The sequence below is a fragment of the Anas acuta genome, chromosome 16, assembly GCF_963932015.1.
Source record: "Anas acuta chromosome 16, bAnaAcu1.1, whole genome shotgun sequence".
In the NCBI taxonomy this organism is placed as follows: Eukaryota; Metazoa; Chordata; class Aves; order Anseriformes; family Anatidae; genus Anas; species Anas acuta.
The window spans coordinates 2,537,224-2,666,579 of record NC_088994.1 but is presented as its reverse complement, the minus strand read 5'-3'; the positions used below and the strand labels follow the sequence as shown (position 1 = coordinate 2,666,579).

Genomic DNA, 129,356 nt, shown 5'->3' with positions numbered 1-129,356 from the left:
GTCTTCATGGCGAGGCAGCGCTGCGTGCCAAGCACCTGCCTCTGTGCCCACCCCGCTGTGGAGGGCAGCAGGGGGCTCTTGGCAAACTCCAGCTGCTCCAGTAGAGGAAGCCTTGCCCAGGAATGTCACCCTGGGTAGTGTCACTTCCCTGCATCCCATCCACCTTGGAGGCGGCTCTGGGTGACAGAAGTCACACAGCCGATGGCAGTGCTGTCCTGCCTGTCCTCTGGCACAGCCCTGCTGGGCAGCTGTGGGACCCAAGTGGGGTGTCCTACCCCAAGCCCAGCCTGGAACCAGGGCTCGTTAGTGCTGATTGCTCCTCCAGCAGAGCGGAGGGTGTGTTTTTCCCTGCTGTAAGGATGCTACTGCCCGTGGCCTTGTACAGGGGAGACTTAGAGGGCATGACTTGGCTGGAGGGCATTTGCTGGGAACTTGATCCAGTCCTGCTGGAGCCACGGGTGGTTTAACTTCGGGCTGAGAGCCCAGTGAGCAGCGTGAGCTGGAGGACTCTGCTCCCAGGCTGCCACCTTGCAGAGCACAAGCCCGACAGCAGTGTTCTGCCCACCCTGGTGAGCAGGCACCAGCCGTCCCCTCCCAGCCACGAGCCCTGTTCCTGCAAGCTGCTGGTGATGGCAGATACCCACGCCCTGCCATCGCATGCAGGAAGAGATAAAAATACCAACAAAAGCAGCTGGCAGTGCAGGAAACACCCTGACGGCTCTAAGGAGGTGCTAAGGAAGGGGAAAGAACCTCAATAAAACAAAACATCCCTGCGCTCAGTGCAGCCACGCTAACCTCTTACAGCTCCACCTCTCGATTGTCCTCTATTTTATTTCAAAACCAGCTCTGGGAAGACAGTTTGATTTCCAGAGATGTATCACTTGACTGAAACTAATCTCTCCCCAGTGCTTTTGGGTCATGCATTATTACTTACCCGGCAGTGATGGCAAGGAGCTGGCTGCGGTGCACTGCCGGGCAAGAGGGCCCAGGAAGGCTCTGCCCCCGTGCCAAGGTGGCCGCGGCCTCGGGAGGCAGCTCGGCCGCCTTGGAAGAGCTGAAGGTTTCTGCTTTTACTCCAGCTCATATTTGAAAGCGATCCAGGAGGCTGTAGTGCTTATCCTGACTCTCAGACCGCAGGCTCTGGAGGCCAGATCTTGCAGAGATACGAGTGCTGCCCCACCAGCAGCTGGGCCTTGCCTTGGCAGCAACCCGTGCAGCACATAGGAGTGGTAGTAGCAAAACACTTCAGAAATCCAGGAACACAGCACGTGAGCTTTATAAATACGGTGTCTGATAACTATTTGACGTATTCAAACCTCCAGTCCTGTGCCTGGTCCTGGGATCAAGGAGCACCCATCAGGAGAGCTCTCTCCTCCCTCCCCACACTGTGTCCTGCTGGTGCTCCATCCAGGCCCATCCCTGCAAGGACTGGCCTAACATTTTCCATCAAAACTCTTAAGTAGAAAAATGTACTTTGGGATTAAAGTGTTTTCTACAGAGCATTTTTTTTCCACAAGGAAAAACCAAGCCATGAGATGCCAAATAGTTTTCAGTTTGTCTGAAATCTTAACGCATTAGGTTAAAAATGCTTTCGATGTATTCGTTCTTGGTATTTTTAAATGAAAGTTGTTATTTTTCTCTGGAAATCCACCCCAACTTCTGGCTACTTCTGAGGTTCACCATCTCTTATCCTATCGCTCTGTACAAGATGCCAGATGCTTTGGCATCACAGGCACCCCAGGACATTCATCCTGAGCTGTGGGCTATGAATAAAGGAATAACTGCAGTTCCTCTCACAATAGGGAGCAGACGTTATAGATGCCTGGCATGGCCCGCTCTGAATGGCAGACTGTGCTGCAGTGCTGAGCAGATTCAGCCGAAGCCACAATCAGCCTTTTGTGGCTTTCTCTACTTTCCTATGGCTTTTCCTCCAGCTGACTAATCTGCTCCTCTTTGCTGAGGTTCTTGCTGCCTCTTGCGTCCAGCTGCTCTGCGCTGTGCCACCCTGCGTGGCCCAGGGATGGCATTGATGCCATCACCACCCTGCACAACGGGAGGCTTGGTTTTGCTCTGTTATACTGGTGTTGGTAGTGCAGTTGGTCTGCAGAGGATTGTGGTGATTTTTATTTTATTTTATTTAAGCTGTTAGCAGCTTTTCATTGGGGACAGCAACACCACAAGGAGGGGATGGGACCGTGACGCTGTGCAGGTACCAACTCCTCTGCTCTGTTGTGAGGAGCAAGCAGCTGCCCAAAAGGAAGGGTGACCAAAACGAAGAGGGACAAGGAGCAGTCCTGTAGGGCACATCCCCAAATGAGGTGAGAGTATCCCAAAGGGTACTAACATTCAGAAATCAATCTCCAGAGCAGTGCTGCAGTGCTGCTCATGCTCTGCATGTTCCAGCGTGAAAAAGCATCGGCACAAAGGACTGTCCAGGAGCTCCGAAGCCAAAGGAGCCAAACTGTCATTGCAGGAGGATCTGACCTGCTTCTGACCTGAACATTTGGCAGCCTGAGCTTCGTGTCCCTCCGAAGCTCGTGTTGCCACAGCCCTCACTTGTATCGTCAAATGTCCTCATGCAAGAGCAACTTTCATGGCATTTCCCAGGCGCTGAGCTCTCTGTGTCACTTGATGTCATCAAGATCGCAAGGAAATGCGGAATGGCACAAATTAGACATGGAAAAAATGTGGTAAACTGATTTTTTCCAGATTTCCACTCCCCAAAACAAATACTTTAAATAACCTTTGGATCAAAAAATGCAAAACATATTTCAACAGTCTGCTGGGCTCCCTCAGGAAAATGCTTATGTCTTAAGCCCTCAAATAACATCTTGTACTCAGATTGATGAGAAGGAGAGAAACCAGCAGGTAGAAGCAGCATTAGTGATGAGCCACCCTTTAAACTGCCACAGGAAGGACAGGTTGCTTAGATTAAGGACGAGAGTGGGTGTCTCGGTGAATTATTTGACATTCAGACCAATTTTGCTATTACAGGAGTTGTTAACCCAGAAAGGTTCCTCAACAAGTGGAACTCAGAGAAGCGTTAACGAGGCTGAGCTCATTAGTGAAGCACCCCCAGGGGCTGGGAGCCCAGCCTGGTGCCAAGGAGCGTGGGGCCACGAGGGCTGGCCCAGGGGCTCGGCACGGGCTGGGTGCCAGCAGGGCAGAGCGCGCTCAAAAAACTGTTTGCTTTAAGCTGCAGCTATTTTTGGCTCCAGTAATCTGTGCGGAGATGATAAAGCTTTGCAATGCAAAGTGAGTGGCTGTGCTGTGCTCCTGGGCAATTTCACCCCAGGAACCCATCCCACCCCCTTCTCAGCCACGGCAGGATGTTATCTCCTCAGTCTGCCGAGCCAGACACCTCCAAGGGCTCGCCCTGGTTAGATTGCTGACTGGAACCTCATCCCAGGCTTGCTTTTTTTTTTTTTTTTTTTTTCTCCCTTTTCCCTAGGGAAGGCATTCCGTTTGGAAAGTAAGAACTTGTTTTAAATAGCCTCCAAAATTTGTTTTGAGGCTTTTGTGGAAAGCAAATCTTGGCCATGCACCTCCAATCATTCATTTCTACAAAACTCCTTCCAGCCAAAGGCCCTTGCAGAATAAGTCACTTGATAGTCACTCTCTGCAGCTGCAGCAAATACAAGAAGGTCTCAGAATCACATCTCCTGGCAAGCCAAGACCACGCACTGACAGCACCGTCTCATGCTGTGTTTTACCCCTAAGGGTCCCACAGCCCATTACAAGCTCCCTTGCACACTATATAAGAAGCACTTTACCTGCTGTTGGTAGGAGAAAGCGTGGCAGCTGGTTAGCAGCACAAAGACTACAGATCAAGCATAAATCCTGCTTGTTAAGGGATTTGTTTGTCTAAAGGAATCCAGAAGCTTCTTCAGTATAAACCCACAAAGGTCACGCATCCAGCACATGCTTCACCAGAAAATCATCCCGCTGGCCAAAGCTTTCTTGTTTGTGACAGGGGTGGATAGCAGCATCTGTGTCAGCTCAGGGACATATTCAGAGAGGGGGAAATATGCAAGTATTAGTTAGATGGGTTCATTCTGCTTGTCCAGATTGATCAGATATCCAGAAAGGGCTGAAAATGACTGTCAGGATGAGAAGGTACAGCGGGGGATGTGTGAGGTTCAGGTGTTACTGCAAGGGAAGCAGGCATTCCTCACAGGCTTGCACACAGGTGTTCCTTCCTTTCATCCCCCTGTTTCTGCAAGATGCAAGAGCTAGAGGAAGATAAGCAGCAGGCTAGGCTGGCAACAGCAATTATCCCTTTTGGAGAGCAAAGGGGCACACTAATAAATGAGAAAAAGTCATCTGTCAGCTCTGTACAAGATGTGCCAGAGCCACCCAGGCAACCATTACAGTTTTTTCGCAGCCTTTGGCAGCCGGAGAAGGATTCCTGCTGCAGATGTGCAGAAGCCCTGTAAATATTTTGATCCCGACCCGTGCTCCCAGCTCAGCGGGCTTCCACGTGGTGTTGTCCCAGGGCTCTGCGCAGGGGGGATCAGACCAGGCTGGGTAAATCCTCTGGTGAGGCAAAGGGCTTCACCGTGTGCGCCTAGCCCGTACCTAAGGTCAGGAGGGACTTCAGCCTGCCCTCCTGGCACAGTTCCTTGCTTTCCGTGCCTGGTGAAGGGGTACGGGTAACTAGTACGAGTGCCGAAGCAGCTCAGTAAAGCCATGACTGTGTCCGTGCCCTCAGGCCCGGCGGGTGCAGCAGCTCTGGAGACCTGGGCCTAGGAGCGGGGAGGTGCAGCAAGCTTCCCCGTGACTTGCTCAGAAAGCAGCAGGAGTTCAGGGCGCTCTGTGGGAAGGGCTCCGTGTTCTGGTCAGGGAACAAAATATTCTGTTTGTGCTAACAGCACGCACAACATAAAAGCAGGGTTTGTCTGGTGAGCTGGGAGCCTTCACCGAGGCGCCTCATGCAAGCCTCAGCTCCCAGGCCTGGGCTGTGCTGTGGTGTGCTCCCGCTCCTGGCCGAGGTGTGACGGCCACTGCATGCTGACAAAAACTGGTTGTTGCTTCCTGACCATGGGCAGGGCACGATGATGGCTCCAGGGAGGCAGACGGGATGCAGGGACCTGCCAGGAAACAGGGCCGTCAATTCTCAGTGCTGGCACCGGTGACCCTGGGGGTGTTGGACCCATGTTGGATCCACGCTTCAGCCCTGCTGTAGCAGAAGATGTTCAGGCACAGTCCCAGCCTCAGAAAGCTTAACCCTTTAAATAGCCAAAACAGACTACAGCTTTTGGGCTACTGAGTTTAATGTCTCCATACAGTTCCCTGCTGCCACTCACTTGTGTGGATGAAGTTATTTCTTTTCATAACAACTCTCAAGTAATCGTTTCCAACTTTGTAGAACTTGTCCTGATAAAGCATCAAGTATCTTTATTCAGATTATCCATCATAATAATCTAGCAATGGTGTTTAAATAGACATCAGCTTTCTCAAGCCATACGTCAAAACCTTATCTCCACACAGTCCTGAGTTAGATGTCTTGTGAGAAGGTCCTGCAGAAGGACGATCAGCAGAAGCCTGCCATATAGGCAGTCCCGCCTGTGTCCGAAGGCATTAGTCACATTTGACCCCCAAGTCTGGGTTTGCTCCAGTGTTCCTCGCCCTTTAATTCTGAGTGAGAAGGAAGTGTTGGTCCCCATCCAAACTATCCCTTGCTCAAAGTGCTCTGCTGCCTGAGAGCTCTTCCCTGCGTGCAGAGGTGGCTGCGGTGTTGGTGACCTGCCACATACGCTGCAAGCTGTTGGTGTGACAGGCGTGCTGTTGTTTTTATATGGATAAGTTGTTTTTATATGGATAACTTTTGGCCATCCTACAAAGGCTCCTTCAAGGAAGCAACCTCCACAACAAGCTCTGTGTCTGTAAAACAACCACGCTTTGCGAGCTGCCTTTCTCGGGCTGGATGTGGTTGCTGGAAGGTGTCTGAGGCTCGGTGCGGGGCTGTTGCACCTCACTGGCGTGTGCCTTGGGAACGACAACCCAAATGGCCTCAGCTCTCCCCATCGCTATGGCAACCAGCACGAGATCACAGCGTTTGGGCAAGAGGTGTGTGCTTCCCAGCAGCTCTGTGTGCCTTCCTGCAGAAATCAGGGTTCAAACAAAGGAACCACAAGGGAAAATCCTACTTCTTTTCACTAAGATGCCTCGTTAGTTGGTATTTAGCCAGGTTTCTAGGCATTGTAACATATTGTTCCTAATACAATTAAATCTCAGTGGTCTTGAAGGATGAGTTGAACAAGAATGGAGCCAGCTGGGCACCTAGAAGCATTCCTTTATGCCTCTTCATCACTATGGGAAGTTCATCCCGTCTCTCTCCTGCAGCTCTGCCAAACACGCTTCTCCTGTACCAAATGCAGCAAGCAGGCCACCAGCTTTCCAGTATCTATACCAAGCTGGGAAGCAAGTCTGCAAGCTGTTGCATATCTGGCTAACAAGACATTGTGTGACACTGAGAAATAGAATTAATGGAATAACAGATCCCCTTCTGCATTTGCAGGAAGGAAAGAAAAAAAAAAAAAGCCTTTGAATCGGCTGGTTTATTAGATAAATTTAAGATGCAAAATTAGAGAAACCTCACAGACTTGATATGGAAAGGTTGGAGGGAGGAATGTGTGATCCTGCTTGCCCTGGAATGACTGCTCGCTGCATGGTGACAGCCTGTCCTGAAGACCTGCCTACGCAGAGAGTATGGTTCATCTGGGGCTGCAGAGGAAGTTTATAGCATGCTAACTAGTAACCACACTGCATGGCAAAACTTCACGCAAAGTAATTCCTAATCTGAAGCAAACCACTACAGATCTTTACCCCAAGATGTGGGGTGGAGTGGATTGTGTGCTATAAATTTCATCCTAATTTGCAACACACTGACTTTGTCGTGTAAACGGGTCATTTTGGCAGGGCTCATGGCATGCTTACCACTATTTATTCTCCACTGCTTCAGGCTGGGGCACCGCTGAGTCCAAACAAATGCACTATGACTCCTGGCTATGGAAACAGGGATCTGAGGCTGGCATTGGCACTATCGGTGATGGCATCCAAACAAGCCAAGTTTGGGAAGCTGTTAGGAGTCATCCCTCATCATTCAGCATTTTCAGTTGGGTTCATTTAGTTCCAGGCTGGGTAATTACAGCCTCATTATTTTTCTTTTTACAATGAAGAAAAGACTGCAAGCCAGGCAGAATAATTCCTTCTGTTACCGTTGCCAAGATATGATAGCACATCTACGCCATAAGGAATGTGTCACGGTGTCAGTTTTATTAACGGTAAATAATAGCTCTTCAGTTAAGCAATATCTTAGCTCTATCTGGTGCCTAGGCATAAAACACTAACCAAATTTCAGCCTCTTCAGATAACTGCGCAGAGATCACAGCTGCCCGGCACATTCCTTGCTGACCAGGATGTGCCAGGTTCTGCACGTTATTATCTTCACTGTAATTAAAATCTGGCTACAAACACACTTACATTATAGAACCACAAAAATTCATCTAAAGATAAGACACCAAAGTACCCATGGCAGTAAGTAGAGGCTGGGACTAAGGAGCAGTGGCTTCTTCCATCTGGAGGTAGAAAGAAAATATCCAGGAGAAGTGCATTGCTGGCCTGTCAAAGCACTGGGTTTCACATGACTCCCTAAAAACACAGTAACAAATATACTCATACTAACACATGTTTTAAAACTGTAAGCAAGTCTTTAGTTTAACAACAAAAAATCAAATAAAAAAATACCAAAATACCAAGCTTCTGCCATTTTCTCTGAGGAACAGTAAATTTGGAACTGAGCTAATATTTAGATTAAGGGAAAATTACTCTGATTCTGAAATGCCAGCGGAGGTCAAGCTCAGCGAGGTGCCTTGCTTTTGTGTTCTTGGGAATATTTTACATTTTGCAATACTGTGACACCTACCCAAGGTGTTTTAAAATTTGGGTGATATTTTAGTGAAGGTCCAGTGTGTTCCCAAGGGTGTTTTGCAGCAGCAAGCCAAGTTTGTAAGACATCTCGATAAGCCAACACTCACCCCTCAGTTCTTGCCCTGCCCTCCCTCCCAGCATTACGCTTGTGGCTGCTTCTGCACGGGGTGCACGTGGGCTCTGTGAATGCTGAGCCTTGTCAACTCTTGCCCAATACTGCCTTTGGGAAATGGCTTGATTTAGCCTCACTCAAGCAACAGCCCTATTGAAAACAGCGATGTGACTAGAGATGGGTATTGTATTATTAGACTCCCCTAGGGTATTTTTTTTAAGTCATCTAGGATGGGAAAAACGTTTATATAAAGAAGAATGTCATGACTCACTTTCCAAAGCCATGGAGATGCAGAGCAGCCAGAAAACAGTTAACAGCACAGCCACCCCCCAGTAGTATTTCAGAGTTTCTAAATTCAGAGTTCCTTTTCAATCTGGATGCCCATTTCTGTTATCTTAAAAGTATTTCTGGAACTCACAGCCTGACTCTTGGCCAGCTTTAAACAAACAAACAGGGAGAAATATTTGTGTAGATAATGTGGTCAAGAGTGTTTGGTTAGCAAGTCTAAGTTGAAGGGTTTCATTTTTATATTTCATTTCTTTAAAGCTTGTGAACACAAGAAAATAAGAAAGTTTTGGATATTAAATCACACAGCCATTCCAGCTATCGGCTTGGAATAACAATCATTCAACTTAGCAAATATCAAACGTGGGAAGGGATTTATCTGACGCATCTATACGATCATGTGAACTCCTTCCCCAAGGAGAAACAGTCTCTGTTGGAGACACAAGAGGAAGGAACTGTTTTCCCTTCTTAAAAAAAAGAATACAACAACATAAGCCACTGTAACATGCTAAATGCTTCCTGGCTCAAGTGCAAAAATGTAACCTCTAAAATGTCAGCTGGTATACTGGGGGGATTTACATGATGTAAAAGATTTATGGGAAAGAAAAAAAAAATCTCACCAGCTTCACCAGCTTCAGAATATCTTCTTGGAAAGCAGAAGCACTGGAATGGGGAACAGTGGTAAAAGAAGGTAAAAAAAAAAAAAACAAAACAAAACAAAACAAAAAAAAACAGCTAAAAGAAATGGCCATAGCCAGTATGATCCTACAGTGCTTTTTATTGTGAGAAAAGATTGGTGAAGCACTCATCTGATTTTAAGCTGGCAATGCTCAAGTAGCTAAGTCAGTTCAGTCAGTTCAGACCTAGCTGGGGTGGGCTCTGGTTAGGTTTTAGGCTCCTGCCTGCTGCCGGCTCCCAGTCCCGCTGTGCAGCTGCTTGCACCAGCAAGGCTGGGGAGCAGCTGCTCAGGGTCTGCATTTCCCTCTCTGAAAGATGAAGTGCCACGCTGCTGCCTGATGTGCTCCTTTTCTCACTTGACGTGTTGACTCACCTAGTCCTGTGGCTCATCTGAAGCTGCACAGCTTGTCGCTGCTAGAGGCAGGATCAAACCCAGAAACCCCTGACTTCTCCTTCCCCTGGCATTTCGGTGTACGTTGTGCCACAGTGACTGCTGACCCACCAGGGCTGGCCAGCTGGGTGTCTGTGCAGGCTTTGTGGAGGAGATGAGGTCACAGAGAGAAGGGGAAAAAGGTCCTGGCTTAATAAAAAATGTGTGCCAGAAGAAGGAAATCATTAAAACGTTTCAAGCAAGAAATTCAGCAACATTTTTTAAGTGTACTTGTGCGTTGCTCAAGTAGGAGATCAATTTGCTTTGTGACTAATCAGTGTTGAAGTGGCTACTGGAAAGCAGGACCTCTGATGTCCTGCACAGCCCCAGGTGCTCCAGCAGCAACACCAAGCCCAGCTCAGCACTGCTGGGGAGTAGGGGCTGACACCCGCCTCTGCACTAACACAGAGCTCGCGGTGACAGAGCGAGGTGCCAAGCTCCAGCAGCTCCTCTGCCTGCACGGCTCCTCCTGGGACAGCTGCTGGCATCAGCGGCAGCATCAGAGCAGGGCTAGGGCTGCTTCAGCAGCCCTGGAAGAGCTGTGACGGCCTTTCTGTGCAAGACCCCGCTCCCTTTGGGGAGCGCCCTGTGCTGTTTGCAGGGATATCATGTTCACCTAGTACAAAAGGACACCTTTCACTCCCTCCTCCTTTTTACCAGCCATCTGTTGCTAGGCCCTTTCATGGTTCATTCACAGCTGTCACTGCAGATCTTTAGTACAAAATATTCCCTCCAGCATATTTTTCCCTGTTGTTTTTTCTTTTTCCTAATTATTATTATTTTAAGCTGTTGTTGTTGTTGTTATTTAAATATGTTTAAGTCTCACTAATGCTTCCATAAGTAACGAGATGAAAAAGTTTAGTAATATCATTGGGTAAAGATGAATGTTTCTCCATCTGTTTTACCAATAACCAAAACTAAAGCGGTTTCCAGACCAAAGCACATGACTTGAAGCGAACCAAAGTCAGCAAAAACATCTCCAGTGACATATACAGACTTGGAGCAGAATGAACAAAGGTGTCCTATAAAATAAAGTTCTGGCCAAACAAAACTGGAAAGACACAAAGATTACAATTTCTCTATCATAACAGGAGTGACTCATGCAGTTGCATAGTCACTTAGGGTGAAAAAGAAAACAGTTACTCAATCTCTTAGGGATTTAGACACAGAAGAATATATTATGCAAGTTTTAGCAGCGTTACTAATGGCCTTGAAGCGCACAACGTTACTATGACTCTCACTCAGCTCAGCAGATCACAAATAGGATGACTCATGTGTCCATGACATGATAGGAAAATAGTCTAAGAAGAGCAGAGGCAGGTGTTAATGCAGTCACAATGCATGCAGTCAAGGGAAGATGAAAATTATAAAATCGTGAGCAAAGGACTGAGAAGAAAAGAAGCTTGCATATTTAAAAACTCGAGTGTGGACTAGGTTGATTTTCACTGGTCTCCAGCTGCAGGGACCTGTGAGCCTAAAGCCAGCCTGTAAGCCACAAAAAAACCCTACGCTGCTGGCACTGGTCCCTGTGCTTCGTGGGGAATCACAGCAAATGATACCTGCCGGCCCTGATGTGTTCATGGGGAATGCATACTTGTATTGATGGCGTGTGATAAGAATATGCCCCACCAAAAGTGATCCGGGAGCTCCATAAACTTAATGATATTTATACCTGGGAGGACTTTCTACCCTGCTGGAACATCATGACTTTGTAGAAACTATTAACTCTATCCATGGAGAAGCAAACTCAACCCTCTAGTGGCTTCAGCTGTAGCAGGGTTTGCCCATTATCTGATTGCTAACTTCCTCAGAGACAGTCCGCTTCGATGGCTACTTTGAAAGCATGGTTTAAGATCAGTACTGTGGAATATAGCTCAACCCAAAGCCTGAGCTAAACAGCTGTAAAAACAGATCTCCCATATGAAAACTCTGTAACTACGCTCTGGAGATCCAAACGAAGCACAGTTAAAAATACTGCTTTAAGCTAAACACTTCACAGGAGCCCAGTAAATCGGTGAGTTTTACTAGAAAGCTGACGCCAATACTTCAAACTTCTGAAGTTTATGCAGGCAGGAGCACAAGATGTTTAGACCTGTATACAGGTCCTGTACATGTATACAGAAACACAGATTATATATGATTATTTTTATTTATTTTTTTTTGTTACAGTTGATTTAACCCAGCCATTCTAATTTGCAGTTCCCCCAGTTAAAAACCTGCCTGAAAGATTCTGGTCAGTCAAAGGATTTTTGATTATAACCTGGATCTGTTACCTGCAAAAATACAGCCTATACAGAGCAGAGACCCTTGAATACTCCAGGGAACATCAGGAAAGTTCTGCATTTTTGATATCATGAAAGGGAGACCCTTGAGATTAACAAGAATAGCACTAACGCACAAGCTTGAGTGACATTTTTTTATTAGCTCTGTTGCAAAAAGAACTGCAGAGAACTACTTTCCAATGACTGTATCTGGCACATTTCCTTTAAATACCACCTAATTTCAAGGTAAAAAAAAAATCTAGGCACTTCAAACAACTAATATATAGATATGTATGTGATATAACATAGATATATAAGACACACATCATTTTATTCTGCTTTCAGAACTGATTAATATACCAGAGTGAGGTATTTTTGAACAACTAGGATAACCTCCTGCCATGTCCTGTCTTGTTCCCACAGCTGACAGTAACCAGGCTGGCTTCGTCCTTATCTCCTGTTAAATGTGTGTGCTTTGAGATGATGTTATGCAGAATCAGAGGGGTTTTATGTTGGAAGGAAATCTCTTGTTACATGGGCAGTAGAAGGCAAAACCCTTATATCTGTATACTTTGTCTTTCTTTCACATAATTGAGTAGAGGATCTCACAGTACTTAACAAAACTATTTAGGCTCATACGTTTCTTGTGAAGAAAATGAGGACTTAGCTAAGCTTCATACCTTTTAGTAATATAATTATGAAGTGATTTATCCAAGATTACTGGGGAAGGGACACAGAATTTTGGACTCTGCCTTCTGCATACATTCATAAGCACAAACAGTGAGGTAGCAGGGGTGTGACAAAAGCCTACAGATCCAGCTGGTGCTCCCAAAAGAGCAAGAAAAATACATTAATAATAAGGTAAAGGTTCACGTATTATCTGAGGCAAGCACAGTTTGAATGATTTATGGTGCAATCTCTCTCTGAAAGAAGGCTCTATGTCTTCATGAATGAGGCTGATTGCAGGAGGGATGCTGCTGTTAACATCATGTTCATATACTCCGAGTGTTAAAGCTGCTGTGGAAAATAAGCGTCTGTCTTACTGGATCCTTTTTGTCATTTCTTGGCAATTTTAGAAGGCAGTAAAGCTGTCATCCTGATTATTTGTCACTGTGATGGACGTAGGTTTTTTTCTGAGAGGGATTGTGTGAAGGAAAGAAGGGTCTGACGCAGCAGGAAGTGATGCTGGAACTACCACAGCCAAAATATCTCCTCTAACGCTGGCTGGTCAGCTCCAACCGTGACCTCTGGTATTTTGCAACACTGGCACCGATTAAATAGCTCCAGAGGGCTTGTGTCTGAACTTCTGTGTAAACCTTTGTCACCTTCCTGCTGCCGTTGGTTCCGTCCTCACGGCCAGCTCCCAGCCCTTTAATTTGCTCCGGATTTAGCTACGGAGCGCGGTCACCGCTGCTGTAACTCCTGCAGGCTGCAGATCGGGCAGCAGGCTGGGCACCAGAAGCTGGAGAGGCCCTGGGCAGAACCATGGCTGTTCCCACAGGCTTCCCTTCCCTCCATGCTAAGGGTTTTACAGGCTGGACGTGGTGCTTAGGGACATGGGTCAGGGGGTGACACTGGTGGCAGGGGGTGGCTGGACCAGATGAGCCTGGAGTGCTTGTGGCACCACAAACCGCCCGGCAGGCTGGGGCCGCTCCCTTGGGACTGGGAGCGCCCCTCAGGGAGCCGCCCCTCAGCAGCCGCCCGCCATTACACGGCCCAGCCCCAGGCCCCGCCGCCGTGGCGCCTGCTGCCAGGGCAACCGCCGGGCGGCCGCAGCGCCCCTTGTGGCTTCAGGGAGAGGCGAGTATGGATTGGCTACAAGACCTGCCGATCAGAGCCCTGACGCCAATTAGCCTCGGTCATTGGTCACGCTGCTAGTGGAACCACCCACTCCCTTCCCTTCATCCAATCAGCGCTCTCCTCCTCACGACCACCGCTTGTCAAAGGACATAAGCAGCGGGCGGGAGGGCGCTATTTCCTCCCGCCGCGCTTTCCCCCTTTCCTATTGGCGGGCGGTGTGGCGGGGACGACCAATGAGCGGCGGCGACGCTGGGGGGCGGCCGGCGGGCGCTGAGGGCGGAAGCAGGAAGCGGCCGGCGGGGGCTCGGTGGCGGCGGCGCGATGGGGGCCGTGCTGGGGCTGTGCTCGCTGGGCAGCTGGGTCAGGGCCGGGGCCGCGGGGGGGGCACGGGGGGAGGCGGGGGGAGGGCACCGGGAGGGCGCCGGGGCGAGGAAGCGGAGCCCGGGTCCCCTCGGGGGTCTCCTCGGGGGTCCCCCTGGGGCTGCGGCCTGACGGGCTGTGCGTGTCCCGCAGGTGCCGTGCCTGTGCGGCGGCGCCTCCTGCCTGCTGTGCCGCTGCTGCCCCAGCAGCAGCAACTCCACCGTCACCCGCCTCATCTACGCCTTCCTCCTCCTCCTCAGCACCGCTGTCGCCTGCATCATGCTGGCGCCGGGCATGGAGGAGCAGCTGAAAAAGGTACGGGGAGGGGGGGGGGGGTGTCGGCTGTTAGCAAAGCCGGGGCGTGTGGCAGCGGTTCTTGGTGGGTTGTGCTTGGGTCGGAGCGCAACGGAGCCGAGAATGTGGTCCCCGAGGTGATTCCTGAGGTGGCAGCGCCCCCGAGTTAAGAACCTGCATGTACCAAGCGGCTCCCGCCTGAAACAGGCGCTTCGTTAAGTGTGCATTTTTCAGAATGCCTTGTCTCTGAAACTCGACCAGACCCTAGAGATGGCTGGCTATTGGCAGCGCTGTCTGCAGCTCTGCTATCTCAGTCTTCCTGAATGCTTTTAGTGATGGCTCGGGAAGCAACAGATGACAATGAGCTCTGTGCGGGCTGGCAGAGCAAAAGGTCCTTTGTTAACAGATGTCCCAGCAGAGAGCTGACTGAGGAACGTAGCTGTTAGAGTGCTTAAAGACTGTAACTGCAAACACAGAAGTTAATTCACCACTAAATGTGTCTCTGCTCAGGTGCCGGGATTTTGTGACGAGGGGCTTCACACGCTGATCCCACATCTGAACGGCTTTGTCAGCTGCGATGTGTTTGTTGGCTACAGAGCTGTCTATCGAATCAGCTTTGCCATGGCAGTGTTTTTCTTTGTCTTATCGCTGATGATGATAGCAGTGAAAACAAGTAACGATCCAAGAGCAGCAGTGCACAATGGGTATGTTTGTAAGCTGCCTCTCTGGTCTCCTGACTAGTTTCCCTTCTTTCTTCTCTCAGGTTTCTCTGCTGAACACAGTGGAGAATTGCTAAAGTATACGTAGATAGCCTGGAGTTTCTTTTGAACAGAATAAAGAGCAATGCTTCGGTCTCCTAAGAGGCTTCCTGTTTGTGTAGCGTGTCGATGCACTGATAATGGAAAGCCAGACATCGCTGCTAATGCAGAAGGGAGGTGATGACTCCTCCGTGTGTCAGCAGAGATGTCAGGTGCCAGGTGGTTTATGTCCCCTTCCCTGTGCTCTCTGTGCCATTCCTTGGCTTGTCCACAGGGCACTACTCTGACTCTAATCCAGCAGAAACTGGGCTCTGATTTCCAGTTTCCTGCTGTCACTGAGTTAGTTTTGGGCTACATGAATGAATTATCAGAGCAGGACCAATATGGAGCAGGTGTTTGTGACCTTTCTGATTTTTTTGAACGTCTCTAAGGGTTGCTTTGACCTCTCTGCACAGCCCATGTTTCTATTTTTGTGATATCTGACTGTAACTCATCTTTCTGCAACTTGTCTGTTGCTATTTGCCCTTTCACCTGCAAGAAGAGTCCTCACACCTTCCTTTAGGCAGCTGAGCACAGCTATTGGGTCTCCCTCTTCCCCTTCTCCAAGCTGAACAGTGCAGCTCTCCCCCCTGCGAGGCCCTGCTGCTGAACTATGCTCTGTTTGGAGCAGGAGCTCCTCATACAGCAAACCTTTGACCCCAGCCTGTCCTGTTGCGTGGAGTTTTTCTGCCCCAGGTGCAACACTTTGTGTTTGCATTCCTCCCCCATTTGGTAAATATCTGTGTGTAATCCCACTGAACACAGCTTTTGGGTTTGTTTCTTAGACATTCATCTGTGTGCAGCAAACTGTTGGTATGTTGTGGAAAAGCTGAATATTGTATGCAGAGTAAGACTGTGAACTTTCTTCTTTTTAAGGTTCTGGTTCTTCAAAATAGCTGCCATTGTGGGCATCATGGTCGGGGCGTTTTACATTCCTGAAGGGCCTTTCACAAGAGGTACAGTGACAAAATCCTTACTGTGTTAATTGCTATTAAACTCAAAACTTCTCAAGACTTGCTGGGCTATGGTTGTGATAGTGAAGTTACCTTGTAGAAAATGCAGGTTCTGTCCTTCTTTAGAATTAATATTTTGGTTGCCCAGTGTTGTAGTGACCAGCTGAAGCGATCTCTTCTCAAGCCCATAGGCGCTGCCTGTTACTAATACAGGGCTCTGACACTAACTGCTGGGCTGAGCCTCCTGATGCTGTTTTGATGAGAGCCCTCAGCGTGCTGTCTGCAACGAGTGCAAATTACTACCCCAGAGCCTTTGAAAAAAATTGCCGTCGGGTACCTCCGCTGTCTGGCCACATCACAGGCACTCGAGAGGTTCTTGTTCCCTAAAGAAATGTGGCCCTGTGGCGCTTACTGACGCAGAGGTATCTTGACTTGGATCTGGAATTCATTCTGACAACACCCAGGGCTAAGCATTTCCACGCGCAGCTTGACGGGAGTAGACCACAGCTGTAAGGTAGCAGCAGTTCCTCACGTGATTCTGCAGGATGGAGGCCAAAGCAAATAACACTTCAAAATATAGTTTCAGATTTATTTTTGTTACTTGTCTGCAGTATAATTAGAAATAGGTGTTTTTTTATTTCCTGGGTTAACATGCAAATGATGAAAGTTAAGCTTGTTTTCGTTACTCTCTTTTCTAGCCTGGTTTGTTGTAGGTATTTTTGGAGCCTTCTGCTTCATTCTTATCCAGCTGGTGCTTCTCGTGGACTTCGCTCACTCCTGGAATGAGAACTGGGTTGAGAGAATGGAGGAGGGAAACTCTAAATGTTGGTATGCAGGTAGGAATCTTAAGCCAGCAGGGATTTATTTTGGCTGGCCAGCGCTCTGCAGAATATCATATGCTAGTTTGCAAACATGTCCTAGAATTATACACTACAGTCTCCCTGAGTCACTACTGTAAGCGTTGGGAATTAATAACTGCAGTGTTGCCATTTTCTCATTAAATAAAATGTAAAATACTCCAGGCTTGCGACTAGCAGGTCTGACAGTAGTAATAAACAATACTTAACTTGTCTGGTTTGCGGAGTGAGTGCAGAACTAGCAGCCTGGATCTTTTTAGTTCTGATTTTGCCTTGTCGCCTCCCCTGCTGATGTTCTCAGGAAGTCTGTTATGTCAGTGATGGTGGCTGCTCTCCAACACAGTGTCACAGTGTGCGCCACTGACTTGACCACCAAAATCAGAGCACCAACAGTTGTGGTTCTTTGTTACAGCTGTGAATGCTGCGACAGCGTTTTGTAGCTTCTTGTAAAGAACATAGCAGAATGGGAATGAAAACAGGTGGCCTTTAGCATAGAAGAGGAAATTCAGGGCTTGTAAACAGTAGATCATAGATTAAAGTGTGCAAAAAGTGCTCTTTGACGCTGGCTTGACAACCCAGTAAAAGCAATTACCCTGCAGCTGGAAGGCAGGTCTTCTTATTCCCCTGATGGCAGCGTTGACTTTCTTCTGAGCTGCGCTGCTTAGTGAGCTGAAGCAGACATTTGGCCATACCTAATGAAAATATATCCTGCTAGTCTAGCTTCCTGAACCAGATTTAGAAGTAAGGAAGGGGCCTGTCCATTTACAGCAGTAGCTAGCCACTGAAGTACCTTAGATGTACTGTTAAGCTATGGCTTTATTCTAACGGTTATTTTTTCCCCTCCAGCTCTGCTGTCCTGTACAAGCTTGTTCTATGGCTTGTCACTGGTTTTTGTTGTGCTTTTCTATGTTTTCTACACAAAGCCTGAGGATTGCGCTGAAAACAAGTTCTTCATAAGCATTAATATGCTCCTGTGCATTGCTGTATCCATCGTTTCTATCCTTCCAAAAGTTCAGGTACTCTTTTTCTTTACTATTTTCTTCTGACATGCAAAGCAGGGATGTAAGAAGGATGTCATATTCATTCAGCCAGGCATAAGAACTTGTAAGTTTGTCTATTATAGCTATGCTAGCTAGGGATATTTGAGAAATAAGTAAGATGTAAAAACAAAAACAAAAAAAGAAAAGACCTTGATCTGAAAGTGATGCACTATATAGTGATGTATTTCCTGAAGATAAGGCTTTTTTTGGCTCACATTGTTCTGGACATTGTTTCCGGTGGTGGAGGTGGGGTCACTGCTGGTGTGGCTTTGGGGATCCAAAAAATTATGGCTTCAAAACAATGAGTACGAGCGTTTAATATCAGTAGAAAGCTTGCGTGTTACTTGATTCTGAACTATTGCTCAAATAAATCATATGCTAGGTCCGTATTTAGAGAACTGTTAAGCAACTTGGGATTAACTTGGCTAGAACTTGTAACTGAATCTTCAGCACAGGAGAACTGGGTTTGGTTTCCGTATTCCTTCCATGTTTGCGTTATTGCTGCATACATTGTATTGCTCTAAGGAGTTTCTTCCTGTCTTTTAAACAGAACAAAGCCAAATGCATTTCTAAAAACTTTAGTTTTAAATGCCAACAGTTGTTATATCTATGGCCATAGGGTTTCATCCAGCTGTAGGTAAAAGCCACCCTTTTCATCTCATCTTGTCTTTGAACAGGAATATCAGCCTCACTCTGGCCTCCTCCAGTCCTCTATCATTACTCTGTACACCATGTACCTCACGTGGTCAGCCATGTCTAACGAGCCTGGTAAGTACCAGATTGTCCGGAGTGACGTTACTTGGTGTGAAACTATTGGTGTGACCCAATTACAGATCACCGTGTGGGCATTGCTGATCTTCTGTCTAGATAAAATCTAGTCAGAAAGTAAAGCTAAGTTTAGTGAAACCATCAAATTGCCTCTTTCAAGAATAAACTTGGGTATTTGTTGAGGGCATTCTGATTTTATTATTTAAATAATTCTTGCCTAATTCACAAGAAGGAAAAATATTCCATGCTGTTACTGCCCCTGGTGAATTGAAGATATTAAAGGGAATGATAAATTGCAAGTTTCTGTCATCTTTTCTTAGCTACTTGCTTGCAAAGCTCACCTCATCTAAATCTGCCTCAAAATCCCTTTCAGAGCGGAACTGTAACCCAAGTTTGCTGAATATCATTACCCAGATAGCTACACCCACAGTTTTTCCAGCCAACACCACAGTTGTACCTGCTACTCCAGCTCCACCCAAGTCCCTGCAGTGGTGGGATGCCCAGAGTATTGTTGGATTGGTTATATTTGTTCTCTGCCTCCTGTATTCCAGGTAGGATCTGTGCTGCTATCAAATGACAAACAATTGAGTTTTGCTTGCCTTCTTGATTTGACTCCGGCTCCAGTGAAAAATATATTGGCATTTGCTCATGTCTAACTGTGGTCCCAGGCCCAAGCCAAATACAACTAATGAAACTGCATGCTGTTCTGTGCATAAATACGGGCTTTATTAGCCCAATTCTGATAACAATAGGGTTATACACTCTGTGGTATAAGGCCTGGCCTAGGACCACTGTTTGATTTGGTTAATGAAAGCTCAGATTGAAACAGCTCTCTTCAAGGAGCTTCCTCAATGTTTCCAGATGGATTAAAAAATGCAATTGGCTAGTCCCAGACATTCAATCTCATCTGTTGCTTTTTTTATCAGCAAACATAGCTACCTGAAAAGGTAGTTCGTAACCATCTTTTTCTTTGGGTTACCCTGCAGCATTCGCTCTTCAAGTAACAGCCAAGTGAACAAGCTGATGCTGTCTGGAAGCGACAGTGCAATTCTGGAGGAGGCTGGGGGAGCAGGCAGCGGGGCTGCCGAGGAAGGAGAAGTGCGCCGTGTCGTGGATAATGAGAAGGATGGTGTTCAGTACAGCTATACATTCTTCCACTTCATGCTCTTTCTTGCCTCTCTTTATATCATGATGACACTCACGAACTGGTACAGGTAAGAGCAAGGCAGAAAATGACAGGTGGCATGTGCTAGCCGGTATTTCTAGGGGGACAGGAGATTCCTGTTCTGGCTACTCTGCCAAGTTGTTTATGTGCTGTTCCTACACCAGCTGCATTACAGCTGTGGCTTCTCAATTTTGTGTTGCTGAATTAAAGACATGACAAAAAAAAAAAAACTTGTAGAAAAGGCAAAAAATTAAATCAGTTGCTGTACTCCTAGTGGACTGTTTCAGCTGCAAGGGCAGAAACTGTGCTTACCGGACTTACTATGTAAGCAGCAGGAAGGATAGATACGAGTTCGGCTTAAAGGGGCATCCTGGGAAGTTTGTCAGAGGCCTGCCTAATGTTTTCACCCTGGGAAAGCCATGCCAGGGCTGTGCCACTTAAACAGAGAGATGTTTTCCTACATCTGCTGGGAGTCAGACTTATCCTTAGCTTCTGCAGCTTATAATAGCTTTCCCCAGGACTGCAATGTTGTGTAAATTAGCAAATATGTTTACAGAGCAGCAACTATTGGGAGTCTGATATTGTAGCTCACTGGGAGACTTTCTTTAGGAGCAGCACATCAGTGTATGCAAGCAGGTTTGGTTTGAAAATGGGGAGCTGGGAGGAACAGGCCTACTATGGAGCCCTGGGAAACTGTTCCTTTAGTTCTCTCACTGTGGTCCCAGAAGGGCTCTGGTAATGGAGTGCCCCATCTGAGTCTGATTTGAATTGTCTGAGGTTGATGTGATTTGAGAGGTAGCAAGTAATGGTTGAAGGAGTCTTAGATATCTAATAATTGATTTCTTTGCTTTTTAGCCCTGATGCGGATTTTAAAACGATGACAAGTAAGTGGCCAGCTGTGTGGGTGAAGATAACCTCCAGCTGGCTGTGTCTCCTTCTCTACCTTTGGACCCTAGTGGCTCCCCTTGTCCTCACCAATAGGGACTTCAGTTAAATACCTGCACATGTCTGAGCTTACAAAAGTGGGGAATTTTTTGCTTAAAGCCAAAATGTTATGTATTGCTTTAGTTATTAAGGCAAATACTGTCTCTTCTTATGTTAATATTAACATGCAGATGGATGGACAGTTACGTATTGCACAATGCTTGATGCAGGATCAAAATTATCGTTTATCTTTCTATTTTAACCTTAACTCATGGTTAACTCTTTTTACTGTTTTAAAAATTCACTACAGCTGTGCTGTCAAAGCACAAAAAGTATCTGTTCTGTCCAATAGCCCCAACCTTAATATTGAACAGAAGCAACATTTAGCTAAATATGAATTAATATATTTTAAAGAACAAGTTATGTTCAGCATAATGCACTAATGCTAACACTTCAGTTCCTGGAAGTGTAAGCCATACTGCTTAATTTCTACATTCAGGTTTTGTTTAAAGCAGAAGTTGGTGATACTTATCTTTCTGTTTTGTGGCAAAAAAAACCTTACTCCTCACCAAAACAACAGAACTTAGAGGTTGAAAAGCTGTTAACGAATTCATTTTAAGAACAAATTTTCTCTTTCTAAGAGGCAACTTCTGTGATAATCTTTCTTAGTATGTTTGCCAAATATTGAGTAGTAAGTGTACGACTAGCTTAAATGACTTCATGATTATGGTGGAAAATAGAGCTACGTAATTTTCACTTGTCTAGTATGCTTATAAAAGTGTACACGAGATGATTATTATTGGCACTAAGGCATTTGCACTGTAAACTCATTTGAATAAAAGTAACTACTGAAACTTACCCAGCTCTGTTGAAAAGTGTTGAGGACTGGGGCAGTTATTCTCTACTGCAAAATATTGCATCTAAAGATTACAATGCTAATTAGCTGCTACAGTCACCACTTAGATCTGAGTGGATGTCTTCTCATGCAGCAAACAGTAAGTCATGATGTATTTTGAAAGCGCACCTTCATGTGATTTTCTTCTGAATGTCAAATCCTATTCCTTGAAATTGCTTGGGTACTGTTCAAGTAAAATTTAGTTCTGCAGTAGAAATCAACACCCTTTCTAATGTAATTCCTTGGCAATTATACTTAGTTGCAAGCATGTGTTTAGTGTGGAACTAAGTATATGTTGCTATTTGATTTTACAATAAATACTCCAAGATGACGCAAGGGAAATGTATTCAAAACACCACATTAGCAGCTGTTACAATAATGTGTTTAATCACCCAGTCATGCATCATAAAATTACACATTTTGACCACTCCATTTTATAAAATGCAATATAAAAATAAATTTTGTCAAAATAAGATGTACACTTAACCACCCAACACCTCTAGGCCCACATACAACAAAAAGGCAAAATTATTAGTTTGAGTAACACTGATTAACTCATGCCAAAATGATTTAACAAAAAAAAAAATACTTCACCCACTTCCTGAAAATACCTCAGGGTTTGTAACACCCATTTGCAAGAGTATAAATTCAAGTATTTTTATGTACAGTATGCAGCTAACTGCTGTCCCACTTAATGCCAAAAGCCATGACGACCCAATGCAGTTTGAGTACCTTTCCTTAGGATGTGTTGCATTTAGCAGGGATGGATTTCCAGAGGCATGTAACCTCTGGAAACAAAGCTATTTCATGGGGGGGAGCGGGGGAATCACATCAGTTTTAGTGCTGTGAAGAGGTGGGAAGGGGGGGGGGATAAAAACCACAACCACCAAGCTAAACAGCTTTTCATATCTATTCTGCAGATCAGGAGGCTATATTTAAAGCAAGTGTTTATTTAAGTAATCTGACAAGAAATTCAGGGACCAAAATTGTTTCTTTGCTAATAAGTGCTAAAGCTCAAAGAACACTCCTTGGCTCTGTTGTCAGGTATGTATGAGACAGAGGTGTGCTTGCTGTTAGACAAGCTAAGCACTGGCTACAAACCTAAAAAGGGACATAGAGTTGCAAACTTAGTAAACTCTAAATTCTAAAGCCAAGGAAGAGCAAATCTAGAATATTAGTTAAATGACTGACACAGGTAAGCCTGTCTTAGTTCATGTATCCTGACATCAAGCATCCAGCTTTAAGGATAAAGTTCTGGAGGCATATCACAGGCTATTTTCAGCTTGGATAATGTAGCCTTACCTGTTATGTTTAAAAATAAAACAAATGATTTAGTTCCATTGTAAGCAGAATTGAAAAGGGGAGGGTAAGATCTGTTTTCTCTACCATGCAAGATAATCTAAGACCCTGGAAAAGGGTTTGGTTTCTTTGAAGGTTCCTCAAGTGCCACCTTCTGTTGGCCACCACTTTTTTTTTTAAGGGATATTAAAATTGAATTTTGAATATTCACCTTTCCTCTCTAGTAGTTGTATAAGTGGATCAAAGTAGCTGTTCCTATAGTAGATCTTTCAAAATATATTTTTTTAATTGTACATTGTGGCATTTAATTGTACAAGAGGCACTCAAAGAATACAAACACCAGAGCAGTCTCTGTGTTCTGGCAATTAAACAGGTTGGGTAGCCACTTACCTTGAAGTCGTGTACTGTGTATTAATGTGTCTTGCTAGGTGGTACAAAGAATTCAATCTCTGCAAAACATGCAGCCAATTCTGGTCAGAATTGGATGAGGAGAAAGTGGCTAGCATTACTCTTTTACCTTATTTTATATAGCAGAAGATGGTATTTTTTTTCTTCCTCTGCTTAAGGTATAACCATCAAGATGCCTTATAAAGGTAGGAAAAAATCAGATGCTTTAAGTGAGGGAAGTTAATTTGTTCCCACCTTTGTTCTAAAGCAGGTCAAGTGATGAGTTCCTTCCTCCCACTGAAATTCTGAACTGCTGCCCAGGAAAAAGCTTCGTGGCTTACCCCTTTTCAAAACCTAGTCTCCTTCTATAATGCTTGGATGACAGGTCTGGCATTTGCCACCCTTAGCTCCAGGATGAGGTCTGCTGCCAGGTCAGGAATTCATTACTGTGGTGGTGAAGGTTTTTAGCAGTGCAATCATGCTGTAGGGGGTTTGAGAGGAGAAAAAGACATTCAAAACAGAGTTTGGCACTTTGGAAAAAAAAAAAAGTCTGAAATTCTCAAGATACTTTTGTTGTTTTTATATTTACAGAAACAAAACCGGTAATTATATCACACTTGGCACTAAATAAAGATTTCAGCCAGAGAAAGTGCTCTAGAGATAAGTCTCCTGGTAGAAGGGATTTCTTTTTCACCAAGAAGTGAAGTATTTCACCTTGAAAAAATTGGGTGCGCTTTCTTGGTCCTAGTGAGGTTTCCAGCTCTGCACTCTTATAGTGCAAAAAAAGTGCTAAAAGTGTGTGACAGTTATGTTCTAATTCTAGGTCATTCAACATTTGAATGTGGAGTGGGAACAGCTTATTTAGACATAAGATATCTTACCCTGATTTGACATTGGAGTCTTAGCTGTGTCTCTAGACAAAGACCTCTAAGCACAGGCATACAAGCTATGGGTAAATATTACAGAGATCATTAAAGTCTAACTTCATACAAGAACAAAGACAAAAGAGGTAAAAGCTGAAACCGAAGTTGTAACACTTCACAAAAAAGCAGACAAGCACAGGAAACAAAATGCTACAATACCAGGAAATTGAAGAATGTGCTTTCAAACAGCCTGTCTGCATTTGGTTTCACAAAGACCTAAGTTCAAAATCTGTCAAATGTAACAAGCTAAAGAAGCACCTTGCTTTCTTACATGAAGTATTGCCTTCTCTGTCATGCCAGCTGCTACAAAGCTGCCTTACAAATTCTACATGAGAGTTACTTACCAAATTCCTCATAGCAATCAGCTGAAGAAAAAGAACAACTGATCATGTGGGAAGGTGGGTAACAGCTTTTTCTCATTTGGTCTCAAACCTCAGTATTTGGAGTTGTAGCCACTCAAAAGCCTTATTACCTGATCTGAGGAAATTACTGTTCTCTGCAAATGAAGATCCTGATCTGAGGAAATTACTGTTCTCTGCAAATGAAGATTGCATCTGTTTATAGTAAGCCTTGATATTGATGTTATAATAGTTAATTTCCCCATGTGAGGAAGTTTCAGAGAGAATTTCCATACTGGTCTTCCTGGATTAAAAAAGTCTCCCTTGGTGTTAATTTGAGCCAAATACTCATTTGGGTATTCCAGAAGTGCCAAGTTACACTCTGAACCAAGAGATAGGGGACTGGCGAAGTTAGACTCTTACTGTTTTAAGCAATCTCTGCTAACTGAACTACATTTCACAGGGTTCAAAAGCAAATAGCAATTGTTTTTCTTGGATTAGTGGGTGTTTTTAGAAGGGGAAGGGAATGGACAGTCACAAAGCTAGCAAATGGTTGTTGTCACTTTTAGTGGGTGGGGAGAAGAAATTATCAAGCTTACCATCCTGCTTTTTTGTCTTTATCATAAGAAGCAACAGGCAGGTTTGCATCATCCACAGAGGTTAATGAACTTTAGGTATTCTGTGTAACTTGGCAACTCTGTGCTCTTTGCCTTTTTCCTCTGTGAATTCTGCCCTGCCCCCATTGTGCCCTCTTCAGCTTCCTTTGGTTCTATAGTGTAAAGTGCCTCAGCAGTCTGTTCCTAAACTGCGGGTTTAGGAGTAAGGCAGAGTTCACAACATCACCTATCAGAACAGAAGAGGTCTTAAAAGGAAAGGTTCCCTTCACCAATTTGCTAATAACAGTAGTAGAGCTGAGGTTTCATGCCTCGCAGGGAATCATCGCATTGTTTTTCATCAGCATCCCCACTCACTAGCATGTCTTGGGGAGAGCTGTCACATGGGAGTACCAGCTGTGAGAAATCATGCAGAAAATCCTCTTCAGAGGCCAGCAGCAGCTCATTCCATGCTGATATATCCAGCTTCCCCGAAGTACCACCGTATTCTTCAGGCAGGATCACTGGAGGAATGTTTTGATGAAGGGAATTCAGATCACAGCCATGAAGAAAAAACTAGAGAGGGAAGACAAAAATAGCTTTAATAGTGTGTATCAAGCAGCGCAGCATATAGTCAGCTAAAGAGGTTATTTTGTATTAAAGAGCAAATTCTGGAATTGATGCCATTAGATGTAAGTGCCAGCATACAACATTGGGCAGGTGCTGTTGGATGCACTAGTGAGAGGAGTCTTGAGATGAGCCAAGTCTAGAGCAGCTTAAATCCCGGCAAAAAAGACTTGAGATTTGCTAGTCTCTGCAGAAATTCTATATTCAGTTTATCCCCAAGCCCATTTGTGGCACTTGAAGTACTTATCCTTGTGGAAAAGGGCATCGTTCTTTGCAACTACGTCCAGTCCTATGGTACAAGGAAAGGACAGCGCTGTCTCCTATGATACCACCCTGGAAGCACAGTGTTACTTGCCAAGACAGCCCAACCCCAGGGGTGGAATCAATGTCATGATTATACGGCATATGCATTAAATATCCATGTTAATGTTATGCCAGTATTTAAACTCCTCGAAGCTTCTTTCTCTTGAAGAATTTTCCCAACAGGATTTTTTTTAAATATTAAAGCAGAAAGGACCAGTAAGATCAGCTAAGTGGCACCAAGATTTTTCTAGCTGTGAGATTTTTAAACAGATATAAGCAAGGAACTTAAAAACACCAGCATTAACGTTAAAATGATGCAGATCCTTACCCGGTTTGCTATCTTTTCCTTCAGAAAAGGCTTGATGATTGCAAAAATGCCTTTGAATATACGAGGTTCATTTATTATGTTAACAGCTTTTATTCGAATGGGAAATCCATCCTGAAGGGTAAAGAAGATTTTTATAATGCAGTTTTAAAACATCTGCCGTTTTCCTCTTATTAAAATCTCCCAAGACTGACCGCCAGCACAACCCACTGGCTCCCAGACTTCATCTGAGATACCAACATAAGCTGATAAGGGAACAGAAATGCACCTTCTAACAGGGAGCAGTACCAGGGCTGTGGGCATAAAAATAAAGGTGAGAGACAAGAAACATTGGGAAACACTGCTGCCACTAAGTCCTCCATTCTCATGTTTGTCTCCCTGAAGAAAGATGCTGAGTGAGGTACCAGTGACTGTGCTTAGTCACAGGCACTGTCCTCTGGGTGTTCCCAATCCTGATGAGGATGCAGAGTTATGTGATTTACTATGAGCACTGGCACCAGCTGTGGGTGTCCCATCCCTGGAAATGTTTAAGGCCAGGCTGGATGGGGCTTTGGGCAACTTGGTCTAGCAGGAGGTGTCCCTGCCTATGGCAGGGGGGTGGCATTAGGTGGTCTTTAAGGTCCCTTCCAACCCAAACTGTTCTGTGACCCTATGTTCCTAGCTTCTGAGGAGTGCACCATGCTGGGAGCCAAACACAGGTTGCTTCTGTGTGTCCAGCTATGATGTCTGGGTACCAAGCACATCTAAAATGTGCACTTACAGGAGGAGGAAATCGTATAGCCCTATTTTTCTGCCATTTCAACTGTTTTGTCATGCTAACTACAAACTACAAACAGGCTCTGCAACTACAGCTTCTTCCTTCCCTGCCCTTCCATGCAGTCAGGCAGGGCTGACAACCAGATCTGCTGCCAGCCGAGCACACAGCGCCTCCTGTACAGCCCACAGTCTAAAACAGTTAGCTACAAGATGTGTGCTGAGGAATTAATTTCCATAAAGCTTTCCAAGCCAAAAGCTCATGATCAGCATTAGGATCTCACGTGCCTCAGAGAAGTTTCTTTCCCTTATGATCACCTCAACTTGTACAAAGAAAGCAGTCCATTTTTAGGCTGAAAAGCAGATACATGCACTGTGGGAGTATTTTTCTCCTTATGAAGGTCAGAGAATTGGCTCCTCCTTCAGGAGATGCAGTTCAGCAAGGTTGATGCAACATGTTTATATGTTACCCACACCTTGTCCTTTACCTTCTTTGTTTTGTTAATAGCTTCCACTGACAGTAGCAGACACCCATTGCTGGGCTCAGACAGTTTAATGACATATTTAGATTATAATTTTAAGGATTATGTGACTTGTTACACAGACATTCATAAACTCACTCGTCTTGTCTCCACAAACTCCTTATTCCCCTTATCCTTTGTTATCCCTCCACAGACACAGCATAAAATAGAACCAGCTCAGACCAGAAAGTAACAAGGAAATAAATCCATTCAAGAGAAATTTTCATCTTACTCCTTCATATAGCAGGGTAGAACATCAGCTAAACTCGTGAGAACTTCCTGCCGCTTTGACCAGGTTATGCCTTCACCTTCCTATGCTCTACAGCTCCACTTGTGCTTAGACCTTTTCTCTAACTTGCTTGTTGTCACTTTCCTCCCAACTGTGTAGTCTGAGATCCTTCTCATTGCTGTCTCTTGCTGCCCTCTGTGCTGAAGAACCCTTTCTTTCAGGGGCTGGATGGAAATCCTCCCCAAATCACACACATTCAAAAATCCTCTGCAAAATTTTTGCAGCAGGACTTGCACTTGCCCTTGCCCAGCGGTCAGTGAGTGACACGTTCCATCCACAGGGGCTGACAGAAACATGTTTAGGAAGGAACCATTTAAATAACAAGAGACATTCCTTAGCATTCAGGCAAAGTGAAGTCCTCTGCCTAACTGTAACTCGTTGCTCTGTTCCTCATCACGAGCTAGCAGAACTGGCCTTTTCTGTTCCAACTCAAAGTTTGCATTTCTAATGCAAAATTAATTTTAGGGAAGCACGAGTTAAAAACAGGAGAAGCAAGTTAAGTTGGCAAGGGTCTGAGAAACTGGTTGGACAGGGACATGTTCTAACTCTTCTGGTAAAAGCCAAGTTGCTTGAGTTTCTGGTGACATAGTCAAGAACTCTAGACACAGAAGCAGTCATTTACAATGCACAAGCTTATTTTCCCACCAGTTCAGGTCTTACCTGAAGAATTCCAATCACTTTTTTGGCTACAAAAGGACCAAAATGAGACGCCTTAGATAAGCTGACTCCTTTGTAGTCTGCCAGGATTACAATTCCATTCACCTGGGTCTCTTCGGACTGAATGAGTTTTTCTAACGTTAAGTATATGGCACGAATGTTCTCAGTAATCGGATAATTACTGGGTGTCCATCTGTCTGAGGTTACAAGACATGGATGGTAAGTCGGAAAGTACAGATAAGCTAACAATACACATTCCAAAAACTGATTTTCTATGTTACTGGACTCTTAAAAGTTAGTCTTTAATAGCCACAGTCCTAGTTCAGAGCAGCCTTTCTTAAGCAAGAGATAAATGGCAACTCATGTTTACTTCAAGGAGCAAAGGCAATGGTTTCAAGAACCCCATTCTCTACCCAGCACAGCTCATTAGAAGCAGCTTCAGCTCAGAAAGAAAGCAGGTAAATGGAAAAGAGGAGGATGAATGAAGACAGATTTACAGCAAGCCTGGCAGCACCAAAAGCACGTTGAAGCCTCTGATTATTTGTACTGGAGTCACAGCCACAGGCTCCTCTCTCCACTCACTGTAAAAGCAAGTAATAAGCCAGCAGCCCTGCTTCATTTTGAGTTACTACACATTTTTTCTCGAATCACCTATGTTTCATCAGCCCATCTCACTGCATTTTGTTTTTTACTCAGCTGCAGTTATTGCTGAAACAGGAAAAGGAACTGGTACTACGTTGCCTAATGACAGAGGTGTCCCTTCGCAAGTTAGCTGTTCAAGTTTCAAAGAGAACCCACGTACTCTGTGTAAGTAACCAGTGTTCACAGGAGAGTAGGAAACAGATTTTTGGCCCAGAAACACCTTGAAGATGGAGAACGAAGCTATTCATGCATTTTAGTACCTGGACGGATGCAGACGATGTGGCGTCCCTCTGGGTCCAGACAAGGCAGCACAGTGACAAAACCAGACTCTAGGACAGGTTTTATTGCAGACGGCTTCAAATTGTTGAAGACCTCAGGCCAGCTCCTCCGGCAAGTGTGGTAGTTCACCAGAAGCTGAAGAGCTCGATCGTAATCGAATTTCCTGGCTCTGAGAAATCTTAGCAAAAAAGCATCGTCCAGGCACGTCCCCAGGGAGGGATAGTCTTTGCACACCATGTCACGGAGCGCCTGCACGTCACGGAGCCTCCATTCAGGTTTCTCTTGGAGTTCTTCGCGGGCTTTGGTAATGAGATCAGGAGACAGCGAGCAAACATACTTAGGCCGATCTGGCAAGAATTCATTGTCGGACAGAGACCCTGCTGATGGACTCGTCCTCGTGCAGTCGCTGTCTCCTGACATGATGTGGCAGGAATCTGTCAAAAAACAAGCTTACAAGTGACAAACAATCCCACAGACTAGTATTGAATATTTACATACTTATGTCCCGCATCCCTCCACTTCCCTGCCAAAGAGAGAAATCCTTGCAAGAACCAGCACTACCGCCAGCACAGCCCAGACTTTCAAATTCTCTTCCTGGGATTAGAAAGTGCAGGTTCTCTAATCTCTTTATCCTGCATAGCAGGTATAAAACAACCTAGCCAAATCCAAAAAGAATACCAGAACTGCACGGCTCCATTGCAAAACACAGAATGTAATTTGCCTTCATGTGTATTTCCTACATCCAGCTGGAAACTAAAGCAAAGCGAAGGCGCCCTGGTTAGGCAGGATTGCTGGGTTCTGTACCAAAAACCTGTCAAATCGCACTGAGGAGCTCTCCCAGGCAGACCCAGACAGGACTTTGCAGGAGCTTGCCTGGCAAACCCCACATCGGTCGGGCACCCCCCCCATGCAGCTGAGCAAGGTGGCAGCAGCACCCCAAACGCACCCAGCTGGGGGCACGGGTCCGGGGGACACAACCGCTGCGGGGCCAGCGGGGCAGGCCGCTGCTCATCCGCACCTCGCTCCCCGTGCCAAGCAGCAAGGCCAGGAGCCCGGCCGGCCTCCCGCTGCCTCCCCTGGGGCCGGGAGGGGACACGGAGCGGGGACACGGAGCGGGGACACCACCACGCCGTGCCCCCCACCCCCGAGCTGCTCCTGCTGTTGCACTGCGGCACGGGTCCGGCCGTGGGGCCGCCAGCCTCCAGCCTCCGCTGCCCGTGCCGGCTGCTCGAGCGGCAGCTCCGCTCCCCTCCCCTCCGTCCCCTCCCTCCATCCCTTCGTCCTTCCGTCCCTCCCGGCCCCAAACCCCCCGGCCCGGCCGTACCGGAGCGGCCCCGCTGGGCAGCGCCGTCTCCAGGCAGCGGCGCCCCGGAACCAAAGCGGCCGCCAGGAAGCGCCGGGCCCGGCCCGGCCCCGCTCGGGGCCCGCAGAGCCGGGAGCGGGCCCCCCCGTGCGGCCGCGGGGACGGGAGCGGGGCCCGGCGGCTCCCGGGGGAGGGCTGAGGTGGGAAGGGGCCTCCTGGGTCGTCTGCCCCGGCCCCTGCCCCAGCAGGGACAGCCAGGGCCGCGTCCCGTCAGGGTTTGAACATCTCCAGAGGAGGAGGCTCCACAGCCCCTGTGGGCAGCCTGTGCTCAGTCACCCTCACAATGAAGTCCTTCCTCACACGGTGATGAAACCTCCTGTGGTTCAATTTCTAGCCATTAACCCTCACCCTATCACAGAGAAGTTTGGCCCCATCCTCTTTGCATTGTCCCCTCAGGTTGAGATAGAGGTTGGTGAGATCCCTTCTGTGGGCTAAACATGCCCAGTTTATTTAGTCTTTCGTTGTAAGACAGATGCCCCGATCCCTTAAACACCTTCATGGCTTTACGCTGGACCCTCTCCAGAAGCTCTCCTCCCTCCTGTGCTGTGCCCAGCACTGCACACCGAGCTCCAGGCGCAGCCCCACCAGAGCTGTGCAGAGGGGAGGATCGCCTCCCGTCCTGCTGGCCGTGCCCCCCTGCAGCAGCCACTGCTCATGAGGGGCTGGGGGGGCCCCACAGCGGGGTCCAGGCAAGTGGAGCCAGCTCCTGGGATGGGGAAGAGGGCTACAGGGGGGATTTTAGTGAGGGTAGAGGGAGACAGCACTAATGGAGAGCTGGCTTTGTGTTTTGAGAGGGCAGAAAACCCAGGAATGCAGACTGTGGGGCATGAAATGTGGTGTACTACTAGTAGTAGTACTACTACTAGTACTACTACTAGTACTACTACTAATGGCCCCACCCCAGGCTTGCTGCTTTAAAAATGGTCCAGGAGAGAGGGCTAGTGAGGGTGTAGGGAAAGAAGGGCTCACGTTTACCCCCCTGATCCATGGACAGAGGGAGGTGGCGCAAGGGGCTCAGCACCCGCTGGGCTCTGTGCCCCACCTGGGGAGTCCCTGTGGGGCGGTGGGCGCTGCTCCTGCCTTGGGTTGCAGCCTGTGCCTGCAGCCAGGAGAGGGAGTCGAGGACAGTTGGACAGTGGGAGCCCAGGGAGCCCTCAATGGGAAGCCAGGCCTTTCTGTAGCATCTGATATTCAGCCCTGATTTACTCCTCTTGGAGGTTTCACCTTTCTGAAATTGAAAAGATTGCAATGACACCGTGCCAGGCAAGAGATGCACCAATGTGGCAGTCAATTTAATATGCTGCAGGTGTTCACCTGCAGAGAGACGTTTCAGGAGAAGGGGAATACAGGGTTTGACCCATTGCCAGTGTTTCAGTCCAGCACGACTTTGGGTCCAGCCAGCTCAGAGCTGGGTGCAGCTGGGCAAGCTGGTGCCCTGTGCTGGGATGCTCTCTGTGAATTAGGCCTGCTTGTGATGTTATTTTGTGCCCTTTTCAGTAGATCAGGGGATAAATGAGGTTGTGAAGAGACTTCACAAGGGAGAACAAGAGGCCTTACATTGCCCCTCTTTACATTCTTACAGCTCCTGGGTCCAGAGCCCTGAAGCACAAGGAAAAAAGCAACCAGGCAGGATGTGGAGGCCCAGGGCATAGGTGAGAGCCTGAAGCTGACAGCTGTGGATGCATTTTGGAGGGAGCTGTCTCTGAACAGGTAAAATCCCTCTGGAAGGAAGGAGAAGGAGCATGTTTGGAAGGCAGGTCTGTGGCCTCACAGATGAAGGAGGTTCCCAGTTGCATTTAATCCCAGCTAATTGCTTGAAATTAGCAGGAGGTAGAGGTGATCTGAGAAAAGGCTTAAGAACACCAAAGAGGTAGGAAATGCTGGAGTTGTGATCAGGAATTTGTGCTACAGGTGCAGAATTTGGTTGGAATTGTACTAGTGAGGATGGTTTAGCAGGGAGACAGTACCAGATCTGTTTATAGCTGCTGCAACAGGGTGTTGGGACCAAGCAGGGATGATTGGTGATACTAAAGGGTACTAAAATAAGAGCAGGAGCCTTGGGCTAATAAAGGAGAATAAGGAAGGATGTGTAAGGAAAGATATATAAGGAAGGAATAAGTAGAAATGAGAATGCTGTGTAGTGAAGAAGGACTAGAGATGAAATACATGTGCATTTTGGGGGTGGTCTCCAAATGGAGTAACTGTCTGGCTCCAGTTTTCCTTATGTGGAGAATGTGGGACTCAAAGGTGGTGGTGAATCAAAGTGAAGGTTTCAAGCTCTGAGCCACGTTACAGGGGGACTGTTAAAGTGCTGGCATGTGAAATCATGGGAACAGTAGCAAGAGTTTCTGTAGTTTAAGTGGTGTGGCATCCTGTGACTAGAAACCAGTAAAGGCAAAACATGGCTATAAGGAAGTAAAGCCAAAAAAATGGAAACAAACACCAACAGTCCTCCCCTAGTTGGAGAGTTTTGCCTTACGCATGGCTGCAGGAGGGAGGAGGATGTAGTGCATCACATGCGTGCAAACATCCCTAGCTGAGAGGGGATGAGCTCTAGTGCTCTACTACTTCATCAGCCCCAAATCTATTGTATTTTGCATGAGTTTCAGTCAGGAGTTGTGTTGCCTGACCTTGGAGCCACACCTGGACCCCATGGGGAATCCAGCCTTTCTCGTGTTCCTCTCTCCTATCACTTGTGGTTCATACCTTTCTCAGCTCTGCTGCTCCTGGGTGCTCCCGCACCCTGCCGTTGTGTTATAAATGGATGGCTGTTGGTGTTGGTTGATATTTAATGAAGTTCATGTAATACTCTTCACTCATTTACTTATCCAAACAGTCTTAATACCCAGCCTGGGAAAGTTATCTTGGCTTCTTCAAGCTTTTCCACCATTAGCAATAAACATTTTACAGTCTTGGCAAGCTGAGGCTGAGACGAGAGCATGACTTCAAACAGCACTGCTAGCAGAGAAGGCTTTAAACTGATATTAAGTCGCTAAACTGTGCAAACATAACAGTCCTGTAATAAAGATAATCTCTGTACAGTTCAGGCCAAGAGGGGTTCTGGCCCTCGGGGTGCAGGTGGAAGCTTGGTGCCCTGTGGATTACACAAACCCTTTGGGCAGCTCAGCACCACGAGAGAGAGCCAGCAGTCCATGATGCTGGGCGAGGCCTGCGCACGTGTGGGGCCGTGTTGTGTCCCAGGCCTGAGTTTCTGCTATTGAAGCAGAGTAGGAGGGTGAAAAGGAGCATTGGGGAATGGCAGACAATATTTATCCACCGAGCAGGGCCATGCCAGGCTGGTGCAAGCCTGCTCTGGATGTGGTAGCTGGCCCGTGGGGTGCTCGGCTGTGATGCAGTCCAACAGCTACTCCTCCATGCTTACAGGCACAAAGAGGGTGAAGTGAAAATATGCCCTAAATTACCATAAACATTCATGGTCTCAAAGCCTGGAAGACTCCTTCCAGCCAGTCATCCATGCCTGCTCTTGCCCTGTGTGTCTTGGGGTGAGAAGGGGATCTCAGCTTTGGTTCTGAGAAGTAAGCATCCCTCTGCAGAGCTCTGCCCCTGCTCTGCACGTGTGGCGGGCCAGAGCCACATGCAAAGCTACGGGAACAGTCAGTAATATGCAAACACATTCAAAGCTGTCACATCTGCCTGGGAAGCAGCAGTATGCAGGCAGAGACCCCCTCCCAGCCACGTAAAAGTCATGCTCACATGCAGTCGGCCTTGCAGCCAGGTCACAGTGTGACAGACACAACCGTACCCATCCCAAGACCTGAGAAAAGATTTCTTTCCTCCTTGGCTTTACTAGCTTCAAGACTAACCATGTTTTCGCAAAAGCTCGGTGCGGAATGTGCTTGGCAGGGCCTCTGAATGTTTTAAATATTACAGGATTTCTGTAGTTTAATTTATTCTGAACAGACCGTGTTTTCTCAGCCTTCCATCATGCTTCCCGGTGTCTTTGCAGAGCGGAAGGAAAGCAGCTGGCTCCGTGGTGGGATGGGTCCCTGGCGGGATCAGCCCTTGCTGGGTGCTGTGGATGTGCTGCTCGGGGAGCTGTGTGTCCTGCCAGCACCTCCGTGTCGATGCCACAGCGCTGAGGGCTGTGTTAGAGCAGCACAAGCACTCGGTTTTGCTCCTCCAAAATCCAGCCTGTAAGCGGTGGGGGCAGGATGAAGGAAGCACTGCTGCTCCCTGGGTTGGACTGGGTGCTTTGCTCTGGGGATTTTCAGCCTGGTACCCGTCACAAGCCCTTATTTCAGTGGGAAGAAGTGAAGCAGTTTCTGTGGCCTGTATTTTCTGTGAGTAACCACCTGCAGCAGGGGTGGCCCCAGGCCTCTGAAACCTGATGAAGCAGCCAACCTGGCATCACTCCAGGCCCAAAACTAGAGTAAGCCTTGGAAATACAGTTCCCAAATCACCTGCCTTCCCAAGGCAGCTCAGACCAAGAGCTCTCCACCTCCCAGGCTTTAGCAGGGGATCATGCTGGTGACCGCAGCAGCCTCTTTTTTTCCTACAAGGGCACCGAGCTGCAGGAAATGACTGCCATCGTGTTTGTGCCGAGCTCCCCTGCTCACTCTGCACGTAACAAAGCTGACAGTATATTGCCACCTTTATTGGCCTGGCTGGCAATTTTTCAGGTGCTAGGTGTGTTTATGGCTGTCAGGGTCACACCTGAATTAGGAATGGGGAGAGGGATTTTAAACGTACCCACACCTTACCCTTCCCTCTCCAGTCTGTCGGAGCAGAAGGGGACTGTGCAGGGCACGGCCTGAATTCCCAAACTGGTTGGTATTTTTTGCACTCAGCCTTGAAGGAACCTGACAGCCTGGCACTCAGAATTGCCTGGCTCAGCAGTGCCACGTTGCTGAGCTGTCCCAGCTGCCTCTTGTTTTTCATGACTATCTGTGCCTGTGTGTGCACTTGCAAGTTTAATAGCAGCAATAGTTGCTTTTGTCAGAGATGATATGCAGGCCATAAAGCTCATTTGCCATTTTTTTGTTTGTTTCTTTCTTTCCACTGAGATATGAAAGCTGTGGAAAAGGCTCCAAAGCCTGTTGGTGATTTCATATGAGGGTTATATAAGGAATATGAAAAGAATGCATTTCTTAGTGGCCAGAGTACCTAAAAATACCGCTTCTGCAGATCTTTGTTTGAACATCATGAAAATATCTTGCAGCTGGAGATACTAATCTCTGGGATAATGTCCTCAGTTTAGGTAGCAAGCACAGAAGAGAGCAGTAAAAGGCTCTTTTGTCCAAAAACAATGTCAGGAAGTTGTCTCAAAAGCCAATACTTCTGTCCTTACAGAAGCCACCCCCTGTGTCATGGGACATTGCCTGCAGGCTCCAGGGAGCCCAGGAGGATAAAACACAGCCTGTGCATGGCAAAACCAGTGTCTCAGTGTGATTCCAGGCTGGAACGACAGAAGAGGTGAGGGCTGCGACTGAGGATACCTCATAAGGACAAAGTTGTCTCTGGGGCTGTTTGTAGGTTTTTTTCCAAGCAAGCTGAATCCAGCAATGAGAAAAATCTTCTAGGGACTGCACTGATTTAAGATTAACCAGGTAAAGGGCAACCTTGATAGAACAGTTCACGGGAAGGAATCCAGGAGAATTTATTGCTTCAAAGATTTGATATTGCATATGCAGAGCTATTAGGGCATATACCCAGGTGAAACCAACTGTGGGTCACGGGGTTCCTGTGCAGACAGAGCAGTCCTGGGTTTTATTCCACATTAAAGGCAAGGAATTAACTCCTTTTCCTTTTCTTGACTAATCACTCAGCCACTGTGTCTGGGCTGATATAACGCATCTAGCAATGGCATTGGGGTTCTGGATCAGCAGCTGGGGAAGGGTGCGTAGGTGCTGGGGTGTGTTGTTTGAGGCCTGCCCTATTCTGGGCCCTTGGTGTCTGAGTGAAGGCAAACTTTAAGTTCTGTCTCCTTACAGCCCTCAAGCATAGCTGCATCTCATACCTGTTGACAGGTATGAGATGTTTTCACCAACATGACTAACTGGAAGGTCACTGGATGCACAAGGAGGCTCGTGATGTGAGTAGCAGGCTGCAAAACCAGGCTGCCCCTCAAGCCCTTCTGCCTGGGGTGGGACTGTCCTCCTCACTTCACGTTAGGGGCAGGAGATGGGGGGACATGAAGGGCATCTCAGGTGGATCAGCACTTAAAATGCTAGATGTTGCTCCTCCCCAGATACCAAATCTTTATAGCAATCTAGACCTCTCTCCTCTCTTCCTGTTATCTTGCCAGGAATGCTGCAGCTGAGAGCAGGCTCGCGTGATCAGAGCAGGTCATTAGGAGTCTTCTCTAATTGTCAGGGCATTTCTTCACCTTTACAACTGGTGACAAGCTGACTTTCACTTTATTGTCTTATTGTGCCCTATAAGCTCACTCTGCCTTTGACTGCACCTGCTGTCAGCAGTAGGTTGGCTGTGTGTGAACCAAAGCAGAATCATTGCCCCAAAATACTAAAAAACGACCCTTAAAATACGAGAGGGATTTAGAAATTAATGGGTTCAAAATGCTAATAACATTTTAGCTTCCATCGCTTGGCACTCAGAGTGTGGTTAATTGAAGTTTTTAAGCTCTTTGGAATCATGGAAGTAAATATTTATTCTTCGTGGTTGTTTTAATGAAAATTGGGGTTGTCATTCAACCTTATGATTCCAGCATACATGGCTTCAGGACAGACACCAGCTAACATTAGGCTCCCCGTGAAATAGTGACAGCTGGCAGCGACATCAAACACTTGTTTTTTAGTTTTTTCCTCAATACACATATGCTTTGTGCTCAGACCAACAGGGAGGTGAGCTCCTGAATTTAGAATAAATCTTCCCAGAAGAAAGAAATCCATCTGTCTGGGAAAAGTTAGAAAATATTTTGGCATTTATTTCTTTTTTTTTTTTTTATGAATACAAACTCTAGTGAAGAAATATTCCTCTGTTTCCATTGGAAGGCAGTAACCAGCAAAAATTAATGTACAGTATCGAGGAATGCTCGGTGCAAATGGACCACAGTGATTCCCCACAGAGTATCTCTACGTACGGGGAAAAAGGTTGCTGCAGTTGGAAAAGACAGCCTGGTTAATCTTTTTTTTTTTTTTTTTTGGCATTTAATCTCCCAATTATAAATAATCAATGTGATTTACAAAATAATTTACAGAAAATGATTGGATTCATCTCATCATTGCAATAAATTACTCAGTATAATGCCACCAGCTCTCAGGGACGATACAACGCTTCTGACGCCGTGGGCGCAAGGCGAGGTGTTCCATGTTTGCATTGGCGATCATGGCACAGAGCTGCAGCTCCTCTGGTGTGGCTGGCTCAGATTCGTCCCTGCTGGGGACCTGTCCCAGGCCCCATTTTTGCTGCGATTCCACCAGCTTCATGTCCCCACAGGGCCCACACCACCCCACATAGCCGGGACCCGCAGGAACGCAGTCTGTGGTTCGGTAGAGCTGCTGTTGCCCCAGTGCTAAACCAGGATCTTTCTCCTTCCTGCTGGGTTTTCCAGGGCACAGATGCTGTGCATCTGCTGTCGGCCTTCTCTCACAAAAAAACATTCGTTCCAGGTTTTCTCAGCACCTCTGCTGTGGTGCTGCCAAAACTGAACCTGAGGAGAGGCCTGGAGGCCGTGCCCGCGGAGGCGACGGGAGGGCTCCTTGCCTGATTTCAGCTGTAAACCAAAGGTCAAACCTGCATGGTTTCGGCCCTGGCAGGCCTCAGAGAGTAACAGAAATAGGCAGGCACAGGGAAACGGGGGCTAGGCTGTGCAGGCTGGGGCAGACCGAGGGGCTCTGGTGGGACAGGGCCCTTCCCTGGCCTCTGTCGGTCTTCGCTGTGGGACTCGAAGCACTGTGTTTTGAGGCTCTGCTCTCAAACCTGCTGAGGTCTGGAGGAGCCATAATGAGTTCTTATCACATTGTGAAGCCCTATAAATCTGTTATCAGCCACCCACTCTAAGGAGGGAGTGTCACTGAACTGGACACGTAGATCATATGGCACGTCTTAGCGTTAAAGCAAAGGGTCTGAGCTGAACTCCTGGGTTACAACACTCCTGGCACTCAGGAGTCTGTCTGTGAGGCCCAGGCAATTCTCACCCTCACAGCCTGTGCTGGGGTGGCCCCATCCCACATTCCCTGGCTTCCCATGCTGGGTGGTGAGGAGGCAGTGTTCAAGCAAAACACTGAAGTCTGTTCCTCTCTGTGATTCCCCACATTCGTTCTGTCCCTCTTTTTCTGCATCCTCATAGCGGCTCCAGTTTGAAAAAATCTTTCTTCTTGAGTAGCTTTTCACTTCTCTCTCTTCTTCCTCTCGTGATTCAGTATCATCATCATCATCATCTTCTACCTGAAGATGATGATGATGATGAGTGAGAGGCATCTGGCTGCCTCTCTGAGCCCTGTGGTGGGACAGCAGCCATGGCATGGAAACAGCAAAACCCCTCAAAAGGCAGCAGGATACAAATAGTGGAAAATCCCAGTGGGCAGGTGTGCCTGAATCAGCTGAGAAGGTTTGGTAGAGCTGGCTGGGAGCTTAGTTTGCTGGAAGGTGACCATGGTAAGGTTTGGGGTGAGCTGAGGCTGAGGAACCGTTCTCTCAGTGCTGCCTGGGCAAACCCCAGTGTGCTTCACCTGCAGCAATGCTCCTAGGGCAGCTGCCACCTCCGAGAAGTCTGGCAGGATGGGGGCTGTCTGGGGAGCTGGCATGGCTGTGGGTGGAGGCCCTCCTTTTGCACAGCACAGTGTCTTGGTTTGGAGAATTGCTTGTTCACAGGGTCTGGTGCATGCTGAACCGACGCAGAGAGGCAGCAATGGGGAACAGCCAGCTGCACTGTCCACAGCCAGTCCCTGCAAACCTCCCAATGGAGGCAGACAGAAATCTGGCCCTTCTTATGAGGAATGAGGGTTTCAGGAAGGCTTCAACCTTAGTTCTGTGACTCGAGGCTCTCCGTGGCGTGCGCTGCCCATAGCTGCAGGAAGACAGCTTTTGGTAGTGGTGGACTAGTCCAATAAGCAAGTCCGTGTGTTTGTGCCCGAGGACCTCTGGATGGCTTCTCTTTTCACAGTGACAGAGGCAGCTCGGGCTTTTCTCCCACACGGTCTTCTCAACGAGGCCAGCCGGTCTGCAGCTTGCTAAATGACCTCCTGTTTTGTGATGGCAGGCTGTGGGATGGAGCTGGGCTGTTTCGCCACGGTTGCAATGGCTCCGGGCAGCAGCTTGTACTGCTCTGGCCCTGAGCCCGCGGGTGGAGATGGCTGGGGAGTTTCTGGAGTTGCTACAGAGAGAGACACAAAATTAGAAGAGGGCCACATGGACCTGATGGCAATGGGATCTATCCCCTATCCATGCTAGGTTCAGCTGTAAGCCAGACAAAGGCTCTGTAGCAAAACGATAGCCCCTAATGGCTGGGTGTGTTGGCTGCAGGGCAGCCCTGACATGCGGGCCTGGTTAGATGCCCTGGGAGAGCCACAGTGATGAACACTGGATGAAGGGGGAGCTACTGGGCTTTTAGCCTGTACTGGCCACAGTTTTTGGTCAGCTGAGATCATTTCAGCCCAAATTCCCATGTGGTAACCTTTTGTGTTGGATCAGATTCTTCTGTGTTTTTGCACAGGGTGAAGTGAGGTGTGTCTGGACCATTCAAGGTAAGGGGAGCCTTTCCACTGCTCTCAGTAAGCACTGGGTGGGATCATCCATCTCTAAATTTAAGGGCTATGCAAAAATTACAGTCTGCCAGGGAGTATCTTGTTGAATCAGTCCATCCTGCTCTGATCTAATCCACTTCTCTGTTTGTCTTTCCCTCCTTTCTGCATTCTCTCGCAGACTTTTATCAGAGACTGTCTTGCACTGAAATGTCCTTGCAAGGTAGAAACTACCTCCACACATTGGAAAGCTCTCAGTTTTTCCCGGGGGCTCCCCTCCCTCTGGCAATACTCACACATCTGCCCATTGTGCATCTGAGGAGGCATTGTGTTGGCCACAATGACGTTTGTTCCCAGGTTCTCCTGGATCAGATGAGGGTGCAGGGGGTGGTGAGCATGCGGCGTTTCACTTGATGACCCTACAAACATGCATATCATATTAGGTGCCACTACAGCAGAAAGAGACATCTCAGATGGGCAAAAAAACACTGCACCAAAATGCCCAGGCCTCCCCAGTTGTGCACGATCAGCTTGTACCTATCCCATATTTCTCCACAGATGCCTTGGGCTCAGTAACCCTGCCTGCATTTACTTTTATGTAGGGTTACATCCCTCTTCTCTTGAGACACATTTCTATAGTAAAAAATAGCACAGTGACTTCTCCCTCTCTCTCTCTCTCTCTTTTTTTTTTTTTTCCCCATTGGATGCCTCGAGTAGAAAATATGGGATGCACTTTCAAGCTGGTCTTTCAGACCCTTTAGATTAGACAACTCCCTCCTGACAGAGGAGGATCAGTGAAACAGCTGGCTCGTAGGAGTCTGGGGGTTGCACTGTGACACTTGTCTACATGCAGAGGGCTGGGGATTCCTCTCTGTAAGTAGCTGCAGAGGCAAAGCATCTCTTTAGGTGATTAGAAAATAAATACTCTTTGTTATAACTGCAAATGACTGGAGGAGATGGTTTCATGCGAGTCAAGGGCTGACCTGCAGACAGGCTGGATCTCCACCTTTTTCAGATGGGGAACGGTGGCTGTGAGGGTTCCCAAGGGATCAGGAGGAACTGGGAGGCCTCTTGCAGGACCCTCAAACACTCACCTCCCAGCAGCATCTCCTGCAGCAGGTTGTCGATCTTAGCCATGCCGAAGAGCTTAACAAACTGGATCTGCTCTATCATCTGCCAGGTGATGCTCTGCAGCACGGGCAGCAGCAGCAGCAGCTCCCCGAAGCGGCCCCGTGAGTCGTACTGCCTGTCATTGATGTAGTCCTCCAGGCTGACCTGCACCTGGTACCGCATCCGCTTGATCTTGGAGGGGTCACTCAGTCCTTTGGCATCTGAAACAACCCACAGAGCAAACTATCCAGGCTGCTTCCCTAGGAACTGTCCTTCAGTAATAACATGAATTCTGGGCACAGGCTGAGGTGAGCTGTCTCTGATTCTCCGCTGTCTGTGGCAGTGGACATTTTTCTTCTTCTTGGTCTGACTTCACCCCTCCCTCTATGAACAGCTTGGCCCCAGGAGGAGACCAGGCGGCACTTCCACAGCTCACAACTAGTATTAGCTGGCATAACACCAACTAGTTCCCTTTGACAATGAGCCTTGCATGCTGCAAGACAGAGCATACCTGGGTCAAAGAAGATGATGGCTTTCAAGCAGGCGTATTCGTTATCATCTATCTGCAGCTCCTGGAAGGGGAGGACCAGCTCGTCCAGGATGCGGATGGCCACGCGGCTGACCTCCACCAGCTCAGGGCAGTTCCGTGGGATGATATGGTCGTTTCCTTTGGACAAGCAGCACAGAGACCATCACCTCGTCATTGACCAAAAATTCATAAGGGTGACAAGGAGTTCAAAACCCAGACAACTAATGTTGAGATGGAAGCCTTAAGAAGTTCCTGTTTCTGCCTAGTATGGCCCAACAGAAATGCTGATCTTTTCTGCCAAAGCAGCTTCCCCCCACTCAGGAGTCACTCAAGCAAGGAGAAGCTGATTGAGGAGCAAGAGCTTCTTCTCAATCACACCACAGCCTGCTTACACTAAACCTGATGGGGATGTTTATTGTCAACTACCTTTGCCACACCAACAGGTTATGGTCCAGATGTGAATATGTGTCAGGCCTGGCTGCACACAAAGGGTTCCTTAAAAGCTCAAGCCACCACCCTGCAAAAAGGGTGCCTGCAAACACTGAACCACGCTCTCCTTTATCCCAGCAGGGAAGCTTAGCAGAAACAGAGCAGCAGGGAGGAGCAGAAGTGCACTCTTTACCTAGCAGCAAGACATCCTTGAACACCATGGACCTCTTGGCAACTCCCAGTAACAGATGTTCGCCTGCATGTGCTCGCAGCAGTGCCACCTGCAAGGGTAGGGACAAGTTACTTGGGTGGTGCACAGACAGACACACACGGCTGTGATTTCATGTAAGCAGCAGAGGAAGCTGAGAATCTGTGTTACACTCAGGCTAGATGGATGGGAGGGGGAAGCAAGGGAGTGCTTAGGAAAATAAGGCTCCATCTTAGGAAGAGACTGGGTGAAACCATGATGACTGAGGAGGAAGGCAGTGGGGAGAGACTGCAGAGCAGCCTGGTCACGGGGTGGGATGGGGCTGCAGGGCCCTACCGGGGCAGCACGGGGGGATTCCTGTAACCCAGCCCACGTACATCGTGCCCCTCGCTGAAAGCTCCCTGCTGCACTCAGTGACCCGGGATCAGAGGCCCAGGAATGAGCCTGAGGTGCCTGTGTGAGGGGAGATGAGGCTTTAGCTGTCTCTCACAGGACCAAGGAGGAGGGCTGCCGTATCTCTGGGCAGTGCCCACAGGGACTCACGTCCACTGGCTGGGGGGTCGCTCTCTGGTCATTTGTTCCCTCCGTAGCAGTGGGCATTTGAGCCAGGAAAGCCAAAGGGATGTTTTTCTGCCTTGGCGTTAATGATTGAAGTGTTTCATTTTACACCCTCCACTGGCTCCCGAGAATGTTCTGAATCTTTTGCCCTCCTTCGGTTAAAAATTTCAGAGATTTAGGCAGAAACAGAAGTTAACAATTGGACAGCCTGACATGGAGGCTCCTTAATATCCAGCCAGGAAACTCTGCTGAAGAAAACAATCATTAAACATTAAAGGAGAGATTCTGAAAAGTTTGTCCTGATGGGAATGGTCCCCTTTTCCAGTGGGTTATCTCTCAGCATCTGACAAAGCCAAGCAAAGTCCTACCCTACCAGAAATGTCAGGAAAGTGTGTCACCTGTGGAAGAAAGCGCTGGTTAAAAAAGATGCTGATGTCTGAGAGATGTTTTTTGGTGTTTTTTTTTTTTTCTTTTTTTTTCTTTTTTTTCTTCTTGGGGGTGTAAAAGGGTTATGCAAAATAAACAGAGTGGAGGTCCTTGCAAAAAGACTATGCACACATGATGTTGGGGAACCTTTATCTGTATGCCCAAATCTAGCCTCTCTCTATCGCTATCCAAACATGGGTGGGTGTACTAGCTGAGCTGCTCGTAATTAGCAGAGCTGCACAAAGCTGAGCTTCCCATCTGCCGAAAATTTGAGAAGGTTGGGAAGACTGCAAGTCCCAGTGGGGAACAAACTCCTCGTGGAAATTTTCTGCCTAATCCAAATTCAAAAGCTCAGGTTGGAAACACCATTTTTGTATCCATACAATGTACTTTATAGTTAAACTAAATTACTTCAGCAAAGCAAAAACATCTTAACTGTTCTTTGTTCTTGCAGTGATCACCCTGAGATACATCACTCCATTGTCAACTAGGATAAATATAAAAGTTGTAACACCGCAAAGCAGAACTTTAACTTTGAAGTGGAATGGCTTTGCCCCACCAAACTCAGTACTCTGACATTTTGGTGCAGAGGAAAAATGAGTTGGGTGTGACCTTTCCTATAAATATGCTGGCTGAGATGATTCATTCTGAGGCAGCATTTTAATGGCAGTGTCACAGCGTTTCCCAACATTACATGTTCCCACCGGACATGTCTTGACCAGCTCTCATGCCCCTTGGGCATTTGGCTCGCGTGTATTTTTGTTCATTCCTGCTCCCTGGCATGTCTGTCCTCCTTCCTGCACTCCCCTGAGTATCTGCTGTCTCTGTTCTCACACTCTGTCCCTCGAAAGCACGGATGTCATTAACTGATTAGGTTTAATGCAACACAGGCTTTCCTTTCAAGCCCTTTGGGACAGATTGGGAACTGCTCGTCACGGGGGAGCTGCTCATGGAAGTCATAACAGAGCTCTTTCTGTGGCATGTTCCGCGCGTGGCCTTTCCCCTCTGGGAAGGCAGCGTTCAGACAGTCTCCTCTTTAGGTTTTGTTTTCATCTTCTGAAAAGTTTGACAGTCCCACAATTGTAAAATGAGCTCAGGTAGAAATTGCTGTAGTTTGCAGTTGTTAACCGGGTTTACTGCCTCTGTTCCAAATGGCAGAAGGGGTTATGCCGAGCTGCCCCAAGCCTCCTCTGGGCTGCAGCCTGTTTGCTGTGTAAATGTCATTTGCTGTTGGACTCCATTTTGTTTTTCATAATTTTTCAGTTGTATTTGCCTTAGGAGTTTAGCAGGTTGTCGTTTTAAACAATTTAACACTTTCACACAGTAGAAAAAAATAATGGAATTAACTGTGCTTTGAAAGATCGTTAGATTCCCTGGAGCTCTGGGCTGCTAATTTTTTACTGAAGCTCTCAGCTTTAGCACTTAGGGGGTTTTGATCAGCTGGATACTCCCTGGAACTGGGCTGGAGACTAATCCTAGCTGAAGAGGACCCAGGCTGGTTTTGTGGCTGAACAGTGGCTGGATTGGAAATGCTTCCTACATGTAAGAGGAGCTGTGCTGGCCGCTGCCAGAAGTGTCCCTTCCCACTGGAGCTTCCCCACCATCCTCACATACTGTTTGAGCCAGGACGCTCATCATGTCCTGTGACATCTGGTCTGATATTTAGACTTAGCTGAAGATAGCTCTTTGTGTCTCTGATGCAGCATGAGATGTTGCGGTACAGTTTTACAGAGGAATTCAAACGCATGGTGCCTATCTTGGTTAGGAAATCCGTAAATATTTTTTTAGTTATTTGTGTTAAATGTAAATATATTCCTGCTTTTTAACTCCAAAGAGAGATTTTCTTAGTGCCTTGGGAGCAAGATAGTGTTTAGTTTCAATAACTTCACGCTAGGAGAATGAATACCAGCATATCCCCAGGCAAGAGAGAGGAACAAAGACAGGCAGCTAGACAGCTAGATTTGTTTGGTCTTGAGCAGGCTTTAGGTGAGAATTCCTGCTAATTCCGATTACCCTGAGCATTTGTACAGCACTTCAGGTTTTCAAAGTGCTGCACAAACTAAAATCAATCCATGATTGACTGATAGATCCATACAAAATGCTCGCCTGATTGTGTGCCTAATTTCAGCTCGCTGTTATCACACCTGTGCTCGTGGGCTGATCAGTTGCACATGCAAATACCCTGCGTTGCCATTGTGTGTACGGGCTCCCCATCAGCCGCAGCAGCCTGATAAGGGAGTGAACAATGTGCATTTTCTTTGAAGGTCTCGGCTCTCGTTCGGCTCCCAGCCGCCTTGGTCGGGGCAGAGCGAGGCAAGTGTCCGCGGCACTCACCTGGTCATCCAGGGGCAGCTCGCAGAAGGCGGGGATGTACTTGGCCCACTCCACCAGCACCAGCAGCTGCTGCTTCATGGACTCGCAGACGTCAGCGATGTTGGCGATCTTCTTCCCTCGGATGTCTCCGTTCATCACAGGAACTGGGGTTGATATCTGGAAGGAAATAAAGGAGCCTTCAGCTTTCAGTGCTGCAGAGGGAATGCAGACAGGAAAATCCCAGGCCTGGGAGGCTCAGGGATGTGTGCTGATGCAGACTCCAGAGGAGAGGTTATTAGTTTTATCTGCTGCACATCCAGCCTCCAGAATATGCAGCCCAGTTCATTTCAAATTGAGGTCAAATCAGGTATCTGTGAATAAGAAACGTTGCAAAGCTGAGACTGTGGATCACCTTGGTGAACTATCAGGCCTTGAATAGTTCGAATTCAGTAGAATTACAGTATGAATGCTCCCAAAGCCAAGATCTTCCTCCAACTGAACAAATATGCTCAGTCAAGATCCAAGAGGGAATGAAGGGGCTCATGTAGCAGTCAGCTTTTCCCTCTTGGTGTCCCTCTAACCTCCACACACACATTTTAGCCTTTTTTGCAAAACTGCACATGTGCAAACATGCCCACAATGCAGGTCCCTTTTCTGCGTCGAGGATTATTGGGGATTGCAGAGGCAAATGGAGCCATTTCATATGCAAAGGAGAGGCCTGACAACTCTGCCAGTCCCTTCATCCAGAGAAAGAACATCTCCCCCAAACCAGGCACCCAACCTCCTGCCTGGTTCTCATGCATAGCTGCTCACCCAGCTCATCTGAAAACTTGCCCTTAGTCACTACTTTGTCCTCATGCTTCTGTAAGCAATTAACTCAACCCCATCACTGCCCTCTGCCTGCCCTGTCCGCTCATGTACAACATCAGCTCTTCCTGTCCTGTTCCTGCCAGCATTTTCAGCTTGGACCCTGCCAGCCTTCCTAAGGAAATGGAGTTCAAATGCCATCTGCGTGGTTTTTTTTTTGTTGTTGTTCAGGTTGCATTACCTGGAAGCTCTCCAGCTCTAGAGCTATTATTGAATAAATAAGATTGTAAAAATCTCACCACGTATTACCCTAATCAGAATGTCCCGGAAGGCTTAGCAAATAAATAAAGACCTCTGAGTGAGTGACCCAAGATCTTGGAGAAAACAGCTCCTCAGCAGTATCTTGTTCTAATTACTAGGAACATAAAAGTTACCAATTAGTGTGCCGGAGCCTGCCTTGTTTAATGAGTCTGCCTGTGCTCTGCGGGAGAGCAACAGCTCCCTGGGATTTGTCAATGGCTGCAGTTTTATCAGCAGACCCCACTCAAGCCTTACATATCATGTCACTGCAGGACCCAGAAATGCCCTTCCCTTGGAGGTCTGGTGACTTGAGACCCCGTTATCTCACCTTTCCAGGAGCAGCACCAATGTTATTTTTGGAGGGTAGATAAATACATTAGGACCTGTGCAGGACAAAGTGAGACATGGGTACACTGCTGCTGTCAAGGCTTGGCCCTTAGCCCTTCTGATATATCCCCTCTTTAAGGAGCAGGACCTTACAGCCTGAGCACGGAGCCCAGAGCGCGGCGTGTCCTGTCCTCGGGCATCTCCCTGGGCACTCTGAGGGCAACGTGAGCCTTGGAGCAAGGAAGAACACGGACCACCAACTGGAACCCATCTCTGTTTTCAGGAGAACAAGGAGTGCTGCTCTCCTCAGCTCCCACGAAGGATGGCTGCTCCTGCCTCCAGCCATGGCCTGTGAGCTCCTGTCCTGTCCTGTGTCCTCCCACACAAAGCCGATTTGACAAACACTGTGTGCAGACTTTTAAACTGGAGTCCTCTTTTCAGTGAACGCTCTAGGAAATCAGTTTTGGCAGTATGTTTGTGGCAATGAGGAATGTCCAGCAAGCACTGGAAAGAATATCTGCATAAAAAAGCATGAAACCAATTCCTTGTGAAACTGTGCAGGAAGCTAGAAACCAGGAGTTCCTAACGGGCATCGGGGAAGGGAAACTGCCTGTGTGAGGCCAGCCCCTCGGCTGGCACAGACTGTTGCAGCTCCTTGGATTGCAATAACTCTCCCGTTTTCTTCCAGCAGGCTCTCCAGCCTCCATGTGCCCCACATTGCCTATTATTACAGCACAGCTCCAGACCAAGGAGCATTAAGGGGAAGGTTTCAGGTAACAATGTCTTGAAAAACCGGCACTGAGTTGGCAGATAAGTTGCTTAGAAAATAGGCAGGGATCTGAAGACTCAGCTGTTAAATACTCACCAGGCCCTAGTGGCCAGATAGTGCCTGATGTTTCTGAATTTGCCAGGGAAGAAAGAAGAGGTACCTGCTGTGCCAGGACTTCTGCCTGCAGTAGGACATTGATGGAGGGCAAGCTGCTGTCTTCATAACTTGATCTCCGGGTGCTGATTCGGTCCCGTTCGTTTTGTACAGCTGCAAGAGAGCAATTTGGCATAGCTGCAGGTTGTTCATGGAAATGCACAGCAAAAACTATCACAGTCTTTTGGCGTTTCCTCTCGCAGTGCTTTGGACCGCTTCCTGAGCTGCAATTTCCCAGCTTCCCTGCCTGGCAGGGCAGGGTGCAGCTGTCTCTGGTTTGTGACATGATGCCTGCGAGAGCTGACTACATTTAGTCATTCTGTGTTCACATTGCCTTTGTTAGGCTTTCCTGGGACTGGGGTGTTTCAGAGCTCAAGGACTTGGTTCGAAACCTGTGGGGTTCAAGGGGAAAGTTTCATTTCAGAGGACCTGGCTCTCAAGTTTTTGATTTCAAGATAGAGGATCAGTGTCTTAGGGGAATCTCTGAGACTGTGGCCTTGCTCACACACAGAGCCCCCATACATGTGACATCGAGCAGCTGAGTACCCGCAGGGCTTTTTGTCTGTCCACGCGACTTCTGTGAGCTGCGTTTGGGAAGCTCCTGCACTGCGTAGGTGCAATTTGCAAACCTCTCTCAGCTACGGTAAGGAAGAAAATGCAGACCAGCTCCTGTGTTTCTATCCAGAGCAACAGAGTGCTCTCACACCTTAACACAAAGTGAGTCCCAGGACAGGTGTCACTCCGGCACGCCTCCCTGCTTGGTCTGCTCTTGAGCAGGGCCTGAGCTCCAAATCCGAGAGGCAGCAGCAGCCGGAGCAGCAGCAGGAATGCTGAGGAGGAGATTTTGCCTCTCTGTCTGCTCCGAGGTCGTGGGCTGGCCATAACTCACCACAGCCAAGCCAGTCACCCAAAGCCATCTGCTCAAATAAGGTATTGATCGATGGCAGGGGAAACAGAACAGTCTCTGCCTTAGGCTGTTGGCTCCCTGGATTGATACGTTCTCAATGTATAAATCCGCCTGATAAAAAGCAATAATGAGGCTGGGCCAGAAGCAAAGCCCTGCAGTCAGCGGCTGTAAATAGGAGCTCTCAAGGTTATGCCGCTTGTTATCAGTAGCAGGCCCCCGAGTTCAGTCACGCCATGATGTTTTCCAAATGTTTGCTCAGTATTAGCTGGTCATGCACCTAATGTAACTTCTATTGAATATTAACAGACAGCAGCAGAGCTCTGGGCACGGGATGAGCGGGCTCTGCGGGGAGAGGAGGATTCCTATGTTCTTCAGGAAAAGTCAGGCCCGGTTCCTTGCAACACCTCATCCGCTTTAACGGGGGAGAAATGCTCCTGCTCAGAGAACTTCGCACAGCCCCATGTTCATGGGGCAGGGCCTTGGTGCCTCCACCAGTGGGGTCACCAGCGGGACCACCGGCAGCCCCAGCTGCCCTCACTGCTGTGAGGGCTTCTGAGAAGCGAGCAGGGCTGAGCAGGGGGTGAATCCTGCCCCGTCATGTCTGGGGCAGGGGACCCAGAAGGACTGCAGAGACAGAGATGCAGGCAGGTCTGTGGGGTGCTCCCGGGCCATGCAGGCAGGTGGATGGATGTCTTTACTCATTTCGAGTAGAGGCATAGTTGAAATGCTCCACCTTGCTCTGGGCCCTTCCTGCCATGGCTGATGTATCAGGTAAAACTCAGCTGTCTACTGAGGGCCAACAAGAACCTACAGGCACACGAGGAAACAAAAGGGCAAAATGATAGCGGGACCCTTTGCTGGAGGCACCTGTCCTGCTGTGGATCTGACGGTGACCGTGGGCACTAGCACTGACAGCAATGTTCCCAAAGTGTTTCTGAATTGTCCAGGCCTTCTCTGACGTTCCTGCATCTCACTGATATTAAGAAGTGTTCCCAGGTCGCTCGGATGTGGGAGCAGACGTGATGTGTGTGTCAGTGTGAGAGTGCACTAAAGAGCCACGGGTGCAATTTGTATGTACAAGCATGGGAAGTTCTGGGACACAGGCATGGCCCTGGATCTGTCTTTGCTGACCCCTGAAAAGGGCCCCTGAAATTGAATTTAGGAGCACACAGGGTCCCTGTGCTTTGCTTGGAAGCTTAATTGCCTGTTGGGATGAGAGCTGCTTGCAAAGCCCCAGTACAGATGGCAGCAGGGCAGGCTGGGCACATGCAGGGCTCATGATGAGGGGCCAAAACTCGCCCTAACCCCCCAGTGATGGAGGCCTGGATCTGTGCAGAGGGGAGGACTATGGAAGGAAGATGGGGCTAAGCTGGCTGAGCGAGCGTGCCCATGAACCGGCAGGGACTGGTCTTTGGCTGCAGGGGCTTCCTCAGACAGACAGACAGACAGACAGTGAACACTGCTGAGGGCAGCACAGGGAAGCCACGCTGTGACCCACCTTCCTTCTTCATTCCTGCTCGGAAGCACTTCTTAAGCCGGCAGTATCGGCACTGGTTCCTTTTGTCTTTGTCTACCACGCACTGCCTGTTAAACCTGGGAAGAAACAGGTGTGAGGAGCAGCAAGACCGAGCCTGTTACAGAAGTGAGGTGACAGGACAAGGCAGAGCCCCAGGCTCCACAATACACTTAGAGCAGATTTCCTGAGGCTCACCCTGAGAAAGGAGCCCCAATCCATGCCACTTTCATGTTTGCTTTAATCTGAACTGAGCACCCTGGCCCTCTGCTCTACCCCTGGCTGAGCAACAAGGACAGGCTGGATCTGACAGTCACACACAGGAGCTCAGGCTGCTGCTTGTACGTGCTGGCCACGAGGCAGAAATACTTGAGATGGAGCAACAACCCCAGGGAAGTTAAAAGTGTGAGCCAAGAGGGTCAGAGCCACCTTGGTAACATTTATTATACGCTGGGATCCAGTTAGAAGGGAGGAAGAATGCGTTTATTATAAATTCAGAAAAAGGGTAGAAGTGAGTTTAGGTCCCTGCATCTCTCCAAGACAGTGTGGGATCCAGGGAGGTTGCTCCTGACCTCCGGGCAGCTTTGCTGGTCCACACACAGCTCTGCAGTCACCTCTGCTTCAGAGAGGAGGTGGCAAGCAACCAGATCTGGCCCTATACGCTTGTATTACCACATGGATCTCACATGGGTGCATACGCTGATCTCCCATGTGTGGTTCTTGTATGCAACACAAGCCAGGTAGCCATTTGCAGCAGGAATTTCACTTGCAAATATGCTCTAATTTGCTGCTGATTGATTGAGCTTGCAAAGCAAAGACAAAGGCAAACGGAACTGGGAAAGGGCTCCCAGCCATGCCGAGTTCTGTAGCTTTTGTTTCTGCTGTGCTTCTGGAAGCCCCAGGCTAAGATTTCCTCAAATGGTTGACTGAAAGCAGCCCTTTAAGCATTTTTGTAGCACTTCTGTAGAAGGTCTAGTGTCAAAAGAGCGGGACACCCGGGCTTTTCTCACTGGAGCTGTGTGGAGGGGGCTCCCTGGGCAGCCAGGCTAAATAAACCTGGGTACAAATGAAAATATGTTTCATGTGCACTGCTAAATCTGGGGCTTCTTTCCATCACCCAGATTTGAGAGTCCTGTTGCTGTTCACGCTGTTCAAGTGGCTGTCAGGACATCAGGAGTGAATCACTCAAAGGCCCTGAGGGAGTCGGACACCGAGCTGAGGGTTCCTCGGTTTCCCTGACTCCAGGTCTCGGTCACTCAGAGCAGCGAGCAGGCAAGTCACAGCCACTGGTGGCATGGGAGAGCCGTGGGCCTCGTGCCAGCAGCACTGGGTGAAGTGTGTGAGGTGCACGAGCAGCGCGCATGTCTCGTCCCGTCACGGGTCGCGCAGCCACGTGCACACCACGTTCCCCAGCTTATTGCCTCCTTGGGTGCTCAGGGAGCGCAGCAGGGAGATGGCAGACACACCTCCACCTCGTGATGGAGAAGGGGAAGGAGGCCACTGAAGTGCCCCCAGGGAGTGAAAGGGATTTGTGCTGCACTCGGAGCGCAGGGCAGCAGTGTGCTCAGCCCCTGGAACGGGGCTTCCCCACCAGCACCACCTGGCTTTTTGGTCGCATCCATGGTTGGCAACACCTGTTTGCAAAGAACATGTGCTTGGCCCCTAAAGTACGAGCTCGCAGGGTCTTCCCTCAGTAATCCCATGAGGGCCATGCCAGAGGGAGAGCTGTTGTGTGCCTCTGGCCCTGCCCAGCCAGAGGATGAGGTGAGGGAATATGGTGGAGGATGCAGGGAGGATGAAGAGGATGAAGGACCATGCTGCCATGCTCTGAGAGCTTTCCTGTACAGAGCTTTGCTTCTGGGGACTGTTTTGCCTCTGCCACACATCTCGTCCCCCTCTGTCCTTACCTGCAGGAGTACATGTGGTTCTTCCTGACGCTCCTCCTGAAGAAGCCTTTGCAGCCATCACAGCTGGAAGCCCCGTAATGCTTCCCCGTGGCGCGGTCCCCGCAGATGGCACACAGCGCGCTCACCCCGATGCTGTTGGAGGTGTTGAGGTTGGCTGCTTCCGATGGAGATGTGTCTGCTTGGGGAAGGACACAGGGAGAAGAGGGTGAGACAGACAGCCAACATCTATCTCCTACCTCAGTCTGCAGTGAGAGGCCTGATTTTTGGAGGAACTGGTCAGAGATGTGCGTGAGGAGTGGAGGTGCCCCAAGTGTCCTAAGTCACTGCAGCCCCCTTGAATGTGTACAAGCTGCTGGTGTGCCACGGTGAGACAGCTCTTCCCAAAGGCCTGCCTCCAGCAGTGCCTTCAGACTGTACAGAAACCCAGCTGTCACAGAGCGCAGCCCAAATTCCTGGGGGATTTGCAGATGCTTTGGGCCGCTGTGGCATGGCCAGAGGGTGATCTGGTGCAGAGTTAAAGCTGAGGCCTTACAGCTCAGGGTGAGCTGCTGGGTTATGAGCATGGTGTTTGTGTTATAGCCCTGAAAGAGCCCAAGTCAGCCCTGAGCAGACGCTGTTACAAAAATGAGGTGCTGTAGAGCCTCTGCCAGGCATGGAGCTGCAGTCTGCAGAGCATGTCTGCGGCTGAACGAGGCCTTCAGTGCACAGCAGGCTCAGCTGGAAAACTCATGGGCAAATACTAGCCATGCAAGGAAGCATGGATCAAGCTAACCCAGCAAGAAAGGGCGACACTGCACACAGAGGAGGTGGTGTGCTGGGTATCTTCCAGTCTGGTAACACTCCTGCTGGGACAGACGGGCCTCACAGTCCTTAAAAGCTGTAAGGGGACTGGCATGTGCAGGGCTCTTTTGGGAGGGTGGGGAATTGCAGCAGTCTCTGTAGGAAAGGACACCTGAAAGGCTCAAAACCATACAAGCCCTACACTTAAACCCCTGCAGCAAGCCAAACAAATCTCAAGGCTGAAGGGATCAGCTTGTAATTCAGTTGATCTAATTGTCCCCTCCTGTGCACATTTTCTTGTATCAGCATGAGCACATTCCCCTGCCTCAGTGGAAATCCCATTTGCAAATGATACCCTGGATCTACAAAGCCATAGAAACCTGCTGAGACTTTAATACCTGAGTATATTGATCCCGACAGCCCCCATCAAATGACAGTCATGGAGATCAGCAGGACCAACAAAGGCTCTGACAGAGACAGCAGCAGTTTCTGCCAGAGGCACTGAAAGACCATCCTCTAGCACCACTCGTGTTCCTGCCTGCATCCCACAGCACAGAGATGGGCATTGCACAACGAATGGGGCTCCCCAGAGGACGTTCACCCCCCATTTCTGGAGGCCTGACAGTCAGACACTGAGGGTGAGCCCTGATCTCCCCAGGTGTGTGGGCAACAGCTCTGCACTCCTGATCCCCCTCTTGCCTTCTCCCTCACCATGCTCCTCCTGGATTTGGCAGGGACACAGTTAATGCCTGCCCAGGGAGAGCCACAGCTGCTCCCACTTGGCACCCAGCAGAAAGGGGCTGCAGGGCAGCTGGGGGCTATACAAAGGCTGGTCCCAGAGCAGCTGCCTTTACTAGCTAGAGCCTGTGTGCTGGGGGAAGGCTAAGGTAATGCCTCTGGGACTTTAATGCTAGCTTTTATTTAGTATGGGGATGTGCACGGCATCCTCATGCCATCCCTTGGTTCAGATGAGTGGGCACAAGTAGCTTGGAGTGGATGGCATGACCCTGGCAGTGAGCTCACACAGGGCGTCTCAAGCCAGCCCTCCCCTGGCTCTGGCAGCAGTTTTCATTTCCCTGCTTGCTTTCTGGTTCCTTGTGTCCCTCCTATATTGCTTTCCTGAGTCACAGTTTGCTCCCTCTCTGAGCCTGGCACACCCGGCTGTACCTCGGGGCTGGAGGAGCTGTGTTCCTGGATGTGCTGCCCTGCCTGCTTGGGAAGCTCCTTCCCCTGCTCCCAAACCCCTGAGCCCCTTCCCCTGGGCCCATGTGTCCCTTGCCTCCAAAAACCTTCCTCTGAATTCATCCTGAGGGTCAGCTGCCTCAGTGTTGTTCCAGAAAGTTAGATTTTCAGTTTGTTTTCAGTTTGCTTTCTATGTTTAAACATGGAGCTTGCAACCGAGAGGATAAAAGAGCCAATGCGTCCATAATCACAATGCTTGTCTATCAGTGAAAGCCCAGATACGTCCCTCCTAGTGGTGTATCGTACTCTAAACAGAGGAATATATAACAGGAGAAACTGGCACCGCTATTGGAGAAATCTTCGTCTGATAGGAACTGTTTTTGGTGAGCTAATGGTAAGTTTCCTATCGAGTTTATTTTTATGGTGCCAGAAATATGGGCTCCTGGCTGTTGAAGGGAGTTCAATGGACATAGGTTTGGAGTTAAAGTAAATGGAGGAAGAAAAAAACAACAACACAGTTTGTGACCTCACAGCTATGTTAGGATGACAGGACCCCCTCAGGTTCCCCAAGCCAGCCCAAACACAGGATGCGTTTGCAGTGGGACAGTGGCAAACTTCTCAGAGCTGAGTGGCCACCCCGGGCTGGAGCTGGGGAGCCCCACAGGGCACCAGCCGAGCTCTCTGGCACTCCATGGGCAATTGCCCTGGGGTGAGACCAGCCCCTCACCAGGACCTAGGCACATGAGGAGAGGGGTCAGTGCCTTGTAGCGCAGCTGACTCATCTGCCTCTAGGGCACATTTTGTGCTGCCCCCGAGCTAGCTGTATGACATTCCTGCGTCCCTCTGTCCCGTGAAGCCCTGCTCGCAGCCCCATGCAGGGTGAGCTTTTCTGGTTTCCCCACACAGAAACCTGTGTGTGCTGTCTGGGAAAGGAGCACAGGAGCAAAGCCTGGGCTTGTCCTCAAGGGTCCCGCTGGGTGCCGGCAGAGCCCAAGGGGGCTGCTTTTGGCCCTGAGCCCCCTAGGTGGTTAGGGCCAGCCCTAGGCACAGAGGGCAGGGGGAGGCAGTTGCCAATGTTGGCACCATGATGCCATATCTGCGGGAAGGGAGCTGCAGCTGGGGAAAGAGCTGTGCTACTGGCACAGTCCTGCCAGCACAGGGGTGCCCAAGCAGCCCCGGTGACACGGCAAGCAAGAGGAAAGGGCTCAGGGAGTCATTTTCTGCAGTGTTACTTGTTTAGTCATTAACGTGTATTTAGAGAGATGTTAGTGGGACTTGGAGAGGAGTCTCCTCTTATTGCCGAGTGTTAATTAACAGTACATCTTGGTTCCCAAATGGGTGGGCCAGTATTGCAAATCCTGGTGGGTTACGTGTGATTCCACCCTCCTGAAGGGATGGGAGCTCTCAACAACCCCTGCCAGCTCCACTTGCTCCCCTCCCAGCCAGGCTGAGCCCCCAGGGACCGCACTCCCACCCAGCACTGCACAGGTGAAAGGCTGTGGCCTCAGGGCGGCTCCTGGGGCAGTGCTTGAATCACCTTTTAAAGCAATTTCACCCTTACCAGGCACTAAGAAGCTTTCTGGGCTGGGGAAAACCTAGCTACAGCCACTCCTGGGATAGGACTGGCTTTCCGCTCGAGTCACAGGCTCGGTGGAGTTTCTGGTGAGTGTTGGGCAGCATTTCAGTTTGCAGCTTTGGAGTCTTTTTTTGTTTGTTTGTTTGTTTTTTTCTTTCCTTTCGGAGCCTGTGGGCACTGAGACCCACCTGTCCTCAGCTCAGGCTCTGGGCTGTGGCTCAATGCCCGGTGTGGACCGCTAATCCCACCGCGCTCTTGGTACGCGCCCATCCCCGGGGTGTCTGGGTACCATCCCTCCCATGCCCGGCACTGCTCCACCACCTCCATTTCTCTCCAGGTAAAGCAAGAAGCCCCCACAAGCCACTCAGCAGAGCCCTGCGGTGCCCCCAGCCCTCCCCAGGAGCGATTCGGCGACCACCTCGGGGCCTCGTCCCTCAGGAGAGGCAGCAGCGTGGGGACTTACCATTGCCCATAGCCAGCACCTGCATGTTCTCAAACTCCAGAGTGGTGTACGCCGGGTCCAATGCCGCGCTATAATCTGCCATCTCCATGTCTATCAGGGCTTTGGAAAGGCGCATTATCATCGGCAAACACGGGCCAGATTGTACTGATTCCCTTGTCCGAGGCTATTGGCCCTTATGCCTCTCTCTGCCTTCGCTGCGTCCCCTATCTGTTGTCTTTTATTTCAAATATTTCTCTGAAAGGATTTGCTGAGCCTCAAGGCCTATACTCCCCAGAGGGGTGGAGGCAGGAGGCAGGGGGTTAATCTTTAATCACCCACTGCTGAAGGCTGCTAGGCTGTGTGTTTTTTTTTTTTTTTTTGGTGGAGCAGCAGTGATTCTTGTTGACTGTTTATTATTGAATCTCGAGGCGCTGTGCTCATTTCAGCCCCAGGCACACGTGAGACCGCGGGAGAAGGCGCTCGCCACCCAGAAAACACCTTCCTGGGGCTATTGACCTTGATGCCGAGCTGCTGCTTTTGGTCTTAATTGTACCTGGGGTGAAAAACTTGGAAAAAACCCTGCCTAGAGAACAAGGCTGCTCTTCACTTCTGTCATCGCCTTCCCTTCTCCACCGTTTGTTGCCTTCGCCCCCCGATTTCCCCTTCTGGCTCCCTCCCTCCCACAGCTCTTCCTTTTTTCTCCCTTTCCTCTCCGGGAAGGTCAGCGCCCGCATTGCAATTTACACGTTGCTATGCAAAGTAACAGCGTAGGGCTCGCTTTACTTCCCTATAAACCCGGTTTTACAGGGGCTGAGTGCCCTATAAACAGGTCCCACTCTGCAGCCGTGACCAAACAACCTTCGGGGTGAGGGTTTGCCGAGTGCCAGGCACGCAAGCAGAGCGGCGAGCGAGGGGCTGAGCCAGGCCGGGGCAGGCTTGGGCACCGGGGGCTCGGCCGGGCCTGCTCCTGCCCCTTCCTCCTGGTGCTAGAGCCACCCGCTGTCAGACACACCCCAGCCCCGCTTTGACTGACACGTCTTAAAAGTTTCATTGGGCGTTTTACAGCATAGCAGGGCTTTGCTCTGCAGTGTGGAGTTGCCTTCTGGGGATTCAACCTGCGCTGCCTTACAGGCCTCCAGCCTGCGGCATGGCCGACGCCTTGGGGCAGACCCCAGGGGCACACAAGCAGCCAAGCTCTTGCTCTCTGGCTCCAGCTGACCCAGGGCATGCCAGCCCTCTGCAGGACTGACAAGTTCCAGTGTAATGTGCACCACCTAAAAGCACGAGATCAGTGAGCGGGCATTTAATTGATCACTGAATGGCGTCACCTGGATTGCTCCGGAGAACAAGCAACTGATGATTCAGTATCAGCTTGCTCTGCATTGAAAACATCCCTGATTTCACAATCGGCTGTGTCCACGCTGCCAATGTGGGCTTCAAATATGTTTGTGTTTGTGCCTCTAGGTGCACCAATGCAGCCCTGGCTCCCTGGGCCATCCTCGCTGTGGTGGCTAAATTAGGATGGAGGTAGCACTTCCAGATAGCACCTTTACCTTTGGGCTACAGATCTGCAGGAGCAAAGCGGGGAACAGGGGAAAGCCCCTGATTTCCTACTTGGGACTAACAATAAATGATCCTTTTCTTCAGGGGAAACAGTCCTCTGCTCTGTGCTCTCAGGAGACAGGCTGGACCCTCTCTGCACTCACGTGGCTGGTTGTACTTTCCTTCGGCAGGAACAGTCCTGGGCTAAAAATGAATTTAATGATGTGCACCAGGGTGTAGCTGGTAAGGTGGAGTGTAGCCCTGCTGTGGCCTCATTTCAGGGCCCTCCGTCCCAGTCCTGCTCAGGCCACAGTGATCCCTTTGATTAGATAAATGCTACAGACACTAGGTCAAATATGTGCAGGATTTGCCACAGTGTCTAGTAAAATATCATAAAAGCATGGTCTGTTTTGCTCTGTTCAGCAAAACAAGCCTTTTGCTTAAATAGCCTGCTGACAAAATAAGGCTGCAAAGGCCGTTTGCTCCTAGGGCAGGAAGGATTAAGAGGGCCGGGAATAGAAGATGGGGAGGCAGTGTGTGTGTGAGAGAGGCAGATAAGGAGCGGGGAAGTTTGGAGAGCATTAGGTGGCTCACGAGGCAGGGAGCTGTCAATGGGACGTGGAGCTTTCCGTCCCCAGGCTGGTGTTGACTGTTGTTTTCTCATTACCGGTGTCCTCTGCCTGGTGCACCCTCGCAAAGCTCGTCTTAGCACAGAGGTGAAGGACCAGACCATCAAGGACACGGCGCACTTCCTTTGCCCCCAAGATGGGCTCACAGCACAGGGACGAGCCCCCAGCTGGAAATGTGTCTGCTGCAGGAGGCTGGTGTCCCCCTGGGGATGGGCTGCCTGGGGGGTCCTTGTCTCTGTCCCACATCTCTGCATGGCGGCTTAGGACCACGATGGCCTGTGGTTGTTTTAGAATGGAGATGTGCTGACTTGAAGCTGGTTTGGAGGCTGATTTGAACATTTCTGCCTTACAGAAGGTGTTTAGTTTTTTCTGTTTGAGGCAGAGACAACTCTAAGCTGGCAATCAATGGGGGACAGCCTGCTTGTCCTCGCTGGGCTGCCAGGATGAAGGGGCAGCCCAGGGGAAGGCAGGGTGTGCTGCAGGGGCACACGCACGGCTGGAAGAGCACCCAGGCCTGGCATGTCCCATAGGAAGGAAAGGGCATTTTGGAAGGGCTTTAGCAATGCAATACAGGCACAGAGGGACCCCGTACTGCATCCCAAGCAGAGCCCTGGTAAAGCAAAGGCTATTCCAAGCCAGGTGCTCAAGGGAATTTCAGCTTTCAGGCCATCTCCTTCTCCTTTTTCTGTCCCCTCCACCCATGCCAGAAGATGGCTGCAAAGGAAACTTTTACAGCTTCAGGCCATGGAGCCTTCTGCACTAAGTAATTATTTAATTTTTATCGGTTGAACAATAAATCCTTCAGCCTTTTTCCACTCTAGCACCTCATGACACTAATTCTGCCTTATCTGTGTATCTTTGGCAAATTAATCCAAAGCAGAAGGGGATTCCCTGAAAATAAGATCTATGCCTTTCAGCAAAGGAGGATGGGGAATAGACTCTGTAATGGAGCATTTATGGGAAGGATACCATCAGCTTCCACACTTGCTAGCTCTTTATGCCAAGTGGGTGAGCGGGCTCCTCCTGCCCTTCTTGAACAGTGTTGTAGGATCAAGAGACAATTCAAGCTGACAGGGACCTCAGAAATCTCCAATCCAGCCTCCTGCTCAGAGCAAACCTTTGGTTTTCACTGCTCCAGCTCTGCACTCTCAAGAAATACCTGGCAGAAGTGCCAGTGCCTGGAGCCAGCGGGACAAACCTCGCAGAGTGCTGGCGATGCTTCTGCTGCTGCTTGGCAGCCACCACTCCAGATCGCTCCGACCATGTCGCTCCACAACTGGAGTGGCTTTTCCTTGGCAAGCAAGTGAAGTAGAGCTGGGCTCCAGATCTGAAATCTCTCCAGTCCAGGAAAGCCCTGAACAAGGTCAGGGCTTTGCAGCCAGCCCCAGGGCCACTGCTCAGGGACCGTACCGGCAAAGCCCACCGCAGTTTTGCCAAGCAAGCTGGTGGGGAAGCACAAAGCTGAGGTACAAGACTAAGACCAAAAGTCCCAGGGGAACGTCGCCAGCAGAGTCATCTCCACACATGCAAAGGTCCCTTCTGCTTTTTTTTTTCCCCTTTGAAATTTCAAATTCCAGTTTGTGGACAAAGTCCTGCCTATCTGAGAATATAGATCTTCGACCACTGACCAAACTCCACTCCAAGCAGTCCTGAGGGCTGCGTTTCCCCTTGCCCACAGATGCCTCTGCTCAGTCCCTGGATCTGCCAGGATCTCACCGAAACTTTTGCACCAGAACAGAGCGCTCGTACTTGCAGAAAGTGGATTTTGCACATTTGAACCTTATCTTCAGTATCTTCCTTTCTGAACGTGGAATGGGAAGGACCATCTGTAATAACCAGGTAGGAGCCTTATCACCTGCAATTCATTTGGGCAGCCACAGAAAATGAGAAGGTGAAACAAGGGCTTCCATTGTGCTTATACTAGCAATTTTAGCTCATCATTTAAATTAGGGAAGGGGGAAAAAAAAAGGCAGCTTCAGAAGGGATGGAAAACACGAGGGCACATTAGCTCTTGGAGGCAAAGCCACTCCATATGGTTAACTGATAACTCCAATTTGCCTCTTCCCTCTCATCTTTTCTGATTCTCCTGATTAAGCTCAACTTATTCTCATGCTAATCATTTCTTGACCTGTTTATTCTGCATTAAAAAATTAACAGAGAGCAGTTTACTGCATGACTTGTTCACACAGCAATGCTACAGATTAGCAGGCAGGCTTTAAGCCTCAACGCAAGCCTTTTGGGTGAAGCCCCCCGTCTGCGCAGCTCGAGGATGAGGTTTTTTTCCTGTTTTTAAAGAACGGCTTTTTCTAAAGTCAATATAAATCCCCCTCCCTTCATGCCTTAAGTATATTTGCTCTGTGGCTATTTCCAAAGGGGAAAGATAAAGCCAAGGGCTAGTGTTTTGTCAGACTTTCTGTAAACAGGGATATTTAGGCCACACTGTCAAGCCCCTTTGCCTTCTACTGCAGAGAGTCATGACTTACGGGGCAAGCTGCTGGCGTGTTAATAAGCAGCTCCAAGGAATTTGCAGGGGCTGCGGGGGACTGCAGGTCAGCACAGCTGAAACAAGCCCCGAGTTGAAGCAGAGGATCTTCGTTTAAGCTCCAGGCAATCATCTGGCTGACACACGGAAAGGTGTCAGTCCCCAAAACGTCCACGGCAGCAGAGAGAAGTCTCCAGGAAAACAGATCATTAACCAGAAGCTGTTTAGGGTCTGTCTGCCCCTTGCCAGCCCCATGCAGCACATCCCTGCCCTGGCAAAACACACAGAAGAGCCCTTGGTGGTGCACGGCTCACGTGGGAAGCGGATCAGGAGGTGACCGAAGTGACGCGTCAGAGTGAGATTTGTGCCCTGGGGAAGATGCGGGCATTTTGTTCAATGACAAATTCTCTCCAGTGCTGAAGTTCCTGTGGCTGTGGTTGGGACAGATGTTGTTTGGAGGCCTTGGGGCGATGCTGCTGTGTCAGCCGGGACGCTGGACGGGGCAGTGCCATAGCTAAGGCAGAGCAGCTCCCGAGCAGATGCCGGGCACGTTGCCACTGCTGAGCCCTGGGACACGCAGCAGTGCCTGGGGCTCCCCAGCACAGCTCTGGAGGATGCAGACAGCTTTGCTGCAACCTCAGGTTATTTCTCACTGGTGCCAAAAGTTTTGAAAGGTAGCCAAACCAACCCAAACAGTCCAGGCCCCCGGGACATAAAATCACTGTACAGCAAACCAAGGCGATTCTTGGACATGCGCTTCAAAGGATGCAGACAACTCTGCTTGAAATCCTCTCCAAAAGCAACATGTGCTTTTCAACCGAAGCCGGGATGGATGTTGGAGCTGGAGGCAATGGAGCTAGAATAAATAGCTGCTCTGTGAAAGTGGCAGAAAAAGAACTGCAAACACGGGGACAGACAGAGCATTTCGGCATATACTGCTTTAGCGATAACACCGTGCGTGCCTTTCATCCCGGGATCAGAAAAGGGTTTATTGTGCTGACTAACAAAGGCTCTGAGCTCTTGAGGAAGTAATTATTGTTACTCTTAGGAGCTGTTGTTTTGCAAGGACAGTAGAAACAAAGAAAGTTGGAGCTGGTTTCAGCATGGCAGCTGCGCTCAGAAATGTCAGCGCATTTGCCTATCTTGTTTGTGTTTGCAATCGCTCGGGCTACACGGCAGCCCTCGAGAACGGCGTCCACGTGTCGGTAGCCACAAGTACGTGCTGCTGGCTCTGAAAATCTGGCTGGTGAGTTTTTGTGCAAAATCATGCAGCAAGCCCAAGCGAGGAAGAGGAACTCTTAACTTCATCTTATCCATCACACCTCAGCCTGCTGCTTGGCCCAAGTTACAGCTGCCGCCTCCGACTGCTGCTGCCCCACCCAAATCCCGATAGTCTGTGACCATTGCGTCAGGTCCCAGACACAACCGAACGGAAACCCGGAAGCTTTCCAGCAAAATACTCTGCTGCCTGCTCGGGAGGAAATCAGGGAAAGCTCCAGAGCCACCTTGCCACGTGATGGTCCAGATTCGCGGGCTGTTGGCAGCTGCTCAGCCCCAATCCAACCATTTCAGCCCCCATCTGTAGGGGAACAGAAATCGTGGGGAAGCAGCGGATCTGGAAGGAAAGTTTGCTGTCAGATTTTCTGCAGAGCCGTGTCCAGCAGGGAGCACCTATCGCTTCGTGCCTTGCCGGCTCACACATTTAGCATGACAGGGAGCTTGGCAGCACGCGCCTGGACCTGGAGAGAACTTGTTCAACAGGCAAATGCGATCCCTTTGGAATTGAAGTAATCCTATAGTTTCCCAGGGAAAAAGATCCCTACACTGCCTATGGGCTGGCAGACAACCTGGGCTGTCCGTGCACACCTGCCGGCTGTTTGCAGCGCTTTTAGGTTTCATTGCCTTTATACCCTTCTGCATGTTCCTTCTGCACATGGAACAGCCCCGGAATTGATCCAGCTGGTGGAGAAATAGGCTGAGGAGGAGAACAGCCAAAACCAACAAAGGTTACAAAGCAAATTTTGCTTATTTTTTTGTTTTGTTTAAATTTATCTTTTTGCAAAGGTGGATTTCATCAGCACTCCATGCCTGCTGGAAGTGACCTCCAGTCACTGCCGGGACTCTGGGGATCAGCCCTCGCTAGCTTCAGGGGGGGGCTGATGAAATTAAGGCAAACGACTGCAAAACTAGTCAGGGTCTGAAGAGCTGCAAGCATCAGGAGGGTGATGGAGGGATGGTCTAAACCTCTGTCCTTGGAGGATGGGTAAAATTTGAGAGATTCCAGTTTCTGGAGTCAGAAACAAGTTAGTGCAAAATGCTTTTTCTCCACAGGGGCATGCAGAATGACCAGATAGCCTGGACTGGCCCTGATGCCCTCAGTCTCCTAAGGAAACAAGTGCCAGAGGAGTAGATGGAAGCAAAACAACCACCAGGTGCTTGCTGGTAGCACCTGCAGCCCGTGGACGCCACGACACTCATCTGTGTAGCGCTCCTGCCCTGTTTGCTGCCACAGAAATAAAAACCTGCAGGAGATAGCAAGGTACGGACAGATCTGAACTTTCTACGTGCAAGTTTTGTTGCGTGGGGTGGCAGCAAAGGGAGGGAATTACTTATCTCACCAGTCCCAAAACCGCACGACCGGGACAGCGCCAATTGCCTGGCTCACAGCTAACAAACATGGCAAACTGCTAATTCCCTTCGAGTATCTGACCTATGTCTCCAAGAGAGAATAACATTATTATTTGTCCCTTTATACTCCTGCAGGACCCAGTGCCATTGGCCTCTTCTGCCATAAAGAAATTAAAATATATTATGACCATAAACTACATCATTTGAGGAAATGAACCATTTCTAGTAAACGTATCATGGGATGCCAAAGCCATGAACTTTTCTAAATCAATCACCAGCTGATAAAGAGTGCAGGTATTTGCTGGGAGCAGCTCCCAGCTCGTGGCTCCCCAAGCGGCTCCCAGCACGGTGCTGGTGTGGGGGGCCCGTCCCGTGCCGTGGTGGCTGGGGACACGCAGGGGACACAAATTATGCTGGAGCAGCCTCTGCAAGTGCAAAAACTCCGTGTGGGAATTGCTCATGCAAGAGGATCCCTAGGATAAGCCTTTCCCCACGAGCACCCTGACTCCAGGAGACCTCCTCACTGCTTCTCCCCTCGCCCCACTCCTCTGCACCAACCTCCCCGTGGGTGCTGGGGCAGGGGAGCAGCGCACAGAGCCAGCTCTCATCCTGCTAAGAGAACCTTTGGGAACACGTGTGGGTACCTGGTGTTTCCTGGAGCAGGTGGTATCTGCTGCCATGCATCTTCCAGGGGTGCCTGGCCCTACAGGCAGAGCTAGGGGAGTCTCGCCCTCGCGTGGGGCCGCGAGCCCCCGGTGGGCTGCGGGGTGAGAGCCATGCCCAAGCGGGCGCTGGGGAGATGGCTGCCGTGTGGCAGCAGGGCTCGGCTAATCCCTTAATGCTGGTCACAATGAGATTTGATGGGGAGCAGGAGTTTGTGCTGCAGAGCTGCAGGTTTTAAAGGGCTCTGGCCACTGCCTGGAGGGGAATTATAAGGTGGCTCGGGGTCTGTGCCCTGCTGGCAGTGCCCGTAGCGATGCTCGGTGCTTTCTGAGCCACCTTTCTGAGGTGCCCTCGCCCTGGTCTCTGGCCTGCTGCTGGATTTCTGCAGGGCAGGGGGGCCCGACTGCACGTGCAGCTGTGGAGGCTGCTCTGCAAAATGTGCCTGGGCACGTTTAACAACAGGAGCGGGTCAGGCTGTCTGGGGAGAGGCTGGGAGCTTTCTCTTTAAAATGTTTCTGTATAAATACCCATAACACGATATCAGTGAGAAACAACCTTTGTTTCACCTCCCAGCCGCGCATGGGCGATCGATGTCAGGCAGCTGCCCTTATGAAATGGGGAGAAGGGAGGTGTGAAGGCACAGCGGGTCAGCAGGCGGGGAGCTGTGCCTGGTGCTCCCCACCTTTGGGCAGCCTTCAGCTTTGTGTCTTGCAGAGCCCCCGGCAGCAGCTCCAGCGATTCAAACCGCCCCGCTGGCAGCTCTGCAGGAGCTCTGCTGCCCTGTGTCGGAGCCCTCCTCTCCTAAAGAAACTGGGAGCTGGAAAGCTCTCAGGGCTGAGGTTTTTTACTAGACCATGCATATTGGTTCACCCAGCTCCTCTCGCTGGGCAGTTGCTGTCCATGCCCCGGGCAGCCTGAGCTTTTGGCTAGCATGGGCCCTGGATGTGCCTCGCATTGTGGCCCAGCCGAGTCAAGCCCACCAGGCAGAACAGGGATTTTCCGGGTGCCAAATGACAAGAGAACCCTCTCTGCCATTGCAGCACTGAGTTTTCTATTTTTTTTCTGGAGATATTGCTGCTACGGCACTCGTGTTGACCCAGTGGCCCAGGTCCAGCAGGGAGCACGGAAGCTGCTGGGAGCGCTGGCACTGTGCGGCCCTGCTTAGGCTGGAGGAGTAAAATTAGGTGAGGGATTAGAGTGGCACTTTACCGAGTTTTCAGATGTTTAGAGCAATGAATTTAATGCTGAGACAGAGAACCAGGCAACTTTGCAATGCATCCGCGTGCTGCTTGGCAGCTGCCCTGATCAGGGCCAGGAGCAAGCGTGGCCTTTGTCAGCCCCCACACCTCAGGGAGCTATCGACAGGGCCAAGCCCCTCTGAAACACAAACTTTCCTGCACTTTTCTTCCTCCTCAGAGAGCTTTCCTGCTGAGCCTGCCCCTCCTCTCACTGTGCAGAGGAGAGCTCGTTTCTGCTCTCCCAGAGATGCCAGACCCCTCGCTGCCCTCTCAAAAGCACGATTCTAATGGGCAAAATCATGACTAAATTGTCCCTGCCCCACGTCTGCAAGCCTCTGCTTCCACCCTGGGTTTCCTGGGACTCATCAGAATTAATTTTGGTAGCACAGCTGCCAGGGGCTGCCAGAAGGCTCCTGCTGAGCCACAGGGGGGAATGGCAGAACAGAAGATGCTGTTTGGAGGGGAAGGCAAGTTTCAGTTTGGCTTTGAGGTTTAAAGAAGTGCGATGGATGTGAGATGTGGGGCCAGGAGGGACAGCCTGAGTCCCTCTGAGGAAGCCCGTGAGGGGACCCCAGCCCAGCGGGTCCGTGCCCATGCCCCATGCTGGCCAGTGATGGGTGCAGCTGCCCAACGTGTCTGCGTGGGACCAGGAACAGCATCGTGCACTGCCTGGAGGGCAGGGCCGGCTCTGAACTGCGCCTAACCCCGTGACACCTCCCTTCACCCGTCTGTTTCCACACCGGAGCGTTAACTCCTGCAGCAGGGAAACACACCCAGCACGCAGAGATTGCTCCCAGACGCTGGCGGTCACCAGGCACACACCCAGGGACGGAGCTGCGGGCAGCACCCGCCTCTGCCTCCACCAGGATGTCCCCGTGGGGACCAAGCCACCACCATTTACTCTGTGACCTCAGCCCTCCAAGGCAGGGGGGCCAGACAGGGATGTGGATCCAAAGCCCCCCTGCTTGTCCCCATGCTCCTCTTTCTCCCTACCCCACCCTTGATTTCCTGGTGCTGCCTTTGCCCTGCCAGTGCCGGTCCCTTTGGGGACCCACAGCATGGGGCACTTGTGTGTGTTTTTTATGCCTCCTGCTGTCCCCCACTGTTGCCCTATCCGTTAACCTGACCCTGTCCGTCCTCACAGTCTGTGGCTGAATTTCCTTGGGGTGATCACCGATGAATCTTCACCCCAGGCTGCTGCGTCTCAGCAGGGCGGTGGGGTGGGCCCTGGTTCCCCTATGGACGGGGCAGGGTGTGGGGCTTGTGCATCCTCTGGAAACGTGGAGTGGGCTGGTGTGGTGGAAGGAGGAGCAGAAGCTTCTCATGTGGAGTCAAGGCTTTGGGGACCGTGTGGCAAAATTTGGGGCATCCCATCAGAGCGGAGAGGGCGAGAGTTGACGGAGCGTGGCGGTGGGAGCTGAGCTCTGCCGGCTGTGTCGGAGGCGCTGGGCCATAAACACAGCCCAGGGGCTGTCAGCGACGTGTTGGCAAACATGCTGAGTGGGCTCGACTATTGATTCTTACCATATAAAACGAGTGTTGTGCCACTTGTTCAGGTTTGCGCAGGTTTTACAGCTCTTGTTCTGAGAAGTGCCCGTGTATTTGGTTTTGCTCCTTCCTCCAGGTCTATCTGTTGACATTGGCTCTCTTAAGCAGAGCGCGGAGCCACGCCAGGAAGCTGTGTACAGCTCTCCCTGCTCTTCCCCCTTGCCCAGGGGCTATCGCCTAGAAAATCTTGCACACGCCCATGGCCAGGACAGCCAGGACAGCTTCCCCATGCAGAGGCAGGTGAAAGGTACCCGCGGGTCCCTCGCTGGTAGATTCGGGTGCCCAGGTACAGCGGCAGGAGCTGAGCCACCCACCCAGCTGGATGTTTTGGGGTGTGTGGGCAAAGCAGCAAGGAAGGTGCTGCCGGGGGCTTGTGTCCTGGCCAGCCTGGGGTGGGATGAGCAAGGTGAGGGGAGAGACTCGTAGGGCTGCGATGAAAACCAGCGTGCACAAACCAGCTTGGATGTCTGGAGAAGGTGTCGGAGCTCCCAACACGTTGCCATGGAGGAGGCAGCACGCACGGTGGCCCATTTGTCACCGTCCCCACTTCCACTCCTCTGCCCCTGGGGAGGTGCCAGCACCCGCTGAGCCCCCGGGGCCACCTCCCTGCGGGGGGCTGGGCCCATGCTGGTGGCCCCCATCCGCCCCTCAGCACTGGGGCTCCTGGTCCCAGAGGATGCAACCAGAGTCCCTCTAGTGGCTGCAGCATTTTGGGATAGGAATCTGGTCCGGCCACGCACAGACGTGGCTTTTTGAGCCAGGATCTGCTCCTCGGCTGCTGGTGCCTTTCTGTAGCCACAGCTCTGCTTGAAGCTGCTTCCCGTGGAGCTTTGGTGCGTTGGCTCAAACATGTTATTTTCTTGAGGCTTGCATTTCCTGAAGGGATTTGCTAGGTGATTTCTGCTGATGCTCAGGCTGAAGCTTGGGCGTGAGTTATTTTGGGGAGCAATTGCCTCTGGGACCTGGCTTAGCTCCGGGACCCTGGTGGAAATTTGGTGCCTGTGCCCAGCACCGGTGAGCAGAGCTGTCGGGTCCGGGTTCGCGATCCAGCCACTACCTCAAAATACTCTTTCCATGAAAATTCTGCAACATTTGCTGTTTCCACAAACATTTCTGCCAGGAAATTTGTTTGCTTGAACATTTGAGGAAAGCAAACAGAGGAGCCTGCACACAAACAGGCAGGGATGGTTTTTTTTGCAGTATTTGACACACTCTAACTCCGACACTTCCAGTCGCTCGCCCTGCTCTGCCCGTGAACTACCCTGCTCCTGCTGCAGATACTGCTCTATTTACAGGAAATATTTACTACTCGTTACCACTCAGCCATTTCTTGCCCCTGTAGGTGCTGCCCCGCCAGCATTGGCCTCGCAGCCCCTGGGAGCAGCTGGCAGGGATGGGAAGGGGGCTGCAGGAAGCACGTGGCTGTGGTGGGTGTCCCAACACTGCCTGTCCTTGACAGCCCTCGTGCAATGGACAAAGAAGAGACAGGTGTTAAATAGCAGCTAACGTGAGTATTCCAGGGGAAAAAAGCTCAGTTTGGGTCATATCAAATGGGAGCCAATACAAATTAAATCAATTTTATAATGAAAAGTACAACTATTCAGGAATTCTGCCTCTTTTTATGTTCTTCAGCTGAAACTATTCACCACATCTGACCAAAATGCCTGAGCAGCTCTGACCTCTCACATTTTTCAGCTAATTTCCAAAGCTGCTTTACTGAGCTCGCCCCAATTATGCGCTGCTGCCTGCTGAAAGCACCCAGCCAAGGCATCCCTGGCACCGAGAGCCTCTCCTGAAATAGGAAGGAGCGGTGCTGTGCTGGGCTTAGGGGCAGCTGCCCTGATTGTGCTGGTCTCACTGGGAGGAGAAAAGCAGAGACAGGCTCCTCTTCTCCATCCTGGAAGGAAGGAGGCCCCGGGCATCCCCCTCTCCATCCCATGTCCTCTCACAGACATTTACAGCCTCTCCTCCACCAGTGTCTTAGTACCAGCGTGCCGGAGTGCCAGGCACTGCTGGGGGGGCAGTTTCCATCCTACAGCCCTGAGCAGGGGCTGGGGAGGAGGCTGAACATCCCCCCAGCCCCGTGACCTCTCTCCCTTCTCGCTGAGCATCCGTGCGGGGTTCAGGGGACCAGACACCTTCACCATGGCTCCTGCCGGGCATCCTCCAGCTCCTTTACACAAAGCACAGGCCCTGCGTTTTCATGGGAACCCAGGAGGTGCTTTGGGGCTGGGGTGGATGGGGAGGATTGCTGTAAACATGCTGGGGGTGCCCCACGCTGGGCTCTTGCTCTTTGTCCCTGACTTCCAGTGGATGCTGAGATGCTGAAGCCCCTGAGACAGCCGGAGAGGTGAAAATACCAGAAGCCAGCCTGGCATTGGTCACAGCAAGCCCTGCAAATAAGCTCACAGCACGGCTGGGGCTCAGCTCTGCCACGGCTCCAGGCAGCTCCCGCGTTTCCTCACGAGGGAACAAACTCCCCGGTGGCTCTGGGCAGGGTTTGGCCACCCCGCTGCCACCCGCCCCGCAGCGTGTCCCGGTCCCCGTGCCCAGCCAGCCGCGCTGCCAGCCCAGGAAATGCACTGCAGGCTGCTGGGGAGGCGAGGGGCTGCCAGGGCTCCGTCTCCTCCGCCTGTTTGGATAACTTCTTCACCCGTTTTGTTTAGGAGGACTCCCCTCCTCCTGCCAACTGTCTGACTTTTCTCTCCTTTCAGCCCGGGAGGCCCTTTTTCTCTTTTATTATTATTATTTTTTTCTCTCTTCCCCCTCGCGAGGCCCCAGGCTCAGCAGCCTGGCCCCGGCACAGCCTCGCAAGCCGCGGGTGTCTGCGCTGCCTTTGTTTGTGCTCCGAGCCAGATGGGGCGAGCGGCGCAGGTGGGATGTGGAGCAATTCTTCCCAAGCCGGCCCGCCCCTGACCCTCAGCTGCTCCCCGGGGAGAATTACCAGCGGAGCTATTCGCCTGCCTTCCCCTACCGTCACCAATGTGCCAGGGCTGGCAAACGGCCGCTCGCTTAGAGCCAGATGCAAGCGGACGTCACAACTTAATCGTAAGTGAATAAACTGCTCGTCCAGCTCCTCGGGTATCGTCTGTCCCGCAAGGGCTGATGCTCGCTGAAGAAAAGTGGATGGCCTCGTGCCCCAGGGCAGAGGAGGGCACAGGCACCCTGGGTTTGGGACACCCAGACCCAGCCACCTCACGGCGCTCCCCCTGTGCTGTCACATCCCGTGGCTGTGACGTCCACGTCACTTCTGCCTCCCCTTCTGCCCAGTTAAGGATCAGCATCCCAGGCCTCTGTGCTGGCCGGTGGCAGTGACCGTGCCGAGGGGCAGAGCCTCCGGATCTCCCACAGGAATCAAGGCTTGGTTTACTGACAGCCCTCATCACACATCTCCCCGCACACAGTCACGATCTGCTCCGACCAGACCAAAAGCTGAGCGTTGTTTTGAGCTGGGCTTAATGCAAGAGCCCCCGGCTCCTGTACGCCTAGGGTGTACAAATAAATGAACGCAGACTAAACCAAAGAGTTTTGTAACTGTCACATTTCTCCTGTGCCCCTGTAGCTCTCTGCCCCGTGCCCAGCCCAGGGATGCTGTTGCACATCCCAGACAATCCCTACACGTTCCCATTGCCAGGGGCCGTGCACCCGCTGATGTGCCCATGTGCCGTGTGTCACTGCAGGGAGCATTTGGGGCCCAAGAGCAAAGCAGGCTGGGGAATCCTGAAGTACATGGGGTGAGGAAACACGGGCCCCCACGGCAAGGACTCCCAGCATGGGACTGGCTTAGGGTTGAAGGTGGCAGGGACATCCCCTGCTGTGGGCCTGGAGCCAGAGGAGCCATCACCCAAAATGTGGCTACAAGCAAAGCATGGGTGGGTGGCCCGGGAGCCCAGCGAACCTCCTGGGGCTGGCTGCAGCACACATGGGGTACAGGCTGGTGGGGCTGTGACTTTGGGGCGAGTGTGGCAAAGGAGAAGAGGAGCAGGATGCCAAAAACAGTGAGGTGGCGTGATAGAGAGCCACGGGGATGTGATGGAGAGCCTCGTGACTGCGAGACCTCATCTGCTGCATCCCCGCTCTGCCCCCTGGCCATACCCAGGGCTCTGGATGTCCCAGATCCCACAGGACCACACCAGCCCCAGCCCCTTGCCTCCTGGGGAAGCTGCAGCACGTCTGAGCCCAGAGGGTAACAGCGGGATGACGACAGCCTGGGCAGAGGGGACCTGTCCCCCAGCGCCCACGTGCCTCTGTTGGCACCCAGCCCAGCACGAGAGCAGCAGCCTGGGGCTGCCCCGGGCCGGTGTGGGGGCAGGACGTGCTGCCTGGCACCCCGCACCATGGGGATGGGCGCTGAAATCCCCGCTGGGAGCCCTGCTCAGCATCACCCCGGCCCCTTCCCTTGGCCGCTTGGGCAGCCAGGGCATGGCACCAACCAGACGCAGCCTTGGGGTTTGGGGCTGGTTTTGTGTCCCGGGACAGGCACGTCAGGGGTGCTTCAAGGCTGCTTCCACTTGCAGCTGGGCACCCGCTCCCCATGCAGGGCACAGCAGCCCCTCGGCGAGTGGCTCGGCCCCGCTCCGCTCCCTCCAGCACCTTCCTTCTTCTTCCAGCCGAGCGGGGCAAGCGAGAACAGGGATCTTTGCATCTACCTCTAGTAGGCACGGGTAGGACCGGGGACCCTTTCTCTCCAGCACGTGGCGGAGCCGGCGGGGGCGGCGCGGCGGGGCCGGTGCCGCTGCCGTGTCCCAGCCCCGCTCCCCGCGGGGCCGCGCTACTCACCGTACGGAGCCTCCATCTTAGCGCTTAGCTGGGTGCTTACATTGACCATGTCGCGCCGGCTACCGCTACGGGGACTCGGGGCGAAAGGCGGAGGAAGTGTAGGAATTAAAAAAATAAAATTAAATTAAAAAAAAAAATAAAATAAATAAATGGAAGTGTCTTTCTAAGGAACTAGGTGAAGGCAGGAGGGAGCGTGGAGAGGCAGGGCGAGGAAACCTGCCTCTCCTGTTATCTTATTGATTCGCTTAATCAGGGCTAATGTGGGTGGAGATGTTAAATAGTAACCCAGCTCTTATGGAAACCAATCTGCAAGGTGCTGTTGCTGTAGCTATAGTAACTGCTGCCAAGCTAGAAACTCAAACATGGCTTTTACTGGACTCTTTTGGGGCTCCTGCTGCCAGCCGGTGTCAAGGCCAGGGCGGCGGAGGCCGGGGCTCCCCCCGGCTGTGGGGAGGTCGGCACCGCGGCACCGCGGGGCTCACGGCATCGCCCGGCCGTGGGGGGAACAAAGGCGAGCGAGGGCAGAGCCACGTGGCGCCGGGCTGGGGATGGCAGAGAGGGGCTGGGGCAGAGCAGAGCCCGGCCAAGGGGGGAAATCCCCCGGCTGCAGCTCAGGGTTTGTGCCCTCGGTGCCAAACCGGGGGGGTCGGTGGGGCTGGGGATGCAGTGGTGGGATGCAGGGTGATGCCCACAGCGTGGGGCTGGTGCGTGGTGTTTGCAGCTCGCTCCTCATCTCCCTCTGCTCCCCAAATCCTTCCTGCACCCCTGTTTCTGGCGGTCTCCTTGCAGGATGCTCTGTCTGTGCTCACGGAGCAGCAGGGAGAGCTGGCTGCCTTCCTGGGGTTCGTGGGGACCTGCGATGGCCTGGAGTGACCCGTGGCCATCCCTGCTCCACCCAGGAGGACATCTGGGACCTCACAGTCACAAGGTGTGTGGGTGGGACCCCACACTTGGGCATGGCCCTGCGGGGAGGTTTGAGGGGGTTCCATTTGGGGGGCGCTGCTTGGCCTCCCCCCTTCCCTCCCGGGAGGCATGCAGCAGGGGAAGGAAGGGGCGTCTTGCCAGCGTGCCCACACCTGAGGCAACACCAACCCGGCTCTGCCAGGTTCTGGGGGACAGCTCTGCACCCCCTCCCGGCAGCCCAGGCTGGGACTGAGCCCCCTGTCACCTCCAGGCTGGGCTAAAGCCCTTTGCAGCAGTGGGGGAAAGGCAGGTTTGGAAGAAATCCGAGCAGCTGGCAGATGGGGAGAGCTGGGGCACCTGGGGGGGCTCTGCCTGCCCCAGCTCCCACCAGCCCCGGCATCGCAGGCAGGGCACGGTCCTGAGCCAAAACCTCGGGGATTTTTGGCAGCCGTGTCCCTGCTGTGCCCGGTGTCCCGGCAGTGCTGGCTTCTCCCACACGATGGAGCAAAGTGCCCGGGCATCCCCCGGAGCAATGGCCAACACAGAGCTCCTGCACCCTTTGGCGCTTTGGGGAAACCCCAAAACACAGAGCAAACTTGCACAGCTCCATGTTAGGAGAGGGCAGCAGGCTGTGAGTAAGGACAGACACGAGCACTCGGGTCTCCAGACCGCTTTATTGGGGTGCTCAGAGCCGGGGGCCGTGGCTTGGGGGCCCCACAGAGTGATGCACACAGGGCTCCAGTCACTCACCCCAAAGGGACGGTCTGGCTGGTCACTGCACGGCCCCTGCCCAGCCCCGGGGTGGCAGGGAGAGCCCCCAGCCCCACACAGCAGGGCCGTGACAGCCAACCCCGCTCCCCCCACGTGCCCCAGGCCACCACCAGCTGTCCCCAGCGCCCCCCAGCACAAAGCAGCTGGAAAAGGCAGTGCCCCCGGAGGGTGTCCAAAAAGGGTGGGAGCACTAGGGCTGAAATGGGTTTGATATCCTGCCTAACGCCTAACGCAGCACAGGGAGGAGGGTCGGAGGGCCAAAAGCAGCGTGGTGTTATAAATAATCCTCTTTTCCCCCGTCCCCAGGGGGTGGTGGGGCAGGGGGGGCGTGGAGCGCTGCCGCAGCCCTACAGCCAGCCCACTTGGTTGGATTTGAGTCCCGTGAAGCACATGTTGTTGGAGCAGACCCCGCCGTAGGAGGGCGGGCAGGCTGAGCACGGCCTCCCCACCTTGTAGGGCGCCTCCCCGATCCAGTTACCCCTGGGGAGAGAGGAGAGCAGCATCGCCCCTGCACGGCACCCAGCGCAGCGTGGCACGGCGCGGTGCGGCCGGCTCCCCGCGCACTTACTTGATGGCGTAGTTGCAGACGAGGAGGACGGCGCGGCGCCACGTGCTGCCCCAAACCCGCACGTTGCTGCAGGCGTGGATGGCGCAGCCCAGCCTGTTGGAGGACGCCCACACCATCTGTGCCAGGACAGAGAGCAGGAGGTCAGCACTGCCAGCTCCAGCCGCCGGGCAGGGACCGAGCCCCGACAGCCCCAATTCCCTAGGGGGGTGCTGTGCCCACCCTGCACCACTCGGCCACCCGAGGGTGGCTTCTCGATGTCCCTTTTCTGTGCCCACCCAGCACCAGGACACACTGCCTGAAATGAGCAGCGGGGTCTGGTGGTGTCTGATTGACCCGATCGAACCACCAAAGCTCGCCCTGAAGCACTGCCAGCGGAGGCTGCAGGGAGGTGAAACTCCTCCCATGGGGACCAGAACCAGAAGGCTCCTCCTAAAGCCTCTGAGGGCTGAATTTCTCCCTTTAAAAATGTGTTTTGCCCATTTGCAGCCCAGACAGCCCCTGAGACCCCCCCGGGGAACCGCACCGGGACCGAGGCAGCTCTGCGCTCCCAGACAGCCGCGCAAACATCGCAGGGGCTCAGCCCCAAGGCGGGGAGGCAGAGGGAGGCTTGGAGGTTTTCCACCTCGTGCTGGCAACGCGTGGCCAGAGGTGCCGCGGGATGAAGGGGCTGCATTCACGGGGCCAGGCAGCGCCAAGAAGCTGCTCTGCCACGGAGGTGATTCATGATCGGGCAGAGCGGGAAGGGGCTGCTTGGTTTTCTTTTGCTTTTCAAAGCCTTTGAGGTGTTAGGGGGGTAATAAGGAGAAAGTGAGGGCAAAGCAGGGAAAAAAGCTCCTGGAGTGAGCTTTGTGACTCGAACCAAACAGAAGCAAGGATCCGGTCCCAGAGGAGGAGGATGCAGAAATGCGCGTGCAGGGACCGCTGCGAGCACCTTCAGGGGCTCCATCGCCCCCAGCACAAATCCAGCCCCCCCGTTCTGTGTGAGCCGGGGGCTCGGGGGGGGCTCTCACCTGGGTGTAGTGGCTGCAGACGGAGCCGCTGCACTTGGAGGGGCAGCGGGGGTTGCACTCGTGGGGGTGCGGGAAGGAGAAGTGCTGCTGCTCGCGGTGCCACGAGCGCACCATGTCCACCACGGAGCGGTACCTGCAAAGGGAGCCTGCGGTGTGGGCGGGACGCCCCGCTGCAGGAACCACTGCTCCCCAGGCCAGAAGCAGTGGCTCGGAAGATCCAGCCCCCACCGGAGCACCAAGTGCTGGGATCCAGCTCCCGGGGGCTCCCCAGAGGGCCCTTACCTGCCCGAGTGGATGGAGAGGTTCTGCCCCACGTACTTCATCAGCTGGGGGGGGCCGTGCTCCCACACGCACTGCATGGCCCACGCCTCCGCCGCCCTGGCCAGCCGCTCGTCCCACACCTGGAGAGGGGGAAAAGAAAGGGCAGTGGGGATTTGGGCTGCTAGGGGCAGGTGGGGAAACCCACTCCTTGTGTTTGGAGAGGGGGATCTGAACCCCTCCAGCTGCCCCCAAAACCTGGCCTGCATGTCAGTCTGGAAAAGAGCTGCGGGAAGGGGGCAAACTGCTCTGGGGATGAGCCTCAGCCGTGCCCAGGAGAGGGATTTTGGAAGGCAGGGATTTAGGCCAAGCATGAAGCAGCACAGGATGCCCCAGGCACATCTGACCTGCTGTGTGCTGAGCCTGCTGCTCCTCCAGCAGCATCCAGGGACCTCCCGGCTGCTCCCAGCTCCATCCCGGGGCTGCTCCCACCTCCCTCCTGGATCTGCTGTCCCACCCCAGAGCCCTTGGGGACCAGCTCAGGAGCAGCAGATGGCACCACCTGCTCCAGGTGGGATGGAGACACCCGAGGCGCAACCCCCTCTGCAGCTGTGGGAGCTTTCTGCTTCACAAGGTACCAGGAAGACCCTCCCTGCTCAGTGCTAGAGGCAGGATGGGGACGTCAGGGTGCTCCATGCTGTGAGGAGCTGGTCCATCCCCAGCCAGGTGCCTGAGGGCGCTGTAGCGGTGCCAGCAGCTTTATTCCCTCCCGCAGCATCCCCCTGGGGCACCTGCAGACACAAGCAGGGCCAGGCAGCCTCCCTGCAGTGCTGGGACTGCAGGAAAACCCAGCTTGCAGCAGGGGGAATGGCCCCAGGGGCAGGGAAATCAGGGACCCACATCTGCCCTGGCACGGGATGTGCCGGGTCGCATCCTGCACCCGCTCTGCCTCTCCTGGAGGAAAGCTCTGGGCGCACATGGGTCTGTCCCGCACCAGGGGTGCAAAACACCCCCGGGATGAGCCACAAACCCCAGCAGCCCCCTGCCCCGCAGCACGAGCGATGCGCACTCACCATGTACTCCATGTTGGCGGCCGGGGGGGACACCTGCGCCCGCACCTGGTTGTGGTAGTCCAGGATGGCGCTCACCTCGCGGGGGGCCAGGGAGCGGCGGCGGCGGCCACGGGGCACCCCGGTGCCAGGAGCCGGCCCCTGCCCCGCGCTGCTGGGAGGGGACAGGAGCTCGGTGGCGTTGGGCAGCGCGAAGGAGCCGGCCTCGTGCGCCAGCCAGCAGAGCACGCCGGTGAAGCAGAGGTGCAAGCGCAGCCGCGGCATCGCAGCCCTGCCAGCTGGAGCGCGGAGCAGAGCCCGGGTCAGGCTGCAAGAGAAAACACCGCCCGCACCTCTGCGCACGGCCGTGCAAGCCCCTGTCCCCAAAGAAGGTGGAAAAGGGTTTGCTTTTGTCCTTTCCGAAATCGGTCTTGGCTCACCCTGCTGCCCACCCGCTGTTCCTGCGCGCTCATCACGGTAACTTCACCAGGAGCGGCAGGGAGCTGGCTTGCTTGCCTTGGGGTTTCTTTTAAGAAAAAAGCAGCACAGGCTCTGCCCCAGTTGTTTCGGTTATCCCAGCTACCTGCCAGGCAGGGCTAATTAGGGGCATGCAGAGCTACTCGCCCCATCACTTCTCAGGTGCTGGGCACGTAGAGAAAATCCCCCGGGCAAACAGAAACCTCACACAGGGAAAGAAACACCCGGCAACTTCTAAAAGCATCGGCGAGAAATCCTAACAAGTCCTTATCTTGGGGAAGGAGGGGGAGAAAAATAAACCACCGCAAAACCAGAATGATTTAAAAAAAAAAAAGGCTGGAACCTCCTCATCCCTCAGCCGCTGCATCTCCTGCATCCCCCACGTACCTTGAGGACCGAGCCACGGGTCCTGAGCGCGGGGCTGAGCGCAGGGAACCTGCTCGGGGCACGTGTGCGAGGGATTTAACCCAGCCAAGGCGGGCAGCCCGCGGCAGCGTGACGCAGAAGCTGCATCTTAGCTCTTCCCCCCGGGGAACGTGCTGAGGTTTGGGAAGAGCTCTGCCCGGCGGTTTATAGCCGGCTCCCCGTGCACGCCTCTTGCACACGCAGCCACCGCCGGCAGGCAGGGAAGCTGCTCTTTGGCTGCTGGGTGGTTTTTTGTTTGTTTTTCGTGAGATACCCGCAGGGAGAGAGCCCCAGGGATGTGTGTCCCTGCCTGTGTCCCCCACGGGGGTCTGGCTGGGGGGCTGCGGCCAGGAAAGCAGGCTGGGTGCAGGGGGTTTGCTCCAGCAAGGCAACGTGGGGAAGCAGGGGGACCCCAGGGTGCTATGAGCTGGTGGCAAAGATGTCCCTTCCTTGGGGGACACAGTCACTGGGGTGCACGTGTCCTCAGGCCAGCAGCGGTCGGGCACAGATCACCCTGCAGCAGCAGCAGGCATGTTTTCCTGCAGCACCTGAGCAGTCAGCATCCCCGGGGGGTGGCTGAGAGCCCGTAACTGCAGAGACAACAAGCGGAGCCTGGCGCTGGCTGAGCACCCGCAGCAAACCCAGGCTGAAGCACAAGGGAAACGGGAGCGTGGGGAGCACCAGGAGTGTGCATGGAGTGGGAATAGGGTGCGGGTACGGAGCTGGTGTGCGCTACCAACGCAGCCTCCCCCTGCTGTGGGGCTCTGCTGAAACACGCCCCAGGTAGGTTTCTGCCAGCATTTGTTGAGTTTTCCTGGAATCCGCTCTCCTGTAAAGTAACTGGAGGTGCTGCGGGCCCCGGGGGCGGAGGGAGGTGTGTGCAGGAGGGATATCCCCGTCTGCGCCCCAGGGAGCTGCTCGCCACATGCAGCCTTCCCAGGGCACTGGGGCTGGTTTGCAGGGAGGGTTTTTCAGTGATTTATTGTTTCACAAAAGACAGAGCCCTGCATAATGAATGCTCGCCCAGTGCCATGAACTGCAGAGCTCTGCATTTGAGGAAATAGCTTTTTTTTTCCCCAATGTGCTGTGCCTTGCGTTGTCGGAGAGGTGAACCTGCCATGGTCCTGCTGCCACACGGGACAGGCAAGGGGCTTGCCTTGGGTGCAGAGGGAAAGCGCTGCTTGATCAGCACTCTGCGAGACAATCCGAATTCCAGGAACTGGAGGGGTTTGTGTCCCTGCCAGGGGTAATATCCTGCAGCCCAGACTGGCCGGGCTGCCAAAGCACACGGCATCTGCAGAGAGCAGCTCGCAGGGCGCCAAGAAGCACACACTCGGCTGGAGGCAGCAGCGCCGGCGAGCTCGTTTTAGTGAGCACTGGGGAAAGAAAGGAGAGAAACCACCGGGTTCGCAGCCCTGTCTCAGCAGAGATGTGCCCGGATGCTTTTTGGGCAGAGGCACCCAGCAGGGTTTCTCTGGCACATCTGTGTGGCTCCTGGTCTGGGGCTTTGGGCATCCTCCACCGTGCGTGGAGGTGGCAGGGGTGGCGCAGGGGGGTGCTGGGGCCAGGACCCACAGAGCTCCCCAGACCCTGGCACAAAGGATGGGGGTGCAGTGGAGGCAGCCGGACCCTCAGCGGGTGCAACAGAGCCAGGCCACCCCAGCGCCACCTTGGCAGGGATAGAAAGGGATTTGGGGTCTCCTGACATTGCCAAAGCCCTGAGGCAGTCAAAGGCTGCTCAGCCAAGGGCTAGGCTCCTCCTCAGGGCACATGGAAGGAAATTCTCCCGACTTGCAGGTCAGAAGAACTCGATCTTCGTATTTTACAACATGAGAAATCCCAGACCAACCCTCGCGCATTTATTTGTGAACTTTGGAGGTAAACACGCAGTTAAGTTGTCACTGAGACTCTTCAGGACTCCCATTTTAAAAACGACTCCTCCAAAGCATCCACACTGCTGGCTGCATGTGGCAGGGCTGTCTGGCACCCTGCTGCCACCCCGTCCATGTGCCTCGGCTCCTCCAGGCTGAAGTAACGCCAGGATTTCACACCAAAAGCCTGAGGGGGACGTCCCACTGCTCCGGGCGAGGATGAGGAGGGCAGCAGAGCCCTGCCCTTGGGGAGTGAAGCAAAACCCATGGTCTGGGGGCATTCAGGCAGCGGTGGCCAAACGCTGCCCACCAAAGGGCGAGGCTGCCGGGCTGCCAGGATCCCAAGTGATCTGTTTGGGAAGGAGCGGGGTCACACACACCGCCTCTCCCAGCGTGCCCACGGCTGTGACGAGGACGCGGGGAGCTCCTGCCAGCAGCGGGGCACAATCGGCGCCTTTCAACAGCGAGAAATTTTTCTGCCGTCTCGAGAAACGAAGCTCTCTGAAGTTGAAGCTGCAGACAGAAGGTTCTTGCGAAGGTATTTTTTACAGTAACCAGGCTAAGTTTAGAAATCCACTTAGCAAACAGCACGGCAGCTACTTGAAGCCCAGCTCAAAGGCAATTTGCTGTTACTGTTTGCCAGCAGCCCTGCAAACGTGCCGGGGAGGTGAATATCTGCAGTTCTTCACCTTGCCTGGTGCTTGGTGTCTGCATGTCCAGCTGCCGGGCTTCGTGGCAGAACCACATCCATCCTTTATTTTAGCCCATGTTCAGCCTCTGTCCCGTACTGCTGGTGCAAAGGGGTCCATGTGGGAGCTCCCCACCCCTGCCACTAGCCAATGATGCCCAGACCACGGCCAATTTCTGCTGCCGCCCTGCACATCCAGAGCCCTCAGCATCCCCTCTGGCCCTGTGGCTGCTGCGCCCGTGCTGGGGATGTGAGCACAGGGCGAGCAGGAGCAGCAGCACCCACCGGGGCTGCACATCGCTGCGTGCCACAGCACAGGGGCAAAACCCACCCCACAGCCGGCAGCATCCAAGGTCACTTCTTTCCTCGGTGTCTGGCACAGACTGGCCACGGGGACGTGCTGCAGCTCGGCTGGAGGGCTGGATCCCAGCTGGCCAGGGGCTGTGGGATCGCAGCCCCAAAAGCCCAGACCCAGCAAAGTGAAGTCAGGACACCCTGGCAGCCTCCCCATGTAATTTTCTTGCTGGGACGGGTGTGCACCGCAGCTTGACTGGAGCCCCTGTGTGTTCAGCGTGCTTTTTTTTTTTTTTTTTTTTTTTTTTTTTTTTTTTTTTTCCTAGACCAAAATTAAGATAGAAACTGAGCACCTGGCGCTGGTTCACAGGCGTTCTCTGGCCTGTGAGTTCTCATGGCTGCACAGGGAGGTCTTGTTCCCATTGTTCTTCTCCTTGGTCACCTCCGTGCCCAGGTGACCCTGGCACCCTCTACCCCTGCTCAGACCCCCAACAGCACCAGCAGTGCCCTCCAGCATCTGCAGCTTGTCCAGGAGGAGAAAAGGGCTGAAACGACCTGCCAGGAGAGGCAGGCTTGGAGCAGACCATGGAGGGACACAGCTCAGCAGCTGCTGGGTGCCCAGGGGCACGGGGGCTGAGCTCACGGCTGCAGGACGGGGGCTTCGGGCAGGCAGGACTGATGGGTTAAAACCCTTCACCAGGCTGGGAAACTGCAGGGTCCAGCACCTCCAGTGCTCCCCGTGGAGGTGCAGCGGCACAGCAGGGGCTGCCCCTGATGCTTTCGGTCCCTGTGGCACTGGGCACATCGCTCTTCATGCACAGCACCACGTCTTTGGGGGGTGCTGGTGCCCAGCACCATGCAGGAGCTGATCCCATGCCCCCAGGGCAGCACAGGGTGGGATTGCTGTGATATCTGCCTGCTTCTAGCATCAAAGCTGAGAAAAAAAAAAAAAAAAAAAAAAAAAAACAAAACTGCTATTTTTTGCACAGATTTATAAAATCTCTTGCTTTACCTGTGCACCTTGAGGACTCCTGGCTTGTGCCAGCAGAGCAGGCGCAGCCTGACGGACACCTCATGTTTCCAGCCCTCCGCTCTCCCGGAAAGATTGCCTGAGCCTTTGCCAAGAAATCTCCCTTTTCTCATGGGGCTCCCGAGCTTTCCCACGTCCAGATGGCTGGACCCAAGCCATCAGATTTCTGCCTGCCTGGACGAGAGATTTCTCAGGTTCAGCTGCGGGGGCTCAGATGTTCGCAAGGACCACTTTGCTCGAAGCAGGACAGTGGTTGGAAAAGCAGAAAATGAGCCCTCGGGGTGCTCCTTTCTGCCTTATTTCCTTAGTCCTCACCTGCCCCACCAACTGATAGTGATGCAAAGAAAGGAGCTGTAGGGACGTGAACTTTAACTGAGCGCATCCAAAATGGGAGCGATGCGCTCCGTGCCTCTCCCAGCACAGAGATGCTTCCCCCGGGCTCTTTTCTCCCCTAACCAGGGGACACACAGACACGTGAGCCCCTGAAAAGCCCAGAAGTGGAGCAGCTTGGCTGAGGACAGATACCTTATCTCCCGACAGCCTGGGCGCTGCCAGCTGCGCTCAGCCCGCGCTTCCCAGCCTCCGGCCTTTGAAGTACAAAGGGAGGCGAACGGGCGGATTCCTGCAGCTCATCGGCAGCTCTGGATGTCGCTGGGGCTGCGGGACAAAGCTCTGGCTGTGCCCTGTGCCAACGCATCTGTGCTGCCGTGGCCCTGCCCCAGTGCCAAGAGCAGCGAGGAGGGGATGGCTGCGGGGCTGGGTGCACGCGGGGCTGGAGCCAAGGGAAAAGGCACCTTCAGGGCCAGCACGTGGCTCCCAGCTTGCCTCAGATACAGCCCTGGTGCTTCCTTTTCCGCTTGCCTACAGCCTCTGCTTGTCTACAGCTTGTCTACATCTGGCTAAAAGTCAGGGAGGGTGGCGTTGCCCCAGGGCCGCGGTGGAGCAGGGGAGATCAGCCACCGGCAGCTGGGGTTTGGGATGGGGGAAGGAGCCTTGCCGCCTCCTTCTGCACGTGTCTCATCCGGTGGTTGGCTGGTTTTAGCTTTTCCCTTGCCTTTTTTCTTCTTTAAGATGGCATTTTTGTGCTGTGCTAAGCAAGGGGAAGGTCGGGAGCACTGGTAGGGTTTGGTGTCTCAGCCGATGGCCGGGTGTCTGCAGCACAGCCCTGCTGCCACACTCTACACCTCAGGCCCCCTGCATGGGCCAGGGGATGTCAGAAAGTGGAACTTCATAAATTCCTGGAGGTGTTATCTGATGTTACAGCTTCTGGCACCAATAGCTCGCAATGCCCACCGCTAAAACCTGCAGGAGCAGGTGGGACACAGGAGGTGTGTGCTCAGCCTCTGCGAGCAGCTAACGCCAATCTGGAGTAATGGGGGTGCGAGGAGGGGCTATAAACCACAGCTCTGCTCCTCTCCCTTCCTTTGTGCCTGAGGACAGGACCTTCCTATGCCTACCAGCCAGCAACTGAAGGAGAAGCCTGTGTGAGTTCATGGCTTGTGGTGAGGGAAAAACCTCCTGACCTCCTCGCTGCAGTGCTGGGTGTCTGTCTGCCTCCTGGGGAGGTTCGGTAAGCCCCAGGGCTCTGTGCCTGCCAGACCATGCAGATGACTTTTGAGGGGATGAGGAGGCTTAATTGACCCTGACAAATATTTACCTGTTTCCCTGAGTTTACAGAAGCCTTGCTCTGGCCACAGCTTTGAAGTGGAGTTCAAAGCCCTAGCAATGCCCACGTCCCTGTGGGTGCGGGGATGCTGCTGCAGGACGGGCCCTGTGCTGCTCAGTGCTGGCATCCCCCGTCCTCTGCACACTGGGGGAAGAATGGTTTTCTGATTGTTTGGAGCCTATGTTAAAGAAACAGCCACTTTTTTCAGCCCAGTGGCAGGATGCACTTCTTGTGTTTTTTTTTCCTAGCCTCTGAATCGTGTCAACGGGGATGGGGTTGGGTCACCCATCTGTGGCAGGCTCATATTTAAGAAAAGCAGCTTGTTTGAACTGGACAAACAAACACTTCTGGGAAGAACCTGACTGCTTTAACTAAAGCTGTTAAATGCTCAGATTTAAAGCACTAGGATTTGGCTGTAATTCTATTTCTTACAGAACCTAGAAGAGAAATATGCTGGAGAGCTCTTTATTGTAAGAACAGGCAGCAGGAGCACACTTGCCATCCCTGCGCAGCTCCGGGCTGTCGGTAGGATCTCGATGTGGCTGCAGTTTGGGGTCCATCCTGGTGGAACTGGCTGGGGACCCAGAGCTGCCTCCCTGCTGCTCGTGGACACCATCAGCAGGGTTTGAGTTGGGCTGACACCCACGCCTTCACACCAGCTTGGCGAGGAGCAGACAGGACCCTGGTATTCTGGGGATGCTCTGCTCCTGGTAGACTGGGATGCATTTCCTTGGGGAGAGCAGCTGGCTTGTTCCTCTTGGTGTCAGGAAGCTGGGTGAAGTGAGTGCCCTGCCACCAGCTGGTGCCCAGCAGTGAGAACTCACTGGATGCCATGGGGAAGGTGCAAGGATCTTGCTCACCTCCACACAGCAAGGCAAGCTGAGTTGCATGCCACAGCCAAATGAGTGCTTCTGAGCTCCTACAGACACTAAAGGAAAGAGCCTGGCTCAGAAAAAATGTGATGAAGCCAAGCTCAGACACTAGCACAGCTCTGGCTTCTCCTTCAGGTAAGTACCTTAGCCATCATCCCAGTCCTGAGGACAGCTCAGTGCCTCTGTCTGTCACCCCACTGTCCTTCCTGTGCTTTCTGTCACCCCACTGTCCTTCCGATAGCACCCATGGCTGGTTATCACGCTGGAACTCCCCAGCATTGGGCATCCTCCTTTCCCCTTCTGATGCAGGCTGAGATGTGGAGCAGCTTGTGGTGGAAGAGCACAGATGGGGGCAGCGGGAGGTGTTCAGCTTGCTGAGCGCAGGGAATAGATCGGTAAGAAACCAAACAAATCATTAGCAAAAATAAATGTGTAAATTTAAACTTCTTAACTACAGCCAAATTAAGACTAGGACAACCCTGAGTCCACTGGCCAGTCAACATATGCTTTGATGTTTTCTGTAATTATTATTTTTATCTACAGAGCACTTCAGTAGGGATTATTTTCAGGGCGAATTGCATCACATTTCTAGCTGACACTTATATAATTAACTAAGCCAGTAAAGCACAGATTAAATATTATGTATGCATATTTATTTTTTAGCTTTGCATTTAATATTTGTAATTACATATTTGACTAAAGCAGCTGCAGCTCATGTTATGTGGTTTGTTGTGCCAGTTATCCAGCCAGGAAGCTAGAACTGCTAGCTGTGGTCCCTGCAGCTGATCAGCATAAAGGCAGCTCCAGGTCCTACACCTGAATGTAAACACATGAGCTAAAAATGCACCAGTAAAGTCTGAGAAGTTCATATTTCTGAATTTAAATTCATAAGTACAGATCACTTTCTTCCCGTATTTGAGCAGTTACAGCAAGCTGTGTTTTCTTTAAAAATAATAAAGAAAAAACCTGTATTTTTATACAGTAGCTCAAAGGCCACCCATGAAGGACTTCATGGATATTGTGAATTTTGCATGAAGTTTAACCTGTGATTGATAACCACTATAGAAAGCAAATAAATGAAAGAAACAAATAACACTTCTAGCACAGGACTACCAGAAAAGTTAATCTAAGTGGATGGGAGTTGCTTACCAGTAGCCGTGCTTCTCTGAGAATCCTCTTAAGTGTGTGTGTGTGTGTGGGGGGGGGGGGGGGGGTGGGGAAATACATCAGCTACTGTGAAAAGACAACACAGAACCAACTTAATTCATGTATGCAGGTGTTTGGGAGTGAAGATTTTCTTTGGCAAACACAGAAAGCATGTTATCTGCTGTGCAAAAAGGTGAATGCAAACCAGGCCAGCTATTTCAGCAGGGAGCTGCACACAGCCACCACAGCTGCACTAGGTCAGGTAATTACAGAAACATGACTAATTAAGACCATTTTATGCACAAGTGCATGTATACTTACATGAATCAGACATTTTTAGGTGTAATCTCATCCCCATTTCATCTGCTAATGAGCTGCTGTATTCTCTCCGTAGCAAGAATAAATATTTCATAGCTTTGTGAGCTCTGGTTATTTTTAAGCTGTTTAGATACTTACTGTATCTCTCCGCAACCTCACATTATCTCTGAGGAAGCAGGAAAATATAACTGCTCCCATTTCCCACCTGGAATATGGGAATACAGAGGTTAAGGAACCTGCCTATGGCTTTAGAGGGAGTTTGTCAGAGCCACAAATTAAAACCAGACCCTCCGAATCCTTGCTCGGGGCCCTAATCACCAGACCATCCTCTTCCATAAATTCAGACCTGTCATTAGTCTGCCCTACTGAAATCTGGCTGTGCAGAGCAGGGAACATAAATATTTTGTAGCAGTAGGTATTAATTTGTAGTGTTAGTAAAGTTTACTCCACTGAAAACTGAATTGGTTCTTTATTAGGCTTTGCCCTGTATCCCAAAATATTTTGATCTTTGGGTATAACCACCAGCTATGCTGAAAATTCCCTTCAGCTAAGATCATACCCTTCCGATTCATCTGAAAAGAGCTTGAGGGGAAATGTGTGACCTGCGGAGGTTTTAAAGCTGGGCCCAGTCTATACAAACTACCTGGGGCTAATTTCCATAACTTTTTCCAACATTTTGTGGGTTTGGGGATGAAGAAAGGTCTTTCCCATTTGTTTGAGCAGACGCACAGGTTGTGAATGACCGTTTTCTCTCCTGTCTCTTGATTTGTCTTTTCTGCTGCAAATAATGCAGTATCTGGTCACAGAAGTGAGAAGCCCTTGGTTCTGCAGAGCAATGATGAGGTGTGCTGGTGTGAAGAGCATCCCTCAGCACCAGGGACAGGCAGCGAGGATCCGGGTCAGTGTGCTGGGAAGGCTGTGGTGACTCTGCTCTGGCTGCATTTCAAAGGCATCACTGACACAGAAAGGAACAAAGCATACTTTTTTTAAGCTGACAGTGAACAGAGAAGGCTGCAGAACTGAAAGCACTGAAGTTGAAGGATGGTGTCTCAGCAAAGGGCCAAAACTATCTTCGACTTCAAGCTTAAGCTCCTATTAGGCAAAGAAAATACAGCACAGATAATGCTTATGTAGCACCTCTCATGCAAACATCCCAGCACACTTAACAATCAAACTCAAACACAATCAATCATGGAGATGTGAGCAGCATTCACCAAGGAAAACAGAGCAAGCAAGGCTTGGAAAGGAGGGGTGCCACAACCACTGAGAGCCCGGGGTTTCTAAATGGTTTCCATCTGGAAAGTGCCTTGTGGATGGAGAGAGCTGGGGTAGATGGTCCCCAGGGTGAAAAGCAGGCAGATAATGATGGACAAGCAGATGCCACCGGGTTGTAGGTATTGTTCTGAGACAGGAGGGCAAGCTGGGAAGACGGGGGGTCTCCCAGGTCCAGACGGGTGCCTTACAGGGGTATCTCAGACCCATCAAGTGTGCAACCACAGGCAGTGTGCTCTGAAGGGCACCTGTTGTCCTTGTCTCCTCCTGATTCCAAGTGAGGATGAGGTGCAAGTTGTGCCTGCGTGCTACCACATCCATGGCAAAGAGACTGAGCCGTGTGGGCAGGTGAGTGACTGTGCTGAGCTCTAGCATGACCCCTGGCACAGGTGCCTGGGGAGCGCTTCCTGAAGCACATCTTCCCTAAGGGTAGATCAGCTGGTGAAAGCTCACCTTAGCCCAAGCTCAGGTCAGAGAAGAACCAACCTTTCCTGTGTTTAAAATATATATATATATATGCAGTTGTTTTTTTTATTTATTCTCTAGGCATCTATCTGTGATTGCAACAGAGTAGTGGACCCAGAAATCATACTATGACTGAGCAAAATGTCACTCAGACAAAAAGGTCTGGCAAGAGCTGTGAAGGGTCAGGGTCTCTCTCCACTAACTGCATGCTGAGGGTAGGTGACTGTTTCCAGATTCTCAATTCTGCAGAAGGCATCCATGCCATAGTCTTGCATGAGAAAGGCAGGTTTCCTTGCAATCAAAGTGAAATGGATGATTAATAGAATTGCTAGAACTAGGTGAGTTAATTTTTTAAGTAATGTAATTATTTTAAATAATTAAGAACAACTCAGTGTCATTGTTCTTGCTCCAATGAATAATGGAACACCTGCTAAAACATGGAACTTTATGACCATGAAAGATTCCCTCCAATCTGACGCGGCTCAGGAGCCAGGACACTCTCAAGGCATATTTGATCTCATTTCAGACCTCTGCTCAGGATGCTGTGATTTCCACGTTGCATGTCCAAATAATTGCCCAAAGCTTTGGGCAACTGGGCATGCAGGGGCAATGCTCACCAACTTTGTCTGGGGCCTTGGTTCAAATTAAACACTTTCTTCAAACAGGGGGAGGAAAAAAAAAACAATGGTCTTCATCAAATAGTCTGGAAGTATTCAGCTTGAATCAGGCAGTGACTTGGTGAGCTTAAGGAAAAAGGTATGAAAAAAGGAAAGGACAGCCAGTTTTGTTATACCTGAGCAATTAATTCAGTTAGCTATTGTTTATAGCTGTCAAATACTAATTTGCTGTCTGTGAGAACATTTTGGGAACCTTCTACGATTGCCCTAGAATAAACCCCATTTCCTGGTTATGAGTAAAAGCATTTTCTGCAGTTTTGAAATATCTAAATTCTGCTTCTGGTTTTTTTTTTTTTTTTTTTTAATATTTTTTTACTTTTAATGAGGGAACTACACTTGGTTCCTCAAAAGGACTGTTGGCCTTGGCCGGTGCATGTGGCAGCATATACGTGGTATGAAAGTACAGATCCAGTCTAAATCTGCAGGACACCTGGAACCCAGTTGAGCTTTGCTCACTGCACTTGCTAGAATTGATGATTTATAGAGATAATCCTCAGACATTTCAAGCTGGGCTGAAGACAGACAAATTTCCAGCCCATGCCATCAATTCCATTCATCTGGAACAGGTGCCAAGCTTATGAAATCCTCCTGCAATGTGGTAGACACCACAGTATGCTTCATTAACAGCCAACCAAGCAACTTGCCATCTCCAGCTCACAGGCACTGAAAACAATCTGGAGATCAGAGACCCAAACCTGTGAAGCAAAGAAGGAAAAGTTTCAAAGGCAGCTGGACTCCCACAGGAGGGGATTTAGGCAGACAATGCTGGACTCTGTGAAACCTGCTCCCAGACCCTGTTATCCTCACTCATTTGAGTGAACGCAGCTGTCTGTCTTTTCTAATTCAGGGGTACAATGCTGTGGCTAGAAGTGCTAGACGTGGCCATGTCAGTCTTGTTAAAAACAACATACAATAAATTGCCAAATGCCATTTACCCTGGATAACCTTCTTAGCTGAAACTGTCCATATCTACTGCAGTTGCTTGTGCGTCAGTCGACTTTGATGTATCCTTCTGCTCTTTCAGCCCAGATGTTGTCATAGATTTGCTGACGATGACTGCAAAAAGGCTTTGAAATGCACTCTGGCAAGAAATACTTTCCCATCCTGTCTCAGATAGGGTCTGCTTTCTTTTCACCTCACATTTTTTATTACTAAGGCCATTCAGATGAATAAAGGCTCTTTGTTCATTTAGCAATTTCTCTGCTTGCTGATGGCGTTTTATTTTCCAAAATGTAAGTTGAAATGACATCTGCAGCAGCTCAATAGATGAAGCAGGTCTCAAACACCATAGTGACAGACTGCCTGTGCCTGGGCACTGTTGCTCTCAGCAGTATGAACAGTGCAGGAGTCTTACCAGAAACACTCTTCAGGCACAGAAAAAAAAAAAGTTCAAAAGTTACATGTTAGGATGTTTGAGAACGTTCTGAAATTCTCTCTCACATACTATGGAAAGATATTCTCTTTAAGGGAAGCTGTGCATGTCACTCTACAAGGAATGGGTGTTCATTTATGGTGTGTAGTATAACCCCTTGATGCCCTGTTCTGATGTTCTGGTCTGGAAGCCACCTACCCATTTGGTAATGGATGTAAAAAGTAATTTTTGTTCTTGTTTTGATACATTAGGGTGGGAAAACAATGCTTCTGAATATGTAGTTTAGTGACATACGTTGAGGATCTTGCTGTTTGAGCAGCATTTCTCTCATTATACGTGACAGATTTGGAGCTTGTACTCCACTTCACACCTCAGAGTGCCATGGAACTGAACCAGGCGTGCTGTGCCCCCAGATCCCTGGTTTTCTGTGCCTGTTTGCAGTGAGAGGTGGGGCTGCTCATGTCCCTCAGCTGCATGCCCAGCACGGGAGCTTCTTCAAAGCCAGACGGTGACTTTTGGCTAGAAACCAGTGCTTTTTGTCCACCCAATTTTAATGCTGTGTTAGCATCCCTGCAGAGCGCTTTCTCCCCCTGCTAGGATCACTCAGCTCATTCAACAGGCGCATCAGCTACTGCAGCCACAAAGCCCTCAGAGCTTTACGAGGGAAGCTCGAGGGGATTCAGCCCTGCCCACCCCTGAGCCGTCTGTCGGGGGCAGGAGCACCCCGAGAGCCCAGGAACCCTCCCGCGGGCCAGGCCCCACTCCCCCAGCGCAGCCCGGCGCCCTGAGGGCACGGCCACAACATGGCGGGGCGGGGGCCGCGCATGCCCACAGCGGCCGCGCTCCTTCCTCCCCTCACCGCCACCGCGGGGCCGGGGGCCCGGCGGGCGCCGCCCGGGGGCGCCCGAGGAGCTCGGCGGTGGCCGTGTGGTGGCGGCGGGCGGAGCCGGGAGCCGGGCTCGGCTCGTTCCGGGGGCCGCGAAGGAGGCGGGCGGGGAGCGATGGAGCGGCTGGAGCGGTGCAGCCGCTCGCTGCGCGCCGGGCTGGCGGCCGGGGCCGTGCGCCGCCGGCTGCCCTGGGTGCTGCTCGGCATCGTCCTCCTCGGGTCGGCGCTGAAGGACGGCGACCTGGTGCCGGAGACGCCCATGCAGAACAAGCGCAACCTGCTCAACGTGTGAGGAGGGCTGGGGGGGCCCTCGGGGGGCGAGGAGGTGAGGGGGGCTGCGGGTCCCCCCGGGCTGGGGCTGCCGGGGGCTGCCCGGAGGAGGAGGAGGAGGAGGAGGAGGAGGAGGGGGAACTTTGCCCCTTCTTCAGCTCCCAGATAATTTTTCAGGTTTTCAGACCTGGCAGTGAATTGATCCAAAAACAAGCTGAAGTCTTGCAAGCCTAAGCCTTTCAGCATCTTTGTAAAAGCAGCGTTATTATTCTTGTTTTCTGCTCCTTAGGCGATGGCTCAGCGTTTCCTTAACCCTTTGCTTGAATGCTGAAGGCACTGAGCCATGCGAGCGCACCCATCCTCTACCTGCTGTAGACCAGAAGATGAAGCTAAAATTTCTGTATTCCCTGGCGACTTGGGGGTTCTTTACTTTATTGATTTGAATTTTTCGCTTGCCGACACGTGGTAGAGGACGTGCTTTCGGCGTGGCTGCAGGGAGCAGTTGGCAGGGTGCTCGGAGGGGAATTGGTCTGGTGGTGCTGCGGTGCCCTGCCCGGCTGAAAGAGGGGAGCTGTGTCAGTACCGAGGCAGTTTTTTTCCCCACAGGTCATTTGTGTGCTGGTTTGGTGACAGCAGTCGTGTTAGCAGCCTTTTTTTTTTTTTTTTTTTTTTTTTTCTTTTAAGTGTCTCAGCCAAATGAGAGTTTTGGAAGTGGTGGAGTCACCATCCCTGGAAGTCTTTAAAAGACGTTTAGATGTAGAGCTTAGGGATATGGTTTAGTGGGGACTGCTAGTGTTAGGTCAGAGGTTGGACTAGGTGATCTTGAGGTCTCTTCCAACCTAGAAATTCTGTGATTCTGTGATTTTCAGCTGTAGTTGCTGCACAGGTGCCCCTGCTGTACAGTGCAGGGCGAGGGAGGTGCTCCTTAAAGTCCTGGGCAGTCCCTGACCGTTTTTGTTAGGACCATAATGAAAACATAGAGCTTTGTTCCTGCTTGTTCTTGTCTGAGGTGCTGAGGTAGGTTATGATTAAATGATGAGTGTGTCTGGCTATAACTTGGTCACAGACCAGAATTCTGCCTATGCTTTTCAAACAAAGATGTGGGTAAAGAGGAAGCAAGCTGCCTGGGAATGTGCTGCTGGGACAAAGGTCAGAGGCCACGGTCTCCTTAACGTGGTAGTAAATTCACTTGAACCTGCCCCATTGCAAGATCTGAAAAGGGGACTAGTTACACAATGCTGGCAGGACTAGTTAGGCAATATCTTGTTAAACAGGATAGCAGCACGTTGTCAGCTCGTTTTCAAGATTTACAGACATCACAGGGAAAAAAAGGTAAGGCAGAGAGTGAGTTTTGAGACTGAAAGGTTTGTGTATGCCATAGGAGGGCTTTCATCAACTGAAGGGATAGCAAAAGACCAGACACTACTGTGAGGTTATGTTACTTCATTTATTTTACAAGGTATAATGGAGGAAGAGTGTTGTGGGCTGATGAGGGAGAAGAGTCAGCCCTTCTCCTGGGTATCTTAGTATGAAGAGGGTGAGGTTGAGAAGGGATTTGAAAGCAAAGATAATCTGAGATGGAGGAAGAGGGGAACACTGAAAGTCAGAGAAAGGGTTACTGTGGTCAGGGTGGTAGGCTGAGAATATCTTTGCAGCTGTTCTTTGAGTAAGGCAAAGTTGAATGGGTTTGTAGGGTAAAGGCAATTGCAGTAGCTGAACTGCAAGTCAGCTGGGAGTTTGAATGAGGCTCTAGGTCCAAGGGATTGCTGCCTGGGAAACAGTTGAAGTATGTGGTCAAGAAAGTACTCAGGTTTTGGACCCAAGAGAAATCAATGGGGAGAGGATTAAGATTTTATCTATACTGTACTTGGAGGGCAGGAATTACGTGCCTAATTTAGACAGCTCTGAACAGTGACCTTGAAAAGCTGCTAGTTCAAGCACCATAACATACCCCCAGCTCCCTCGTCCTGGCTCCTATGAAATTTCACACGTGCATGTTTCTCTTCTGGCTTTTCTCTGGCAGATACTTTGTCAAGGTGGCTTGGGCATGGACGTTCTGGCTTCTGCTGCCCTTCATCGGAGTTACCACCTACTTTTTTGCCAAGAGCAAGTTCCTCTATGGTCCCACGAAGAGCATTTTGACAGCTCTGCGGCGTCTTAGTGCACTGCTGGTGGGCACTGCCATCTGGTACGTCTGCACCGGACTCTTCATGTATATCGAGAATCTCACCGGCATGTGCTCTACCTCGGGTAAACACAACGAGCCTCACCGGCTGTATGCCACCAAGCAGGAGTGCCACCAGAACAATGGGATCTGGAATGGTTTTGATATCTCAGGGCACTGTTTTCTGCTCTCGTACTGTGCTCTAATGATTGTGGAGGAAATGGCAGTGCTGGAAGGCTTGTCCATAGACCAGAACTCAAAGCTGCGTGTTGTGGTCAACAGCCTTTTTGTTTCCTTGTGTTTTCTCACCATGATCTGGGTATTCATGTTTGTGTGCACTGCCATATATTTCCATGATTTCAGTCAAAAGCTTCTTGGTGCACTGATAGGTTTATCAGCTTGGTATGTAACGTACAGAGTTTGGTACTTGAAACCCTTTTCTCCTGGACTACCTCTCCCAAATATACCTTTGAGTTCAAAGAAATACAGCTACAGCAGATAAAAGAAGTTTTAAACACTTGGAATTTTGCTTTCAGTACTGGGGTAGTTGAATATAGGAATGGTTACAGTATTTCCACTGTAAGGAACAAGATGATGGGCTGGGGCAGAGAACAATCTTTACTAGCTGATGGCTGGCAGGTGGTAATGAGCTTTGTCCTCATGAGAAAAAAAAATGGTATTGGAAAAGGTCAGCTCTTGTTTAGGAGTTTCTGGCTGGCATTCTCAGCAAAGGAGTAAGAAGTTGGATTTGTTTCTCTTACTGATAAATTGAGGAACAGATCCTCTAAGACTGACAGAGGCCTTTGCTCGTTAGGAGCTTAACTGATCTTAAGTCAATTCTTTTTCTTCTCTCTTGGTTTGTTTTTGTCAAAAACTCCAGGGATGATCCAAACCTCATATTCTTTTTAATGCTCTACTTGTATTGCCTTAAGGGAAATCTCTTGTAATGATAGTGCTGCTAATTGTTGCGATAGGCTTGGCTGAAAATCTTCACTTGTTAAAGCAGCATAGAGCTCCGTTGTGAAACTAGAACATCTTGTGTTATCAAACCACCTTGCCACAAATTGTTAAGAGGATGTACAATCTACAAGAAAAAGAGTGAACCTGACATGTAATGTCTCAAGCAGATTGTGACTTCAAATTCATGCCTGCCTTTGGAAAGGAAACTCTTGAATAACAAGTCTTCACTTTCTCCTTACATGAAGTATCTGTAGTCAAGTTTTGTCATTTTATTCTGGACAGAAAGCAAGTCAAATACGAGACTTGGAGGGGTTATTTTTATTTTTTTAATTTTGCAAATTGAGCACCTTACAATAAAGAGTATTTTCTAGTATGTTTCTCCCAGAAGAACAATGAAATTCTGGTGTTACAAACATGTTGGCTTAAGCTGCCATTTTCTGAATATTATGCTTGGAAACGAATGAAACATATCATTTATCCTAAGAGCTGCAAAACAGTGTGCTTGAAGCAATATTTATTCTTGCTTATCCAGGCGTATCAATAAGCTGCTTAATTTTGATTGCACCTGAAGTTGTGGCCACTTCTGTTGTTGTTGGGAAGCCACTACTGAATAAAACACTACTGTTGTGTAATGAATAGGTGTGATATGGGATGGGTTTACTCATCATATCAAGCAAACATTTAGCATAGTTTTTATCTGGAAAAGCTTTTTATTATTTCATAAAGGCTTATCCATGTCGCACTTGCACAAAACTGGTCTGACGGTTGTAAAGATGAACGAGACAGTCCAGAAGGTCTGTAGGCAAGGCTGTAGAAGTGTCTGTTGATCCGATAGTGGACATGATCTGTCTGCACTGTTTGATTATTTTGCTGAATATAGATTATGATGTACCATAGTCTAATCTCGGCACATTATTTTGCCATCTCAACATCTCTTTTCCAGCAAGTGAGTGGAAGTATTTGCAGTAAATACAACGATATTAATTGCACTATTGGGCCTGCCTCTGAGGAAAACTGAATTCCCTTGAATTCAGTGGCAAGTGGGAGTTGCACATCCTCAGAAAGTGCAAATCACCTTTCAGAAAGAAGCTCTTCCAGGAGATCATGTATTTTATGTCAAGTGTGCCCTTTTGTTTTTGGCATTAAACTGCATTTAAACTGACTCTTTGGGAAATTTGTACTGACTAACTCATATTGGGTTTAACTAACAATGTAGATTCATTTGCAGACGTTCTTTTGATGTAATATAAGCCTGCTCCCAATTGAGTTAAGCTAGTCTGCAAGTAACTTTGATCATGAAAAAGGATTATATACCCAGAAGGTCTTCTGATTAATTTCACTACATTTAAGTTTCTATTTTAGGTTATCTTTGCTACATAGACAAGGCCTAATAATAGGAAATGCTATTTATTTAAACTAACAGGGCTTGCTGAAATTATCTTCAGTGCCACCAATGTTTTGTGTGATCAGATCACTATGTGGATGTTTCTGTGCACTTCAGACCAGTGTCATACAAACTGTTTATTATAAAATAATGTGGGATATGGCTGCTCTCAAAATTTAAACAATGAAAGAAAAATACTTAAACCTTATCAGTGTTTGTGTCTTTGAGGATGTTTCTGGAGTCTGTGAAGATACTGCTGCTGCTCTTCATTTCCCTGAACAATCCAGCCTTCCAGTTGTGGTTGTTTTTTTGTTTGTTTGTTTTTTTGTGGCTGTTGAGATGCAGGATTATCAATCACAGTCTGAGCACACAGTATTTGAATGAGGTTAATATGGCACAAGCTCTCAAATGTACAAGGTTTAAAAAAACAAAACCTGCTAAATGCAAGATTCCTAACGTGTGCCTGTTACACCATGCAGCTGATTATTTAGACACCAACAGTTGCTCATCATAGCAAAATGAAAGCCTAATCCGCTGAAATCTACGGAAAAGTTCCCATGCACTGTAATACTCCTTAGGAGTTTGAAAATCATGGCTTGCGTGTCTTTCTCATTGCCTGGAGACCACGTGCCGACCGTTACCTTAGGTTTCCTCATGCACCAGGCCACCTTTTTGTGCCTTTTGACTTTATTTCTGTTAACTGGAAATCAAAGGTGCAGATTTTCTGTTTGCATATGTGCTGTCACCTTTACCTGACTTCCTTCTCCCCACACTTTTATCATTAAAATAACAATGTGAGCTCTATTAGAAATTTTCAGCCAAAGAAGAAACAAGGCTATGAATAACTGGAGTTGAGGGCTTTACCAAACTGTCAGATCCTTTCTTTCAATTATCAACAGTTACTCTTAATTTGTTTTAAAATTTTGGAATAAAATAACATAATCTAAAGGTAAATGTTCACATTCTGTAGTGGATTCCAACAGAAAACTATAATATTGAGGAACAATTGAGTTTTGGTTTGGTTGGTTTTGGTTGGTTGTTTTTTATTTTTTGCATTAAAGTTAGTTCAGCACAGCATTTCTCTACTTCCACAGAATTGTATTTCCATGTTTGTAGAATTACATAGAGAATTGTTCTCTGCAGCATCTTACTGGCTTATTACTTGTTTTAACATAAGTTTGCTAATTTTTCATTGCATGTGATTAAGTCTAGCTTGTTTTGCAGGCTCTTTATCTCTGCTTTCACAAAAGTAGCATTTAGCCTGAGTGATGCAGATGATGATCTTGGTCTTGGTGTGTTAAAGGTTCTCCTCTGATGGAGCCACTAAAGTCTCAACTAGAACACAGAGGGAAGTTTAAATGGATCAGGATTCATTTCACTCTTCACTTACCTGGGACTCGTTCAGCTGTTCGCATCACGGGAGGCAAGATCAGGCAAACAGGAAGGCTTGAGTCTTGTAAAATCCATTCGAACAGTTCAGGCTTCAAGCATGCCTGAAACTGGGGGTTTTGATTCTTCCTCAGTGTCTGTTCACAGCAGACTTGTTCTGTAAATCACAGAATGGCTGAGGTTGGAAGGGACCTCTGAAGATCATCTAGTCCAAAACACTTCACTGGTGCTAAATTCCTGGTTTCCCCATTTTTTTGTGTGCATGGGCTGAATCTTGGGTCATGGAGCAGCCACAAGAATCGAATCCCGTTTTCTGTTTTGATGCAAGGTAATTTGTGACAACGTGAGCAAGGCCCAGTTATGTGTGGTGGTGCACTTTTAACTGAAAAACTGTAGGGGCTGCTGTGATATATTAAATGCCTTGGAAAATCAGCCTTTAGTTCTGAACACAAATACGCAGCTGCTTTTCTTAGTAAAATAATACCCATTTTTTCACCGTAGCTTAAAGCCCATCCCTGCAGCTTCTCTGCAATCAGCCTTTTCCAGCTCTTTGCCTTTGATCAGCCCATGTTTATCTCTGCTCATTCAAACCTGTTTCCTAGGATTATTTCTTTTCATAGTTTCATCTCAGCTCCTGGGGTGCAGATTAGTAATAAGCGCTCCTTACCTCTGCTAAATGCTTGCTTTCTCCCTTTATGTTGTCTTCCCCTCTTTTAAGTATTTTGTCAAAGCTTAAGACAAAGGTAATTAGTACTAGCAATAAAGGCTGTTGTGGCTCTGAACTCATAATTAACCATTGTTAAAAGGAGTTGGACAGTTGCTGTAATTTTTTACCTGGAAAAAAAGCGCACACCTAATTTATTGAAGCAGGAGTAAGTCTGATGTGCCTGAACTCCTGGAAGGAAAGAAGGTCACTTGAGAGCGCCGCTCAATGCGTTAGTAGTTAGCTTTTTCTTTTTTCTTAGGGACAAGCACTGCGTTTTCTGCAGGGTAGTTTTACCCGGGTATTTAGCAGAAAATTACTAATTCATTTGAACGTGAGATGGGGACCTCAGTGCCTTAAGTATACAATGAGAATGTAGAGGTGGCTAGTTGGGAAATGAGAAATGCAAATGACCGTCAGGATGGAGAGCAATCCCTGAAATTTCAGGCAACATTTAGTCTGAAAGTTTTTTTTTTTTTTAATCTGCCCTCTGGCTGTCACGAACCACAAGCAATGCCACGTGCTTTGTAACAATCTGAGCAATGTTTTCTGTAAAGCTTTGGAACTGTAATGTGGCACAGAAAATAAGCAGCATGAAGAGCTTTACTAGCTTTTCAGGAGAGTTGAACATCGAGGGAAAGGAGTACTCATCAAAATGCCCTATCTTGGTCAGGCTTCTCCTGAAGATGTACCCCCTGGCAGGAGATCTGCAGTTGTACTGCATGCCTCCCTAGTGGTATACAGCTGAATAAAGAAAAGCTTGGAATAAAAGTAAATATAAATGATTATTTTTTTCTGTCTCATCTCTGAAGCCTTTTTCCATGTCCAGTCTAGATTCGTTTTGCAGTTTTAGATCATGTATTCCCTCCATCGTGCAATTTAATAACATTTAATCCATGGAGAACTTTGATGTCCAAGCAGCAAATAGGCATATCCTTGATGTAACAGCAGCTCTCTTCTGAAACCTCTTCCTGACCCCTGCGATGTTCTGCAGAGCGATGGGGCCGGGGAGAGCTGCAGCGCTCAGAGGTCGCTCATGGCGTGACTGTATCAGTGCCAGGCGTAACGGATCGTGACTCAGTGCTGGGGAAAATTCAGCTAAATAGGTTGTGGCTCAAAATAGGTGATTGTGACAGAGAAATCCGTGGAAAGCTAATCGAGAATGTGATGCTATGCCCACAAAGCCTGTTAGGCTTATATCCACATATGTGAACTGTACCCAAAGCCAGCAGGATTGGGCTGGCTCTGAATGGCATTCGGTCTGCACTGAGTACTTGGCAGGTGATGGAAACAAGGCACGATTTAAAATCTACTTGATACGCTCAGTGTCATTCTAGGTCACAGCTTGGCTCAGCACCGTGCGCCATGGCTCCAGCTGTGCTGTAGCCTGGCGTTACCATTTCAGTCTTCAGGAGAATGGAAGTGGTAGAGGATTGAATTTAAGAATGTATTTTTTTCCCATTCATTGTCATGATTCGGAAGTTGAGAGGGAGGTGAAGTGATGCCAGGTGGGGTTTTTTTGTTTGTTTGGTGGGAGAGTTTCTTCTTAGTTCAGTTTTGTGGTGTTTTTTTTGTTTGTTTGTTTGTTTGTTTGTGGCCAAGAATCCTTTCTGTTGCTCTTCTCTAATGCTTGGCTCAGAGAACATGGGATGGAAAGAAATTGCATTTGGTCAACAAAAATAGAAGAGTGTTCTAGGAGACTCGCAGTGGGGTGACATTGCCTCGTGATGTAAGTACGGGTGAAACAGCTCTCAACTATAGAAAGTGGTTCTGTGCCAAGAAGTGCCTGCAACATTCAAACACGCCCTCAAACCCAGTTACACGCAGTTCTGGTTGCAAAGTAGCTTTATTTGGCTAACTCCACTGCAGCTAAAAGGGATTTGGGTCACAAGAGAGATGAGGTACTGTTGGGAAAGGGTTGAGACAGCGAAAGCAGGGGGATGGACGGTGTTATTTTTGAAGACAAGCTTTCTAGGTTGTCAGTTGCTCTGTGCTGTTAGGTGAGAGCCCTTTAACAAGATTTTATCATCTTTTTTTTTTTCTTTTTTTTTTTTTTCTGCTCTTCCTCAGAAGGTGGAAATGGGACGTGCTTTGTCTACTGATGCAGTTCCACAGCCCATGGGCTCCTGGTAATGGAGATGTCCCCGTGAAAATACTCGTGTATCCCTATGCTGCAGATAGGAGTGAAATCAGGAAAATCCAGAAAAGATAAAAGGGGTAGGATGGTGGAGAGGGGCAAAGAAAAGCGGAGCAGAAAGCGGATCGCTGTGAGGAGAAGAAGGACAAGGCAGAAAAAAGCAGTGTGAGCTCCCAAGGAGTGGGTGGAGGTTGGCGATTTGCTCATCGATATGGTTTGGTGTTGAAGCTGTGTGGAAATAGAAATAATCTGCTTTGGCAGTGGCAGCTGCCCTCTGCACGTACGGCCGTGGCCTGCAGCACGCGGCTCTCTGCAGCCTGCGGCCTCCGCTCCTGCTGCTGCCTGCAGTGACAGGCATCTGTGTGCTGACACAGCGATTGTTCCCCTCAGGTATTTAGGGCCCGCATACAGCTCTTTGTTTCGCTGAGGCATTGAAAGCAGGCTGTTTCCGTTGAATCTTGCAGGGGAAAGCGTGTAAAATGGAAAATAAAAGGTAATGATAGGACGTGTCACCTGGGCATGTTAGGAAGTCAGTGTGACGGGGAGGAAAGGAAACTTGGTTGTCATGGATGTGCTTTATCTGAGAATAAAAGTTCCTGGGGTTTTTGCTCCTGCTTAAAACCTTAGATTCAGTATTAGGGGTCTGAGACAAAACCTTTCCTGTGAACAGTGAGGCCATGCTTTAGGAAATCCTTTAGGGGGATGGACAGGAATACTGCAGAACCAGCTTGGGTGGGTTCGGCTTTGATCTTGATGTGAATGTCACAAAACACAGGACCGTCACCAGCTCTAATGTTTTCTGTTTGCCATCATCAGGTGGGTGAAGTCCCTCATTTATTTGCACAGCAGAAATGAAGTTTCCCCTTGCTTGAAAGAGCACCTCTTACACCATCCCCCTCTCCTCATTAGTGAGGTCACTGGAACTGCAGTTGGGTGGTAAGGATATTTTTCCATCCAGAAGCACAGCAAGACTCAGCAATTAATCTCTCAGAGGGCCACAAGACTGTCATTAGGTAGTTTTAGCCCTTGATCTTGATTTCTTTGGCAAGCTGTGACAGACAGGCTTAGGCTCTGTCCTATGTCCTCCGCCAAGCTTTGTTTCCAAGACCTTTATTTGGCATGGAGAGATTTTCCCCATGCCTCAACATGAGGAGAAGGCTACAAGCTGCAGCCACGAGACTGACCCATACATTTTGGTTTTCATATTTGAGCCTTTTGAGCAAAACCCATAGGAGTAAAAAGATCTCAGAAACTGTAGGGTTATGAATCTGATCCCTGGGAGCCTCTTGAACAGGAGGCTTGGGAGGGAGGAGGAGGTTGTGCGGTACCCACAGCTCGCTCAGTGTCATGAGGCTCCATCTCAGAGGTGTTCGGAAGGACTTGGACTTGACAAGTAGCCACTGATCTCCCCTCTTTCAATAACACCTCAGCATTTCAGCATGCATAAAGATTTTTAAGGTCTTTAGGTGTCTAAAGGCATGGCTGCTCCTGAAAAGCAGGGATTTTGAAGCCTAAAAATTTGCTTGGATAAATAAGTGCGTGTAAGGTGAAGCTGTCCCTCGGTGTTGGACTGGGACTTGGCAAGTGGGAGGGGAGAAGGACCCTGAACGGGGCTGGGTCAGGTACTCAGGAGCGTGTGGTGCAGGATGATACAGCAGAAACCATTCCCTCTCTTGTGCAGCTGAGGCAGTGCTTCAGGGCTAGCAGCTTGCTACAGAATCGGTCAGCAGCAAACTGTGAGGTATCCCAGGGCAGGCATTTGTTCCAAACAGCATCTCTGAGTGCCTCACCTTCCAGCCTTACCCCTGGGAGCTGCTCTTACCCCACACCTTGCTGAGAGCAAAGCACAAAGTCCTGGAGCGAGAAAACAGATGGTTGCTCTTGTTTTCACATTTGTGTGTACAGAAGGCACCTTGGGCAGGGAACATCAGGCCAGAGCCTGGCTTACGGTGCTGTAGGATGGGGCTCCCTGTTTTTAAATGGAACTAGAGAAGGAAAAACCGATGAGGCTTAGGTCAGCTGGAGCGAAAGCAACTTTTTAGTATGATAGCCTGTAATCACAACAGGGCTGCTTCATAGTAAGTCTCTAATCTGGATCAATTGGGGTGGTGACATTCATCTCGTGGTTCACTTCAACATCCATCCAGCCCCTGCCTGTCACAGTAATTGTCTCTTATCACTCTTGGAGATTGCTTTTCCCTGGAGCAAACTCCTGTTATTTTTCATTACCAAGGTCAGGAAACAAGGCTCAGTGACAGGGAGTGGCACTGTCTTCACCGATTTTTATTTTTATTTGGATCAAAACAAAGGTTTGTCAGTAAGTAGTACTAGCCCGCCTGCTACCCTATACAACACTCGTCACTACAGCATCTGTGGCTTTCCAGCAGAACATGAGACAACAAAACAGATGGCTGTCAGTTTGGTCCGAGCTGACCTGTGCCTTGTTCTGGCTGTTGGCTCTCCCTGACATTCCTTACAATAGCTGGATCATAACAACGTGCTCCAAAACAAAACAAGCACCTACCTTCCCCAGTGGTTAGAGTTCTGATTTGTGATTCTAAATTTATTCTTTATTTCCTTAAAAAAAAGGGCGGGGGGCAGCAAAACAGCAAACAAACAAACAGCAGTCTTGCTAAGAAGCTTTCTTCTGCCTCGTTCTCAGGCTGAAATCCTGGGAACTGTGAGAGTATTTGCTCCTGTTCTCTCTGGGTTTCATGGCCTTGTTCCCCCATTACTATTCCTTTCTATATCTGGTGGGTATATTTCATTGGCTCTTAGAGAGCACCAGAGAATGTCTTTGTAGAACAACCAACAAAAGTAGAAGGATGAAATCCTGGTAAAAACAACTTTGGGGGAATTGAGTGTCACAGACATGATGAGCTAGGGATCATCATGTACTTACACCTTTCAGATTCAACAGAAGGGGTGACCTCAGGGTCATCCCTTGCTTCCTTCTTCAAAGAGAAGCAGAACAACTGTTTCTCCCGAAGTCACTGATGCCATGAAGCAAATAGGTAACCGTATTTGGGAGGACATCTGATGTTCCACTCAGCAGCCTGAGCTGCAGGTGCCTGCTGTGCATGCACAGGTGGTGAATTTGGGTTCTCACACACCACAAGCATGACACTGGGAGGTAAGGGGGGTAACTGCTATTGCAGCTGCACAGGTTGTATTCCAGAGGTACGCCACCAGCCCATACTCATTGCAAACACCACATACATTTGTGTATTTTGCATTTGTCTAATCCCTGTGTGCTCAACCCTTGTAACTCCTGCTCAGTATTCACAATTCCATGGCTGCCAGGTTGTACTGAGAACCAAAGCTCCTGGGAAATCCTGCAGCTTTCCAAGCATAAAGATCATTTTTGAGTTGGAGGCAATGAAACTCATATTGCTTCAGCCACAGTTGGCATACGTTCCCAAGCCGAGAGAGGCAGTGTGGCTCGGCAGGGATCACCAGAGCGCTCTGCGAACCAGCCACAGGAGGTCCTAGCGGGCTGAATGCCTGCAGAAATGTGCACTTTGGAAGAGGAATATGCATTGTTTCCATGCGAGTTTTATACCAGTACAGCTCTAAAGAAAAAGCACAAACCACCTGCACATGCCTCTGCACATGGGCATGCTTTGAAATTAGACTAGGAGTTTGTTGAACACATTTAAGAATGGGAAGCAGCTACTCCTCCCATACGGTTTATTGAAGATCTCAGTTTCAAAGCACGAGTAGCAGTGAGGCCCATTATTCTTTCCAACATGCAAAAGGCACAAGAAAGTCATAAACGTGATTCTGTGCAAAGTGTCTCTAAGAAAACACACAGCGAGGAAATGACAGAAAAGAGCCCCCCAATGGAAGAGAAGGCCAAAGTGTCTTCAGAAAAGTCCTGAAAGTTCAGAAAACGGTTGTACTTTTTCAGAGTCCAGGTATGCTCAGGCGGTGAGAGATGCAAATCCATGAAAGAAAACTCAAGACCGAGCCAAAAGGCTAAAACAATAATTCCCTTTGTGTGCCAAAATTCAGGGTGGAAGTCAAAACAATTTATCTCAGGAGGAAAGCGTGACAGTTAAAGACAGACGTGAAATTCTTTTCTAAAAAAAAGCCCACCAAAACCAGACGTAGAAAGTGGATAGATGCTAAGAGTAGCTTAATAAAAATATTCTTTTTAACGAAAATTTTAAAAAATGGGAAATTGAAGAATGCAAATCCACCTTGACCGTGACCAGCTACTGCACCCTGCTCCCAGGAAAGCCTCCGAGCATGACAGAATGGCTTCTAGAAGAAGAAAGTCCCCACTAGTTACACTTGTGAGATGTGGCTGGTGAACACTTCGGAAACAGACGTCGAGGACCGATTGTCCGAGTCCTGTGGTGTTCCCGTCTCTCCCAGTGGAGCTGGCCTGCACCGGTGGCACTTCCCAGTGGGCACGGGGAGCCAGTGACCCCCTGAGCCTCTCGCTGGCGTTGAATACTTAACCCTAAAAAAGGCATTTACAAGTTGATGCTTTTGTTGTTGTTGTCTTATTTCCTTGCAGTATACTTTTCTACTTCTAGACTATGGAATGTTACATTAAACAATATAATTAGTCATACCTTGCTTCAAATTTCATTACAGTTACTGAGGCTTCATCATAATTTCACACAGCACAGAGACACCAAACTAAACACCAAGCAGCCAGCATTAGATGTATTTTTTCTTTAGGTACCAATAAGCAAAATATCCCATTCCCCCCAGCGATCCCATCAGGAAGGAGGCTCCAAAGAAGGAGGGAGGTTTCCGCTTGACCAGCCGGAAGGCGTTGGGTACCACCGCTGAGAGCAGCGTGGTGTGTATGTCTCCCAAGACTTTCCTGAAGGCAAAGCGTTTCTGTATCCTGTCGAAGAAGGACTGTAGGTTAGGTCTGCTGCCGTCTTCCCAATATTTCTTAGAGAGTCCTAGAAACTTGAGGCGATGCAGGGTAGCTCCTAATAAGACATCGGCCAAAGTGAAGACGCAGCCGCAGAGCCAAAGCTCACACTTCTGCCCTGGAGAAAGAAGTGACAGAGGTAGGATGAGAATAGGTCCTTGGGTGGGCACTTAGGGGCTTGCTCAAAAGCTCCGTGGAAGGAATAGGGTTTGGATTAGACTCCCAGTGCTTTTTCTCAGCTCTCTGATGTCCCAAAAGATCAAACCCTATCTATCAGGCTGATCATTTATATATATATATATATATATGATCATTTACATATTTTATATATATATTTATCATTTATAACCTGCATGAAGATACAAATCACTCTGTGAAATGGCTTTTTGTGGTGCAGCGAGCACTTCTGCTGTGTTAGTGCTCAGGGAGCGTTTGTCCTTGGCTGCTGCTGGGCGTTGGGAGCTGTTTGAGAGGTGGCATGGTAACACGTCCTATTTTAGGGATGTGAGAAATCCTCGGGAATCAAAACCGTTTGCTGGCCCAGCCTGGCTGCTCTCCCTGTGTGCTGTCTCAGAGGCCCTGCCTCTGTCCCCCTTCAGCTCTGGGCCCTTGCTCAGGGCCACCAAAATTTGTGCAGAGAGCTGGGTTTTGTGGGGAGGCAGAGCTGGGTGTGAGGGAAGATGCCACAGTGCTGATGGCCCCCGATAACAGTGACCCTGATAACCTCACCTGGGATATGTCCAGGAATAAAACAGGCTGGAAGAAGCTGGCTGGGGTCAGGGTAGAGTTAAACGCACCCCTGGTGACCTTTTGGTACTAACGAGCAGGGCAGGGCTAAGGGAAATAATGGAGGTGCAGGTGAGGAAGAAAGCACAAGAGGTACAAAACCTGGGCTCCCCCTCTACCTCTGCTGGGGCAGTGTGTTTGATACCCCTGCTTGTCGCACCTTGCAGACAACTGCTGGAGCCAGCAAATCTGGGAGGCTGAAGAAAAATGTGGTAGGCAGCAAGAAGCCTGGCCCCTGCCCTCCCCAAGCTGGAGAGGGACAATGTCCTCCCTTGCTGGATCAACATGCAAAGGGAACCCCAAAATTTTGGGGTGCACAGAGGAGGGGAGGCTGGGAGCTGCCTGTGCTGGCACTGGGGGGAGGCGTCTGTGCTCTGCTCCCGCATTAAAACTCCTGGTTTGCACCAAATCCTTAGTTTTGTGGCTCTGCCTTACAGGTGGGGTGAAAAGCCTGCGTGATGCCCTTTTGAAATCGGGGGGAGGTGGGAGAGGCCCCCACTGCACCCTGCGCAGGCCCTGCTGCAGCTGGGCTGCCAGCGGGGCCAGGTCAGGGGAATTACTGGTAATTAGCAGGCCTCGTTTGTACCCTCCTGGCAGCCGGCCTAGTCCTGCCAGAGGCACAGCCCAAGCGGACAGATTGCCTGTGCATAATTAGTCAGTAAATATTTTCAGTGGCTAATAAAGTGTGGGGGTGCTGCAGCTGGAGCCTGCTGGGCCCCAAGGATGCCGTGAGGGGAGGGGTGGGTGCTGGGGCCTGCCTTGTTCCTCGGCACCCCTGTGGTGTTCTGGGAGGTTTGGGGGCAAAAGTGGCTTTTCAAGAGCAGCCCCCGCGCTTCTGGCACCTCCGAGGGCAGGTAATGAGGTGAATTCAGCTGGCCCCTCCTCTGGGATCTGCTAACGAGGGGGTTTGTTGGGTGCAATTAGGCCAACGCACCATGCTGCTGTGGGCTTCCAGCAGGTCCCCAGCCCCAGGGCTTTTTGGGGTCTCGAGGGCCCCTTGGTGCCACCCTGTGTGATGCACGGCTCCCCAAGTGGGGGTAGCTGTGGGGTCACCCCCTTGTTAGCATGTCTGGGCTGTGCTCCGTCCCTGGCACCTCTGAGTGTCCTGGGGATGGGGTCAGGAGCCCTGCTCAAGTGGGACTGCGGGGGACAAGGAGGTGGCAGCAGGACAAGCGATGCCCAGCTGTGTCTGGGCTCTGGGGGGGCTCTCAGTGGCTCTCAGCAGTGCTATTTGATGATGGGGGCTGGCTGGAACAGCTCCATCTCTCCTTCTGCTCTCTTACGTGGCCTCTGTGCCTCTCACACTTCTCCAGGACCCCTCAAGGGCCCCCAGGTTTCCCTGCCCTCATGCAGGGGGTCAGAAGTGGCAGTCCTGGGACCTGGCCACTCGGTGCCCTGCGTGTGCCATGGGTGCTCACCAGCACCCAGGGGCTGAGGACTACGTCCCTGCTCCTGGGCTTTCAGCAACCTGTGCTCCTCATGGCACAAGAGCCGGGACTGGTCTGGTCTTCCCAGAGCTGGGCAACCACCGCTGGGTCACAGTAGGGCCTGCGCTCCTGGGGACAGAGGGAGCCGGGAGGGCGAGAGGACTTGTTGGTGACACGCATCTATGTGGTGACACACAGTGGCACAGGTGCCAAAATCGTCCTGTGCTGCCAGAGGTGATGGAGGGCAGAGCAGAGGGGCAGGGGACCAGCAGGATTAGTGGCTGGTTGGTGGGTCACTGGTGGCCCTTTGTTGGGGATGTGCCATCGTGCTGCGGTGACCTCGGATCTCCCGCAAAGTGGGTGTGAGGACAGAGGAGCTGCCTGTCCCCTGCAGTAAGCAAAGCGTGTGGGCTCCCGGAGCAGCCCCTGCCTGATCCATACAACCTCCACGGAGCTCAATGTGGTCTTTCACTGGGTGTGAAGCCATCAGCCCTTCCCAAAATCATGCCTGGGCTGAAAACCGCCCCATGCAGGCAGCCCTACCTTGGTACTCCAGCTTCCTCTTCTCCAGCTCGGCCTCGATCTGGTCCAGCACCATTCCCAGCTCGCCGAGGATTTTCTTCAAGTAGTTCACATTGTCGTGCTCCAGGATCTTGGCCTGGGTGGAGAGCGGTGGTGAGGGTGGGAGTTGGCTGGCCGGGTGGCCATGTGTCCCTAAAGCCACTCCCCACCACCTCTGAGCGCCTTACCATGAGCTTCTTCTGCTTGGAGAGGTACGGCTCCGTCAGCGGCGGCTCCTCCTCATGGTCCAGCTTCATCAGCTCCGTGCTGGCATTAGCCAAATGTCCTGGAGGGAGACACGAAGAGGGGCTGCGGGGGTGTTTCCTCCCCACTGAGAGGTGCTGGCTATGTTTGGTGGGGTAGGGACAAGGTGGGGCAGACAGAAGCTGAGGCTGTTGGAGGTTTCCCTGGTGAGCTGCAGCCTCACAGATTTTTACAGCAAGAAAGCGCTGTGTTTGGTGAGCTCAGCGGGCTGAAGGTGCAGTTTTGGAGATATCCTGTCCTGCAGGTGAGCCTGGGAGGCAGCTGAGCTCCCTTCAAAGAGCTTGATTAAGGGGGATTTGCAAGCACAGTTCAGCTGTTTTGTTTGAAGAAGAGACTTTTTGATGCATTAAATGGCTTTGAAGTGCTGTTCCTCTGCTAAAAAGGAAAAAGAAAGGAGCAGCACGAAGGCTCCCTCTGGGGCCGCGTTCCCTGGCTCTGCTGGGAGCAGGGCGGCTCATCCCCTTTGCTGAGAGTCTTGCATGGGGCAAAACCAGGCAGAAAAGTGGTGCCTGCCCCAAAGGGCTGGCAGAGAGGCATCCAAAAACTGGGGAGAGGGGTCAGGTTTAGGCAGCACAGCTGATGTTTGGTTCAGCCTGGCTCAGTCTGCTAGCCCTTTCCTAACAGCGAAGCTCTGTGCCAGATGGAGCAAAACTCAGACCTCAGGTCCTAGGCTGCTGCTGGGATCTGGGCAGCAGGGATCAGGGCTGGTTTGTTGCAAGAGCTGGCAATTGCCTAACGCCAGCAGACGTGTTCACACCAGCCTGAAACCACGCAGACTTTGCCTGTTGCAAGAGCTCCTTGCACAGAGCAGCCTCTTCTCCTCTGCGATGCACAGGCAGAGGGATTTGGTAGGAAAAGACACAGGGGAAGGGAGAAGGTAGTAAAACTGCACTAATGGGGGGGTTCCCAGTTCTTCTGCTCTGCACCTTCTGCCGTTGCCAGCCCAAGGTATGCCCCTGCCCAGAGCGGAGGCTCTGGGGAGCCAAGGTGGCTGTTTTACTTTTGTTGGTAGCCTTGGAGGTCAGACCTGTGCTGTCACCGCAGGTGTCCCTGCCCCAGCAGAGGGGTCCCTGGGCTCAGCTCTGCGCATCCCCCAGCCCAAATACAAAGCTGCCATCCTGAGCCATGCCTCACCCCGCTGCCACAATGGAGCAGGAGAGGGACTGAAAGGAGGGCATGGAGCTGTGCCTGGGCTGGGAGCAGAACAGCGGCTGTGCTGCCTGATTTACAGCCCCCTGGCTTACATCAGGTGTGTTTGCCACCTTTGCAAGTCATCCCGGAGCTGCTGGGATGATTTCCCAAGGGAAAACTCAGCATTTCACCGCCAGGGTGAATTTGCATCCCGGCAGCATTGCCTGCTCCTGCCCTGCACCCGCGCTGCCCACCCAGCAAGGCCCAGCCCTGCTCTCTCCAGTTCACCTGCTCTGCTTGGGAGAGCCTGGCCCTCGGTTCTCCTCCTGGGGACACATTTCCAGGCCCTTCCCCAGCACGGTGGGGCTGCCAAGCCATCCCCTGGGGCCATCAAGGGCAGCACCACAGGGAAGCAGGGCACCCCCAGCACCAGGGCACCTGAACTGCCCAGCCATCGCACAGCCCCTCCTCTGCGATGGTTTGGGGAAAACGCCACCAGCCAGGAGCTGTGGAAGGCGAGAGATTTTGAAACATCTTGGCAGGCCCCGGGCAGCGTGGTGAGTCAGGCGGGTGGCGTGAAGCAGTGCAGCAGCACGCTCTGGGGAGGGGACTGGGCTCTGCGTGATGCCTTTATTCAAGGCATGAGTTTGGGTCCCTCCTGTGGGAGGTAAAACGTGACTTTGTTATGGGAACTGCCTGGGGCTGGAGCCTGCTGGAGGGGGAAGATGTGGGGCAGGTCGGTGCCATCCAGACAAAGTCACTTTTCTGGAGAGGGGCTCTCCAGGAGTGAGCCCAGCTGCTGAGTTATATTGAGCATCATCAAAGTTTCATGAGTGCTTGGAGGCTGCGTGCTGGCTGGTGCCAATTCATCCACCCTCTGCAATTCAACCTCGCTCTGCTCCCCCACCTGCACCCTTGGAGTTACTGGAGGGAAGAGGGGGAGCGGGAAGGGAACACCCCAAAAAGAGCTGCACGAGGATGCACTGAGCGTGGTGACGGCACTGCTGGGGAGGGAGGCAGCCAGGCACCCAGTGCCTTGGGAGAACCCTTGGAATAGGGGTGATGGGGGGCACCCCAGGGCCAGGAAGCCTCCCCAGGGCACCTGCAGCTCCCCGGCAGCTCTGCTTTGCCATTTTCCCTGTCTTGCCTGAAGGAAGGGCCGCGGTGCCGTCCCGCCAGCCCCCTGCCCCAGAGGCGACTTACTGCGGATCTCAGCGGTCGCGTACTTTGGGATCATGGAGTCGGTGGTGAGCTCGGGGTGCAGGATGCAGCCGTGCGTGTAGGCGTCCATGGGCAGCGAGTCCAGCAGCTCCCGGTACTGCAGCACCCGCGAGTGCAGCGGGGTGCCGGGCTCAGGGATCAGCTGGGGGACGTTGTCTGAAAGGGGCAAAGGAAAGCTGTCAGCAGTGTGGGGCTCGGTGGGTGAGCCCCTGCTGGAGCCCAGTTTGCAGTCCTCTGGTTTCACTGCCAAGCAGGGGAACGAAACATTTCCCTTCTGCAGAAAGGAGCCCAGACCTGCAGACTCTACCCCAGTGCAATGAGATACCTCATTTTTTTGAGTCTCCTTGAAAATCCCATTCAATACAGGTAATGAGGGTGACAGAGCAAGGAGCCGAGCACCTCTTCCCCTCAACTCTCATCCAGTGCTGAAACCACAGGAGCATCCCTCGTCCCAGCAGCATCCTCGGCCTGTTGTGCTTTCCTCACTCTCACTGCATGGCGGTTTGCGTCCTGCTCCTTTATTTCATTTACAGCTCAAAATGCACAGCAGATGACACCGGGAGGAGGGAACCATTCCTGTTGTCTCCTCCAAGAATATCAGGCCCGTTTCTTTATGGGATCGTAAAAGTTTATGGCTTTTGCTGATAGTTAATAAGCCCCCAGATTTACTGCTGGGGCTCAGCAGGCCGGGCTGTCCGTGTGTTCCTTGCTGGCCTCTGGGGCTGAGCAAAGGGTGCAGCAGCAGATGGACTTTTGCAGATGTGACTGATGCTGCTCCCTAATTAGGGGCCCAAAATAATGATTCTGGCACTGCTGGTGGTGGGAGCAAGGCAGGGCAGAGGCCGGCCCAGCAGGGACGGACAGCAGAAGCTTGGGCAGCCCGGGTATTGCAAACCTTCCGGCACCTCTGACCGGGGGACTGGGTGGGGGGTTGGATGCAGACCCCACAACACACAGCAAGGGGAGGTGACAGCAAGAGCAGAGGCACCCGCTGTCCCCCCAGCTCCCTTCAAAGCAATTACACGCTGCTGCCTGTGCTCCAGGTCTCCAAATTTGGAGTTTCCGTAGGAGGAAAGCACCCGGCTGAATGGGATGGTGACAACCAACCTGCAGCCTGCGTGCTCCCTCCTCGTGGTGCATGGGCTGGTGCCAGGGCTGGAAACCAGTGTGCCCAGTGCCACAGCCCCGTCCAGCAGCTGGAGGGAGTGACCATGAGGAAACAGGAGCTGCTGGCTGCCAGCCCCTGTCCTTCACCATCCTGCTGGGGGGACGGCGTTTGTTCAGCCTCTGCATGCTGCAGCCGATCTGGGCGGTGCGGGTGCTGTGGCCTGTGGCCAGCAGCTGATGGCCCATACAAAGGTGGCCCAGAAAAAGGAAAAATATTGCTTATCGTGCTGGCATTTAATGGTAGCTCAGCATAACTAGCAGAAAAAGATTCCAGTCCTGGAAACAAGCTCTGTGACTGCTCCTTCTAGTAGAGGCATTTCCAAGCCCTGCGTGTTGCTGCAGGGTGGGCGATGCCTCCTTGGACCACTGCAGTGCCACCCTGGTGGTGCTTTTTGTCATTAATTTTGGTGGGCCACGGCTCCAAAGCAGGTGGTGCAGAAGGGGGTGATGGCCCTGGGCCATCCTTCCTCTCCCCAGGTGCTCCCCTCGTCACGTTTCTCAGTGGAAAGTTAAGAAAATGCACCTGGCTGGAAGAGCTCGAGGACAGGACTTTCCCTGGAGCAGCGGGGAGGGAACACCGCGTTCCTCCACAGCAGCAAAGCTCAAGTGACAGCAGAAAGATTTTGTTGCCAGCTCCTGAAGAAAAATACTTGCTGTGTTTTGGAGGGCAAAGGAAGAAGCAGGAGCAGTCTCCCTGGTACCTGTGCTGGCTCCCGGCTGCTGCTGCAAGGGGATATTGCTGCTCGTCCCCCCAAAAAAGAGCACAACATCCCCTGGCAGGGCCACAAATCCCCACCGTGCTCGGAGCTGTTCCCTGCCTCGGCGTTAGCTGATGTCCCTCCCCTGCTGGGGCAGCATGCTGCCAGCAGATGCCTCGTCACCTGCTCCTCGCAGCACCCGGGTGACGGCACCGAGTGGTGCGGGGACTGTGGCCCCATGGGGCAGTGAACCTCGGGGCCCCCAGGGTGTGGGGCTGCCCCCTCCTGGGAGCCGCTGCTGGCGAGGGCTCCCCCATGGGATTTGGGGTGTCCGTCCATCTGTCCCCATGGCGGGGAAGCGCCATTCCTCTGCTGAGCAGCACGGTGAGGCCGGGAGAGGACAGCAGCTGAGGCTGGCAAGGCGCCCTCGCTGGGGGAGCTATTTTGAGATGGTTTTGATGTCTCTGTCGCAAGGGTGATGGATGCTGGGGCGAGCGTCGTGATGCTGCAGCCAAAGCTCCCTGCTTGGCTTTGAAGTCCCCCGGCTGAGTGTCCCAGCTGGGCAGCTGCAGAGTTGGGAGAATGAGGGCAAAGGGGCTCGAGGTGCTGCTTGCCATACAGCACCGCTCAGCATCCTGGGGTCAGCCGGGCACTGCAGCCCTGCCCTGGGGGGACACAAGGTTCCCCTTCCCAGTCCCCTCCTCTGGATCCGTGTCACATCGCCCCACAGTCTCCAGCACCGCTCCCTTTGTTTGACCTTGCTAGGGCCATTTTCCCCACACCCTGCGAGGCCTCAAGGACATTTTTCATGGGAAAACGTGAAAGCGCTGGGTGGGCTGCTCGGTCACTGCTCCTTTTGGGGACAGCTGGAACTTTGCAGGGAGAGACGGCTGCATCCAGCCAACAGCATCTCACTCAGCCCTAAATCTCCGCTGCGATGCAGCTCGGCCACGCAGCTCTGCCCCCCACCCCCTTACCTCCCGTGAAGTTCTTCTCCATGTAGTCGATGATCTGGTTGTAGTCGCTGATGATGTTGTCCCTGTGGATGATGACGGGCACCTCCTCCCCCAGGTTGAGCCGCATGAACCAGGGCTCCTTGTGCTCCAGCAGGGGCATGCTGACGTCCCGCTCCTCGCAGGGCAGCCCCTTCTCCGCGATGACCAGCCGCACCTGCAGCGGGGAACGGGGGGGAACGGGCCCAAGCTGGCCCCAAAAGTGCTCGGAGGCCATGGGGCACGCATCGCCCCCTGGCACAGCACCGTGCACAACTCGCTCCCTTTGCAAGGAGCCAAGGTGAGGGTTTCCCTCACTGGCAATGGATGGAAATATCACGAGGGAAACCTGTGCCCACCCAGAATCATGCAGAATTTGTCGCTTCTGTGTGGTTGGTGGCCTGCGTGACACACAGATGAATTTAGGGATGGGGTCCTGGGGCCCTCAGCAGCAGGTGGAGGCAGGCAGAGGTGGCAGCTCCCCAGCTGGGGGGGATCTGTGATGGGGCTGTGGGTCCCAGCTGGGCAGGGCACCCACACACACCCAGAGAGGAAGAAGAGGAAGAGGAGGCGGCTGCAGCAGCAATGCTACACCTTGTGCCCAGGGGATGCTTCAGCCTGGCTGGAGGAAACCCGGGTGGAAATTCAGGTATGCCCTGCTCTTGGGGTCAGGCTCTGGCTTTGCTGGGCACGTTTTGGAAAAAGGCTGTGTTTTGGGGAGGCTTTCAGGCAGCTGGAGTACTCCAGGAAGCCCTGGGAGCAAGGAGAGCCCTGCCTGTGTTTTCTCCTTCTCCCTGCTGGAGCCCTGCCCTGCCTCTTGTGTGTTTCCTTGGGGTATAGCTCACCCCCTGCACCCCTTTGTGCCTCCTGTGCCACGGCACTTGGTCTCCCTGGTGTCTGCTCCTCTTCTTTCCTGCCAGGCTGCCTCTGGGGCAGCCCTGGCCCCTTGTACAGACAGGAGCCCGGCTGGGGGAGGGAGCTGGGGACAGGGCTGGGTGTAGGAATCGGGTCCCTGCTGGGCCCTGGGGTGCTGTGCACAGCTCAGCATCCTCCTCTGAGAGACTGGCTGCTCTTTCCTGTGCTTGGGGTGTTGTTGAGTGTGCACTCAGGATCCCATTTCAAGCTTCTGGATTATAAAAAACCTGGCCATTGTGAACCAAGTATGTCAGGCAGGCCAAAACACCCCGCAGGGATGTCAGAGAGCCATGTTTCTCAGAACTGCTGAATGAAGGCAAATCACTTGTTTTCCTCCAAGCAGCAGCAGCAGCTAAAAATATGTCTTAACAAATATAAGCATTTCTATGAGCACTTCAAAGTTCCTGGGGAATTAGCCATTAATTATTTATGGGGCTGACAAATTAATATTTTTTTTCCTTTTAAGTCAGGCAAGGAAAAGCCTGCTTCCCTCAATAGGAAATTGCTCCCAGCGTTTTCTTCCCACCTGAGGGACAAACCCTGGCTGGGGCCGCCCCAGGTGCCCCCTTGGGCTCCCACTCTTGCCCCATTCCCTTTTGCCATCGGGACCTGAGAGCGGGTCCAGCAGGGACCAGGCAGGGGCAGCCTGGGGTGCCAGGGTTCCTGGGGGTTCCTGTGACCCAAGGAGGGGTCCCAGCTGCTAGAGGCTGTGTCAGCAACAACCAAAAAATAAATAAAAGCCCCCCCGTTGCCTGCTGCAGCCCGGAGAGCATCCCCTTCCTGGTGCAGATCCAGATCAGCACGGTGGGGCCGAGCGTGTGCGGCTGCCCTGCTGCATCGGGCGCCTACGGGCCCGTGGTGCACACGAGCAGATGGGGACATCCCCGCCGTGGGGCGCCCCAGGGCCCCATGGGTGCCCCCCAAGTTGCTCGCTGCCCTTCTGGTCTCAGTGTCAGGGGAATGACAGAGGGGCCAGCAGGAGGTCAGGTTTGATACGCTGCTGCTGCGCCGCAAAATGAGCGTTTACCACCAGCCAGAAATGGGGTTTCTGGCTCTACTCCCCCCCCCCCCCCCCCTCCCCCGCGGTGCCTTGCACAGGACTGGGATTTCCAGGCTGCTGCAGCAGTGCCAGGGCAAAATGTTCCCGGCACGGGGCCGTGTCCCAGGGTCGCTCCCTGCTCCGGGAGGCGCGGGGGTCCCGCGGCCCCCAGCTGCAGGGTGGTCCCGGGCTCAGCCTTTGTCTGCACGCCCGCCACACGAGAGAGGGTCGGGAGCGAACACAAAGCAGAGGCGTCTCCCGCTGCAAAGCCTGGTCTCAGGGCCACAGCAGGATTTGGCTGAGCCCCCCCCTCCCACATCCCTTCCCCAGGGAGATGCTGTTGAAACGCAGAAATGCGGGTACAAAAGAGCTGACCCGGCACACGCCGCTCCCCTTGCCAGCCTGGGGAAATAGCTGCTGGCTCTTCCCCGAGCCCCCTCCTCCCGAGGCAAGGGTGAGCCCTGGATGCTGGAGGTGATTCTTCCCGAGAAGCCGGCCGAGCGCTTTACCTTTTGGGAGCTGAAGGACTGGGTCCAGTGGTACAAAACCAGCCTGTCCTGGGCTTTGAGAGCGGGATCTGTCGGATCCTGATTTTCCTCCCCATCCTTGCCTTTCCCCGCGTCGTTTTCCAGAGCCGAGATGGGCCACCAGCTGCAGTTGGTGGGAGTGACATTATTGGGAGTCGCCATGACAGCCTGCGAGCGGAGGGGGACGATGGAGGAGCCGCGCTAGCCCAGCATCACATGGGCTCCCGCCAGCAGCATCACTCCCGGGGCAGCTCCAGCTCCCTGCGCCCCGGCGGGCACGGCGTGGGCACGGCGTTGGCGCGGGTGGACGCGCAGCCCCACGGCTCCTGGCCGCGCTCCCCGGGGAGCAGGCACGCTCGCAGCATCGCCGCGATGGGCGAGGTGGCGCCGGGGGCTCCCGCTGCACGCCTGCTGGCTCAGCAATCCGGGGCAGCTCCGAGCCTCGATGTTTCCCAGCAGGGGTTAAAGGGTTTTCGCTGTCGTAGGTAGGGCTGATGGGTGATAAATGGCTTCAGCTGCGGATGCCGGCTTTAAAATGTCCAGCGGGCGTCTTGCCTGCTTTACAGCCTTGAATGGAAAGCAGCAGCAATGGTTCTTTATGGATATTCAGTGCTTTTTGGAGAGCACGAGTCTATTCCTGGCTAACGGGTGTTGTTAGGGGCTATTTCACAGTTGCAAGGTGGGACAAAGCTGTATGGCTGCGGGGTTTGTGCACTTGGGAAGCCGAGGGGTCCCTGTGGCTGTTGCCCTCTGTGCGCTGCAGGCGTCCCAGCAGGGATTTGCACAGAAGCATCCCAGCAGAGATTTGCACACCCTTGTGTGGCCAGCTGGCACGTTCCTGCACACGCCAGCCTGGCAGCCTGGTGGCTTGGTGGCACTTGGCCTCGTCACGCTCCCGCTCCATCTGGCTGGAGGCAATTCCCCGCGGGTGGGACTGGCTGCCAGAGAGAGGAGCAGTTTTGGGGGGTACTGGCTCTCCCCTTGGTGTCAGGATGTCCTGCTCCCAGGTGATGGGTGCCAGGGCTGCAAATCCTTGCTGGTGGCCTTTGCTGCTGCCAACCGAGCAACTTGGTGGCTGGGGAAGGAGCCGGCCCCAGCGCCGAGCTGCGTGGTGCTGTCTGTACGCGGCTGTCCCTGCTGCTGGCAGGCAGCATCCTCTGGGGATCCTGACACAGGGAAGGGGCATCTCTGGCTGTAGAAAAGGGAAGGAATAAATAGCTTGGGAGAACCAGAACCGTTTCCTCCTGCGGGTCGGTGTCTGGCAGGCTCCATCTAGTGGCACGTTTGGTGCTGAAGCTGCTGCGCAGCTGGGAATGGAGCAAGGAGCACCCTCTGCATCCCCCGTGTCCTGCGGGTCTGCGGCCCCTCTGAGTGCGTTCATTTACCCAGCGCCTTGCTGGCCAGGGCAAAATCCCAAATCCTTGCTTGCCAAACCGAGCAAAAGGGCAGGATCGGTGCGGGCGCCTTTAGCGGGGCCTGACCTTGCCTGACCTTGCCATCGTCCTGGCCCCAGCTCCACGCGGAGCTGCAGAACTCAGCCACAATCTTTTTTCTTTTTTTTTTTCTGGGTGTCCTGATTCAGCGTCTGCCGATGTAAAGCTCAGCCAGGGCTCGGTTTGGCTTCTGTAAGGTGAGAAATAAATGTCATCGATCCCAGGTGCCCTTCTGCATCACGCTTCGGCTGAACTGGCCCTGAAATTAGATACGCAAGTCGCTTGTAAAATGCTGCGGGTGGAGGGGGGATGCTGAAAAAACACGTCCTGGTGCTGCTGATGTAGGAGGGATGGCGTTAGGGCGAGAGGGACAATATTTGTGGGCTCCAGCTGGCATCAGGTTCCTCCAGACAAGCTCTCCTGGCCTTCGGGCAGCCCTCTGGGAGCAGGCAGACCGCAGTGAAGGATTGCCTCGATTGCCTCTGGTTTTATCGACGTTACGCTGCTGCGGGGAGAGGAATGGCAAGGAACGGGGTGTCACAGGGGACTGAAAACCTGCAGGGAAAAAAAGGAAGGGAAGAGAGCCCACAGGCTGCCCCCTGTCCAGTCCCATCAGCAGGTGGGTCTGAGGGCTGCAGCGCTGGTCAGGGCAGCGGTGCTGTGCAGACGTTCCCAGACCAGGTGCTGTTTGCTAAAAAAGCCTGAGTTTCCAGTGAGAGTTTCCAGGCTGCAGGCCTCACTGGATGTTTAAACACTCACAAATTGCAGTTTGGGCAGGATATGCCACCACTGAGCTTTTGCCTCTTTTTTTTTTCCCCCTCTAGCTACTAGTTATCCTGCCTTGCGAGGAACTCCATGGAAACGTGTCCAGAGAACCCTTCCTCTCGCCCAGTCTTGTGGCAATTTGAATTCACCTCTCGCCTCCCTAAACCCCTGGATGTATCTTGGACTTGCTGAACTTCCTATTTCCTTCCTTCCCCAGGCACATCGGGCCTTTGAAAGAGGGGACGGAAACAAAACATGGAAAAGAAAATTAGCACTTTCAAAGTGGAAATATCCTTTGAAAAACAGCAGCAACAAATTAAGTACCTACACATCCCTCTTCCTCCTTCCTAACTCAGAGGTAGGTAAGGGAGATATGGAAGACAAAACTTAGGAATCAGTTACCTTGAGAGCACCAGCCACTATTGCTTGCTAAGTAACTGTATGAAGTGGCAAAGCTTAAGAGCAAAGTAAGGTTTAATGGTATTCTCACATAAATTTACTTGGATTTCTTAAAAACTTTTCACCTGAATTTAGCAGAAGCATAGCGTAGAATTTAGGGATGACCAGAATAAAATCAGAAAGCAATCACCTGGAACGTCTGTGACTTCTCTAGCACGGAATGCAAGGCCAACAATCTGTTACCTGTTTGTATTACCTACTTGCAGTTCCTTGGCTTGCTGATCACTGATCTTGAGACGTGTAAGTAAAAATTGCACTATTTTACTTGAATGCAGCTGTTTAGCACATGCTTGCCTCCGACACTGAAAGCAGACTTTTGGGTATTTCTAAAAACAAAGCAAAACCAACCCATTATCCTGGGGGAAAGTGAGTGTAAATCAAATTATTCAGGCTTTAATTTGTAGGGTTTTGACAAACATTTATTAATGCAAGTCTCAGCAACAATTTTCTTTTTATTTCAGTATTTTCAACCAGATGGAATGTTATAGCTCTACACCACAAAGCCTGTATGATACACAATCCTTGCTTATCCCAGCTCCAAACTGCTTTGTGTATCAAACATGCACAAACTGTGTATAGATGGCTCCACAATCTCCACGTCTGAGACAGCACGCCCCAAGAAACTGTTAGCCTGCTTTGCTCTCCCTTAAATCATTCCATCTGTAAAGCACAAATAACAAAATATATCTTTGCTTCTGAGAGCTTCACTTATCTGCAGAAAAATAGAACTGCTTAAGAGTGAGCTAGTTAGATTACAAAAGGGTCCAAGCACACACCCACGCACTCTGGACCTCCCCCCAAATCTGAGAGGAGGAAGCACTCCCAATTGATCCAACTAAAAAGGAGCCAGGCAGCGTTCGAGGAAAGGTGATGCATCCTATCCAAAACACTGAATGCCTTCTCATTCTTCTTCCTAGAGCAGGATGAGGAGGACAGAGCTGTAGCCATGAAACATTTCGCTACGTATTGGGACATGTTAAGAATGAACTTTCCAAACACTGCAAAATTTCAGAACAAAACCTAAAAGGTTCTTTTCCAAAGACACAGTGAGAACAGAGTACAGAGCTTGAATATCCACAGCACAAACCAAAAAACAAATGGAGTTTGTTTGATCTACAGTGCTTTTGTTAAGGTATTTAGAGACCTTAGTGCATTCTTTTTAGAACTAAGCTCAGAAACTATATTCCATTTTTTATTTTATTAGAAAACTAAACTGTATGATGCAAAGAAACATTTGATCAAACACACAACAGCAAAAACATGGCACTGACAAGGCTATTAACCCAACCATTGCTCCAAACTCTGAATCATGGTTCTCTATTGCTTTCAGTCAAGTGTACATCATTTCTGCCATGTGGGACATCTTCTTAGGAATATATAAGTAGTATTCCATGTAGCCTGAAAGATCTTCAATAGTCACATCATCCACAAAGGCTCGAGCTTGCTCAGAACACGACCTGGGAGAACCCGATGCGGCCGCTCCACACGGGGACCTGTTCTGACGCGAGCGGGCGCGTGCTCCCAGGACTGCCTTCTCGCACTCAGACAGGACGCTCCGTAAACCAGAGAAAGAGTACACCTCCATGGAGCGCCACTGCCTGCACTGGCACTTCTTGTCCGTACAAGGGCACTGCTTGCCATTGCTAAGCATGGATAAGGACTGGAAATCTGAGGTTTGGCTTGAGTGCAAGCTAGTCTCGAAGGACGAGGAGAGACCGAGGCAACTCTCCCTCGACTTCCCCAAAGGCTCTTGAGTGGTGGAAGCTTCCAGAGGTTCAGTTCTGGCTCTTCTGTCATCACTGGCCTCAAAGTGAGAATCATGCCTGTCCTTTGTACCGTGTTCTGCTGGAACAAAAACGTCTGGAGTGACATTACTCTTTGACACGTCTGACTGGGTTTTGTGTTTCAGCTGGCCGCTGGCTTTCACGTTGCAGTATGTAAACTTGGGGGGATGCAGGACAGGGGACTTGGAACGTCTGCGACGTGGAACTCTCGCCGACCCTCTCGAAGGCTTTCTCACACACCTGTGGGGTTGTAACGGGTCAACAGGTATGTAACGACAGAATCTACGCCACCGCTCAAAAAGCTCTAAAATGTGGCTAACTGTATATATCTAAATAAATGTGTGTGTACATAATGGTGTGTGTTTTTGGTTTTTTTTTTTTGCTTTTTAGAAAAATTGGATGACTGGTGGCATACAATCTCTGACAGGAACAGTGGAGAAGCTTAAGTGAACTGGAGCTCCCCCAAAGGAGAGATCCATAACAACCTCCCTGTTTTAAAGGTACCTCCCCCAATATCTTTTGTTGAAGGTGCTTGTCATCCCAAACTGAACTGGAATGCAGAACCTGGTATCGGTTAGAGCTGCTGGCAGAATTACACTGAATATCCAGGTACTTCAAAACAGAAATAAAAGAACCCCAAAAGGGGTGAGAGAAAGGTGCAAACATTAAAGACTTGAAGAGAAGGATCTCTGAGGAGATTAGTGGAAAAGAAAGGTTTAGGTACCTTCTCTCTAACAAGAGGCAATATTTTTTTTTTTTTTTTTTTTAAGTATTAAGCCTCTTAAAAAAATCATATAAAACAGTTATGGTAAATATTTGCAATAGAAAGGAGAGGAAAGATATGTTCAGCCACATAATTAACAACAACTTTCAGTAGAAACAGTACACAAGATTTAAATGTCTCGATACACGTATGGTGCAGCTAACGGGATGTTTTACCCATGCCATGCTTCCTTGGAGCAAACAGACTGTTGTTTGGCTCCATCCACTGCTGTTCTTATCGGTGTCCTGAGAATCGTCCCGTCGCCCACAGACAGAGCTGCAATACATCTAAGTAAAGAGGAAAATGCCACGTTACAATGGTGCCTCAACATATGGCTTCAAAGATCTGGATGCAGCCTCATAGGTTTAGATGCTTAGTGAGGACAATTCAGTTTGCAGCCCTGACTTCCTCTATAGTCAGTGGTTAGAAGCAGGATCTTACGGAGATCTGCCCAACCACCCTTTTTCTGTTGACCACAGTTAAGTGCCTAAAAATAGGTGGGATGTGAGGAAACAAGGCCAAAATGCCCAGAGGCTGATGTCATGCCCTATTAGCAACAAGATGACACATTAAAGGAATGTAAACTCATGTTCCAATTATTTTTGTCTGACAATAGTTGTTAAAGATAGACTCCTACTCATCTAAAATGCAAAGTCAGGAACCCACAGCAGCAAGCTGAGGAATAGTCAGAAGTGGATGAGGTACAGCAACAAACAAGGAGAGAGTACCAATTTATTTCTCATTAAAACTTCCAGATAAACGCATAATGGGAAAAAAATAAATACTTCTGGCCCTGGAAATCCAGGCAACAAACATACCTCACCTTGCGTGCCTTACCACAGTGCTCTGTGCCTAGTTCAGTATGGAAGTGCAAGCAATTACAGAGATGCTTAACAAAATATCAGCATATGGATTTGACAGCCAGATATGTGATTTAGAACACAGGACAGAAAATCCTAAGTACGGTGTCTGAAATTCTATCAGGAGAGCCAAGCACCCCGCTCAAAGTTCATCTTAACAGACTAGTCGGTAGGTATTAGCTGTTCAAAACAAGATCTTTTTGGGACTGAAGAGAGGTCATCGGGCATCAACCAGAATTCCACACTGGCAACACATTAAGAGCAGTATGGTTAGTGAGCACTGCTCCTTGCTTCTCTCAGATCTATAGAACAGGTATTTTTTTCCACATTTAACGGAAGACATCCTCAAATATAGAAAAGGAGTAGCAAATGAAAATGTATTTTTATTGAGTGGGGGAGGTCATGAGTTCAGAGTATTGATGGCTGTGGAGATGAGCTCATAAGCCAACGTTAGTGATCAGTACAAAAGCTTTCCCTTATGCCGGCGAATTCCCAAAAGGCTTCAAGTGAACTATCTCACAATGTATTAGCCTACATAATTTTATTATCTCCCGCTGCAAAGGAACAAGCTTATACTACATATTATCTATGTATTTGGTGTGTTATCAAATGTTTGGGGTATTAAAGTGTCCACAGACATTTTACTCTGTTATCTTCTGAAATAAGAAATTATCAGTGCCCGCATTTAGCCCACACGCTAACTGCCAGTGAGGCCCGGCTCTAGAGCAGCACAAAGTTTGGGGACTCTTCTTCAGAGGCTCTCCAGGCAAATGCTTATGTGCTGCAGTAAATGATGCTGAGCCTGAAGGCCCCGGCATTTGGACAGCAGGATGAGCAAGCCCCGTGCCTCACAGGGTGAGTAACGCCACCAGGGCAGGCAGAGTGTGTCTGGGCGGGTCACGTCACGGTTTCACGCTGTCACTGAGCAACTTCAGTGTGATACCGAGCCAAAACCAGCACCAAAGCGCTGCTTTGCTCAGCGGGCAGTCACAACGACCGCGTTTCGTTTCAAGCACTGCAGTTTCCTCCCCTCGGAGCCTCCTCCCCGCCCAGGCAGCCCCCAGCACAGCCTGCCCCGCCGGGGCCCTCCCCGGGCTCGCTCACTCACCCCGCCGCGTCCACCCGCAGCTTTTTGAAGGCCAGCTGCAGGCTCTCCTCCTCCTCCTCCTTGGCTGCCATGGGGGGGCCGGGCCATGCGCCGGGAGCTACAACACACAGCGGGGGGGGGGGGGGCGGTGAGGCGGCACCGAGCTCCAACGGGCTCCCACCGGGGGCTGCGCCTCAGGAACCCCCCGGGGGGGGGGGGGGGGAGGGTTAAAGCTCCCCCGGTGCCCCCGCCGCCCGCTCCCGGCCGCCCCCCGGTGCCTACCCCGTCCCGTGGGGCCCCGCCCGGCTCCGTGAGGCGGCCCCGGTCCCGGTCCCGGTCCGGCCGCTCCGCCCGGGCCGCGCTCCGTGAGGTGCCCCCCGCCCCCCCCCCTCCCGCCTCGCTGCCGGGGCGGCGCCGGGCCCCGAGCACAACAGGAACTGGCGTCAGCGGCGCGGGGCGCAGCGCGCATGCGGCCTTCGGGGCTTTTTTTTTATTTTTTTATTTTTTTTTATTTAAGCTCCCTCCCCCCTCCCCTCCCCTCCCTTTCCCTTCCTGCCGCGGGTTCGCGTCCCGCCGCCGCCGCCTCCTCCCGGGCCGGGCCCCGCCGCAGCGCTGCCGGGCGGGGCTGGGGACAGGCGGGCAGGTACGGGGCTGGGGGGGGCCGGGGATGGAGCTGGGGAGGGGACGGGGGGGGTTGGAGGGTAAATGGGGGGGAGGGGGGGGAATAGCAGGGCTGTGGGGGCAGCAGGAGGGCTGGGGGCAGCCCCGCGCTGTGTCCCGCGGCACCCGGCAGCCGCTGGCGGCGGCTCGTTGCTGAGTGAGGGCCCGCAGGGAGCCGGGGGCTGAAGGAGGCCCCGGAGAGGCTCCGTGGGGCGAGGGGCAGCCTCCTGACGGGCGGTGTGAGGCGCTGCCCTGCTGAGAGGAGCGCGGCGCCTGTGCTGGCCGCTGCCCCCGCTGTTTGCTCCCCCCTGAGGCACGGAGCTGCCCGCGGTGCGGCCCGGACGGGCAGCGCCACCAGCTCCCAGCCCCGGCTCAGTGGGGCTGGCCCGGAGCAGGAGATACCGCCCCGCGTCCCCACAAGCAGCTGAGCTTCTGAGGGGCGGGAGGCTCCTTTTCTGTACCCAGACTTCTTCTTTTCCATGCTACAGAAAGCGCAGAGTGCTTCCTGCTGTTCAGACAGAACTTCTCCTTTTCCAGGCTGTGCCCTTAGCGTCTGGCCCTGTCCCCAGGCACCGCCGAAAAGAGCCTGGCTCTGACTTCTTTGTGCCCTTCCCTCGGGCATATTTAGACACTAAGATCCCCCCGAGCCTTCTCCGTGCTGAACAGCCTGAGTTCCCCACCTTTTATCACAGGAGAGATGCCCCAGTCCCTTACTCATCTTTTTGGCCCTGCTCTTCCCAGTAGCTCCACATCTCTTTGGTACTGGGGAGCCCAGAACTGGACCCAGCAATCCAGGCACAGCCTCACTGGTGCTGGGCAGAGGGGAAGAATCACTTCCCCTGACCTGCTGGCAATGTTTTGCCTGAAGGAGCCCAGCATACCGTGAGCATTCTGTGCAAGCAGGGCACATTGCTGCTTTGTGTTCCCCATAGCATCCCCCGGGATCCCAGGGCCTTTTCTGCTGGCTGCTTTCCAGCTGGGTGGCCCCCAGCATGTGCTGGTGGTACCTGGGGTTGCTCCCCAGGGCCAGGCTTTGCAATGCCCCTCATTCAGCCCATTTCTCCAGCCTGTCAAGGTCTGTCTGGGTGGCAGCACTATACCCTCAGTGCATCCACATCTCCTGCCCGTGCTGTATCATCAGCAAACTTGCTGGGGCTACTCTTTGTGCTGTCATCCAGATCTTTGATGAAGGTGTTAGGCAGAAGTGGCCCCACTATTGACTGCTGGGGTACACCGCTCGTTACTGGCTTCCAGCTTGACTTTGTGCCACTGTTCCCCATCCTCTGTGCCGAACTGTGCAGCTCATCCGGCCTGTGCTTCATCGGCTTCTCTGTCAGGATCTTGTGGGGATCTTGTTGGAATCTTGTGTTTGAATACCTTACTGAAGTCAAAGTAAACATCCACTGTTCTCCCCTTGTCTGCCAAGCCAGTCGTGTCATCATAGAAGGTTATCACGTTGGTCAAGCGTGACTTCCCCTTGTAAATTTTTGGAAAAAAAAAACACACTGATGATCTGCTCACAGCCCACGCAACCAGGCTACCACCAAATGGCCCCCTTTTTCCAGAAGCACTCAAGTCAATCCATTGGACTTCTATCCTGTTAAAAAGCAGTTTTGCAGAGACCTCAGTAGCAAAATACCTCTGTTTAAGGGCTTTGATGTGTGGTAATGGAGACTACACAGGTGAAAAGTATGTTCTTTTCAAAACGTATAAAGTGAAGCAGGTTAACTGGCCAGGCAAACTTCAACAAATGCTGAGCTTGTGGTGTAGAAATGAGACTTCTTTTTTTTTTTTTGAGACTTCTTTTTTTCTGAAATTGGGATAGTCTTGATTGTCAAGATGTGTAGAAAATTTCTTTTGGGTGGGTGGTATAAGCAAAGTTGAGGATTCTGGTTGTTCAGATTCTTTCACAGTCTTGACCAGTTTTTTTTGTGAGTTTACTGCTTCTGGTTTATTTAATCAAAAAAAAAAAAAAGCAAACTTGTAAAATTGAGGAGTATGGCATGCAAAAATCATCACTTCTGAGTCCTGCTTCACTTTTTCTTTCTAATAGTCCAGTGTGTGTGAGCAAAAACAGATGAAGTTTAACTCACTTTGACTATTTTGGTATAATGCAAATGTAATTAACTTTTTTATTCAACCTGCTTAAATTTGAACAACTTATATTTAATTTTAATGTGTTTTAAAAGCAGTGTGTTCTTTGTCCTTTGGTCCTCCATGGTAGCAGTAGCTAGTCAATCATAGAGCACATCAGGAGGATGTGAGTCTGATGTGACTCACTGCAGTGTTTCATCCAATTGTAATGTAAGAGGAGAATTTCAACCAAACACCTGGGATCTAGAAATAAGAAAAAAATGTTTAGCTTAACACTTTATTTTGGCTTAAGAAAGGTCTGTTTGTTTTTGTTTTTAATATATATATAACATCAACTCCCGTAGTTGTATAAAGTTGGTTGTTTCTAATGTTTTTTCTTCTCACCTTTCACCTTTTCTGGAGTTATTGTGGTAGCAGCTCTCAGACAAATGAGTCTGTCTAAACTTTATGCAAGATGCTCTTGACACCAGATTTTACTTTAAATTGCTAACTCATCAATGCAGTTGTATGAGAGACTGTTGCATAGTTGGGTGTCATAGAGTTTGTTCTGAATCAACTTTCAGAAATGTTCTGTTAGAATGACCTCAGCTTTGTGCAGTTTGCTGTTTGGAGCTTACTTTCATGTATTATGATGCTGCTGGGCAACTAATGTTTTTAATGAGGTATCGGTTCTTAGTTTGGTATGTCTCTTTTCTGCTTTTAGCAGTATATGGTGACTCTGTCAGCATCCAACCGTCCCAATAATGAAAACAGAAGCTAAGGATGGAGAAGAGGAAAGCCTGCAGACAGCGTTCAAAAAGCTAAGAGTTGACGCGGCTGGGTAAGTAACAACACAGGGAGGTACAGAGTTAACATATTACAAACAGACTGGAAGGGAACACCCTCTGTGCTCAATCTGAAGGATGGAGGTAATTCCAAAAGGTTAGGCACAGACAGCCTTCATTCAAGTTAAATGGAAATAAATTCACTAGCTGTAGACTGCACTTCTCAAGGAATTGTGATTTGTTCAATCACTATTAGGTCCCAACAGGCTTGAAACAAACCTAATAATAAGGAGCAACTGACAGCACATTTTAAATGAATTTTGGCATGAATCTGGCTGCCAGAGGTCATATCCATAGCACTGGAGCTGTACTCGAAGTTAGCTTACTGCCATGGCTTTAAAGGCCTGTCATGAGAATAAACTCCAGTCTTTTCCCAGGAGAGAAATATTCTTTCCATATCAGTAAAGGAGGGCACTAGCTGCAATGCATGATTCCCACTCAAACTATTTTCATTGATGTTACTTACAAATTTTCTGTTTATAACCAAAACGCTAAATGGGAAGGAATGCTTTTTGTGTAGTCTTGTTTCGTGGGAGATCTCAGATGTGGCACTTAACCCTGACTGTCCCAGAAAGAAGAACACAAGCAGAGTGTGTCTTCTGTTAGAGACAATCATTTTTTATCTAAAATAAACAGATGGCTTCTATATAATGCTTTTTTTTTTCTGCTGACAAATGGGTGTGATTACATATTTATTAATATATATATTAATATTATATATTAATACTGTATATTAATAGAGTACTGAATTTCAGTAAGCTATTGGCAGTGATGCAGTTATGCTGGTGATGGAAACAAAAGTGTAAGTAAGGCAGTATGCAAGTATCAAGTTGGTAATTGGAATTACTTTAGAAGCTAAATGGCAAGTAGAGGGACTTCTAAAATTATCTTTCATTTAAGTAATTAAGCTCATTAGGAATTTATCACCACCCAAGTGCCTCTCGATACTTCGGTATCCTCAGTCCCCCCCCAAGTCAGGCATATTTTAGTTATGGTAGTTTTTACTGTCGACCTTCAATTTACTACTGCGTTGATGTTTGTTAAATGGAAAATAGCAGGTGCTTGACTGATAGGATAGTCTCTTAAATGTCAGTTAATGCCATCCTACAACAGCGTGCAAAGACTTATTTTCACTTTTCAGGGTATCAGCCCTGCTTAAAAAAACAATTTAAGAAAAAGAATTTGGAAAATAATTTCCTTGTCAATGCCAGCTTAATATGTAAAAGCACAACATGGCAAAATGATTCCTGGTATTCTTATAGCTCATTGAAAATGGTCGTTTGGAATGGTTTTATAGCACCAGGAAAACTAGTAAATTTTTTTTTTAAATGATCCCTAGCTTGAATAGAAGTTGAAAATCTGTCACGATTCTGTTGCTGAAGTGATAGAACTTGCAGTAGTATGAAAAGCTTTGGTTTACATCATCCTAGACAAAGAGATGAGTGTTCTTCAGATAAACAAAGTCTATTTATGTCCAAAGAACATTTATTTTTAGGAAAGAATAGCTTATTTGTCTATGGAAAAAGAGGCACATTTCTTCAGCAGTGTTTTTCCCCCCCTCTGATATTTAGCTATTTTGTGTGCTTCATCACCGAGGTGTGGAGTTTGGAGTTGCAGTCTGTTTGGTTTGCTGTATGACGCCACCTTCAGCGAAAGCTTGTTATACAAACTTTTGGCATAGGAATGCGTCAGACTTGGGTCATCTTTGTGGGCAGGTTTTTTAAGACATTGTAAATGATTTGGAGTAGTCTCTTCTGGAAAGAAGTTTCATAAGCTTTTTCATATTTATATTATGAACCAATCTAGGCTGTTATGTTTTCATTCTCTTTTTCACAGATCTACTGCTTCTCTTCCTGTTGGTGAGGGGACAAGTCCAAGAACAGTAGTTAGAACAGCAGCAGATGAAAACAAGCCTAAGAATGTGTGTACTTCTAAGGAAACCTGGCATGGGTAAGAGAAGCTAAGGATTGTCAGACTACTTCAAATGTGATTGCATTGGAAGTGAAATTTAAATAGCCAAGTTTTCCAGTAACTGGGCCCCTAAAGAAGGGACCCACATTTATTTCATTAAAAACACTATTTAAAAATATTCCGCACTACCTTTTTCTTGTCATATGTGACTACTGTTCTTATGCACAATTATATGAAGTGCAAGGAAACACTGTTCAGCTTTGGGTACATAAACATTATAGATGTTTCATAATATAAATGTGAAGTGCTGTTTTTCAGGCAATCTCTTGCAGTAACCATTCAACATTGCATGCCTTGGGAACTAGATTAAAGAATTTGTTTCTTGAATGTCTATGCAGAACTTGACACATCTACTGAAACAAAACTATCCTCTTGCCTTGAGTCATTGGTTTTGTGCTGTCATCTTGTGCTTTGTCCTTCTCTTGGAGGTTATTTGTCTCCCATGCTTTACTCATTATGAAATCCTTAAGACAAGCACTTCAGGTTTTATTTCCAGGTGTTTCTTTCATATTTTATGGTGGTGCTTGACTAGAACAATGTCAAATTCCAAGACAGTGGAATACCCTGAGCAAATACTCTGATGTTAAAGCTCTTGCATGCAACACTAGGCATCTTGCCTGACGTTGCGTATAATCCAACTAGTCTTTTAGTGAAACTTCACCCACTGTTTTTTTTTTTTTATCTTTCCATGGTAGGCCTGTGAAGAAGCCTTCAAGAGGAGTTGTGAGAACCCAGCGTCGCAGGCGTTCCAAATCCCCAATTCTCCATCCTCCAAAGTTTGTCCATTGCAGCACAAAATCACATTCCACGTGCAGCCAAGTAGTGCACAAGAGCCAGATTGATGCCCCAGATGACGGCACAGGGTTTGGGATGCCAATCCCAAAGGAAACTTGTGCACATGAACGATGCTGTATTGCTCCAGATGTTGGCCAGAAGGGAGATGATGTTGATTGTTCGGGAACTTCTGTTTTGCGGTCTACATCAGAGAACAAACAGGAAAACTCTCCCACCGCCATGTCTCTAGAATCCAAAGCAGGCCCAGAGACTACGCAGCTCTCTGACTTTCAATCTGTGTCCAAGCTGAACAAGAATAAGCCATGTGCCTGTGCAGATAAAGCCTGTCAGTGTAAACGATGGCAAGATATGGAAGTGTACAAATTCTCTGGCTTGCAGAACGCTTTCCCATTGGCACCTGATAGAATAACAGTTGCTGAGGATCACTCTCAAACTTTGCCATCAAGAACTCCATCAAGTTCTCCACGATCTTGCTCTGAGCAAGCCAGGGCCTTTGTGGATGATGTGACTATTGAAGATCTTTCGGGATACATGGAGTATTACTTGTATATTCCAAAGAAAATGTCTCACATGGCAGAAATGATGTACACCTGACAACGAGGAGCACTAAAAACAAGCGTGTGGGTGGTTTTAATGTGACCTCAGTCACATTCCTGTGAGATGCGATCCAATCATTGCGCACTGTGCTTGCAATAAAAAACCTTTCTTTGCATCCTAGGTAAAGTTCATTATTGCAGATGTACAAACACTTCAGTTTAAGCATTATAGTTTATACTTGGAATAGCTATTGAAGTAAACAGTGAGCGTGTTTAAAGAGTATCTGCCTATACTTGAGAGATCTACTGTGGGAAATTCTACCTCGTTTTCAAAATCCTCCTGTTTCAGTTTGTTGGAAGGGAAGAGTATCTAGGTCTCCTGGTAGTTAGAGCTCTTATGAGAGAAACTTGGTGTAACTCAGCTTCTTTGAATCGACT

The 129,356-nt window shown here is 50.6% G+C and overlaps 8 protein-coding genes and 4 long non-coding RNA genes across 31 annotated transcripts; 7 read left to right on the top strand and 5 right to left on the bottom strand.

The window, feature by feature from the left end:
* The first annotated feature begins 13,700 nt into the window (after positions 1–13,700).
* On the top strand, positions 13,701–21,514 carry SERINC3 (serine incorporator 3). The gene is made up of 10 exons (XM_068700768.1): positions 13,701–13,858; positions 14,012–14,173; positions 14,663–14,856; positions 15,826–15,905; positions 16,601–16,738; positions 17,606–17,775; positions 18,477–18,567; positions 18,941–19,118; positions 19,554–19,781; positions 20,588–21,514. The coding sequence occupies exons 1-10, from the start codon at positions 13,820–13,822 to the stop codon at positions 20,724–20,726; spliced, it is 1,419 nt and encodes a 472-aa protein (XP_068556869.1). The 5' UTR covers positions 13,701–13,819; the 3' UTR covers positions 20,727–21,514.
* A 405-nt stretch (positions 21,515–21,919) lies between these two features.
* Positions 21,920–31,079, bottom strand: TTPAL (alpha tocopherol transfer protein like). Of its 3 annotated transcripts, none has more exons than XM_068700775.1 (6): positions 30,812–31,079; positions 29,469–29,921; positions 28,570–28,763; positions 26,350–26,460; positions 25,470–25,667; positions 21,920–24,656 (listed from the first exon to the last, which is right to left on the bottom strand). In XM_068700775.1, exons 2-6 carry the CDS (start codon positions 29,905–29,907, stop codon positions 24,594–24,596), a joined length of 1,005 nt encoding a protein of 334 aa, XP_068556876.1. In that variant the 5' UTR covers positions 29,908–29,921; positions 30,812–31,079; the 3' UTR covers positions 21,920–24,593. The 3 variants fall into 3 exon arrangements, with proteins under 3 accessions (XP_068556876.1, XP_068556875.1, XP_068556878.1); XM_068700774.1 differs by having other exon boundaries at positions 21,920–23,718; XM_068700777.1 differs by lacking the exon at positions 21,920–24,656 and having other exon boundaries at positions 25,121–25,667; positions 30,812–31,001.
* A 6,650-nt stretch (positions 31,080–37,729) lies between these two features.
* Positions 37,730–72,459, bottom strand: HNF4A (hepatocyte nuclear factor 4 alpha). Of its 3 annotated transcripts, none has more exons than XM_068700335.1 (10): positions 72,258–72,459; positions 52,769–52,943; positions 50,847–50,941; positions 48,449–48,555; positions 46,107–46,262; positions 42,774–42,861; positions 42,134–42,289; positions 41,607–41,843; positions 40,809–40,931; positions 37,730–40,145 (listed from the first exon to the last, which is right to left on the bottom strand). In XM_068700335.1, the coding sequence occupies exons 1-10, from the start codon at positions 72,304–72,306 to the stop codon at positions 40,003–40,005; spliced, it is 1,329 nt and encodes a 442-aa protein (XP_068556436.1). In that variant the 5' UTR covers positions 72,307–72,459; the 3' UTR covers positions 37,730–40,002. The 3 variants fall into 3 exon arrangements, with proteins under 3 accessions (XP_068556436.1, XP_068556434.1, XP_068556435.1); XM_068700333.1 differs by lacking the exon at positions 72,258–72,459 and adding an exon at positions 56,770–57,031 and having other exon boundaries at positions 52,769–52,946; XM_068700334.1 differs by lacking the exon at positions 72,258–72,459 and adding an exon at positions 56,770–57,031.
* Positions 41,800–44,622, top strand: LOC137865342 (uncharacterized). Its single transcript, XR_011101874.1, has 2 exons — positions 41,800–41,930; positions 42,017–44,622. It is a non-coding gene; the product is annotated as an uncharacterized lncRNA (long non-coding RNA).
* On the top strand, positions 52,941–71,001 carry LOC137865341 (uncharacterized). 4 transcript variants are annotated; one of them, XR_011101873.1, is made up of 8 exons: positions 52,941–54,435; positions 54,998–55,124; positions 56,295–56,392; positions 59,559–60,758; positions 63,733–63,940; positions 68,821–68,985; positions 70,253–70,526; positions 70,749–71,001. It is a non-coding gene; the product is annotated as an uncharacterized lncRNA (long non-coding RNA). The 4 variants fall into 4 exon arrangements; XR_011101871.1 differs by having other exon boundaries at positions 52,941–55,124; XR_011101872.1 differs by having other exon boundaries at positions 52,941–56,392; positions 70,260–70,526.
* Positions 72,460–73,815: 1,356 nt separating the features above from the next.
* R3HDML (R3H domain containing like) lies at positions 73,816–77,901 on the bottom strand. 5 transcript variants are annotated; one of them, XM_068700340.1, is made up of 6 exons: positions 77,681–77,901; positions 76,841–77,115; positions 75,792–75,910; positions 75,510–75,642; positions 74,500–74,615; positions 73,816–74,411 (listed from the first exon to the last, which is right to left on the bottom strand). In XM_068700340.1, exons 2-6 carry the CDS (start codon positions 77,099–77,101, stop codon positions 74,279–74,281), a joined length of 762 nt encoding a protein of 253 aa, XP_068556441.1. In that variant the 5' UTR covers positions 77,102–77,115; positions 77,681–77,901; the 3' UTR covers positions 73,816–74,278. The 5 variants fall into 5 exon arrangements, with proteins under 5 accessions (XP_068556441.1, XP_068556440.1, XP_068556439.1 ...); XM_068700339.1 differs by having other exon boundaries at positions 76,841–77,144; positions 77,681–77,898; XM_068700338.1 differs by having other exon boundaries at positions 76,841–77,171; positions 77,681–77,897.
* A 5,054-nt stretch (positions 77,902–82,955) lies between these two features.
* Positions 82,956–89,476, top strand: LOC137865542 (uncharacterized). 8 transcript variants are annotated; one of them, XR_011101979.1, is made up of 7 exons: positions 83,019–83,151; positions 83,682–84,254; positions 84,429–84,514; positions 85,396–85,527; positions 86,377–86,481; positions 87,402–87,535; positions 88,324–89,476. It is a non-coding gene; the product is annotated as an uncharacterized lncRNA (long non-coding RNA). The 8 variants fall into 8 exon arrangements; XR_011101978.1 differs by having other exon boundaries at positions 87,402–89,476; XR_011101973.1 differs by lacking the exons at positions 87,402–87,535; positions 88,324–89,476 and having other exon boundaries at positions 83,012–83,065; positions 86,377–87,360.
* Positions 89,477–90,157: 681 nt separating this feature from the next.
* Positions 90,158–95,466, top strand: FITM2 (fat storage inducing transmembrane protein 2). Its single transcript, XM_068700692.1, has 2 exons — positions 90,158–90,543; positions 92,549–95,466. Exons 1-2 carry the CDS (start codon positions 90,173–90,175, stop codon positions 93,189–93,191), a joined length of 1,014 nt encoding a protein of 337 aa, XP_068556793.1. The 5' UTR covers positions 90,158–90,172; the 3' UTR covers positions 93,192–95,466.
* Positions 95,467–102,916: 7,450 nt separating this feature from the next.
* On the bottom strand, positions 102,917–115,715 carry GDAP1L1 (ganglioside induced differentiation associated protein 1 like 1). Of its 2 annotated transcripts, XM_068700689.1 has the most exons (6): positions 114,870–115,679; positions 112,392–112,584; positions 109,532–109,705; positions 107,122–107,219; positions 106,916–107,030; positions 102,917–104,277 (listed from the first exon to the last, which is right to left on the bottom strand). In XM_068700689.1, exons 1-6 carry the CDS (start codon positions 115,047–115,049, stop codon positions 103,934–103,936), a joined length of 1,104 nt encoding a protein of 367 aa, XP_068556790.1. In that variant the 5' UTR covers positions 115,050–115,679; the 3' UTR covers positions 102,917–103,933. The 2 variants fall into 2 exon arrangements, with proteins under 2 accessions (XP_068556790.1, XP_068556791.1); XM_068700690.1 differs by lacking the exons at positions 102,917–104,277; positions 106,916–107,030; positions 107,122–107,219; positions 109,532–109,705 and adding an exon at positions 109,713–111,980 and having other exon boundaries at positions 114,870–115,715.
* On the top strand, positions 112,915–121,000 carry LOC137865556 (uncharacterized). Its single transcript, XR_011101994.1, has 3 exons — positions 112,915–113,055; positions 117,145–119,593; positions 119,719–121,000. It is a non-coding gene; the product is annotated as an uncharacterized lncRNA (long non-coding RNA).
* Positions 117,979–122,465, bottom strand: LOC137865552 (oxidative stress-responsive serine-rich protein 1-like). The gene is made up of 4 exons (XM_068700691.1): positions 122,321–122,465; positions 122,060–122,156; positions 120,268–120,378; positions 117,979–119,568 (listed from the first exon to the last, which is right to left on the bottom strand). The coding sequence occupies exons 2-4, from the start codon at positions 122,128–122,130 to the stop codon at positions 118,875–118,877; spliced, it is 876 nt and encodes a 291-aa protein (XP_068556792.1). The 5' UTR covers positions 122,131–122,156; positions 122,321–122,465; the 3' UTR covers positions 117,979–118,874.
* Positions 122,466–122,547: 82 nt separating this feature from the next.
* OSER1 (oxidative stress responsive serine rich 1) lies at positions 122,548–129,099 on the top strand. The gene is made up of 4 exons (XM_068700693.1): positions 122,548–122,681; positions 125,496–125,612; positions 127,453–127,566; positions 128,283–129,099. The coding sequence occupies exons 2-4, from the start codon at positions 125,536–125,538 to the stop codon at positions 128,974–128,976; spliced, it is 885 nt and encodes a 294-aa protein (XP_068556794.1). The 5' UTR covers positions 122,548–122,681; positions 125,496–125,535; the 3' UTR covers positions 128,977–129,099.
* Positions 129,100–129,356: the final 257 nt, after the last annotated feature.

What these genes read in the sequence shown, in the direction of transcription:
- FITM2 (XM_068700692.1), top strand. Translation starts at nt 90,173, where the DNA reads ATGGCGGGGCGGGGGCCGCGCATGCCCACAGCGGCCGCGCTCCTTCCT. An exon ending in AAGCGCAACCTGCTCAACGT is followed by an intron (nt 90,544 to 92,548) that starts GTGAGGAGGGCT and finishes TTTCTCTGGCAG; the next exon opens with ATACTTTGTCAAGGTGGCTT.
- SERINC3 (XM_068700768.1), top strand. Translation starts at nt 13,820, where the DNA reads ATGGGGGCCGTGCTGGGGCTGTGCTCGCTGGGCAGCTGG. An exon ending in TGGAGGAGCAGCTGAAAAAG is followed by an intron (nt 14,174 to 14,662) that starts GTACGGGGAGGG and finishes GTCTCTGCTCAG; the next exon opens with GTGCCGGGATTTTGTGACGA. An exon ending in CTCTAAATGTTGGTATGCAG is followed by an intron (nt 16,739 to 17,605) that starts GTAGGAATCTTA and finishes TTTCCCCTCCAG; the next exon opens with CTCTGCTGTCCTGTACAAGC.
- R3HDML (XM_068700340.1), bottom strand. Translation starts at nt 77,101, where the DNA reads ATGCCGCGGCTGCGCTTGCACCTCTGCTTCACCGGCGTGCTCTGCTGG. An exon ending in CTCTCCATCCACTCGGGCAG is followed by an intron (nt 75,643 to 75,791) that starts GTAAGGGCCCTC and finishes CTCCCTTTGCAG; the next exon opens with GTACCGCTCCGTGGTGGACA. An exon ending in TCTGCAGCCACTACACCCAG is followed by an intron (nt 74,616 to 75,509) that starts GTGAGAGCCCCC and finishes GTCCTGGCACAG; the next exon opens with ATGGTGTGGGCGTCCTCCAA.
- HNF4A (XM_068700333.1), bottom strand. Translation starts at nt 56,890, where the DNA reads ATGATAATGCGCCTTTCCAAAGCCCTGATAGACATGGAGATGGCAGAT. An exon ending in CAGAAGTCCTGGCACAGCAG is followed by an intron (nt 46,263 to 48,448) that starts GTACCTCTTCTT and finishes ATTTCCTTCCAG; the next exon opens with ATATCAACCCCAGTTCCTGT. An exon ending in GATGCACAATGGGCAGATGT is followed by an intron (nt 40,146 to 40,808) that starts GTGAGTATTGCC and finishes CTCTCTCTGTAG; the next exon opens with CAACTCCAGAAACTCCCCAG.
- GDAP1L1 (XM_068700689.1), bottom strand. Translation starts at nt 115,049, where the DNA reads ATGGCGACTCCCAATAATGTCACTCCCACCAACTGCAGCTGGTGGCCC. An exon ending in AGTCCTTCAGCTCCCAAAAG is followed by an intron (nt 112,585 to 114,869) that starts GTAAAGCGCTCG and finishes TCCCCGCTGCAG; the next exon opens with GTGCGGCTGGTCATCGCGGA. An exon ending in CGCGACCGCTGAGATCCGCA is followed by an intron (nt 107,220 to 109,531) that starts GTAAGTCGCCTC and finishes GTCTCCCTCCAG; the next exon opens with GACATTTGGCTAATGCCAGC.
- LOC137865552 (XM_068700691.1), bottom strand. Translation starts at nt 122,130, where the DNA reads ATGGCAGCCAAGGAGGAGGAGGAGGAGAGCCTGCAGCTGGCCTTCAAA. An exon ending in CTGCGGGTGGACGCGGCGGG is followed by an intron (nt 120,379 to 122,059) that starts GTGAGTGAGCGA and finishes CTCTTTACTTAG; the next exon opens with ATGTATTGCAGCTCTGTCTG. An exon ending in TCCAAGGAAGCATGGCATGG is followed by an intron (nt 119,569 to 120,267) that starts GTAAAACATCCC and finishes ACAACCCCACAG; the next exon opens with GTGTGTGAGAAAGCCTTCGA.
- TTPAL (XM_068700774.1), bottom strand. Translation starts at nt 29,907, where the DNA reads ATGTCAGGAGACAGCGACTGCACGAGGACGAGTCCATCAGCAGGGTCT. An exon ending in AGGAAAAGATAGCAAACCGG is followed by an intron (nt 25,668 to 26,349) that starts GTAAGGATCTGC and finishes TTCCCTCTCTAG; the next exon opens with TTTTTTCTTCATGGCTGTGA. An exon ending in GCTCTCCCCAAGACATGCTA is followed by an intron (nt 23,719 to 25,469) that starts GTGAGTGGGGAT and finishes AACCCCCTACAG; the next exon opens with CATGATTGCACTGCTAAAAA.
- OSER1 (XM_068700693.1), top strand. Translation starts at nt 125,536, where the DNA reads ATGAAAACAGAAGCTAAGGATGGAGAAGAGGAAAGCCTGCAGACAGCG. An exon ending in CTAAGAGTTGACGCGGCTGG is followed by an intron (nt 125,613 to 127,452) that starts GTAAGTAACAAC and finishes TCTTTTTCACAG; the next exon opens with ATCTACTGCTTCTCTTCCTG. An exon ending in TCTAAGGAAACCTGGCATGG is followed by an intron (nt 127,567 to 128,282) that starts GTAAGAGAAGCT and finishes TTTCCATGGTAG; the next exon opens with GCCTGTGAAGAAGCCTTCAA.